General features: G+C 39.4%; 1 protein-coding gene across 3 annotated transcripts; it reads left to right on the forward strand.

Moving 5' to 3' along the window:
• Positions 1–37933: 37933 nt before the first annotated feature.
• On the forward strand, positions 37934–83607 carry LOC140481418 (four and a half LIM domains protein 2). 3 transcript variants are annotated; one of them, XM_072577574.1, is made up of 6 exons: positions 37934–38063; positions 54699–54880; positions 70555–70729; positions 74976–75145; positions 81256–81442; positions 82883–83607. In XM_072577574.1, exons 2-6 carry the CDS (start codon positions 54725–54727, stop codon positions 83032–83034), a joined length of 840 nt encoding a protein of 279 aa, XP_072433675.1. In that variant the 5' UTR covers positions 37934–38063; positions 54699–54724; the 3' UTR covers positions 83035–83607. The 3 variants fall into 3 exon arrangements, with proteins under 3 accessions (XP_072433675.1, XP_072433676.1, XP_072433674.1); XM_072577575.1 differs by lacking the exon at positions 37934–38063 and adding an exon at positions 39496–39554; XM_072577573.1 differs by lacking the exon at positions 37934–38063 and adding an exon at positions 54432–54518.
• Positions 83608–106349: the final 22742 nt, after the last annotated feature.

Below are 106349 nucleotides of genomic sequence, written 5' to 3' on the forward strand. Positions count from 1 at the left end.
TACTTCCCATTTGAAATGCCCAAGCATTAACTCACTTTATATTGTAGCTAGGTTCTCCATTAAAGTTGGAAGGTCTCTGATTGGCCATCCAGCTTTGAGAGCTTTCCCATCACCTCTAATTGAACAGAGAACCTCTCTCCATGTAAATAAGAAAGTGCTCTAATCAATGGCCTAAACATTGGGTGAGCCCTAGTTCTGACCCGGATTGGAATAAAACTGCTCCAAATATTTTTACATGGAATAGGGAGAGAGAGGAGTTGAACACGTGGCTACAGGGATGGTGCCATAGGGAGGATAGCTGGGGCTCTTTCTGAGATATGTTGGAACCTCTACAACAGGATGGTCTTCACCTGAACCAGAGGGGTACCAATATCCTGGGGGTGAAATTTGCAAATGCTCATTGGGTGGGTTTAAACTAATTCAGCAAGGGATGGGAACCTAAATTGTAGTTCAAGTATAGAGGAGGTTGAAATTAGGGAGGTCTGATATAAGGTTTCAGGGTCACAAGAGGGCACCAGCGAGCAAAAAGCTGGCTTGAAGTGTGTCTATTTCAATGCCAGGAGCATCCGGAATAAGGTGGGTGAACTTGCAGCATGGGTCGGTACCTGGGATTTAGATGTTGTGATCATTTCAGAAACATGGGCAGAGCAGGATCAGGAATGGTTGTTGCAAGTTCCGGGGAATTAGATGTTTCAGTAAGAACAGAGAAGATGGTAAAAGAGGTACGGGCGCGGCATTGTTAGTTAAGGACAATATTACGGCTGCAAAAAGGACGTTTGAAAACATGTCAGCTGAGGTAGTATGGGCTGAGATTAGACACAGGAAAGGAATGGTCATCCTGTTGGGAGTTTTCTATAGGCCTCTGAATAGTTCCAGAGATGTAGAGGAAAGGATAGTAAGCTGATTCTTGATAGGAGCGAGCGTGACAGGGTGGTTGTTATTGGGAGAATTCAACTTCCCAAATATTGACTGGGAATACTATAGTACTTAGATGGGTCAGTTTTTGTCCATTGTGTGCAAGAGGGTTTTCTGGCACAGTATGTAGATAAGGGGCAAGGGGCAAGGCCACAATAGATTTGGTACTGGGTAATGAACCCAACTGGGTGTTAGATTTGGAAGTAAGTGTGCACTTTGGTGATAGTGACCACAATTCTGTTATGTTTACTTTAGCAATGGACGGGGACAGGTATACACCAGATGGCAAGAGCAACAGCTATGGGAAAGGCAATTACGATGCGATTAGACAAGATTTAGAATGCATAGGATGGGAAAGGAAAACAGCAGAGAATGGATACAATAGAAATGTGGAGTTTATTCAAGGAACAGCTATCGTGTGTCCTTGATAAGTATATATCTGTCAGACAGGGATGAAGTTGTCGAGCGCAGGAGCCGTGGATTACTAAGGAAGTTGAATCTCTTGTCAAGTGGAAAAGGCGGTTTATGTTAGGATGAGATGTGAAGGCTCAGTTAGGGCGATTGAGAGTTACAAGGTAGCCAGGAAAGACCTAAAGAGAGAGCTATGATGAGCAAGGAGGGGACATAAAAAGTTGTTGATGGATAGGATCAGGGAAAACCCTAAAGCTTTCTATGGATATATAACGAATAAAAGAATGATTTAAGTAAGGTTAAGGCCAATCAAGGACAGTTGTGGGAGGCTGTGGAGTCAGAGGAGATAGGGGAAGTGCTAAATGAATATTTTTCGTCAGTATTCACACTGGTAAAAGACAATATTGTCAAGGAGGATACTGAGAAACAGCCTATTAGACTAGATGGGATTGAGATTCACAAGGAGGAGGTGTTAGCAATTCTGGAAAGTGTGAAAATACATAAATCCCCTGGCCAGATGGAATTTATCCTAGGATTCTCTGGGAAACCAGGGAGGAGATTGCTGAGTCATAATTGTCTACAAGAATAGTAGTAGAAGATTGGAGGATAGCAGATGTTTGCCCCTTGTTCAAAAAGGGGAGTAGAGACAACGCTGGTAATTATACACCAGTGACCCTTAGATCAGATAGCCTACAGTGTGGAAACAGGCCCTTCGGCCCAACAAGTCCACACTGACCCTCTGAAGAGTAACCCACACAGACCCATTTCCCCTCTGACTAACGCACCTAACACTATGGGCAATTTAGCATGGCCAGTTTACCTGACTTGCATATCTTTGGAAGGAAACCGGAACACCCAGAGCAAACCCACGCAGACACAGGGAGAATGTGCAAACTCCACACAGACAGTCGCCCAAGGCTGGAATCAAACCTGGGACCCTGGTGCTGTGAGGCAGCAGTGCTAACCACTGAGCCACCATGCCACCAGTTGTAGGTGAAGTGTTGGAAAAGGTCATAAGAGATAGGATTTATAACCACCTAAAAAGGAATAAGTTGATTAGGGATAGTCAACACAGTTTTGTGAAGGGTAAATTGTGCCTCACAAGCCTTATTGTGTTCTTTGAAAAGGTGACCCATCAGGTGGATGAGGGTAAAGCCATTGATGTGGTGTATATGGATTTCAATAAGGCATTTGATAAGGTTCCCCATGGTAGGCTATTGTACAAAATATGGAGGCATGGGATTGAGGGTGATTTAGCAGTTTGGATCAGAAATTGGCTAGCTGAAAGAAGACAGAGGGTGGTGGATGATGGGAAATGTTTATCCTGGAGTTCAGCTACTAGTGGTGTACCAAAAGGATCTGTTTTCGGGCCACTGCTGTTTGTCATTTTTATAAATGACCTAGATGAGGGCGTGAAAGGATGGGTTAGTAAATTTGCAGATGACACTAAGGTCCGTATAGTTGTGGATAGTGTTGAAGGATGACGTAGGTTACAGAGGGACAGAGATACGCTGCAGAGCTGGGCTGACAGGTGGCAAATGGAGTTTAATGCAGAAAGGTGTGAGGTGATTCCCTTTGAAAGGAGTAACAGAAATGCAGAGTACTGGGTGAGTGGTAACATCCTTGGCAATGTAGATGAGCAGAGAGATCTCGGTGTCCATGTACATAGATCCCTGAAAGTTGCCATTCAGGTTGATAGGGCTGTTAAAAGTGTGTTCACTTTTATCGGTAGAGGAATCAAATTTCAGGGCCAGGAGGTCATGCTGCAGTTGTACAAACTCTGGTGTGACTACACTTGGAGTATTGCGTGCAGTTCTGGTCACTGCATTATGGGAAGGATGTGGAAGCTTTGGAAAGGATTCAGAGGAGATTTACTCAGATGTTGTGTGGTATGGAAGGAGGGTCTTACAAGGAAAGATTGAGAGACTTGAGGCTGTTTTCATTAGAGAGAAGAAGGTTGAGGGGTGACTTAATTGAGACATATAAGATAATCAAAGAGTTAGATCAGGTGGACAGTGAGAGCTGTTTTCCTTGGATGGTGATGGCTAGCACGAGGGGGCATAGCTTCAAATTGTGGAGTGATAGATATAGGACAGATGTCAGCGGTAGTTTCTTTTCTCAGAGAGTTGTAGGGGCATGGAACACACTGCCTGCAACAGTTGTAGACTCGCCAACTTTAGGGGCATTTAAATGGTCATTGGACAGGCATATGAGTGAGAATGGAGTGGTGTAGGTTAAATGGGCTTCAGACTGGTTTCATAGATCGGCGCAACATTGAGGGCTGAAGGGCCTTTACTGCGCTGTAATTTTCTATATTCTATGTCTTCTGAGCAGGAGATTCCAGGGCAGGGACTTCCTATTACAAATGTGTCCAACAGTCCTCAAATCCAGCAGCAAAACTGACTATTGTAGAGACCATTCCTTTATCCACATGGTTATTGTGCCATATTCTGTCATTTAAATGTATAGCAGCGCAGCTATTTTAGTGTGGATTATAGTGCCAATCAATTAAGATGTCAGAGTGCTAGGTGGGTAAGACATCAGCTAAGTAAGGTGCCCAGGTGGGTGGGTGGGTTGGATTCACTGATGTTAGTCTACTGGTGTTGGTAAGGCTGGCAGTGGGGTTGTCAAGTCTGAGTAGCATGTAGAGGTTTCAGTCCATTGGAGAAGGAAGTGTAGGGTCCAGGGGTTGACAGTGTCAGCTCTGGAGTGGACAATGGCAGGCTGATGTTAAGTCCAGAGGCTTGGTTTGGTAAGGTCAGATCAGGAGGCGTTTTGGAATTGGCATGGATGTTTCTGGGCAGCGGATGGTTGTGTTCGGGAAGGGCTGTGGGAGAATAAATTGTAGGGAAAGAGAAGGCTGAAGCCAACTTCATTCTAACACATCAAGGTATTCTTGCTGCTATGCAAATGCTCACTATCGGGACTTGGATTTCTAGGAATGACAGTAATAGAGAACTTTGGTGATGAATGTGCTGGGAACAATATCCATTATTTGCATCCAAGAGGTGGGATGGGACAGCAAAAAATAGCAGACAGATGGAAAATCAAGGTGACGGTCCAAATTTCATTTTCATGTCTATATTTATCCTATCACACTTGTGACAAATAGTGCTGAACAATTCAGGCTTTCATGTTTGTGTTCAATTTTTAATTGTGTATTTTTATGACCTTCACTGAGTTCAAAATATGTTACAAACTTGGATGGTGTAAAGCATTCCTCTGATTAATTATATCAGCCAAATAAACTGCTTGCTTTTCTGAACTGTGAAACAACTTCCAATCTCACATGATAATATCATGTAAATACCCATTTACAATTCTATCAAAAGAATGGACATTAATATCATTCATGTTGAATTACTTCTATCTCCATGAAGATATGGTCAAAAATTTCTGAATTGTGAATCTCATCTTGAACACCAGTTGCCACTCACTAAGACTGTTTTGCAAACAGGCCGGTTCCTCCTTTCCCAGGCCCTCCAGCCACTGGTTACTACTTACATTTAACTGTGTTCGCCATGTGGAATGACAATCTATTGAGTGTTGCTTTCTGTTGGTCAGGCTTTCTTTTCCTTTTCATATCACTATTATTATGCTTGTTAATGGATTTAGCATCACATTTATTTAATTTGATTATTTTAGGGAGGCACTTGTTCTTCATCTCCAGAGTTATGCATTTAAGAACATTCCATTTATCGACTTTGATTAATGTTCCTTGTCCAGCTCTATTTACTTTAAATAGCCTCTCATCTTTTTGAAGTTAACCCCCTTAAAACTAAAAGGCTGGCTTTTTTGTCTTCAATGTAAATGGATTCCAGATTCTTCTTTGGTTACTGTACCACTGCATAGATACTCCAACTCCCTTATTCTGTCGATTATGTGTTCATTTCTGAAGATGAACAATTCCTTCCATTGCTTCTCTTCTGTACATATCATGAACCAATCACATATGGTCATTGTCAGTGTTAGTGCCAAGTCAATTAAATTTACTCAACTTTTAATAGATTGATTGAAAATCTTCCTTCAAAACTAATTTTCCTGTTCTCAGCATCCTTTGTATGTTTGCAGGGAACAAACTATCCACCCCCTTTGATGACCTGGTGTCTGAATCTCACTCAACAATTCCTGTTCAGTCCCTCTTTTCATTTACCTTCCAGTTATCTCCGCTAGGCAGGTGTACGTGGTGTAACCATGCCCTTTATATAAAATCACAGAGTATAAAAATATAGCAGGGCCATTCAATCCTCCTTGGCTGTCTGAAGTCATGGAAAGAAAACGTTGGCAATGTGTAACAGGCAACCAATCCATTACTGCCAGTTTACAACCCAACTGAGAGACTTAAACTTTATCACCATATGCCTTAAAGAAAACACAAAGGATATGTGATGTTTCTGCAACTCATTGGTAGCTCAAACCTGCTTAAGAGTGGCAGCATAAAAAATGTGGAGTGAGTCATCAAGTCTCTCTATGAGCTATGGAACAGGAAGGGTGAAAGATTTATCCTTAGAAAGATATATTCATACATTATTAATATGCATACATATATTAAATCTATAGCCTCTTATTTCTCAGGTAATTATCTCAGATTACTCACAAGTGTATATAAAGACTTAATTCCAAAGGAATTCATGACACAGTATTTATAACACTACCTAAAAGACCAGGTGCAATAAAACACGGACTTTATCAAATGATCAGCCCCATGAGTCAAATTACCAAAATTATTCCTAAAGTCATCATGATGACAGTGCAAAGTAGAATTAGGTCAGAGGTATCACAAGCATCATGAAAGTGTACAAGCATGAAGATGTGACAAATTTCAAAGACTCATTTTAAAATGGTCACAGTGGTTATTAAGATGGCTGGACACATATCATGTGACTTTGGTAATATCAGCTTCAGCCAGACAAGAAACTCAAACAAATATCAAGTTCAATATGGACAATCATAGCCAATTGTGAAATTCACTTCCTCATGGATGGATCATCAACAGAACAGGATGATCACTTATCAGAACAGAACAGGCTGCCTCAATTACTTTTCTGTGGATCATAGAGAAATTGAAATTTCATATCCTTTTCTGAAAACCATTCAAAAGGATAATATCAATTGAATGAACCAAAGGCCATGGCTATCATAAGTGTTCTAAAGTATGAAAAACCACAACATAGAGTGCATGTTGACCCAACACAAACTTTATTTGGAAAAGGACTTCATACTTCATAACACAGGTCTAAAGACATCTAATGCCATCAATACTCCGTTTCAGTATTCACACCAGAGAGAACTCCTTTTTCTAACACCTCTGTAAGGCCTATTTTAATGGTGCTTTCAATTTTCAGTCTTGAAAAACTGATTGCCTCTTTCTTGAGTTTTAATACAACTGTATTCAGATTTTCTCAGCTTCAAGTAAACCCTTCAGGGCTTTAATCAAACAATTCTGTTCAGGAACTTTGAAACTAGATTCCTCACACTGAGGTAATCTATTTCCTAACAAATCTAAATTATCTTGCTTCTTTAAGTGCAATTATTGTACATATCTAGTTTCAGCCAAGACTTCTGTAGAAACCTGAAACCAAAAGGACTTTTCAAGCTATGCATGTTTCCACTCAGCCAAAATAAACATTTCTGGATCTGAAACCTAATGCGTAACTATTTATGGTGTTTGATCATAGAATTCACCCAATGAAAACAAAATTCTCTTACTCTTCAGGATGTCTCTCTCATTGTTTTTCTTTAAAAGAATCATCAGGGCTATAGAAATATCTATAAAGTTCATCATTAAACCCCTTCACAGACCCAAACTAAACTTACATGTTATGAGTTCAAACTCCAAACATCGAAGTAATCAGAATATATATATCCTACATCTAACATCGCACAAGGATGTGCAATTTAAAAACTAATCCCATTCCACTACTCTGAAATTCAGAAGGCCATATTTACAGCATGACTTCCAGATTCAGGCCACTTTTGCATAAGTGGCGAGGCTGCCAGTCTAAATAAAAACTCAGACCATAAACTCTATCTGTGACACATAAAACTAAAGAAGCTTTGAAGAACACAAACACAAAAAAGGAGAGGGTACAGTCGGAAGTTACCGTACTTCTGTTGAATAAAGGGAACTATGGAGCTATGAGGGAGGAGCTGGCCAAAGTTCAATGGTGCAATACCTTAGCAGGGATGACCGTGGAGGAACAATGGTGGATATTTCTGTGTAAAATGCAGAAGTTGCAGGATCAGTTCATTCCTAAAAGGAAGAAAGATCCCAGGAGGAGGCATGGGTGGCCGTGGCTGACGAGGGAAGTTAAGAAACATATAAAGTTAAAAGAGAAAAAGTATAACCTAGCAAAGATAAGTGGGAAAACTGAGGACTGGGAAGCTTTTAAAGAGCAACAGAGGATTACTAAGAAGGAAATACGCAGAGGAAAAATGAGGTACAAAGGTAAACTGGCCAATAATATAAAGGAGGATAGTAAAAGCTTTTTTAGGTATGTGCAAGGCAAAAAAAATGGTTAGGACTAAAATTGGGCCCTTGAAGACAGAAACAGGGGAATATATTACGGGGAACAAAGAAATGGCAGAAGGATTAAATGGGTACTTCAGATTTGTGTTCACTGGGGAAGACACAAGCAATCTCCCTGAGGTAACAGTGGCTGAAGGACCTGAACTTAAGGGAATTTATATTTGCCAGGATTTGGTGTTGGAGAGACTGTTAGGTCTGAAGGTTGATAAGTCTCTGGGGCCTGATGGTCTACATCCCAGGGTACTGAAGAAGGTGGCTCGGGAAATCATGGATGTGTTGGTGATTATTTTCCAGAGTTTGATAGATTCGGGTTCAGTTCCTGAGGATTGGAGGGTGGCTAATGTTCTACCACTTTTTAAGAAAGATGGGAGAGAGAAAGCAGGAAATTATAGACCAGTTAGTCTGACCTCAGTGGTGGGAAAGATGCTGGAGTCTATTATAAAGGATAAAACCATGGCACATCTGAATAGTAGTAACAGGATAGGACAGATTCAGCATGGATTTATGAAGGGGAAATCATGCTTGACTAATCTTCTTGAATTTTTTGAGGATGTAACTATGAAGATGGACGAGGGAGATCCAGTAGATGTAGTGTACCTGGACTTTCAGAAAGCTTTTGATAAAGTCCCACACAGGAGTTTAGTGAGTAAAATTAGGGCACATGGTATTGGGGTCAAAGTACTAGATTGGATTGAAAATTGGTTGGCTGATAGGAAACAAAGGGTAGTGATAAACGGCTCCATTTTGGAATGGCAGGCAGTGACCAGTGGGGTACCGCAGGGATCCGTGCTGGGACCACAGTTTTTTCCAATTTATGTTAATGATATAGAAGATGGTATCAGCAATAACATTAGCAAATTTGCTGATGATACAAAGCTGGATGGGAGGGTGAAATGTGATGAGGATGTTAGGAGATTACAGGGTGACCTGGACAAGTTAGGTGAGTGGGCAGACGCATGGCAGATGCAGTTTAATGTGGATAAATGTATGGTTACCCACTTTGGTGGCAAGAACAGGAAGGCAGATTACTACCTCAATGGAATCAATTTAGGTAAAGGGGCAGTACAGAGAGATCTGGGTGTTCTTGTACACCAGTCAATGAAGGCAAGCATGCAGATATAGCAGGTAGTGAAGAAGGCTAATAGCATGCTGGCCTTCATAACAAGAGGAATTGAGTATAGAAGCAAAGAGGTGCTTCTGCAGCTGTACAGGGCCCTGGTGAGACCACACCTGGAGTACTGTGTGCAGTTCTGGTCTCCAAATTTGAGGAAAGACATTCTGGCCATTGAGGGAGTGCAGCATAGGTTCACAAGGTAAATTCCTGGAATGTCGGGATTACCTTAAACTGAAAGACTGAAGCGACTGGGCTTGTATACCCTTGAGTTTAGAAGACTGAGAGGGGATCTGATTTGAGACATATAAGATTATGAAAGGATTGGACATTCTGGCAGCAGGAAACATGTTTCCGCTGATGGGTGAGTGCCGAACCAGAGGACACAGCTTAAACATACAGGGTAGACCATTTAGGACAGAGATGAGGAGAAACTTCTTCACCCAGAGAGTGGTGGCTGTGTGGAATGCTCTGCCCCAGAGGCCAGTGGAGGCCCAGTCTCTGGATTCATTTAAGAAACAGTTGGATAGAGCTCTCAAAGATAGTGGAATCAAGGGTTATGGAGATAAGGCAGGAAGAGGATACTGATTAGGAATGATCAGCCGTGATCATATTGAATGGCGGTGCAGGCTCGAAGGGCTGACTGGCCTACTCCTGCACCTATTGTCTATTGTCTATAGAATAATGTTTGCAGGCAATCATCAAGTGAGTTCTCCAATCCTATGGATATTTACTTAGGAGAAAGAAAAGTCAGAACAACTTGGTGGTAACTGGAAAATGTGAGGGTAGCAAAGCAAGAGGAAGATTGATGAGAAAATATATAAACAGCTGAAGAATTGGAATGAGTATAAGATTTGAGAATAGCACCAAGGTTTTGGCTGCTATTAGGTACCATGAAAGTTGGACACACATGATCTTTGACATTCTAAAATATGGCAACTGAGAAAGAAGATACTGTTAAATACCCATATGCCTGCTATTTTTAGTGTATGCATGTATATGGATAGTGATTGAGCAGCTTAGGCCTCCACTCTCTGGAATTTAGAAGAAATAATTGAGGTAAATAACATGCTAAAGGAGATTGATAAAGTAAATATAAAAAGGATGTTTTCGTTTTGGTGAAATCTAAAATGAGGAGTCATAGTTTGGGTTAGGGACATTTAAAACTGAGATGAAGAGAAAATACTTCTCTCAAAAGGGTCATAAATCTGAGGAATTCACTACTCCACAGTATGTTGGATGCTGGGACATTGAGTAAATTTGAGGAGGCGATAGACAGATTTTTAATTAGTAATGGTTTGAAGGGTTATGGAAAGTGGGCAGGAAAGTCGAGTTGAGACCAAGATGAGATCAGCTATGATCAAATCATGGAGTAGGCTCAAGGGATGGAATGGACTACTCCTGCTTCTAGTTCTTATGTTGTGTTCTTATGTTCTTATGTTTTCTGTTGGAAATAAATTTTGATTAATGCTTGTCTATTCTTAATCCTAACCCTCTTATTGCTTTTCATTTCCAACCTTACACTTTCATTACAAGGCTTCTGACCTTTCTGGAATTCAGATATCACAATGCTGTTTCCAATATAAACATCATATCCTAAGGATTATATGACAAAAATCAATGTAACCATTTGAAACATCGCACCTCAATTGGAAAGTATTAAACTCAAGGGATTCAGGGATCATTGGTACACTGACTAAACAAATAAATAAGAGGTGAGAAATCTTCCTGATAAACCAAACTAGGTGGTTAGTGTGTAATTTTCTGTGACTGTAAATTGCTCGTTTGTCTTATATGCTGTGCCAATGGTATTATTCAAGTCTTTAGTGATTTCAGAGTATAGTTTTGGAAGCTGACAAACCTATTTTGGTCACAGCTATATTGAATAAATTATTTTAAACTACTGACCAATAGCTCCATAGTTATCCAAGCAATGAAGTCTCCAACTTTACAGTTGTTAGTCTTCAACCAACTCAACTCACTCCATGTTACATCAGGAAACAAATGAAGACACTGAATACTAGAAAGGGCTATGGGCACTGACAACATTCTTGCAAAAGTACTGTGGACTTGTTCTCTAGAATGTGCCATACACCTAGACAAACTATCCCAGTACATTTACAGCACTGGCATCAACCCAACAATTGTCCAGTCTGTCCTGTGAACAAAAGCAAGACAAATCCTGTCTCATGCCGTACATCTCTATGAAAAATTATTATAAATCCGACCTGACCAGTTATCACCATATCAATCTACTCTCACTAATCAACAAAGTGATGGAAGGGTCATCAACAACATTATTCAGCAGCATTTGCAAAGGAATAACCAACACAATTTAGTTTCCAGCAGAGCCACTTGGTAGCTGACCTCACTACTCCAATGCTCAAAAATAGATAATAATGCTTAATTTCTGGAGAAGAAGTGAGAGTGACAGCAGGATGATATTTGACTGAATATAGTGTCCAGGAGCTCGAGCAAAACAGAAGTCAACAGGAATTAAGGGACATCTCACCACAGGTCGCTGTCATAGCACAAACTAAGATGATTGTAGTTGTTGGATATCAATCAACTTGGCCCAAGGGACATCACTGTAAGAGTACCTCAAAATAGTTTCCTAGGTCTTAGCTGCTTTCTTAATAACCTTCCCTCCGTCATATTGTCAGACACGGGGATGTTTTCTGATGATTGCATAATGTTCAGCACCATTTGCAAATCCTCAGTTATTGAAAGAGTCCAGATCCTCAAGTAGCAAGACTAGAGTTGGGCTGATAATAGGGAAGTAAGACTCTTGCCACACAAGTGTCCGGCAATGACTATCTCAAACAAGAGATAATTTAACCATAGCTACTTGATATTTATTTGCATTTGCATTGCTGAATCTCCCACAATCAACCTCCCTGGGGTTACTGTTGATCAGAAACTGAACTAGAGAAACTGTGGCTCCAAGAGCAGTCAGAGGATTGGTATTCTGCAGCAAGTAACTCTCCCCCTGTCCATTCCCAAGTGCCTGTCTACTGTATAAGGCACAAGTCAGAAGTGTGATGGAATACTCTCCAATTGCCTGGATTTCAGAGCCAAAACACTCAAGAAGCTTTATATTATCATGTAAAATGCAGCCTGCTTGGTTGGCTTCTCATCCACCAAATTAAACTGTCACTCCTTTAAATGCTGACCAACAGGGGCAGCAGTGTGCATCATGTATGAGATGCAGTGCAACAATTTATCAAGTCTGCTTTCGTAGCACTTCTATCACCAAGAATCATGAATGGAAGGAGATGCTTGGGAACATCATCACCTGTATTTACTGAGCCACACAGCTTGCATGGAACTACATTTAAATTCATTTTTGTGGATGGTATTAAATCTTAGAAGTCTCTTCCTATCAATACTGACTCCACACCCTAGACTAGAGTAGTTCAAGAATTATCAGCTTCTCACGAACAATTAGGGATTGGAAATAAATGCTGGCTGAGCTAGCACCAATCATATTTCCTTGAACAAACTTAAGTTCAAAATCACATTCCCCTTAGTTCAGATCAGGTATTTCACCACAGACCGCTGATTTAACTTGGAATCTTCCACTTCCCTATAATTCAACTACTTGCTGGATGAACTAACTGAGCCAATTTAAAGCTTGCAAGGAATTTCTAAACTTCATTCCATGTTAAGCATTAAGTATTTTCAAAATTCAAGATGATGTTGGTTGTAATTATAAAGAATATTTTATTGGCACGTTCTATTATTTTTATCAACATTTGCAAAGTTTATGCAACCTCTGAAATTTCATATCTCAGATTAAACTATGTAGTTTCCATTCTGCTACATAATTTATTTTCTTTTGCATTCTTAAAATCATTTTCCTTTCCATCTCATATTTTCATTTGACTTGTACTATTGCCTGATTGCAATGAGATCAAATGTCTTGCTGGCTGATATTTTAATTCTGCACCAACTGCACCAAATGGCACAAGGTGGCTTTGGTCCAATTTTCATTCCTTTAGAAGCTTTCCTGCGATATGCCTGTTGGAGCAGTTGAAGTAAAAGACTCGCCAAGAGTGGAAATCACAGGCCACGTAATTCTGGATCGACTATTGTACTCACTATTGTGAATTCATACTCTGCAGGCTTTAATGTTTTAATCATTGAATATTTGAATTTCATTACATGGCATATCAAAATCCAAATTCATTAACTGCCTGGAACTACCGTATTTATTTTTGTGAATGTTTATCATGTTTGACAAAAATCATTCTGAGGATAAGGTTATCACTGGTAAAGCTGGTATTTCTTGGCCATCCTCAGTTTCCTTGAGAAACTGATGTTGGCCCATATTTGTGAGCTAGTCTAATCCATTTACTGTAGTGGGTGGAAACAATTGAGTGGCTTCCTTGGTGACTTTGGAGTGCTGTTAGCATTTGTACATTAGTGAGGAACTGAAGTTATACAGATCAGTCCAACGTGAAGAAAACAGCTTTCCAATATGAAGCATTTTCAAACTGTAAGAGTGACTTTAAACTAACGAAGGAAAAGCATCTATTAAACTTTTCTAATTTATGCCAAAAATCATAGTAAACCAAATAATCTATTCATAATAAAAACCGAAAGAACTGTGGATGCTGTAAATCAGAAACAAAAACAGAATTTGCTAGAAAAGTTTCGCAGGACTGGCAGGATCTGGATCAAACATAATGTCTCAGGTCACTGACCTCTCCTCAAAGGAACCTGTTCATAATGTTTTGAAAGCTTCAATTATTTACGCAAAAGTTTACACTAAAAAAGAAATGACAGATGAAGGTTTTGAAGTGGGTAGTGTGAGGACGCAGGAAGGAGGATTTGATGCCGTTGCTTGAACATATAAACGTTACTATCAGAGACTTCTAGCCTTGAATATACACAAAACAACAAAGGAAACAAATTTCAGTTTGAAGATCGAGCGTTTCTGTTTCATTAATAAATTGGTTGATTTCAGAACTGTACATGGTTTAGAAGGCATTGATTAAATGCTTTGCAGTGATAGCTTTTGAAAAAATGTTCCAAAGTTTGTGTTCCATGCAGATAATTCCAGATGAAGATCGTAATGCTAAAATTGTTCAAGAATGTCACTGCTGTGAAGATTAAGGCAAACTCACATTCCACTGCAGTCTTGTGAACCTTGTTACTATGGTAACAGCTTGGCTGTTCTGCACTATTATAATCACACTGCATTGCCAATCTCCCCTGGGGGATCACATGCAGCTTTTATCATAGCTAATTAGCACAACACTCAGTTGTGCAAAGGAGATTGCAAGATTTATTTTAACTATATCAATCCACTAGACGTTGTGTAGCGTTTAACTTTCCAATGCTGTTTCTATTCTTAAAATGTGATTTCATAAAAATATAACACTTAAAATATGTATGTGCAATCAACCCTTATTAATTGCCCTGTATCCTGAGACAGTAAACAATAAGCATATGCCCTAAACCGGAATAAAGTTTAGTCCTTGTCAAAGAGTTAATCACATTCCAGAAATGTGGGGGAAAACACAGGGTTTAGTGAGAGGGTGGAACTGAAGGAAATCAGTATTTGGACAACAATAGCATTGGGAAACTTGATGGGATTAAACACTGATAAATCCCCAGGGTTTGATAATCTACATCCCAGAGTATTAAGGAAGTGGCCCTAGAGATAGTGTGTGTACTAGTGGTTATCTTCCAAGATTTTATAGACTCTGGAACAGTTCCTATGGATTGGAAGGTAGTTAATGTGACCACTTTATTTAAAAAGATAGGTAGAGAGAATATTGGAAGTTATAGATCAGTCAGCCTGATGTCAGTATTGTTGAAAATGTTAGCGATGATTATAAAAGATTTAAGAGCAGGGTACTTGGAAATCAAAGCCAGATTGGACAAAGTCAGCATGGATTTACAAAAGGTAAATCATGCTTGACAAATGTACTGGAATTCTTTAAGAATCTAACTGGGGGGAGGGTTACTTTTCGGAGTTGGGCCATACAGTAGGGATTCTATGACTCGAACAGAGTTGATGAGGGGGAGAGCACGGAGTTGATTCATTTGAAATTTTAGAGTGCTTTCGATATGGTCCCACATGGGAAATTAGCATGTAAAATTAAAATGCGTGGGATTGAGGGTAGTGTATTGAGATAGTGAGAACTGAAGATGCTGGAGAGTCAGAGTGGAGCTGGAAAAAGCACAGCAGGTCCAGCAGCTTCAGAGGAGAAGGGAGTCGATGTTTCAGGACTGGGGAGGGGGAAGGGGTTGAGAAGTAGAGGGAGGGGATGGGGAAAAGCTGGGTGGGATGGTGATAGGTGGATGCAGGTAGGGGGTGACCGTGGGAAGGGTGGAGCGGATAGGTGGGAAGTAAGATGGTCAGGTTAAGGAACGGGGTGGAGAGAGAAGGCTGGACCTGTGGAGATTCGAAAGCTGATGAATTCTATGTTAAGGCCATCTGGTTGTAAGCTCCCAAGGTGGAATATGAGGTGTTCTTCCTCCAGTTTGCATGTCGCATTGTGTTGATGGTGGAGGAGGCTGGGGAGAGTAGGACAGAGAGTTGAAATGGCTGGCAAGTGGAAGGTGGGGTTGATTGGAGCCTTCAGACCATAAGGATTCCCTGAACCGGTTCCTGAATTAGCACTTGGTCTCTCCAATGTAGAGGAGACCAAATTGGGAGCAACAAATGGAATAAATCAGCTTAGAGGAAAAGCGCACGATTCTTTGCCAGACATGGAATGATTCTTTGGGGCCTTGACCAGAGATGAGCAGGGAGGTGTGAGGGAAGGTTTTGCGCCTTGTGCAGCTGCAGGGGAAGGATCCAAATGTGGAGGAGGGGTTGGTGGGAGGTGTGGACCAAACAAGGGAGTCGCAGAGGGAACGGTCCCTGTGAAAAGCAGGTAGGGGTGGGGAGGGAAAAATCATTTTGGTGGTGGGGTCAGACGGTAGGTGGCAGAAGTGGCAGAGGATAACATGTCGGACTTGGAGGTTAGTGGTTTGGAATGTGAGGACCGGGGGACTCTATCCTTGATACGGTTGGGGGATGTTTAGTTTAGGGTAGAGCTGAGGAAAATTGAGGAGATGCAGTTAATGGCATTGCTGATCATGGGGGAGGGGAAATTGCGTTTCTTGAAGTAGGAGGACATCTGGTTGGCAGATGGGGAACAAAGAATATACTTAAGTGTACATTTACATAAGAATATGATTTCTAACTCTTTTCAAATAAAGCAAAATAAGAAGGAAGTAACTTTACAGCAAAAGGAACAGATAGATTTTACCAAAGCCATTCTGTAACATCTGCTCTTTATGTAATTCTTCCACTGATTTGTCGTGTCTATGAGAAAGGACCTTCTACCATCAGCTGTGGATAGTATAGCAATTGAAGAGATTAGTGGGATCACATCACCTACCCAGTGAAAGGCTGTTTGCAGTTCTCTAGTATGACTGTCCACCACCAGCCATAAGATTAAATCTAGGTCAACAAAAGGCAAGGCCTAATTTGAAGAGATATATAAAACTAGCCCATGCACCCACTTGAAGAGAAAGCAAGTATTTTGCTGTTTTGTGATCAGATTAATTTAAAAATTACTCCCAAGGGTGGATTTATTTCTTCATGAAATAGTCATTTTAGTAACTTATTCTGTCTGAGAGTTTAGTTACTCATGGTCAAACCAATTATGCAGTCTGATTTAGGATTCACTGCTATTAAGACTGGAAAACTAGTTACAATTGCAGCAATAAGATCTAGGATAATAATATCTGTAATTTAACCTTCAATGTTGTAGTAAATGAAGGTTATGTTCATGCCAATTTAGATTGAATATCAAATGCTCATTTATGTAATGACACTATGAATATTTAATAAAGGGAACAAATAAAGATACATTAAAAAATCAATAGAAATCAAATGTTTACTTTTAATGAAACTACACAATGAAATTGTGGTTGTTTGACAATTAAAGAAGAATCAATGATTTGCAGTGTTGTTTGTTTTTCATTGTTAGTGGGTCTTTAGTTTGCTGTCAAAATCTTTGGAAAACACAAGTTTATTTCTAAAATAAATGCTCACAACAACCCAATGAACATATAATCTGCATAGTTTTGTAAGTTGCTACGTTAGGCTAAGAGTTATATCAGATCATATTTAGACCAAGAGATTTATCCTTTAGAGTTAAATTGCTCCTGTGTTTGATTGTTTTCACAGTATCCATGGTATCCATAGGGAAAGCTTTCTTGTTACTAAGCCTCTCATAATTATTGGCCTCCCACAGTGGGGGAAGGGACGTCCTCATCAAATACCTAAAGGACAAATAGAGAGAGGCCCATGTAAGGTTAAACACTTAAACTGCACTTCAGCAACAAGCCATAAATGTGACAGGTCTAACATTGCAGTCAACGTCTGATTACAGCATTACATCTAAATACAGCAAAGCAACTCCCTCATTAATCTCTTAATTTTTAGATTCATTGTAGGCAGTAATTTGAATAACTGTGATAACATGTAAACTCAAAAATCCTTTATTTCTGTTTAGGTTGAGTTTCAAAATCCAGGTGTGAACTGCTGTGAACTAGATCACTGAGTATGGATAATGAAGAGTTTGAATTAAATAATGTCAATGGTACATCTTCCAAGAAATTCAAGATTTCACAAATATTTATTATCTATGAATTTCATTATATATTATTTCATGATATAAACATATGAATTAGGAACAGGAGTAGGCCAGACAGCCCTCAAGACTTTCTGCAAGATTTGATAAGATTATGGCTGCACTGATTATGAGCTCAACCTTAACTCAATAGCCAATGACTGACTAGTTAGTCAAGATACTCCCACCCTGTGCCTTAAAAGTTATTATATGACCCCACTGTTTTGGGTGAAGAGTTCCACCACAACTTGATATTATAAGAGAAAAATAATTGCCTCCATTTCGAATGTGGGAATCCTTGTTTTTAAACTGTGCATCCATTTCCAGTCTCTCCCACAATTTCAACATCCACCTTGTCAAATTCTATCAGCATGTGATACATTTTAATGGATCAGATCTGTAATGATTAGAATGAGGTTGACCTTGCTGACTACGTGATGGTTGATTGGTGTTGTTAACCTGGGCCAATCAGGAAAGCCTTGATTTTCTGATTGTATATTTGAAACTGTGTACCAATCATATTTAATTTCTGTACACTTATACTAACCTTTTTCTTTCTTCATGTTTCAGGATACACACCTTTCTCCATATCTGACCTTTCCAATCTGTCTTTATTTAAATAACATGCTGCTTTTCTATCCTTACTGCCAAAATGGACAAGGTTCACATTTTCCCACATTATACTCCATCTACCCAATCTTTGCCCATTTGCTTAACCTATCTATATCATCAGAAAAATGTCAATTCATTATCAACCTCCAGACATTTAAAAAACAGTTTTGCATTTGCATATTAACTACCAATGAAGAACAAAGTTATGGCTAGTGCTAAATATTATAGCTATTCCTTTAAAGATGCGAATCATATTCTTACAATACCACTCAGCCTCTCTGGCCAAGAAAGAGAACAGTTGGAATTATTGATTTTCATTACCACAAATAGTAAATTATTCTTGGAATTTTGAAAAATGTAATTATGTTCTCTTTTTACCTTTTGATCTCTTTTCCTTCCCCCCCATCTCTTATCCTAAACTTTCTTTCACTCTTTGTATTTCTCTTTCTGTACATTATTCGACTCAAATGCCCCAATTTCCTTGATCCTCATTTTTTTGTCGTCAATCATTACATCTAATTGTTTAAAGAGACACATCTGAAACTAAAGTTCCAGATGCATTACTGCGAGCTAAAGACATAAACACTGAGGTATCTTACTGCAGCACGATCCAACCTATAATAATTTGTTTCATGCAACAAAGTTCTTTTTCATAAAATAACATCACTACTGCTAGATTCAAGAAAAAAAAACCATACATATTTGCTACGATATTTGATACAAGCTGAACAAGTAAGTGAAAAATCCATGCATCATGATTTACAGTGTTTGTCACGTATCCTATCGGGTGAAACTTAACACCAATTGAAGGATATGCAGTTACATCCAAAGGGAATTGGTGTTTCAATATTTAGCTATTAGACAGTAAACTACCGCAAATTGAGTTACTACTTGTGATAAATAATAGTGGCTATGAAACAAATTGATGCTTATTGGTGGAATACACCTACAAATATCTTATACAATCCTACTGGAATATGTTGTGTGAAAATTAACTCACAGGAATCCCAACTGCATTCCCAGATTTTTGTGGCCAAGAACATTATATGAAAGATGTTGACGCACACAAAGAGTAAATATATTGAGTCAGAACTAAATAATGTGAAGAATAAATGACACCTATTTTAATAGGTGTGACAATGTTTAAATTTGTGACTCATACAACATGTCAATGGGTGCATGGATTAGTGCAGTTATTTAGGTTATGCAGTGTCCTCAATATACATTTCCTTTGTGAATGTCAGAAATAAAATTCAGATTAACACCGTAATAAACAGCAACTCTCTATACAATAACTTCTGACACACTTTGTCACACAGGTTATACAATCTATACTATATAAATGCAAGTGTTTCTTGTTTTTAGTAATCACTAGTTGTTGGCCACTCTCAGACATCTTGCTAGGAAGCACTGTTCAAAGTGTTTAAATCACAAAGGGTATTAGCCTGGAGGTATTATTGTCAATTTTCAACTAAAGGGTTGCTAGGAGCATTACAATTTCTTCAGAAATCCTAGACCAAATAAGAAATAAAATAAACCAAAAGTTAAATTCCTGATCATTATCCAATGACCCATGCTGCAAAGTTTCTGAGGCCATTAACTGAATCCAGGAATGAGGATAATGTCTAATGCTTGTGATGGTTGACTAACCAGCAAATAGATATCTCATTGGCAAGACTCACACTTTGCTATGTACTGTTGTTTTAGTATACATATAAATGACAGCTGAGTCCAGAAATTATCGTGATATTAAAGAGTTTCAGTGAGTCCACATCTGGAGTACTATTTACACTTAGTACACTCTCTGTACTAAAAGAAGAATATATTGTTGATGTTGGAGACTGCATTAACCACTATCCATTCTACTAATGATATACAAATTTGGACAGTAATAAGTCATATCATCTTAGGATCACACAGGGCAAAGGCCTATATCCACAATTCTCCTCAAAACTTCAGTAACAAAATTTATAGAAGAACTTAATTGCTATGTTTGCAATAAGCTGCACCTTGTTAACACTTTCTTGTTAAGATTGACTACTGGTTGCTACGTTACTGTAAAAAGTATATTTATCAATCTGTTCAGCGTTGCTGTCAGACACCTTTGGAGCAGGTGGAACTTGAACCCAAGCCCTCCAGCCGAGGGGTAGATACACTACCTCTGCACACAGGGTTCTTCCACTGCTGTCTACCAAAAACGTCTGCAGAGTCAGTCAAGGAAGGAAAAATGGTGGCATTATCCTGCTACCCATAAGTACTACCTGGTGATCAGCTGTGGGCATCATTACTTAATGCCACCTGTACAATGATGAAAAAAACTCTAGAAGAACAAATTTCCAGATGATCTAGTGAGTTTACAGCTTTAAAGACTTTACATTGTATTTTGCTTCTCCAAATTAGAACATAGAACATTACAACACGATAGAGGCCATTCAGCCCTCGATGTTGCACCATCGTGAGGAACCAATACGAAACCTATCTATCCTACACTACTCCATTTTCATCCATATGTTTATTCAATGACCATTTAAATGCCCTTAAAGACAGTGAGTCTACTACTGTTGCAGGCAGTGCATTCCATACCCCTACTACTCTCTGAGTAAAGAAACCACCTCTGACGTCTGTCCAATAAATATTACCCTTCAATTTAAAGCTATGTCCCCTTGTGCTAGTCATCACCATCTCAGGAAAAAGGCACTCACTGTCCATACTACTTAACCATCTGACTATCTTAAATGTCTTAAATAAGTCACCTCTCAGCCTTCTTCTCTCTAATGAAAACAGCCTCACGTCCCTCTGCCTTTCCTCATAAGACTTTCCCTCCATACCAGGCAACATCCTAGTAAATCTCCTCTACACCCTTTCCAAAGGTTACACATCCTTCCGATAATGTGGTTACCAGAACTGTACACAATACTGAATTTGCGGCCGGTTTTGCACAGCTGCAGCAGGACCTCGTGGCTCCGAAACTCAATCTCTCTGCCAACAAAAGCTAACAAACCGCATGCCTTATTAAAAATTCTATCAACCTGGGTGGCAACTTTCAGGGATCTATGGATATGGACACCAAGATCTCTCTCTTTCTGGATTAGTGGTGCTGGAGGGGCACAGCAGTTCAGGCAGCATCCAAGTAGCTTCGAAATCGACATTTCGGGCAAAAGCCCTTCACCAAGATCTCTCTGTTCATCTGCATTACCAAGAATTTGACCATTAGCCCAGTACTCTTTATTCCTGTTACTCCTTCCAAAGTGATTCACCTTGCACTTTTCCAGATTAAACTCCATTTGCCACCTCTCAACCCAGCTCTGCAGCTTATCTATGTCTTTCTGTAACCTGCAACATTCTTTAGCACTATCCACAACTCCATCAACCATAGTATCATCTGCAAATTTACTAACCCATCCTTCTATGCCCTCATCCAGGTCATTTATAAAAATGACAAACAGCAGTGGCCCCAAAACAGATCGTTGCAGTACACCACTAGTAACTGAACTCCAGGATGAACACTTGCCATTAACCACCACCCTCTGTCTTTTTACAGCTAGCCAATTTCTGATCCAAACTGTTAAATCTTCCTCAATCACTCTGTATTTTGTGCAATACCCTACCATGGGGCACCTTATCAAATGCCTTACTGAAAACCATAAATGCCACAGCAACCGTTTTACCCTCACCGACCTGTTTGGTCTCCTTCTCAAAGAATTCAATAAGGTGTGGGAAACTCGAATTACTTTTCACAAAACCATGTTAACTATCCCTAATCAAATTATTCTCTGCAAGATGATTATATATACATCACTTATAACGTTTTCCAACACTTCACCCACAACCGAAGTAAGGCTCACAGGCCTACAATTACTAGCATTGTCTCTACTTCCCTTCTTGAACAAGGGAAAAAAAATTGCTATCTTCCAGTCTTCTGGCACTATTCCTGTAGTCAATGATGACAATAAGATCAAAGCCAAAGGCTCTGCAATCTCCTCCCTGGCTTCCCAGGGAGTTAATTATTTTCACACTTTCCAGAATTGCTAACACTTCCTCCTTGTGAACCTCAATCATGTCTCGTCTAGTAGCCTTTATCTCAGTATTGTTCTTAACAACATTGTCTTTTCCCAGTGTGTGTACTGATGAAAAATATTTATTTAGCGCTACCCCATCTCCTCTGACTCCACACACAACTTCCCATTATTATCCTTCATTGGCCCTAATCTTTCTCTAGTCATTTTTTATTCCTGATATATCAATAGAAAGCTTTATGGTTTTCTTTGATCCTATCTGCCAATGACTCCTCATGTCCCCTCCTGGTCCTTCTTAGCTCTCTCTTTAGGCCTTTCCTGGCTAACTTGTAAATTTCAAGTGCCCAAATGGAGCCTCCATGACTCACCCTAACATAAGCCTTCTTCTTCCTCTTGACAAGAGATCTTTAGTAAACCATGGCTCCCTTGCTTGACCACTTCCTCCCTGTCTGACAGGTACATACTTATCAAGGACACACAGTAGCTGTTCCTTAAATAAGCTCCACATTTCAATTGTGCCTATCCTATGCTTCCTAGATCTTGCCTAATCCAAAGCCTAACTCTTGCCTTGTGTTCTATGCCTATCCCTTTCCATCGCTAAAGTAAATATGGCCAAATTGTGGTCACTATCACCAAAGTGCTCACCTATCTGTAAATTTAACACCTTGCCTGGTTCATTACCCAGTACCAAATCCAATGTGGCCTCGTCCCTTGTTGGCCTGTCTATATACTGTGTCAGGAAAGCCTCCTGCACACCTTGGACAAAAACTGACCCATCTAAAGTACTCGAACTATAGTATTTCCAGTCAATATTTGGAAAATTAAAGTTCCCTATAACAACTACCATGTTACTCTTGCTCCTATCCAGAATTACCTTTGCTATCCTTTCCTCTGCATCTCTGGAGCTATTCAGAGGCCTATAGAAAACTCCCAAGAGGGTGACCTCTCCTTTCCTTTTTCTAACCTCAGCCCATATTAGCTCAGTAATATTGTCCTTGACGAACAATGTCACACCTCCCCCTCTTTTGTCACCTTCTCTGTTCTTACTGAAACATTTAAATTCTGGAACCTGCAACAACCATTCCTGTCTCTGCTCTACCCATGTCTCCGAAATGGCCACACCATCGAAGTCCCAGGTACCAACCCCTGCTGCAAGTTCACCCATCTTATTCCGAATGCTTCTGGCATTGAAGTAGACACACTTCAAACCACCTTCCTGCTTGCTGGTGAACTCTTGCAACCTTGAAATCTCATTTCTGACTTCACTACCCTCAACCTCCTGGACACTGAAACAACAATTTAGGTTCCCATCCCCATTCTGAAGAGCGTTAGCACATTTCCCCCGCAAGATATTGCTACTCATCTGGTTCAGGTTCAGGTGTAGACTATCCTGTTTGTAGAGGTCCACCTACCCCAGAATGAGCCCAATTATCCACGTATCCGAAACCCTCCCTCCCTCCCTGCATCATCTCTGTAGCCACATGTTCAACTCCTCTCTCTCTCTCTCTATTCTTTGCTTTGCTCACACTTGGCATGGGCAATGAACCAGAGATAACAACTCTGTTAATTCTGCTCCCATTGTCCAGTATCGGCTGAGTTTGCTGGAATGGATTTGAACCCGTGACTATTTAACACAGATATTTTACTAAGCAACCTGTTCAGAGATGTTATCATACATATCTGGAGCAAGTAGGACTTGAACTCAGGCCTCCTGGCTCAGAGTTAGACCACTAGACCTCAGTTTAAGGACTTTACAAACTGGTCACACAAATAGTCAGCAGCTCAAACTGACAAGCAGTTAGTAGGAAACGATTTGTGAAATGATTGTCAAGGTAAAAAATGTCACTCCAGGTTAAAGCATTTATTTCTGACCTGGAAAGGAAGCAGATAAGAAACAACGTGGACTAGAAGCAGCTTCAAGTCTTATCCTACCCAACTGTTACAGATTTTCTCAAGAAGCAAGATCTGCAAGAGGATGAAATGTTTGTTGGACCATTACAAAAGTGAGAAACTACAATCTTCTTCCTGCAGAATATGGGAAACCTTAAATTTTGACCACAAGGATATGCAAAAGCCCAAGTAAGCAGAACAGTTAGACAGCTTTTCTATTTAATAGAAGTAGGTACAAACAATGACTGCAGATACTGGAAACCAGAGTCTAGATTAGAGTGGTGCTGGAAAAGCACAGCAGTTCAGGTAGCATCCGAGGAGCAGTAAAATCAAAGTTTCGGGCAAAAGCCCTTCATCAGGAATACAGGCAGAGAGCCTGAAGGGTGGAGAGATAAGTGAGAGGAGGGAGGGGGTAGGGAGAAAGTAGCATAGAGTACAATAGGTGAGTGGGGGAGGCGATGAAGGTGATAGGTCAGGGAGGACGGTGGATTGGATAGGTGGAAAAGAAGATAGGCAGGTAGGGCAAGTCATGGGGACAGTGCTGAGCTGGAAGTTTGGAACTAGGGTGAGGTGGGGGAAGGGGAAACAAGGCTACTGTTGAAGTCCACATTGATGCCCTGGGGTTGAAGTGTTCCGAGGCAGAAGATGAGGCGTTCTTCCTCCAGGCGTCTGGTGGTGAGGGAGTGGTGGTGAAGGAGGCCCCGGACATCCATGTCCTCGGGAGGGGGTGTTGAAATGTTGTGCCGCAGGGCAGTGTGGTTGATTGGTGCGGGTGTCCCGGAGATGTTCCCTAAAGCGCTCTGCTAGGAGGAGTTCAGTCTCCCCAATGTAGAGGAGACCGCATCGGGAGCAATGGATACAATAAATTATATTGGTGGATGTGCAGGTAAAACTTTGATGGATGTGGAAGGCTCCTTTAGGGCCTTGGATGGAGGTGAGGGAGGAGGTGTGGGCGCAGGTTTTGTAATTCCTGCGGTGGCAGGGGAGGGTGCCAGGATGAGAGGGTGAGTTGTTGGGACATGGACCTGACCAGGTAGTCATGGAAGGCGGAAAGGGGTGGGGAGGGAAATATATCCCTGGTGGTGGAGTCTGTTTGGAGGTGGCGGAAATGTCGTCGGATGATTTGGTTTATGTGAAGGTTGGTAGGGTGGAAGGTGAGCACCGGGGCGTTCTGTCCTTGTTACGGTTGGAGGGGTGGGGTCTGAGGGCGGAGGTGAGGGATGTGGATGAGATGCGTTGGAGGGCATCTTTAACCACGTAGGAAGGGAAATTGCGGTCTCTAAAGAAGGAGGCCATCTGGTGTGTTCTGTGGGGGAACTGGTCCTCCTAGGAGCAGATACGGTGGAGGCGGAGGAATTGGGAATACGGGATGGCGTTTTTGCAGGAGGTAGGGTGGGAAGAGGTGTAATCCAGGTAGCTGTGGGAGTCGGTGGGTTTGTAAAAAATGTCGTATCAAGTCGGTGGTCATTAATAGAGATGGAGAGGTCCAGGAAGGGGAAGGAGATGTCAGAGATGGTCCAGGTAAATTTAAGGACAGGGTGGAATGTGTTGGTGAAGTTGATGAATTGCTCAACCTCCTCGCGGGAGCACGAGGTGGCACTAATGCAGTCATCAATGTAGCGGAGGAAGAGGTGGGGATTGATGCCGATGTAATTACGGAAGATCAACTGCTCTACGTAGCCAACAAAGAAACAGGCATAGCTGGGGCCCATACGTGTGCCCATGGCCACCCCTTTGGTCTGGAGGAAGTGGGAGGATTCGAAGGAGAAATTGTTAAGGGTGGGGACCAGTTTGGCCAAACGAATGAGAGTGTCGGTGGAAGGGTACTGTTGGGGACGTCAGGAGAAGAAGAAATGGAGGTCTTGGATGCCCTGGCCATGGCGGATGGAGGTGTAGAGGGACTGGATATCCATAGTGAAGGTGAGGCGTTGGGGGCCGGGGAATCAAAAGTCTTGAGGAGGTGGAGGGCGTGGGTGGTGTCTCGAACGTATGTGGGGGGTTCCTGGACTAGGGGGTATAGGACAGTGTCAAGGTAAGTAGAAATGAGTTTAGTGGGGCAGGAGCATGCTGAGACAATGTGTCGGCCAGGATGGTCAGGCTGGTGGATCTTGGGAAGGAGGTAGAACCGGGCAGTGTGGGGTTCCCAGACTATGAGGTTGGAAGCTGTGGGTGGGAGATCTCCTGAGGTGATGAGGTTCTGTATGGTCTGGGAGATGATGGTTTGGTGATGGAGGTTGGGGTCATGGTCGAGGGGGCGATAGGAAGAAGTGTCCTTATGTTGGCGCCTGGCTTCAGCAGTGTAGAGGCCAGTGCACCAGACTACCATTGCACCCCCTTTATCTGCTGGCCTAATGGTGAGGTTGGGATTGGAGCAAAGGGATTGGCGGGCTGCGCATTGTGAGGGTGAGAGGTTGGAGTGGGGAAGGGGGGTAGACAGGTTGAAGCGGTTAATGTCCCAGCGGCAGTTGGAAATGAAGAGGTCGAGGGCGGGTAATAGGCCAGCACGGGGTGTTCAGCTGGATGCAGTGTTGGAGGTGGGCGAAGGGGTCCTCAGAAGGTGGGCGGGAGTCCTGATTGTGAAAGTAAGCTCCGAGGCGGAGGCGGCGGAAGAAGTGTTCGACTTCATGGCATGTATTAAATTCATTGATGTGTGGGTGGAGGGGGATGAAGGTGAGTCCTTTGCTGAGGACTGATCGTTCGTCCTCAGTGAGGGGGAGGTCTGGAGGGATGGTGAAAACTCGGCAGGGCTGGGAGGTGGGATCTGGTATGGGTGTGGAGCTGGGAGTGGGGGCAGGGTCGGTAACTGGAGTGGGTGTGATGGTAGGGAGAATGGGGTGGAGTCATGAGCAAGGGTGGTGTTCCCCTCAGGGTTCTGGGGCGCGGGGATAATGACAGTGGGATCTTTGGGGGCATGGCAGCAGAATGCAGGTGAGTGGCGTTGGTGGGGGTTGAAGTGGTGGCAAACACGGCAGTGGGGGGGGGAGCGGAAGTCACTGAGCGTGTGACATCAGTGATGATGTGAGGGGCAAAAGTGATGTCACGCGTGGTGCATGAGGAATTGTGAGGGATGGAAGTGGCTGTGGCAGCAGTCAAGATGGGGGCAGAAGTGACATCATCAATCAGCATGGGGATGGTGGTTGCACGAGCCGCATGGCTATTGGCGTCCGAGCAGTTCCAGAAGCAGGGGGAATCTACTGGAATGTTTGAGGAGTGCTGGTTATGGAGGTGGGTAAATAAAAGTTTGTTGTACTTCCAGTTTTTGATGTTTGAGATGGAATTGAAATACAGTTGTCGAGAGTATGAATTCTCCTGAGGAGATAGTACAGAAGGGGTCCTTTGCAATTCTGAGAGAGTGTGGCCCTCAGCTGAGGCAGGGCTGACTGTAGAGAGGTTCGGTGCCGGCGCATTGCTGCAAGTGTGGAGCAGAGGATCCTGAAGGAGAACCGTTGCTGGTGTTTTTGAATCTGTAGTCTGTACTGTTTGTCCTGTTCGGATCCGAACTCTGCTGGTTTAAAGGTGGTCCGGAGTCAGTGTGGGATGAGTTGGTTACGGAGGCAGGCACTGAGGAAGCAAATGTGGCTGTAGTAGCGAGTTTGTTTCAGGACATGGTTGAAGAGCTTCAGGGCAGAGGAAATGACCTGGGAGTTGCAGTGGGAAAAGGACTCCCTGAGATTCTTGTAGAGAGAGGAGGAAAACTTCTTCAAGGCAGGCAGCCTTGTAAGTGGATTTGCAGTAGGGTTAAAATCAACTAGGTAAAAACAATGACTGCAAATGCTGGAAACCAGAGTCTAGATTAGAGTTGTGCTGGAAAAGCACAGCAGTTCAGGTAACGTCCGAGGAGCAGTAAAATCGACGTTTCGGGCAAAAGCCCTTCATCTTTAAAAAAAGGAGAACACAGTGTTGCTATGATGCTCAGCTTAAAAGCTTTAGAACAAAGAAAATAGAGAGCATTGGTTTTTACAGAAGCAAAAGTCTTCAAGGAAAATAAATTACCAATAGCATTGACAGTTCACATAAACATTAAGTGCATTTAAGTCGTCATTGGACAAACATATAGATGTACATGGAATAGTGTAGGTTAGATGGGCTTCACATTGGTATGACTGGTCGGCGCAACATCGAGGGCCGAAGGGCCTATACTGCGCTGTAATGTTCTCTGTTCTATAAACGTTTAAGTAAACAGAATAAGAATCCTGTTAGGAAGACATGGTAGCAGAAATTATTATATTTGCAAGATTTAATAACTGAGGTAGGCACAATCAATTGCAGGATTGGACAGCTTGGAGAAAACATTTAAGATACAGAATGTTCAATTACAATTTTAACAATTAAATATATTAACCAGGACAAATCAGAGGCAAATCTTGAGAGGAAAATCAGAACGTCATCAGAGAAAAACAACATAATCTATCCAGATTATAAGCATCTAAAGGCACATATAAAAATGCAAAACAATGCACAGGCCAAAGAGCTAGTGCAAAGAGCTTTTATCAACACTAGGGAACAGAAAAACAAAACCATAAATCTAAGCAATGACCAGGTATTACCAAAGAACGCACATCTATAAAATAATAGGTCACTTCCAGAGGAAGTATAAAAGTAGAATGCAGTTTCAAAGCGATAAAATATCAAGAAGCTGCTCATATAAAGAAGTTAATGTGCTAAACTCACCAGCATTAGCAAAGATACCTATTGCTTTCCAAGGAAAAATTGCTGATTCAACTCTGTATTAATGGACATCTCATTATGTTTAAGCTTGATCCAGGTCAAGTGTTGCTCTTATATCAGATAAAATATCATGGCTAAAGAAACCAAAGTTACAGCCTAAATGGCACAACCCTCAAAATAAATTGTATGCTAAAAATAATTCTCCAACACAAAGAATATCCGATAGCACAGAATACATTCATAATTCATAACCAGGAAATCCCACTTTGATAGGAATACATGTTTTCCCCTCATCCTTCTTCAAATGATTGACAAATTTGAATAGTGGAAGAGTATAGATTCCTATGAGAAGGCCTAACTAAACTGTTCATAGGATTAGGGAAAATCAATATCAAATTGTGATAGAAAAATGTCTCTATATAGTCAGCAAGATTCCACATTCCTCAATGAAACAAGTACAGAAGCAATTTGAGGACATGACCAAAATTGGTGTCATCTCCCTGGTGACAAAAGCAGGAAGGGCATGTTTACCTAGACACATTGGGTTCATTAGAATATGTGCTAATCCAAAACAACTCAACAAGGTGATAAGGAGAGAAATTCAGCCTCTGTCTACAATTAATAAGTTTAGCCAAATTGACCAAATGTAGTTTTCTCCAAACTTGATACCCATTGTAGGTTTGGTCAGGTACTAGTAGATGATCGATCAAAACTGCTTATTACCTATATCACTCTATTTGTGAGTGTTTGCGTGAACAGACTACCATCTGAGATTTCCTCAGTCCTAGAGATTGTTCTGACAGAAAATAAAATGAATAATGTCTGATCTTTTGCAAGTTTAGAAGGCATCATATGGTATGCAGATAATCTATTTGTTTAAGGTGAAACATATCCATGCAGTTTAAAACTCTCTACAGGACAAAGAACGCACCCTCAACAATAAGTGTGAATTTTCCAAGAAATCTATTTGTTTGTTGAAACATATTGCCAACTAGGATGAAATAATGCCAGACTCACAGAAAACCAAGTTAGGTAAGACATTTCCCGGACTGAAATTTGACCTGCAAAAATTGAGGTTTCACAAATCAGCTGCTGTAAGTTTTTGCCTCACTCGGGCAATTATGACTGAACCCTTGCAGCACCTCCTCAAGTAAAGAGAAGCTTAGTGCTGGAACCTGCTTTCCAGAACACCAAATGATGTCCATTTTTGTCCTAGCCCACTATACTGCCTTGTTTAGGATTATCGTAGCTAGTGATGCTTCAACTACAGGCTTAGAAGCAGGAGCTTTCAGTAGCTACCTGCTGTGTGTTGGAAACAGATGTATTATGCCTCCAGAGCATTGTCAGACATGGAACACACTTGTTGCAAAAGAGTCTCCCTCAGTCACATGAGGGTAACAGTGATTTTCAAATCATGTCCTTAGCCTGCAATGCTTTTAGAGACAGATGGATCATGAACAATTAGTCTCCCTATTAGATGAGAAAGTGTTGGCAAGGATGCCACCCTGGTTACAAAGATTCTGATTCCATCTGATGACTTACGTCTGCAAGATAAGATAAATACAAATGACAGAGCCTGCATCTTTAGAGTTGACAGTATTATTGCAAATGATTAGGAATTTGTTTCTGAGATTGAATTGCATACTCAATCAAATATGACAACAATCAAAGAAAGACTAAGAGTGTGTTACCATTCATTGGTTCTTGCTAATGTTGATCTTGCTTTGTGCACCTCTGTTGCAGTATAACCTTGTATACCTCGCTCTGTCTGAGCACCCTATGATCTGCCTGTACTGCTTGCAAAACAAAGCTTTGCACTGCTCTTAGGTACATTTGACTCCAAATCAGTTTGGTTAGACTATAGGTCCAGTGAGTTGGTCATGAAGACTTATTTTGATCGTTGACAGCATTTCACAATTACAGATGATGGTATTTGATGAAAGGCTGTTTGTTCCAGCTTCACTGTAGCAAGTACCAGGGTTCAGCCATTAATGAATCAGATGGTTTTTTTTCTGACAATCAGAAATGGTTTCATGGCCATCAGTGACTCTTAATTCCAGATATTTCTTGAATTCACAATCACTATCTGCTGTGGCAGGATTCAAAATCCGGGTCCCCAGAACATTATCTGGGTCTCTGGATTCACAGTCTAGTGATAATATCACTGGACCATTGCCTCCCTTGGGCTAAACCATGGGAATAAGTGGAAAATAGAATTATTTATGTTTGATGGTCACTCTTAGCTTATTGCTGTTGACAATTTATTTCAGTGGATAGAGGTACGGAAGTTAAATACCACCAAAACAGGTGTAGTTGGCAGTGTCCTGCATGAACTATTCATTTACATTGGATCCCTGATGTGGTTATGTCATACAGTGAACTGCAGTTTACTAACAAGTCTTTCAGCCAGTTTTCAGTCAATTCTGATTGTGACCATGTAATAAGCTCACCAAGATACCCAAAATTGTATGAATAAGCCATGCCTGGGGTACAGACAGTTAAATATTTTGTAATTATTCACTCAAGCAATATGGGCTTCACTGGCTGGGCCAGCATTTATTATCCAGCCTACTTGCACTTGAGAAGCTCATGGTGAGCTGTCTTCTTGAACCACTTATTTCAAAGAATGACACTAAATTCTCTCCAGCCTTTTTAAATTACAGGTCCACCCCACTCCAATGTGACTTGCTGAGAGGAGGGAGCCAGAAGGTTCAGTTCCTTATCCCAGAAGAGAGTTGAGTCCATGGGACAATAACAATGTCAATCAGAAGGAACAGTCTTACTGGAGCAGCAGACTACTCACTACAATAGGTGTCACTGTGCCTGATGTGCCGAGGGCAACAGGTAAAGGACCTCAACAGACGTGGCATGGTTATTCCAAATTCAGCAGACCAATATCAATTGTATATTGTTCATACAGCTGAGGCAGCTTGTTGTAAGCCGCAGCCACCTTGTCTCATTGTGGAATAATTGTCCATCGATGGTATATTGGAATGAACCCACCAAGGAGCCTGAGGACCATGCAAGTTCAAAAATAGAATCAGAGTTTACAGTCCTTCAGCCAAAAACCTATCATTCTTCTAAGTGAAAGAAAACATTCTGGAAGAATTGACTACCTATAAAAGTGAACTCAAAGACTTGGAGGGGTAGGGTAGTCAATGTAAGACCATGTATGAATGCATAAATGAGAACTGTAGGAGGTGGTGCTGTATAAAACAAAGGTTTTGAAATGGTTAGTGCTGGAGACTATGCAATGTCTTATTGGCCTGGGCGAGGTTAAGACAGAGCATTTTAGGATTTTATAGACAAAAGACTCACATCAATAAGTTTCCTCAGAGTCAGTAATAATATTTAGCTTACTAATGTAACTTACACCTAATTGCTATCATGCAATAAATGACATCTTATTAAGTTGAGCTCCTTCTCGTTAAGACTCACTCATGGTTGTTCCTCTCCCACTATAAACCAATTAAATCTTTAGACCTATTCAAAGGAACAAGGAGTGATGGGAAGATCTTTCCACCCATAAATATGACATGATATACTTATGTGAAAGGTGGTATAGCAAAGGTCCATTAATATTGGAAATGAGAGGTTTGCCCAAGGAGGAAAAATTGAATAGAATGAGTTGAAATTCTTTGGATTTTAGAAGACCATTTCGTGTTTCTATTAAAATACTGTATATAAAATACTGAGAGGTCTCAAAGAATAGCTTTTGAAACACAATTTCCACTGGTTTGAGAATTGGAGTGCATGACTTAAATATAGGGCGTCATTTCTTTTGTGCCTCATAGATGGTAAACAGTATTTGAGGAGTGGGATCTGTTAGTACTTGGAAGGGAATTCCCAATGTTTGACCTGTTCTTGTAGATACAGCATTAAGTGTTTGTCCAGTTAAGTTTCTGGTCAATGGTAACTCCCAGGACATCAACGGTGAAGGTTATAGCTATGGCATTGCTATTGTACACCAAGGGATGGTGATTAAGTTCTCTTTCATTGGAAGTGGTTATCATCTGGTTTATGTATGATGAGAATGTCACATGGCACTTATTATTGCAAGCCTGAATGCTGGACAGATCTCACTGCATGCAGGCATGGACTGTTCCAATTTTGAGGAGTTGTGTGTTACACTGACTTAAAGATATCTTAAAAATGGAGAAACTCCTATCATGATGCCCTGAGACTGAAATAATTAACCTCCAATAGCCACTATCATCTTAGTTTGTGCTAAGCATGACAACAGCAACTGGAGAAATTTCCTCTTGATTCCTATTGACTTCAATTTTGCTCTTCTTTTAGCCTTGAAATCAAGTCATTGTCATCTCACCTTTTGAGGTGACCAATGGATCAGATGTAAGTTCTGCAGTCCTGCCATATCTAGTTGTGAACAGTGGTGGACAATTAAACAACTCACTGAAGGAGGAGGCTCCACAAATATCCACATCTTCAATGAAGAAAGAGCCCAACGTGTCACAGCAAAAGAAAAGGCTGAAGCATTCATAGCAATCTTCAGCCAGGGGTGTCAAGTGGATGATCAAATATAGCCTCTTGCAGTGATCCCTGGCATTACAGATGCTAGTCTTCACCCAATTTGATTAACTCCACATAATGTCAAGAAACAGTTGGAGGCAACGAATACTGCAAAGGCTAGGTAAAAACAATGACTGCAGATGCTTGAAACCAGATTCTAGATTAGAGTGGTGCTGGAAAAGCACAGCAGTTCAGGCAGCATCCGAGGAGCAGGAAAATCGACGTTTCGGTCAAAAGCCCTTCATCAGGAATAGAGGGCTGATTCCTGATGAAGGGTGTCCGAAATGTCGATTTTCCTGCTCCTTGGATGATGCCTGAACTGCTGTGCTTTTCCAGCACCACTCTAATCTAGAATACTGCAAAGGCTGTGGACCCTGACAACATAAGACAGTGTTACTGGAGACCTGTGCTCTAGAACCTGCCACGATCCTATCAAACTGTTCCAGTACAGTTACAACATTGGCATCTATCAGACAATGTGAAAAATTGCCCAGGTATGTCATGTACACAAAAAGCAAGACAAATCCAACCTGGCCAATTACCACCCCATCAGTTTACTCTCAATAATTAGAAGGGTGATGGAAGGTGTTATAAAAAGCAGATGCTATCAAGCAGCATCTGCTCACCAGTAACTTGCTCAGTGATGCCCAGTCGTTCCACCAGGATCACTCGCTTCCTGACATCATTACAGGCTTAGTTCAAATACAGAGAGAAGAGTTGAATTCCAGAGGCAAAGTGTAAGTGACAGTCCTTGACATCAAGGCTGCTTTCAACCAAGTGTGGCATCAAGGAGCCTTAGTAAAACTGGAATCAATTGATATCGGGGGCAAATTCTCCAGTGGTTGGAGTCATACCTGACACATAGAAAGATGGTTGCAGTTTTTCGAGGTCAGTCATCTCAGTTCCAGGACTTCTCTGCAGGAGTTCCTCAAGATTGTATCCTAGGGCCACACATTTTCAGCTGCTTCATCAATGATCTTCCTTCCATCTTAAGGTCAGTAGTGGAGATATTCATTGAAATATGCAGAATGTTCAGCACCATTCACAACTCCTCAGATACTGAAGCATTCATTCTCAAATGCAATAAGATCTGGTCAATGTCTAGGTTTGGGCTGACAAGTGGCAAGGAATATTTGCACAACACAAATGCCAGGCAGTGACCATCTCCTATAAGACATAATCTATCCATTATTTCCTGATATTCAATGGTGTCACCATCATTGAATCCACTGCTGTCAATATCCTGGAGGTTACCATTGAGCAGAAACTCAGCTGGGCTCAATACATAAACCCAGTGGCTACACGAGTAGGTCAGAGGCTAGGAATACTGTGGTGAGTAACCCACCTCCTGACTGCCCAAAATATGTTCACCGTCTACAAGGCACAACTCAGGAGTGCGATGGAATACTCTTCTCTTGCCTGAATGGGTGCAGTTCCAACAACACTCAAGAAGCTTAACATCATCCAGGACAAAGTAGCCTGCTTGATTGGCATCACATCCACAAGCATCCATTCCCTCCACCACTGATGCTCAGTACCAGTAGTGTGTACCATCTACAAGATGCACTGCAAAAATTCACCAAAGAACCTGGAAAGCACTTTCCAAACCCAAGCCCACTTCCATCTAGAGGGACAGCCAATACATGGGAATACCACCCACACACGTTCCCCTCCAAGCCACTCATCATCCTGACTTGGAAATATATCACTGTTTCTTCACTGTCACTGGGTCAAAATCCTGAAATTCCCTCCCTAAGAGCATTGTTAGCCAAGCAACAGTACATGGATGGCAGCAGTTCAAGAAGGCAGCTCACCACCACCTTCTCAAAGGCAACTAGGGACAAGTAATAAATTAAGACCAGCCTGTGATATGCATGTCCCATGAATGAATGAAAAAGAAAATACTGCCAGGACATTTTTGCTTGTGGGGCAATCCAGAACTGCAGGGTGTGGTTTAAAAATGAGGATTTTCCCAATTCAGGCAGAGATGAGGAATAAGTCCTTCTCTCAGAGGCATATTAACCTTTGGAATTTTTTTTGCAAAAAACAGTTTTTGAATTATGAGGTAAAGCTGGTGTGCAAATAGAAGTTGTTGTGACAAGTAAACTGGTAAGGGTGAGGTCAGAGAGAGTTTATCTTTTTCTTAGTTCTCTCACATCTGCTGCTAGGCCAGTCTGGCAGGCTTAGCCAATAGTGAAGCTACCAAGCCACTCTTAGTCATAGATCTGGGCAATATCCAGGCTTGGGCTGACAAGTGGCAAGTAACATTCATGCCACAGAAATGCTAAGCATTACCTTTCTAATAAGAGACAATTTAGTCACTAACAGCCAGAGTTGAGTTGATGCTGACTGTTCTGTCTGGATTGTCTTTATTGTTGTTAACTCCAGCTTGTCAGCCAATTCTAAAAAAATTGCCTTGTTCACTTTCTTCTGCCCCCAGGAATCTCTTAGTGACTGAAAGAGCATTTACTACAGAAGACACATCCTATTTAAACCAACTGAATGCAACATTTGAAAACAGAACATCAACACTAACTGCCTTTAAGCCCAAAAATCCTGAACCCAACCTGGAATTAGAGATTTTGATCCTGGCAAGACCCTCCAATTTGTTATAAACCAGGCCCAAACCCCTTGAAATATTTCAAGAAAATAGCCTTGACCCTAACTTGTTCTTACTTTAAAGGTAAGTGTAAGGCGTTTTATTCCAGATGCAATTCAATTGGTCAAACTACTCGACTTTAAACAAAACACACTTTATTTTTATACTACAGTTAAAATACAAGCAAAATAAAAACAAAAGAAATGAATTTGCTTAATTGTAACGCTATTGAAACGCTTAACAAAATAATATATATTAACTACTACTAATTGACTGTTCCAAAATAGTCACATGCTGTAAACACACCCTTGGTGAAATCAAATTCAAAAAAATAGATTGTCTCACAATGCAATTCTGGCAGCAGGAAAAGAACCCCAGCTTTTAGTTGTAACAGAGAGGGGAATATGGACTTTCACACCCTGCTTCAAGATTCCAGCAACTACTGAAAGATAAAACTAAAATCCTGGTTCTATGGGAGCTTGAGCCCACCCATTCAGGCTGCTTCTATTGTTGCAACTTTTAAAAAATCCCTCAGGTTTCACAAGCTGATTACTTTATTGCTTTTAGCAGCCCACTTGGTACTTCTGTCTCAGCCTTTCTTCATAATGAAAACCAGGACCAAAATACATCTCTTAAAGCCATAGTATCAACACACGATGATGTAAACATTATCAATTGTCGTAAAATACATTTTGGTTCACTAACATTCTTTAGGGTACAAAATCTGCCATCCTTACCTGGTCTGGTCATATGTGACTAGGAGAAGGTAAGGACTGCAGATGCTGGAGATCAGAGCTGAAAAATGTGTTGCCGGAAAAGTGCAGCAGCTCAGGCAGCATCAAAAGAGCAGGAAAATCGATGTTTTGGGCATAAGCCCTTCTTCAGGAAAGAAGGGCTTATGCCCGAAATGTCGATTCTCCTGCTCCTTGGATGCTGCCTGACCTGCTGGTCATATGTGACTCCAGGCCCACAGCAATGTGGTTGACTGTTAACTGCCTTCTGAAATGGCCCTAACAAGTCAATCAGTTCAAGGCAATGAATGATAGCCCAGCCAGGAATGCCCACATCCCATGAATGAAAAAAAAATCATGATTTAGTACTTAATTTCAACATGGCAATTTATTTTGCAAGGATTTGAAGCAACACTTGTGGAGTATTAGCATGGATATCTTAAATACTAGCTGAAAATGTGTTGCTGGAAAAGCGCAGCAGGTCAGGCAGCATCCAAGGAACAGGAGAATCGACGTTTCGGGCATAAGCCCTGCCCGAAACATCGATTCTCCTGTTCCTTGGATGCTGCCTGACCTGGTGCGCTTTTCCAGCAACACATTTTCAGCTCTGATCTCCAGCATCTGCAGTCCTCACCTTCTCCTCGAATATCTTAAATACTAGTCTAGTATATCACAAACTACATAATAATGAATAGATAATATGCAGCTAGAAATGTTTGGTAAGTTTAGACCTATTAAAATGAATAGCCAAAGTTCCTTCTTTTCTGGTCTCTGTGATGGTTTCTTAATATCGTCTCTGCTGAATCTTAATAATATTTTGTTGCTGTGATCATACTGTCAGACAATTGTTAAACCTGATCATAGTTATGACTGTGCTGCTTTACTGATTAGAGATTAAGACAATCAGCCTGAAGGTCACCTGTAGGGCTTCTTAAGAGCGCTTCACAATCTGGAATCATTTTGTATTTGTGAATCTAAATCTCAGGCATTGGGTTTCTTTTGTAAAATATTCAGTTGCTTATTTAACAATAAAGTTACAGAAATGAGAAAAGTTTTAATCGAGTTTGACCATGATTTGTTCCCATTTTAATTTGTCCTTGATGTGACCGGATAAGTAGTTACATTTTCTACTTGTGCAGATTTTCCATTGCAGGCCACATGTTGTTAAATTTCTGATACCTTAAAAGGTAGGATGTTGTGCATAGCAATGGTAGTTCTTATCTCTACTGGACAGCAGTTGCTTGAAATATACTGTATTTATAGACTGGCAAAAGACTTGCTATCTGTTTAATTGCTGGTGTCATCTAGCAAATACGAAGCTTTGACAGGCAAAAAAAGCAATAGGTCTTTCCATTTGTCTTATTCAACCATTCATTTGCTTGGAAGTGAACATAGCTGCAGTCAACCTTGAGGTAAGGACTGGTGTCTTTCCAATTTTTCTACTTTTCTTTTCTATTATAATTATTTTATCCAGTCATTGCTTTTTCTTCAATCACCCTTTTAAATAGAACAAACCGCTACTTCTGCTCCCTGACGTGATTCAATTAACAAGATAATTAAGCAAAAGCATTAAATACTTACAGGGTAGTTTGAAATTTGGTCATGTAAATAGATCTCTAACTGATTTCTCCTCATAATTAGTCCAACATTGGAGCATTTATGAAATTTAATCCAGAAAAGTTTTCCTATAACTTTTAACCCTGTATAAGACTGTTCATTGTAGCTGAGGTGATGGTCCATAGTAAGTAACAACAAAAGTGTTTTATATATAACACTCAGTTTTCAGTGACTATTGTGCAACATGTTAAGTCTGCATATTTACATCAATTTACTACAAATTAATTTAAAACAACTCATGAAATACTTGCAATGTTTCAATAACTTAATCCCAATTATCATTGATCTTGAAGTTATGGTGGTGCATTCTTATCATTAGATACCTCATCTCTAGTATTTTTGTAATATTTTCTATAACTTAGTTCCCCTTCAGTTTTTTATCCTAAATCTCTGGTGCTGAGATTTGTTTCCATAGCTAAGAGCAGCATTTAGATGACTTGCAAAAGTAACCATTCATAACATGATAGTCTAGACATTGCCAGCAGTGAGCTCAACCATAAGATATCATATCCCAGGTCAATAAGAGCAAGAACATAGACATCTATAACTGCCTTCAGAACTGAAACCAGTTTACTCATCCCAGTCCAATAGCTGAATCTGCATGACCCGTTATCATGATGAATTATATAGTCACATACTGCCTCTTCATGGGAACCATTTTCACTTGATTTGCAAAAGTATGACTGTGACACAATAATCAGATTAATTTATTGTTCATCTCATTGTTGTTTGTTTGATGTTTCTATTAAGACTGTTGACAACATAATAATACAAATGAAAAATGCCTGAAATATTCAGCAAGTCTGGCAGCATCCATGAAGGAAAACTGAGTTACATTTCATTTTCTTTTAAGATATGGAGATGCCGGTGTTAGACGAGGGCGGACAAGGTCAGAAGTCACATGGCATCAGGTTATAGTCCAACGGGTTTATTTGAAATCACAAGCTTTCAGAACGCTGCTCCTTCATCAGGTTGAGTCGCTCTGAAAACTTGTGATTTGAACTAAACCTGTTGGACCATAACTTGGTGTCGAGTGATTCTGACTTTCTTTTAATACAGCACATAACATTTATTCACCATTACAGGTCAGACATACAGTGCTAATTTACATTTCACGTCAAATAATCTCTGGGGCTTTACAAGGTCTCCCGTTCCTTGATGTGCTGTAGCAGGAAGGATTAGACAATGGGCTTTTCCATTGAATCTTTGAGCCAGCTGTCCCAAGCTTGGTTTGTCCATCTGGATATATTCCTGCACCTTAGAATTAGCATGATAAATATATTGGTGTAAGTATATCATATTTTTTAATCAATAGAATAATTAGTGCTATTCCTTTATTATTACTTATTGTTTCCATATCACAATGTATGAATTGAAAGCTTCCCAAATTAATAAGACACATATTTTTCTATAGCTCTAACAATTTAATATTTAATTCAGTTAGTTCTTTCTACAATTTAAAAACACCTCTTAATCTTTAGTTTAAAACCTAGACATCTCTGCTTAGATCCATTCTTTAAAGGTCAAAAATTTTAAATGACAATTTATATTCTTTTCACTTTGTGCTTTTTTTTCCAACTAATTTATTTCTGAATTTATTTGTTGAAGCAGGATGCATTGCTGAAGAGGTATTACTGAAATAACTGACTTAACCTTTAACTGCAAGCAGGTGCTCTTGAATGTCTCCTTGGTCATGTAGGTTTTGTAAATCTCAAGTATCATGATATGAAAGCAAACACTAATAGTACATGTCATACAGTTAATTCAATTTAATTTGAAGAAAATAATGATGAAATTCTTATACTTACCTACATAGAGCCTTACTATGTTGTTCAATTGTCTCAATGCATTTTACATAAATACCTTTCAGTGTTATAAGAGTTGAAAGGAAATAAACAGAACAGGGTATTTTGATTCATCATGTAAATTAAACATCAGTGAAGTACAGTATTAGTGAATTTGCATTTTTGGCGGTGTTGATTGAGGATTGATAGACTTCCTGATCTTCTTTGAACAGTGTTGAAGAATCTTTAACAATCTACCTGAACAAACAGGTGATGATTGAATTAAAACCTCTCCAACACTTCAGGACTCTCCTTCGCACAGCCCTTTTCAATCTATATGCTTTCTTCCTATTGAATGACATAACACACAGACTTTTGACTCCAGATTGCTTTTGGCAAAGAGATAACGTTGAACCTAAAATGCAAAATGGATGACTTAGAATGTAATTAAAAAGGAGATATCAAATTTTGACTTTGTGCCTTTAGTTTATTATTTTCAATTCTTACTTTCTCAAACTATCTGTTCTGTTTTTCCAAATTTCCATTTTGAAGTTAGGGACAAAAAATATTATATTTTGCAAGTCTTAAATAATTTCATGAAGTTTGAGATGACCACAGACATGCAAAAAAATCATACATGCTGACTAGAAGTAATAACATAGCTGGAAAATAAAACTTAAAATTAGAGAAGGACATAAAATAAACAATTATGATAAAAATCTTTTCTGTATTTAAGGCATTCAACCATTATACAAATATGTAGGATTAATTGAGATAAGATCTCCTTGGTTACTTCTATAATAGTATCAATTATCATTTTGTCATGCCATGTATGTTTAGACCACCAGGAGGCAGTGGGCACTCTCAGTACGCAGTATTAGCACCTGTTGTTATTGGCATGCTGTCCTTTTAGTTGTGAAACACAAATCCTTTGGGGATATGGAAAGTTCAAACCAGAATTAGATTGTACCCTGTATTAGTACATAGCAGTACATTTCACAGCATTCATCTCATTGCAAAAAAGCTATTGATATCAGCATGGAATGCTGTAGCTCCCAGGGAATTACCTCATTTCACTAAGGGATGCATGGGGTGCAATTCGCCCTTTTGTTTTAATGAAAGCTTTAATGAAGTCATTATCAAATGACTTTCTGTTTTTCCAGGATATTTTCCTTTGTAACAAAGAGAATTAACTATGAAAAACACTAATTAGATCATGAATTGGAAAGGTGAGAACCTTGGCACAGCTTAAAAACTTCTCTATATTAAATTGTTATTCTCTGATGCCACAATTAATTTGGAACTACAGAGTTCCAGCAACAGACAGCACTTCTAATGCCAACTAGCAACACAAAAAGTAAGAGCAAGGTTGGACCATTCTGCCCCTCAAACCTGCTCAAGCAATAAATAACACAGAACTGTCAGAAACACTAAATCAGTATTTTGCCTCAGTTTTCATGATGGAGGACACTAGTCCATCCCAAGAGTACAGGTAATACAGAGGTCTTAGAATGGGAGAAACTTAAAACAATAATTATCACTGGGAAAAAGGAATTGAGCAAAATATTGGAATTGAAGGCAGGCAAATCTCCACAGCTTGATGGCCTACATCCTAGAGTCTTAAAAGAATGGCAGCAGAGATAGTGGATCCATTGGTTATAAGATTAAAAAATTCCGAGGATGCAGAAAGGCTCCGTCAGATTGGCAGAGTGCTATATATTACCCTTATGTGAAAAGGGAGGGAGGCAGAAATTAGGAGACTATGACCATTATAACATCTGTTGGGAAATCATTGGAATTTACTATCAAAGATGTAATATCAGGATATTTGGAGAGTCAAAACACAATCCATTAGAGTCAGCATGATCTTATGCACAATAAATTATGTTTAATTAATTTACTAGAGTTCTTCAAATGTGTAATAAGCGAAGTGGTTAATCAGGTTCCTGTAGATGTGCTATATCTGGACTTGAAGAAAGCATTTAATAAGGTGGGTACAAAAGGTTAGCAAATAAGATAAGATCACACATATGGCTTAGTTATTTATTAGCTTAGATCAAGGATTGGCCAATCAACAGAAAGCAGAGGTTTGGAATAAATGGGACTTTTTCTGGCTGGCAAATATCGGGTACCACAGGATTGGTCTTTGGGTTCTAACTATTTGCAATCTATATTAGTGGCTCGCAAGCAGGGATAGAAGGGTACTATAGCCAAATGTACAGAAGGTACTATCGCCAAATTACTGCTGGAGGTTGCAGAAATGGCAGATGCTGATGGGTTGATAAATGAAGACCAGGGGCTCCTATTGGTCTTGTGCGAGGGAAGAGAAGGGGTGAGGGCAGAAGCGCAAGAGGTGTGTCACACGTGGCTAAAGACTCGTCAACTATGGTGGTGGAGAATCGTAAATTGTGGAAGAAGGTGGACCGGCTGCCATTGTTAATCCAATTTACCCAGTTTGTATGAAGATTAAAATCACCAATGGTTATTGCTATCTCATTATCACAAACATCCAATATTTCTTGTTGTATACTTCGACCTACATTGTGCATAAAGTTCAACTATGCTGCTATTCTCATTGCTAGAATGCTTTGTCTAATAACTATATTTCTGGTGCTGGATATCAGCTTCGTTTGGAATGCGCAAGGACTACACATACAGTCATTAAGCACAGAGACAACAAACCTTTCCATCCAAGCAGTCCATGCCGACCATGATCCCAAACTAAACTAGTCTCATCGTTCCTGTCAGTATTTTCTCCCATGCCAATTTTTGCTGGAACATTTCTTACACGAGATCTAACAAAATGCCCGATCCACTGAATTAGAGGTTGTTTACATTTAAATAAGGAAATACTTCGATCAATTTTTATTCTTACCTGTTGCATAACTTTGAGTCATAGAGATGTACAGACCATTCGGTCCAACTCGTCCATGCTGGCCAGTTATCCCAACCCAATCTAGTCCCACCTGCCAGCATCCAGCCCATATCCCTCCAAACCCTTCCTATTCATATACCCATCCAGATGCCTTTTAAATGTTACAATTGTACTAGCCTCCAACCACTTCCTCTGTCAGCCCCTTCCATACACATACCACCCTCTATGTGAAAAGGTTGCCCCTTAGGTTTCTTTTATATCTTTCCCCTCTCACCCTAAACCTATGCCCTCTAGTTCTGGACTCCTCCACCTCAGGGAAAAAAAACCTTGTTTATTTACCCTATCCATGCCCCTCATAATTTTATATACTTCTACAAGGTCAACCCTCAGCCTCCGACGGTCCAGGGAAAACAGCCCTAATCTATTCAGTCTCTCCCTATAGCTCAAATCCTCCAATCCTGGCAACATTCTTGAAACTCTTTTCTGAACCCTTTCAAATTTCACAACATCCTTCTGATAGGAAAGAGACCAGAATTACACACAATATTCCAAAAGCGGCCTAACCAAGGTCCTGTACAGCCACAATATGTCAGTTTTGTTTTTACTCTGTTTAAGCCTCATTATTGAGACTGTCAGGTTTGAGAAGTGTGTAAAAGCACAATTCTTATAATAATTGCATCTGACCTACTGTGCTTTTGATAATTTGCTGATACTTCTGGATTTGCAGCTAAGAACCCATGGTTCCGTGATTCTGGTTTTTATAAAGTTAATCATGTCATATCTCAGGATCTCAAAGTTACGTGTTAAAAAGTGAAATCCCATTTATTTTACTGAGTGCTTTAATTCAAAATGATTTTATAATAGCATGAAGTATCAAGAACTGCAATGTATTGGGTGTCAGTGCTTACACTTGCTGATGGAGTTGCCAAGTTTGAGCTGGTTCTCTAGTTCTCCAGAGAGAAACAGGTTGGGCTTGATTACATTAGAATCATTAAATGACAACAGAGCTGTAATTTAAAAGAGACTTAAAAGACATTTTTCCTAACTTGGAGAAGAATTATCGAGTTTCTTTTTCTATTAATCAGCTTGACTCACTTATTAAGTTTTCATGAAATGTAAGTGTCTCTGTCAAGTGCTGTAAAGCTGTCATTTGATCCAGTGGTTATGGAATTGCTTAACATTGTCTATCACATGTTGCTTCTGCTGTTTGGGATGCAATTGGTCCTGTGTCATAACTTTGCAATATTAGCAACTCATTTTTAGGAGTGTCTGGTACTGCTTACAGCATGCTCACCTTCACTCCTCAGTGAATCTGGTTTTTTGACCTAGATAGCTTGTAATGGCAAAGTGAGGCAAGTACTGGGCATGAAGTCACAGTTTGTGGCTGAATTCAATTCTGCTGCTGCTTATCTCATGGATACCCATTTTGACATGCCAGATCTGAGCCAGAGGTGGGGTGACAGCTGGTTGTTAGGTACAGCTGAGTTGGTTATTAGATTGGCAGTAGGCTTAGGGAAGATCGTGCTTTCCGATGGCAAGCAGAACAAACCTGTGTTTAATACATCACCATGTCATGAATACTCATTAAAACTCAACTTCACCAGATTAAACTGTACCTTTTGGAGCATGCAAAAAATGAGAAATTTGTGCTTAAGAATCATAACTGGTTAAAGGTGGCTTGCACCTGGGTCATGGTACAAGTGTCTACAGATATGTTTTCAACAACAACAAGAGTACTCTGGAGTAAACCTTGAGGATTGAGTTGACCATGATTGGGCAGTTGGCAATCAGTGTGTAAAGAATGCAAAGCATAGAGCTCTCCTTTGGTTGAAAGCTCTCAGGTCAGGAGAGAGGGTCTTAAAAATGGTGCTAATGCCTGCCTTTTGTTTGCAGTTAACCCCAAGCAGCCAGGATATCTCAATGCTTTTGTTAGTTTGAGGCAGTTGGAGAAGCACCACAGAGAGTGGTCCAGGCCCAGGAACAACTATGACCAGAACACCAACAAGGAATGCCAGGCAGCAGATGATGCTGACAACCAAGCATCATTGAAACTTTGAGCATTGGTGCATGATAAAATATACTGCAGGCAATATAACTATCTGCATATGTCAGTGAGGCAATGTCAGAGAAAGCTGAAACCTGAAGGATATTCACGTGTATTAGCACCATCACAAATGCATCCTCATGCATTGGGAAGCAAACCAATGGCAGGAACTTTAAGTGTCCAGCGGCATTGATAGAAAGATCCCCTTGACAATCAAGAATTTATCTATCACTGTTTTAAATATATTCAATGACCTGGCCTCCACAACCTTCTGTGACAATGAATTCCACGGATTAACCACTCTCTGGCTAAAGAAGTTTCTCCTTATCTTCATTCTAAAAGGTCTTCACTTTACTCTAAGGCTATGCCCTCATCTCTCCTGCCAATGGAAACTTCTCAATGCCCACTCTATCCAGGCCATTCAGTGCTCTGAAAGTTTCAATTAGATCCCCCCTTATCCTTCTAAACACCATTGAGTATAGTCCCAGAGTTCTCAAATGCTCCTCATATGTTAAGCCTTTCATTCCTGGGATTATTCTTGTGAATATCCTCCAGGGTAAACACATCTTTCTTAAGATATAGGGCCTAAAATTATTCACAATACTCTAAACGTTGCCTGATCAGAGTCTTATAAAGTCTCAGAAGTATATCCCTGCTTATATGCTAGTCATTTCAAAATGAATGACAATGCCTTCCTAACTGTCGACTCAATGTGCAAGTTTACCTTAAGAGAAACCTAGCCTAGGACTCCCAAGTTCCTTTGCACAGATTTCTGAATTTTCTCCCCATTTAGAAAATAGTCCATGCCTCTATTTTTCCCACCAAAAACCTTTCCCACATTGTATTTCACCTGCCACTTCTTTGCCCCTCTCCTAACCTGTATAAATCTTTCTTTAGCCTCCACACTTCTTCAATACTACCTGCCCCTCCACCTATCTTTGTATCTTTTGCAAACTTAGCCAAGAATGCCCTCAGTCACTTCATCCAGATGATGGTCCTTGCTGTCATGTGATTGGTTGGACCATCATTCCTGTATATCTAATTGACTAGCTGCCACATGATTTGTGCATGACCAGTGGTCCGCCTCCAAGTCAAAGTACCATGCAATTTTCATGCCACCATCGCCAATCTCCCAAAAACAGATTACTTCAACCTTTGTCTTCACAAGGTCAAATTACTTTGGTTGATAGTGACATGGGCAGACACATCTACAACACATAAATCAGCGAGGGTGAAATCAAGTAGTTTCTCTCTTTTGTCAGTTGCTTTACCATATACCCCAGAGCACTCTGCAGGCAGGTCTTGGCCTCTCTTGGTGCTGGACATTGATATCTCCAACTCAGAGTACATTCTGTACACATGTCATACTCAGTGCTTCTAAAAATTGCTTTTAATATGGATAAGTACTAACCTATTAACTGAGCAATGCTATAGGTGGTAAGTATCGGGAGCTTTCTTTGTCTATGTTTGACCTGATGTGATTTAATAGGGACCAGAGTCAGTGTTGTAGACTCCCAAGATCACTCTGTTCCAATGGAATATTATTATTCCATTACCTCTGTTAGGTTGTCCTTCTATTAGGATAGGACAGATCCAAAGATGAATATGGTGATCTCTAGGACAGTGGCTGTAAGATATGATTCAGTGGCATGTTGTTTGATTAGTCTGTGTGTGAGCCACAAGCCCTCCTGTTAGTAAAGGAGGATTTTGCATGGTCAAGATATGCCATTGCTGTTTCCAATACCTAGGTCAATGACAGGTAAGTGGTTTTACCTGGCAAAATGTGGCATTATTCTTTTTCAAATTTTCTGAGTGATTTGGTACATATGGGGCTTCAGAGGACAGTTAAGTGCCACTCACATTCCTGTTGTTTTGAAGTCATATGCAGTCTAGACTGGGTAAGGATGGCAGACTTCCTTCTGTAATGGCACCAAATGGATTTTTTTCAAGAACGTAGCTCACCATCATCTTCTCGAGGACAACTAGGAATGGGTAATAACAGCTGGCCCAGCAGCAATGCTTGCATCCCACAAATGAATTTTTAAAAAATGCCACACCTAATGCAATGAGGGAAGAGATGGGGGATATATTAAGTAAGCATTAATTAATTGTCAATTGTTTTATATATATTGGAAGCTAGTATTAGTCAGGGGAATGGGTTTAACTGAAGGTCTCACTAAAAGTGTGAACTTAGACTCTGTTGAAATACAGATTTAACAGTGTTTAACATTCACCTCAGGAATTCTTAGTCTCAGCAGTTTGACAATTTTGCAAATTATTGAAAATAGAAATTTAGCCTTAATTTATGAGTTTATACCTATGTGGCTCTTCACTTAAAGTTCCCATGGTTTATGTAGCTAGACCAGATTTATTGATCAGGAAGTTAGTCAAGGCAGTATATTTTGTCTTATGTGCTTAAAGCATTAATCAATCCCTATAAACTAGATGATGCGTGAGTACCCATGTAATAATTATATAGGATAATCAAACGGAGTCAGCATAAATTTGTGAAAGATACATCATGTCTGACTAATTTAGTTAAATTTTTGGAGGAGGTTACTAAATGGGTTGATTAAGGGTTAAAGCTTTAGCCATGTAATCAATAATAATCAAAGCTAGTACGGAAAAAATTAATGACAAATGAGACATTCTAACTGTCAAAACAAGTATTGCAGAACCTACACGATCAGGTGCTTTGAGTGAAGAACAGAAAATGCCTATGGAAGACTGTGGGAAAACAAAGGTAATTTGAGGTACATATAAACTGAAGTGTAAGCACTGTAATGTGTATGTTGTAATCTGTATAAAGCTTGAAAGTGTTTTGTAATTTAAGAGAATAAGTTTTACATTTAAAGGTTTTCTCTCCATATCTACGTATGAAATAAACAATTACTGTCCTGGTTTCCTGAAGTCCTCTTATCAATTTTTCAAGTCAACCCCAGAATAATCTGGCATAAATGCAGGATTTTATAGAGTCACAGAAGTCTACAGCACAGAGAGAGAGAGAGACCCTTCGGGTCATCAAGTTTGTGCCGGTCAAAAACAACCAGCTAACTATTCTAATCCCATTTCCTAGCACTTGGCCTATAGCCTTGTATGCCTTGGCATCACAAGTATACATCTAAATACAGAACAACCTCGATTATTCAATGAGACGGGCAGGAGTATTTTGTTCGGATAACTGTTTGTTTGGAAAACTGATTTTTCGAATAACGGATAACGTTTTTACGGGACTTTGAGATCTTGTTCAAATAATCCGAAATTCAGATAATTGACATTCAGATAACCAAGGTTGTTTGTACTTCTAAAGTGTTATGAGAATTTATGCCCCTACCAACCTTACAGGCAACGAGTTCTAGATTTCCACCATCTTCTGGGTGAAAAATATTTTATTAACATCCCATCTAAAAGTTCTACACCTTATCTTACACATTTACTCCATGGTCATTGCTGTACCAAGGAGAAAGGTTCCTTCCTATATACACTGTATATGCTCTGCAAAATTTTATACATTTCAATCATGAACCCATCAGTCTCCATTGTTCCAAGAAAAACAATCTCAATCTGTCCAGTCCCTCTTCATGACTAAAACTCTCAAGCCCAGGTAATGTCCTGATAAATTTCCTCTGCACTCTCTCCAGTGCAATCACACCCCTCCTATAATGTGGATTCCAGAACTACACAAAATACTCTAGCTGTGGCCTAGCCAATGTTTTATACAGTTCCAGCATAATCTCTATGCTTCAATTACTAAGGGCATGTAAACCATGTGCCGTCTTAATTACTTTATCCTGCTATTCTAACAGACTGGTGGATGTACTCATCAAGGCCTCTCTGATCCTTGGTACTTCCAAGGGTCCCACTGTTCACTGTCTATTCCCTTGCCTTTTTTGTCCTACCTCACGTTTATTTGGACTGAATTACATTTGCCATCCATCAGTCCATTTGACCAGCCTATCGATATCCTCCTATAATGTAAGACCATCCTCCTCACTATTTACCATCCTACCAATTTTTGTATCATCCATGGAATTACTTACCAACCCTCCTACTTTCACACCTAAATCATTCATATAGGCATAAAAAATAAGGGCTTCCAGTCACAAAATCAGCCCTTGACCATCCTCTGCTACCTGCCACACACCAATTCTGGTTCCGATTTGCCCAATGTCCTTGGATCCCATGAGCTCTTTCCTTTGTTATCAGCCTCTCATGTGGGACCTTATCAAAAGCCTTGCTGACTTCCAAGTAGATTATGCCAAATGCCCTCATCTACACACTTCCTTACGTCTTCAAAAAATTCAGTCAAGTTGGTCAGACATGACCTGCCTTAACAAAACCATACTGTCACTTCTTGATTAATGATTGCCTGTCCAAGTGCAGCTTAATTCTGTCCCTCAGAATTGCTTCCAATAGTTTCTCCACTAGGTTAGACTGACTAGCCTCAGTTTCCTAGTTTATCTCTTCCTCCCTTCTTGAATAACAACACCACATTAGCTGTCCTCTGGTACCGCTTCTGTGGTCAGAGAGGAATTGAAAATTATCACCAGTGCTCTTCTACTTCCTCCCTTGCCTCACTCAATAGCTTAGGATATATTTAATGCAACTATAGAGATTTATCTGCTTTTAAGCCTGCCAAAAGTCAAAACATCCTCTTTGTCCATGCTAATTCCTTTAAGTATATCACAGCCCCTATCCCAATTTCTATATCTAAATCATCCCTCTCAGCAGTGAACACCGAACCAAAGTATTCATTTAGAACCCTACCTGCATCCTGTGGTTCCATGCACAAATTGTCACGCTGGTCTTAATGGGTCCAACTCTTTCCCATTTGAACAATTTAATTAACAATTTATTCATAATACAGTACCTTTAGCAGAGTAAAGTTAAACTACATGGTAATCTGTGATTTAAACTCAATCTTCTTTGATTTTAGCCCCCACTCTCACAAAGACAGACCGACAAACAGACACAGTTAAGGGATAAATCAAAAGAAACCTTCGAGGGGTGTAACTGGCCAGTTCACTTAAGCAGACTTTACGAATCATAATATAAGTGTTTGTATCTTGCTGGTTACTGAAGACATCAGTTTCCAAGTAATTTTGAGCAGGCTGCGAGGAATATTCACTTAGTTCTCATAACTGAGATTCTATTCTCCAAACTTTTGATAAGTTGTTAATGGGAGAATACCCAGAGCAACCAAGCCTATATTCTATAGCTATGACAGCCACAATCTTTCTAACAAAAGCAAACAGCTCAAAACCTGTGAAAACATTGTTTTACCTTTCTTTTTTTCCCAACATTCTCTCGGCATATGCCTTCCTTTGGTACCCTGTTAACATTCAAACAAATGCCATCTGTTAGAGTATGATGCATCTCCATAACTGAAACATCAATCGAATACTTTGAGGGTGTCAATGAAAGTGAGATGGCACTGAAGGATGTTAACTTTCATTCCAGTCGTGGCTGCATAGTGAAGGGTCTTGGCCCATGGCCCATAGTGGAGCATTTAACAAAAAAGGACTGTAAAGTTAGATGCTTTTTTAAAAATGTCTTTATTTTTCTGCCTTTAAGTTCTATGTTTTGGTTTATTTTTCTGTGTCTTAAGATGGTGCAGGAGAATGGCAACACAATACAACACTTTTGACTGTATTTTGTAACAAAATACATGTGACAATAAATTAATCAAATCAACTTCTGCGCCCTGCCTCATAAACAAATATCAATTTGTTTGAAAAAAACACAAGCTGCTGCTTACAATCCAAAGGTCATGTTCACTCTCAGATCACAGTTCACAGTTCTAAGCCAAAAATAATAAAAATAAAAATAAAATAATGGTGGTCCAGCAGTGCCTTTTTGGAATTCTCCTCCTATTCTCCCATCCCATCAGCATTGTTTTAGCATGGTTTTGCCTCCTTACCGAACACTTCCTGCCCTAATTCCTCCTTCATACTATTTTAATTCTGTTCATATCTGTAAGGTACAGCTCTCTGCCATAACTGCAGGCAGTAAATTGAACATCCTCACCTAAATGCAGGATGTGACATGATAGCTTTGGGCGTATTTGAACAATTGAATGCAAGATGGAAGATGGATAGCATGGACAAGAGGGACTGTTTTCCTTGAAGAGGAGAAATCTAACAGGAGGCTTGATAGAGGTTTTCAAAATCATAAGGGCGCTGATTAAAATAGGGAGGGAGAAATTGTTTCAGCATGTAAGAGATTGAGAACTAGAAGGCATAGAGTTAACAAATGTGAAATGAGACAAATCTTTTTCGCGGAGCAAATTATCAGGGTCTGGGATGCATCTGCCGGGAGGCAGATTCAATTGAGGTATTCAAGAGGACATTAAATGGTTGTTTCTGTTTAGATAATGTCTAATATTGCAGGGAAAGGCAGGAAATTGACATTAAGCCAAAATGCTCAGTGAGGTAATGCAGATAAATGGGCTGAATGGTCTACTTCTGTAATGTAATAACTTGGTGATTCTATGGTTTCCTCTTCTCTTTATGGGAGCACTTTATGCAATTCCTAATAGTGTTTCATTTGACTAATGACAACAATGATTTCAGATGTCCCTGCACTGGATAATCAGTGGAAAATTTTCCTGTAGTCTTTACTTCTGCAATGTGCATAATGTCAACTTTACGATTATTAGAAAGTGGAATTTACGGTATCCTTTATCAGTTATGTCATTACATATTTAAATATTCTACCAGAAAGTCAGTTAACTGTCAATGTTTCAAATCTGCAACAGCTCCAATAAACACTTATTTCTCCTTTATTCTTTCACAGGATGTGTATATTAACAAAATTTATTGTTGCTCCCTTAGTGATCTTGAACTGGGTGGCTAAAGGCATGAGTGAACAAGATGGGTTTTATAACACTGAATGGTAGTTCATGGTCACCATTACTGAGGGCTTTCCATCCCTGAGTTATAAATTAAATTTCATCAGCTGCTTTGGTGGATTTGAATCCATGTCTCTGGAATATTCACTAGGTCTCTGGATTACTAGCACTGTGACTTTATAATTTTGCCACTGCTCATTAATTGTCTGGAATGCAGCAGTTGTCATTTTATTAGTTACAATTATTATTCTAAGCTTGGAAAATGCATATAACTGAATTCATCTTAAAGTTTTAAGTGCATAGTCATCATTTGCTGCTCTGATATGAGCGCATTGATGCTATGCAACATTGTTCCTGCTGCTATGAGTATTGACAAAAGACTTATGAAATATTGCAGAATCAACCAGCATCTAATTTTATGATCCTTTGATTGTAAAGATCAGATATTGAAGAAAGTAAGAACTACCTCAGTCGGAATCTAAAAGTATAAAGCCTCAGCAATAAAAGATAAAACAAAGAAAGTAAACTGAAAATGAAATACAAAGTATCATGAAAGCCCAGAACACAAAAATGTAAACAATTTTCAAAATAAGAAACAGACCCGCTCATGACATTCAAACATTTCACAATGTGACGCATGAGTTCTAGACTGATAGTCCAGGAGTTTTGAGTTGCTGGTTTACTTCCTAATGTCATGAAGACACAACAGGTAGTCCTTCCTTTGAAACCCAATGAACTTTTCAGCAGGGAAGAGCTGGGATTTTCTCAGAAGGGGTCAAGGCATAATGTTAGGCCCAACATCAGGGATGTTTGCAGGTTTTAAGGCATCCATGAGTGGATGAAGTGACAGTCTTTTAGGAGAGAGTTGCCATCCATTTAAAATAGTAAGCAGGTTTTCTGTGCTTTTGACCTAATCAGGGGATCACTGAAACAATTGGCGACTGGTAAGGCAGCAAAGCTAACAAGCAGCTGCTTTCATCTTGAGGCATCCTTGGAAGGGAGGAAGACACATCTGTTTTCTGCCAGTGCCAAGTAGGGATGTGGTCCTAGCATTCAGAGGGAGCCCCTTCAGCGAAGGTATCAGGACTGCAATGCAGCATATTATCTCAGACGAGCCCCCCTCCCAGTGAGTGGGAAACTCCCCCTTGTGTATTTGTAGTCTACTAGACTAGAGGAGACTTAATGGTATTAAGTGGGTCTCAACACTGTTATGTAATAAAAATGAATCCATTTTTTATTAGTTCCTGGGCAGCGATGTAACAAACAGGAATGCCTGATCGTGCTGATGCCTGAATGCAGAGATCCTCACAACATAAATTACTATTCTCCGAGGCAAGTTTGATACAGCAGCTGAAGAAACAATAACAGTAATTTTTTTATAGGGTCCTAACATATTAATAATATTATTCTTATTAGCTGGAAGGAGAACCCTAGATTGTCATCCAGAGCCTTACCAGGAACACAACTGTAGCACAAAGACTACTAAAGTTCGGATTATTACATAGAGTACTGAAAATTTAGGAGTTAATGGCTTAGTTCATTTAGCTCACAGTCACGTCTGTCTCCTCCTTTAGTGGTTCTATTTAATGTTATATTGAACTGGACTCAAACCTTTGTGGATTAATAAACAAATATTTACATGGGCACACTAATACAGTGTCAATTTCTGAAAGACACTTAACTTCTTACAGTTTCCATTTTGTGCTAGAACCAAGTCTAAAAGTAGAAATGCAGATTGATTCCAATGTAAAGATCAATCTACTTAGGCAACTGGTTAAGTATCAGGGTATCTCATGTAACATTGAAAATGCTTTAAGTGACTACAATAATTGGACACAAGATTTCATTCTGAAGACATGTAATAATATTCGCTGTTCACATAGATGCATGCTAATCTTGTTTGGCCATTCACACAGAAGTGAAAAAAAAATTGTCACAGAAGTAAAAAAATTCTCGAGTTCTGCAATTTGTAACACCCTTCAATTCACACTATTTTATAACAATGCTCTAGCATTATGAGTTGAATGACTACATTCAGAACAAGGTGGTTTATTTGCACACACTAAATGTGAAGCTAATGTTGGGGTGGCATGATGGATCAGTGGTTGGCACTGTTGTGTCTGGGTTTGATTCGACCCCAGGTGATTACCTATGTGGAGTTTGCACATCCTCCCTTTGTCTGTGAGGGTTTCCTCGCACAGTTCAAAGATGTGTAGGTTGGAGTGGCTTAACCATGGAAAATGTAGGATTACAGGAATTGGGTAGGGGCTGAATGGTCTGCATCCACACTTTAGGGATTCTAAGTTAAATCGTAATAATCTATTGATATCATCATGTACTTTTATGTATGATCTTAGGAAGTGTTTACCAGCCCTTTGTGAAGGTCTGCTGTGTTTCTCTGTTAAAATGAGTCTGGTGATTTACTAATAAAGAAAAATTAAAGAAAGCAATCTGGATAACAGTAAACCTATGAAGAAGGAGGGTCAGCTTTGCCAGCTGTAGTGAAGCTCAGAGAGAGAATGATTTTCTAGCTTTATATCCATATATGGTAAAACGACACAGGATTTTATTAGGCAGCCAGCCACTCAATTGCTTCAACACAACACTCATCAGTTATTAGACGTGCAGCAGTTCAAACTGTATGAATTCTAGGGACTGGTGATCTAACACCTTAGCTTCTGTTTGACTACCGGAACTGTGAGTGACTGACTGACAATTTGTCATAATTTACATTTCTGATTTCACTCTGAGAGCTGTTGATCTGTAAATGTTTTTTTATTGTCTTACCATGGCTGAATTGAGTCAAATGTAGATGTGTTGCAATGCATAGAGATAAACAGGACTGCTTCAATTTCCTGCTCTTGTTTTGCATTCTAGGTGCTTAGAGCTTTCCAAAAAGCACGATGACAGAACGCTTTGACTGTCACTATTGCAAGGAGTCCCTCTTTGGGAAGAAATACATCCTTAGAGAAGAGAATGCTTATTGTGTGAAGTGCTACGAAAGCCTTTATTCTAATACCTGTGAGGAATGCAAGAAACCAATTGCGTGTGACAATAAGGTATATGATCTATCATCTTCATTCACTGAGGTGGAAGTGCCATGCAGTGCAATGTCTGGTGTTTTATCTGTTTCATTTCTGTATTTTGAGTTTGCTTAATGAATAGTATCATACAGAAATGTTGTGTGAGTTAGCTATTTCATTGCAGTTGTGTGCTCAATGGAAGTCCTTTTTAAAAGTAACTAAGAACAACAGGAATTACTGTTCATTTTATGAAAGTCCACTCTGGCAAGAATCAACAAGACATATTACAGGCAAGACTAGTACTTTTTACTTGCAGAAATTAAATACATAACTTGTGAAATTATTGAACATCTTAACTGTTGATTGCTGTTTATCCAAAGTTGTTTAATTCAAGCTATAAAATGACTCATATCCTTTGCATACTAAATTCTTATTTTATTATGTTATTCAAGCTGCTTAATTGAAATTGTTGTACAACTCAGATTTTTATTCTAAAAATCAACTCCAAATTATTACTAACCAACTGATGTAACTTGTTGATTTTGTATTTGCATTTTATTCAAACTTTATTTTGTAACATTATCCTTTCTTTGCAAATTAATTTCTGTCTTCAGACTAATTTTGCTTTTGTGGTGCTGTTGCTATTGGTGCAGATGTATTAGCTGCTGTAAAGAATAACAATAATAGCTTTAGGTTCCAAAGTCCCTTATTACCACAGTTTTGGCTACCAGGATAATTGAAGGCAACCGAAATGGACCGAGATCTTTTTCTCAAAATTGCTGTGTTTCTATTTCATGAGGCTTCATGTCATCCCATCATTCCCAATTTCTCTTCATGCTACAGGAAGCTGCTTTAGTTTCCATTGAGTACCCTTCTAGTTCAGCAGAGCTTCTATTTGGAAAGTTAATTGAATGAGGATTATACAAATAACCAAGTTCATGACATTGTGCATTAGTATTCTAGTGTTCAAAGCTATGGAACCTACCTGTTCATATTTGCAGTGGCTCTGCATGGTTCAGATCACAATTTCAGCTGTATTTAATTTGAGTTCCTGTTGTTGGGTAACAGTTGATTTTCTTATCAAATTTATATGTCAATGTTCTCTCATAGCCCATGAAAATATTGAAAGTATTTGGGTACAACTCCGTGAGAGGCAATTTTGTGGCACAGTTGCCGAGATAGTGAGTCAAAGGTTCTGGGTTCAAGTCCAAGCTGTATCAGAGGTATATTATAACATGTCTGACAAGGTTAATTTAAAGCTGAAAACGTGTTGCTGGAAAAGCGCAGCAGGTCAGGCAGCATCCAAGGAGCAGGAGAATCAACGTTTCGGGCATGAGCCCTTCTTCATATGTGAGTAATAATAATAGGTATGGCAGTCCTTTTTAAACACATCATAACCAAGTTCAACTGAATCACGTTTCAACACTCAAATGTACACATCCAGCAAGACTTGCTAAATGTCAACAAGCAGAAAATGCAATGGCTGAAATTTTCATCATGAACCAGTCAGCATTTGGCCAATTCATTCTTCAGCAAACATTACAGTTGAGATGAAGTAACTCAACACATACTTGTAATGAAACCTGAAATGCTCATATCTGTGTCTTTCAGCTACTCACTTTGCAAAGTCTCTCTTTTCCTGTTCCAAGTACTCTTACATTTTCTCAAATGTGTCTTGTGAAATCATCTATGTTTTTCTAACTTCCTGTTGGATGCTGCACCAATAAAAGTTTGATCGGGCAAGATACTAAATAATCCTAGGGCCTAGTTGTCAAGGGTGTTTGAAAATTCAGCTGGGCTGGGTTTAAGTATGTGTGTGTGTGTGTGTGTGTGTGACAGAAGCTAGCTGATCTTCTTGTTTTAACCAACAAAACAAAGATTGGGCAGGTTCCAAAAATAGCAAACAGCGCGCTCCATCAGGTTACCAAGGTGGCAGAGAAAAATATAGCCACAAAAGTAGTCTGAAATGACTCGTTCACTGACATTCTCTTCCTGTGAACAAACATTAAGTTCACTGATCAACTTCCTATGCAAGTCAGATGAAGCTAACAAATTTAATGTTGCAGATATAAGCTTGCAATTATTATAAATTTATGACTGGCATGGTGACTCGATAACACTTAATGAACCATATGCTAAGTGTCAGATCACCTGATGTTGTTTGCTTTCTTGCACATTTCTCACATTTTATGATTTTTCTGACATGTAGTTCATTTTTTTTTGCAATGGTCTACTGCAAGTCTCACAAACTCTGCCCTACCCAAAACTATGGTCAATAAGAACTTAGGCTCTTGACTCTTGTACTCGAAATACTACCTACTTATTTTCTCTGTGCTGCTAATCGTCAATGGCTGGCCATGTCCTAAATCATTGATTTCAAAATCTTTGTTCTGTTCTGTAAGGATTCTTCATGTGTTCACTCTGCAATCTGATAACTGCTTCTGTTCTTTTAATTCTGGGTGACACATTTAAGTTAAAGCAATCCAGGGGTGCATAGTTTCTTGAAAGCGGAGTTACAGGTAGACAGGGTGATGAAAAAGGCATTTGGTATACTTGCCTTCATTAGTCAGAGCATTGAGTATAGGAGTTGGGATTTCATGTTGCAGTTATACAGGACATTGTTGAGTCCACTTTTAAAATATTGCATACAATTCTGGTCTCCCTCCTATAGGAAGGATGTTGTTAAACTTGACAGGATATAGAAAAGATTTACACGGATGTCGCGAGGACTGGAGGGTTTGAGTTATAGGGAGAAGCTGAGTTATAGGCTGGGGCTTTTTTCCCTGGTGCATTGGAGGCTGAGGGGTGACCTTATAGAGGTTTATAAAATCATCAGGGACATGGATAGGGTGAATAGCTAAGGTGTTTTTCTTAGGGTGAGGAAAATCCAAACCTAGAGGGCATAGGTTTATGGTGAGAGGGGAAAGATTTTAAAAAGACCTGAGGGTTAACTTACACGCTGAGGGTGGTTCTCATACATGGAATGAACTGCCAGAGGAGGTGGTGGAGCCTGGTACAATTTCAACCTTTAAAAGGCACCTGGATGGATATATGAATAGGAAGGGTTGAAAAGGGATATGGGTCAAATGCTGGCAAATGAGACACGGTCAGATTGGGATGTCTGGTCAAGTTAGGCTGAAGGGTCTATTTCCATGCTGTATGACTCTACAACTCTAAAAGATATTTTGGTTCCACACTTGGTGACAAAGATATCAGGAGCATCGATGGAGCTGGATTGGAAAGGGAAGCAGATCTTACTCGGTCCAGTAACATCCCATTAACGGTAATGTGATATTGAGTCTGTTTAAATGCAAGCAAAGGAGAGTTATTCCCATTGTCACCATTGGCTTAGCTGTGATAAATATGGCAAACTCACTCGTAGGTACTATATTGGCTTAGAAACATCTTAGTAAAGTGTAAAATGGTCTTTCTTGAACCAATTTCCACAATCAAGTCCCTGAATTTTCTTGAATTGATAAATAGACATTTTTTTTGTTTCTCTCTTCACAAACCTAGAATTTCCTTGTTCTTGGCTCATGGTGTAGGCTGGTCTGTATATGTACTGTAAAGACCTATCCATGTTTGCAAAGACATGTGCACATTATAAGTTGCATAATAACTTATGTGTGTCACATGATAACGTATACACATTTTGTTTTATTGTTTCTACATTGTACCAATCACTGGCAAGGCAAATATTTGTTGCATCCCTAGCTGCCCTTGACAAACTGGTAACAACCTACTTTCTTTGAACTGCTGCAGTCCTTGGGAAGTAGGTACACACATAGTGGTGTTAGGAAGGGACTTTCAGAATTTTGAAGTAGTGACAGTGAAGGAAAACTAATATATTTCCAAGTCAGGATGGTATGTGGTTTGGAGGGAATCGTGCAGGTAGTTGTGTTCCAAGGTGTCTTCTAGCTTTTTCTCTCTAAGTGGTAGAGGTCATGGATTTGATATGTACCACCAAAGGAGTTCGGATGAATACACAGATGCCACTTTGATTAGTAGTGGAGGGGACACACAATAATGTGATGAATAGGATGAAATCAAACAGGTTGCTTTGGCCTTGACGGTGTCAAGCTTTTTAAATGTTGTTGGAACTGAACTCATTCAGGCAAGTAGAAGTATTCCATCACTCGCCTCTTTCAGGAGTGAGTTACTTAGCTCATGTTTAAAACTCAGATGCTATTATAAAACCAAAATCACTTTCTCTAATTTTTAGCTTCTTTTACTGAAGAGAATCATCTGTTATATACAAAAAGGCATTCCTGATTGATTTGGAGTTCAAATGTGCAGCAAATATTTGAGTCCAAAGCAGTTCATGTTTGCTGCATGCAAAGCAGCTTTCATAGTTTTCATAATATAATCATTTTATTGTGCACCATTTTACTAGTTACTTTGCATGTTGAAATGTAGATCATTTTAATGCATTGTATTAATTATAACCACACTGAAGCAGGTCATTTTTTGTGAGATTAGGTGCAAATCATGGCCTTTACACTCATGATTATTAAATAACAGTCCCTTGCAACATTTGTTGTTAAGATTATTTTGGTATCAGTCCATCAACCATCATAAACCTTTCAGTAAATACAATTCTTTGACATATTGTCATAAACAATCCATCCTGACTGCTGAGGGAAACCACACCAGGCATGTGACACACTTCAGAGAAGCTTCAAAGTTTATCAGAGTAACTGCAGCAAGACTCATTTATCAACAGTTTAGAACATAGAACATAGAACAATACAGCACAGAACAGGCCCTTCGGCCCACGATGTTGTGCCGAACATTTGTCCTAGCTTAAGCACCTATCCATGTACCTATCCAATTGCCGCTTAAAGGTCACCAATGATTCTGACTCTGCCACTCCCACAGGCAGCGCATTCCATGCCCCCACCACTCTCTGGGTAAAGAACCTACCCCTGACATCCCCCCATACCTTCCACCCTTCACCTTAAATTTATGTCCCCTTGTAACACTCTGTTGTACCCGGGAAAAAAGTCTCTGAGTGTCTACTCTATCTATTCCCCTGATCATCTTATAAACCTCTATCAAGTCACCCCTCATCCTTCGCCGTTCCAATGAGAAAAGGCCTAGCACTCTCAACCTATCCTCGTACGACCTATTCTCCATTCCAGGCAACATCCTGGTAAATCTCCTCTGCACCCTCTCCAAAGCTTCCACATCTTTCCTAAAATGAGGTGACCAGAACTGCACACAGTACTTCAAATGTGGCCTTACCAAGGTCCTATACAGCTGCAGCATCACCTCACGACTCTTGAATTCAATCCCTCTGCTAATGAACGCTAATACACCATAGGCCTTCTTACAAGCTCTATCCACCTGAGTTACAACTTTCAAAGATCTATGAACATAGACCCCAAGATCCCTCTGCTCCTCCACCTTACTAAGAACCCTACCGTTAACCCTGTATTCTGCATTCTTATTTGTTCTCCCAAAATGGACAACCTCACACTTGACAGGGTTGAACTCCATCTGCCATTCCTCAGCCCAGCTCTGCATCATATCTAAGTCCCTTTGCAGCTGACAACAGCCCTCCTCACTATCCACAACTCCACCAATCTTTGTATCATCTGCAAATTTACTGACCCATCCTTCGACTCCCTCTTCCAAGTCATTAATAAAAATTACAAACAGCAGAGGACCCAGAACTGATCCCTGCGGAACTCCACTTGTAACTGGGCTCCAGGCTGAATATTTACCATCTACCACCACTCTCTGACTTCAATCGGTTAGCCAGTTCTCTATCCAACTGACCAAACTTCCCACTATCCCATGCCTCCTTACTTTCCGCATAAGCCTACCATGAGGAACCTTATCAAATGCCTTACTAAAATCCATGTACACTACATCCACTGCTCTACCCTCATCCACATGCTTGGTCACCTCCTCAAAGAATTCAATAAGACTTGTAAGGCAAGACCTACCCCTCATAAATCCGTGCTGGCTGTCCCTAATCAAGCAGTGTCTTTCCAGATACTCATAAATCCCATCCTTCAGTACCCTTTCCATTACTCTGCCTACCACCGAAGTAAGACTAACTGGCCTGTAATTCCCGGGGTTATCCCTATTCCCTTTTTTGAACAGGGGCACAACATTCGCCACTCTCCAGTCCCCTGGCACCACCCCCATTGACAGTGAAGACGAAAAGATCATTGCCAACGGTTCTGCAATTTCCTCTCTTGCTTCCCACATAATCCTAGGATATATCCCGTCAGGCCCGGGGGATTTGTCTATCCTCAAGTTTTTCAAAATGCCCAACACATCTTCCTTCCTAACAAGTATCTCCTCTAGCTTATCAGTCCATTTCATACTCTCCTCTTCAACAATACAGTCACTCTCATTTGTAAATACTGAAGAAAAGTACTCATTCAAGACCTCTCCTATCTCTTCCGACTCAATACACAGTCTCCCACTACTGTCCTTGATCGGACCTACTCTCGTTCTCGTCATTCTCATGTTTCTCACATACGCATAAAAGGCCTTGGTGTTATCCTTGATCCTACCCGCTAAAGGTTTTTCATGCCCTCTCTTAGCTCTCCTAATCCCTTTCTTCAGCTCCCTCCCGGCTATCCTATATCCCTCCAATGCCCTGTGTGAACCTTGTTTCCTCAACCTTATGCAAGCCTCCTTCTTCCTCCTTACAAGACAGTCAACCTCCCTCGTCAACCAAGGTTCCCTCACACGACCATCTCTTTCCTGCCTGACACGTCGTATCTGTTCCTTGAAAAAATTCCACATTTCAACGACATCCTTCCCTGACAGCCTATGCTCCCAATTTATGCTCCTCAGATCCTGTCTTGCAGCATCGTATTTACCCTTCCCCTAATTGTAAAACCTGCCCTGTTGCACGCACCTATCTCTCTCCATCTCTCCATAACCAAGATGAAAGTCACAGAATTGTGGTCACCATCACCAAAATGCTCACCCACTAACAAGCCCATAACTTGTCCTGGTTCGTTACCAAATACCAAATCCAATATGGCCTCCCCTCTGGTCAGACAATCTACATACTGAATTAGAAAAGCTTCCTGGACACACTGCGCAAACACCGCCCCGTCCAATCTACTTGATCTAAAGAGCTTCTAATCAATATTTGGGAAGTTGAAATCGCCCATGACTACTACCCTGTGGCTTCTGCACCTTTCCAAAACCTGTTTCCCTGTGGCTTCTGCACCTTTCCAAAATCTGTTTCCCAATCTGTTTCTCCACATCTCTGCTGCTATTGGGGGGCCTATAGTAAACACCCAACAAGGTGACTGCTCCTTTCCTATTTCTGACTTCAGCCCATACTACCTCCAAAGGCTGATCCCCCTCGAACTGCCTTTCTGCAGCTGTTATACCATTTCTAATTAGCAACGCCAGCCCCCCTCCTTTTTTACCACCCTCCTTAATCTTACTGAAACATCTTTCTACCAGGAACCTCCAACAACCATTCCTGTCTCTCTTCTGTCCACATTTCCGTGATGGCCACAACATTGTAGTCCCAAGTACCGATCCACGCCTTAAGTTCACCCACCTTATTTCTGATACTCCTTGCGTTGAAGTATACACACTTGAGCCCATCTCTGTCTGTAAGTATTCCCTGTCCGTGCTTCCTCTCCACAGCCTCCCTACATTCTTGGACATCCTGACACACAGCTAACCTACTTGCTGGACTACAAGTCTGGATCCCATCCCCCTGCCAAATTAGTTTAAACCCCCCCCCGAAGAGTGCTAGCAAACCTACCTCCCAGGATATTGGTGCCCTCTGGTTCAGGTGCAACCTGTCCTGCTTGTACAGGTCCCCCTTCCCCAGAATGCAGTCCAATTGTCCAAATATCTGAAGCCCTCCCTCCTACACCATCCTTGTAGCCAAGTGTTCAACTGCACTCTCTCCCTATTCCTTGCCTCACTGTCACCTGGCACCGGCAACAACCCAGAGATGACGACTCTGTCCGTCCTAGCTTTTAGCTTCCAGCCTAACTCCCTGAGCTCCTGAATGACCTCCCCACCCCTCTTCCTACCTATGTCGTTGGTGCCAAAGTGCACCACGACTTCTGGCTGCACACTCTCCCCCTTAAGGATTCTGAAGACACAGTCCGAGACGTCTCTATTGAGTATGTTTCCATGAATGCAAACCAATTGGCTCCTTAAAAATTCAGAAAGATGTGATGTTGAACAGCACCATCTACTTCGAATTAAAACTGCAATGAGAAAACATGGAGTGTGTAGCATGACCAAATCTTGACGATGTCTGCCCAAGTAAGGTTGAGTGGAGATATGGAGATATTTCTTGTATCATGGCAATATATACAAAAACATATCAAAACTGATGAAGAATCAGTCGATTCGAAACGTTAGCTCTGTTTATTTTTCTCCACAGTTGCTGCCAGATATGTTGAATTTCTCCAACACTTACTATTTTTGTGTTAGAAGAATTTCTGAAAGGTTTTATTCCCACATTTCATTCTTCTGAAAGTGCTTTCTAGTTGAATGTAATTCTGTACCACATCACAACTCTCCAGTGTCTTGCCTCAGCACATATTCTTTCTATCTAATCTTGGAAAGCCAATGTCACCAAGCCTGATAATGGCCATAATACATGCACAGACACAACTTTCAACTCATGCTTCCTAAATAACGATGACAAGCAGAAATATCCTGCTTCCTTCCCTTTAACTATTTAAGGACATTTCCAGTCCTTTGTTGTGTCAACTGAGTGCTAGACGATAATGGTTAAGTTCTGTTATGCTGGAGGATAGCATAAATCACTAATGATGGTTGCTAAAATCGAAACAGATGGAGACTAGACCAGAGCAGCAGGGTCCTCAGAAAGGTCTTACTTACATTCCTAATAAATATTGAATATAGATTAATGAAGACTCTTTGTGGCAAAGATCCATTCTACAGCCAGCTCTAAACATGGTAGTAGCAGGTAGCACTGATTCCTTGGTTGACCTCATTGGTGTTGTTAACATTCAAAGTAGCAAAGCAGGAAACCTTGGGCAAGGCCTGAAACAAAAGTGGTAAGATATTCTCAGAGTTCATCAATGCCATGACCAGAGACAAAGCTCCAAGACTGATCAGCAAGACTGTTTGTGGGAGGCACTGGAAGACTGGCTGGAATGCTCGTTGGATGCTGCCTGAACTGCTGTGCTCTTCCAGCACCACTAATCCAGTATTTGGTTTTCAGCATCTGCAGTTATTGTTTTTACCTAGAAGCTCTCAGCCCAGGCTACAAAAAGTCACCTGGAAAGCTACCACTTGACAAAAAATCCACAAGCACATCAAAGCATCATTTACCTAACTGTTGTGACTGCTACCATTGTGACCAGACTCTAGTTGTGATTCCCCAATTTATTACTGTTAGAAGCAGAATACTCCCACTGCCACACCCTGGCTGAGAAGGGTTATACTGAGTCCAGTTCTTAACTCACCCTCCCCCCTTAGTTGCCTAATTTATAAAGGATTTGTTTATCCCACATCCAATGAACGTATGTTTTAAATGGAGCCAATTTAACTAGGTTTTTTTGAGTAAACAAAAGCCTGAGTTTATCAGTTACTAAACATGAGAGGAAATAATTATGCAATATACCATACCCGCAGCAGATTAGCAATGAGAAGTGATGAGTTAAAAAATTAGTTGAAAGATATACAGAGCTGGTACACATGGGTACTTCAGCTTATTAGCATAAAATAGCACAAACACAACAGGGTTGAAATGGCTTTAACCCCTGTTCTTGTGCAGTCTGGGAAGGGAAGGCATGTTTCTCACTGAGATTGTTGCCTTTTCTCCTATCATGTTCATAGTTTGAAATAACTTCCTAGAGATTACGGTTCAGTTTGTAATGGATTTCTCATCTTATAAGTCCATTGCTTTGAAGCTTCCTGGATCGTCCTCAGCTGTGGCCTTTCTCTCCAGATTGACACTGAATTTACAATCATTTGTCTGGCTATAGCAGTCCTCTTTTAACAAGCATACTGGATTTAAAAATTTGATGTGTTCGTGATTTGTGATGATGAAGCTACTCCAAGGTTGTGACCAGTGACACGCAATTTCCTAGGTGGACAATTATAGTTATTAGCAAGTGAATGCTGATAATGGTGACCCAAAGGTGGTAATGGAGATGAGGACAAAAGCACACACTGAAAGTCCACTAATAAAGCATGGAAAGAATGAGCATGCTATTGCTGCCATTGCTTCAGCTCCACATGCCAATGACCAGAAAGAACCCCATCAGCAGGAGGTTTGTCCAGCCATTAATACAGAGATATTTCAGCAACGCAAGACAGCTCATTTCACAACACCAGCTCACCATTGCAACGCTCAACTGAACAGTGCGACTTGTTCGCTGAGCAAGGACTAATGCGTGGTGAGGACCAAAAATGTATCCTTCCATGGGGAGGTTGGAGAGTTGCAAGGTGACCTCTACAACTTAGAATTCATCTGGTATGTCTGTGAAATCTACTTCATTAACATCACAGCTAATGGAGAGGTCATTGATTTTATTTGGAACTCACAACTGCAGTATCTAATTTTAGTTTCTTCATCATGCTTCAGACTTGAGCTCCTTCAACTGCATAACAATTAGTTTCAAGGTCTTGGATCTGTTCCAAATCATGTGCTAGGGCAGATGACTGGGATAGAAATCACCAACACTTTGTAAGTCACTCATCACTTTTCGTTATTAAGTGAAGGAGATTATCTGGCTCTGAAACACCCGTGATCAGAAGTAGCAGTTCCTTCACTATGTTGTGAGCCAGTTTTTTTTTGATGATATTCCATTCCTTTGACCACAAATGCTTACTCTTTTCATTCACTCATTCACTCTTCAGGAGACATTACAGGCACGATAGTGGCCAATGCAAGACAATTTCTTAGACATACATTTGTGGGGAAAGGGCAAATGGGAATGAATGCAGTCCAGTGTCATGAAAGCAGAGTTCTCTTATCTTCCTATTGCCCTTGAGGACAGTGTAAATGCAGAGGTGTATTTCTCATTGCAGTTCCACTGAAGCTACCATTCCCATTTATTTATCAAAGCAGTACTACAACTGGATGTACTTTCTATCACCAGGAAGGCGTTTTTGGAAAGTATGATTTCACAACCAAGGCATGAGGAGCTCCTATTGGAAAATTCAATATTTTTGGCTTCAGCTAGGATTTTGAGGAGATACAGTAGAATATGATCTGCAAAAGGAATCCTAAGGAATTGAAAAGGAATGCTTTTGAGGGAAGTCACGTATTTTCACCAGCTATTTGATAAGTCAATGAAAGAAAACAAAGACCTTCAAGTCCCATGCTGCAGTAAAAGTGAGCTACTGATGAAATTTCAGTTGCACAATGAGGTAACAGAAAGCAACTAAAGACAACTGCTTCAAGAACAGGAAGAAGCAAGGCTGTGATTAGTAAAAAAAAACAGGAACTCACTGCTGAAAAGGAAAATATTACAGAAAGATTCTGCATGCCATATCCAGGGATAGCCAATGCTCTGGAGAAATTGACAGAAGCCAGTGTTGCTGTAAACATAGAAAATGACTCTTTTTAACTGAAATATTGAAATCTCAAAGTTCAATGTGAATCATTAGCAGCGGACAATGTTCTGTGTCAAACAGCAACTGATGAACTTAAATCTACAAAGGCAATGTTTGAGAAAGGGAAGGGAGATAACAAAAGGAACAGGAGTTGGCCATTCAGCCCCTTGTATCTGCTATGTTCTACAATCAGTACACAGCTGATCTGACATTTCTCATGTCCACTTTCCTGGCCTTTCCACATAACCCCTGATTCTCCCTCTGATCAAAAATTTTCCTATCTCAGTCTTAAATATACACAAAGACTCTGCCCCTACAATGCGCACAAAGATTCACAACAATCTGTGAGAAGAAATTCCTCCTCATCTCAGATCAAAATTTGGCACCCTTTAATTCTGAGACTCTGCCCTCTGGTCTTTGACTCTCCCGTGAACCCAGTTTAAACTTGCAGAAGGCTCTCCTGGAAAAGCAAGCTTTCAATAATAAAAGAGAATGATAATAATCAAGCCAGTTCCAATTCTCTGATGAAGTTAAGATTAACAGGGATGTGACCAACATTAAATCCTCTGTTATTATCCAATCTCCATGCAAGTCAACAAATCAGTCTGTAACAGCATCTCCATGTGCTGAGTAGATGTCCCATTGCCCCAATAAATTGATCAAGTTCTTTGAATAACCTACTAAAACCCTTTAGTCCAATTGTACTGGAGTTCTTTGTTTTCAAACTAGCCTGCACTGGAGATGCCACAGATGTGCTACACACCGATGTCCTCTGTTCTCACTGCTTCTGCTTCAATCTGCAATCAGGGTATTGCAAATGTCTTGTTTAGTGTTTTCTCCCTTCTTTAGATCTTGTTGATAGCTCCAGATGAACCACATTATTGTAATGATTCACATAATGATCATGGTGATTTTGTATCCTGGCATTCAGGCGCTATATGGTCCTTTAAGTTCAGCTCAGGTTAAAGTGTGCGTGGAATCATCCCCACACCACCTACCAACTGACTGATCATTCCTAAGGCTCCAGTATTGTCTGTGTCTCTTCCAGTTGATCAAGACTAATGGCGTTGCCATTGCCTTGGCAAGGAGAAATGCCTATTTTGGTTCCACAGTGAACATCCTCGAGAGCAGTCTCAAGCTCCTGGAGATAAAAAAAACTCCATTATGTACAGTAACTGATGTGTCCATACCCTCCCCAGAATTATAGGCTGGGTCACCAACAGGTCTTTCCCTCTCTGGCTATCCTTCTTCTTTATCCCTCGAGGTGATGTTCAGTTATTTCTTCATGATTATTCCTATGGAGGAGAGTGTAGGAGCTGGAGGTGCTCCTTTTCACAAAGGCAGGGCTGAAGTTTTGCTTCCAGAGAGAGGAAAAGAAGTAGGTTTGATCTAAAGCCATCTCCCCTCCCCATTTCCTGTCTTTGATTCTTCCAGTTGCTGGTGGTTTGTCTCCTGAGTCCAGCCTTCATTGACTTCTCTTCACTGCTGATTTACGTAGTTGTGACTGACACAGCCCAGATATCAGTTGTTGTGTCAGATTACATTCTCAAGATAATTCCAAGGATGTGCAGAAATTCAATTACCAAAATCCTATCCTCCTCAAGGCGGACTGAGACAGAAACCTTGAAGGTGGAAGGTGGAAAGATTGCATTGTTAATGGTTAAATATTAAGAGAAATGCTAACAGATAATTGATAATGATTCAAATGGATTGAACAAAAGACTTTGGGGGAAATGTATGTTAATGTTTATCTTCTATTATTCTAATGGATAGCATATGTCATCGATAATGCCTGCTGAGGTGAGAGCAGATGGAGCTAGGTCCTGAGCAGCAGAGTTGTCAGAATGTTGTCTCCTACTTACCTTTATAAATATTGTATAAAGTTCAATAAAAGTTCTTGATTACAACGATCCACTGCAGAATCATCTTTGAACACTCTTACAAGTGCAATTAACTCAGTTCATATCAAATATTGATCCTAAGCTTCCTTGCTTTGTAGGCCTCAGTATAGGGTATGTAATGTACTAAGTTATTAATATAGCTTTATGAATATTTTTGTCCTGAGATGTTGACTTAGGTACTTTGCTTTGGTACATTATATTGTCAGAATATGGTTGTTTTATATATTTTCAATTGTTAAACAAGTCTACACAATAAAGCAAATATTGATCTGATAGTTTAAATATTCTTTGCATTTTATCAAAATGCAGAGAGTTATGCAACATTTTTAGTTCATTCACCATTTCCTCTAATAAAGTAAGTTACTAAATAACAAAGAAAGATACACAAGGAGGTTTTGGTCAAAATTTATGCAGTAGCCAATTTCTTCTGTACAACTTTTATTTCTTTTCCTATTTTCACCTCAAATTATATTTCTCTTACTTCATTTTTAAGATCACAACTCATTTTTCATCATATAACATTTGCCCTCTCTTTGTCAGCCAAGTAGTTATCCATCTTATTTGAAGTTGAACACCGAGTCAGGGAAAGTTATATTACCAGAGACTATGTCACAGTGAAAGTCAGCTCGGTACTCAATTGATGATCACTCATTCTCATGGTTAGCAGGTAGATGATTCGACAGTGAACAAAATTTTATCAACACTGGTCTAGGAAGGTAATTGTACCACTCACACTGCCATTCAGGTAAAGATCAATTAAATAACAAGAAATTAGACAGAATTCAGTACCACAACTTTTGATCGTGCTCAGACACTAGGGCTATTTCTTCTTATTACACCTTTTCATCTGCTGAGTCTTCACAAAACAACGTCATACCATTTTCAAAATATGAGCTATTTCTGAAGTAGTTCCTGAAGAATTTTGCTAGCATATTAACTTGAATATCATAAACTGCCACTGAATTTTCAATTCGAGGGAAATAGTGTACTATAGCTTTGAACTGACTATAAAACCTGTGGGAAAGCCAAAAAACCTACATTTTAAAGATTGATTTATATATTTCCAGAAAACACACCAAAATATGAGCTACTTCTGAAGTATTTCCTGAATAATTTTGCATAAGAGAAAATCATATTTCACAATAGAGATATGATGCCATTGTTAATTTCCATTGACTAACTCTGAGTTTTATCATTTGTCTTTAAGCCATCACAATAACAATTCAAGTCTTCCTTTTTATGCCAAAATGTTTGACACAAAAAAGTCATATTTGGCTCTGTTTGTGCAATATAGTCATTAATGATAGAGCTAGTTTCAATGCCAGCAGGTTCTATTCACACTGAGTCATCAATTTCTGGATTAAGTTACCAAGGCATGATGTGAGTGTGATTTCCAGCAAGAATTCAAAATGGAACTGGACAGGTTCCTATACGTGGAGACTTAATTATAAAAATAGGTGAAATAAGAGCGCTTACTCACTAGTGATTGCTTTTGGGGTTCAGAGAATAATATCACCTCGATTTTGTGTGGATGTTTTATTTATTTGCTTTTCTGCTTCTTCTGGATGGCTATGGAGGGGAGAGGTGATGTGTGGGGTGAAATAGGGATAATGGTGTGTATAGGCTGGACCATGGAGGACAGGAGAGGTTTGTTCGATCAGTTGTCTTTTTTCATATGCCCACACACTTATTGCCAGACAGTATCCACTCAATGAGGTGGCAGCAAATAAATTCACAAAAAAAAACTCTTGAGGGCCATCTATAAACCATTTTCTAATACTCACTATCCATCATTCCATCTCTATAATATGTAAACTGAACCACATGTAGTACGTAATGCACATATGACTTTATGCTATAAGTGTAAAAGGTTTCAATGTAAGGGACTAGTTTGAAAGAAAATAAAACTTGCCAATTTCACTTTTCATTATAGTAAAGCATGCTTTCTAAAATAATTTGCTAGCTTCTGCTGACATTTTCCATAAAGATAAATCTCCATGGGAGTTACTGTACTTCTACATTTTTAAGTTATTAGTGCAGCCACTTCCTGTGCATATGTGCAAGATCATTTTTGTACAGCTCATGCTTTTAATTGTCAAAGAAAAATGTAAACCAAAAACATCTGTGTTATCTACAGGACACATCAAGACATCTCCCTACCCTCACAGAGGCAAAGAACATTAACTCTAATGTAAACTGTGTGACATTTAATCTACAATTTGAGATGCTGCAGCTTTGCATTTTTATTTTATAATTTGATTCCAACAGGACTTGTCCTATAAGGATCGCCACTGGCATGAAGCCTGCTTTCATTGCTTTCAGTGCAAACGGTCACTGGCAGATAAACCTTTCGCTGCCAAGGATGACCAATTGCTCTGTACAGACTGTTACTCAAATGAGTATTCCTCCAAGTGTCAGAGCTGCAAGAAGACAATCATTCCAGGTCAGAGCAAAGTTTATCTATTTCAACTCAATGTCTATCTGAATTGATGTAAATTTATTTTCTATTTGTAGATTGATTCCTCAATCAATACCATCGGGATGGTCAAAATGTTCTTTCATTTTCTTTTGTCGTTAATGCATTGAAGAACCCCAATCTTGAGTTGAGAGGTTTGGGCTATAGATTAATACTTAGGTCACCATCAGTGTTGCTTCCATTTTCTGCATGCAGAAGAAAACAGATCCAAATAGTTTTTTTCACTCCTCTCCTTCTGACAGACTCTCTTGCTGCAGGGTTCACACCCAGTGGGTAAGGGTAAAATCTGAAAACAATCTTCTGTTGGAGCAAGGCTGCAGTTTGCTGAAGTTCCAATATTAACTTGCAGTTATAATGGAAAACAGGCAATAGGAGATGGAGAGCAACAGTAGGTAGGTTATTGAAAAAACAGCCAGCACAATACCACAAGTGTTACATTATTGTCAAAAATGGAAATCAGCCTTTGGAAGTTTGAAACACTTCCAATATTTAGATAATCAATCAGAATCTGTTGACAGAGTGGATCAGTTTTCACAAAGGATCCATAATTGAAATGCTAATTGATTTGTTCTCTCCAGGAATGTTTTACGTATTGCTGGGTGTTTGCAATTATTTTTTGTTTTTGTCTATGTTTGACAGCTGATCGTTTTGGAGTCTAGCATTATAATCCACATTTACCAGTATAATTCCCATTCTGGGCTAATGACGGCAACCACAAAATATGCCAACTGATAGTACTTGTTGAAAATGATGAATATAATAACTGCTTTCAAGAGAGCTGAAATAGTCTTAGATTTTGAGATGTCCCTCACATTTAGAGCCACATCCCAAGTTCCATTCCAACTTATTTAAAACTCATTCGCAGGATGAGGGTGACGCTGAATAGGCAGCGTTTATTGTCCATCCCAAACAGTAGTTAAGAGTCAACCACATTGTTGTGGATCTGGAGTCCAGACCAGGTAAGGATGGTAGTTTCCTTCACTAAAGGACATTAATGAAACAGATGAGCTTTTCCAACAATGGTTTTCATGGTCATCATCAGACTCTTAATTCCAGATTTTGACTGAATTCAAATTCCACCATGGCAGGATTTGAACTTGGGTTCCCAAAGCATTATCTGGGTCTTTGGATTAACGGTACAGTGACAACACTGGTAGGCCATCACCTACCCTTATTATTACCACAATAAGGTATTCTTCTATGACTAATACAACATGCCAGAATATGGGGAAATGATAGTGTAGTGGCAATCTAGAGACCCAAACTAATGTCCTGGGGAGCATGGTTTCAAGTCTCCACGCAACAGCAGGTGAATTTAAATTCAATTAAAGAAGAACTTTTTAAAATTTTGCAATTAAAAGCACAGTAATGATGACCAAGAAAGCATCATCAATTATTATAAAATCCCATTTTTTAGTGAAGCAACTTTGCTTCCCTTACCTATTCTGGCTAATAAGTGACTGCAGATCCAAAGCAATGTATTTTACTCTTAACCACTCTTCTGAAATGACCACTCATTACTAAAGGCAATTACTAACGTCCATTTCCCATAAAATTATTATTTCTTTTAAATATAACCTTTTATTGTACCTAAAAAGATTTAAATCAAACTCACAAACCAGAAAAATGGATACCCTTAGTTTGAAGACAATGGAGCTGAAAGTAAAATATTCAAATCCCCATAATTATCTTTTTTTTTAAACTGAAGCACTGAGTAAATCAAACTTTTAAAAAAATCTGTAGATTGTTTTATATATATATATAAAATGGCCCCAAATACCTGCAAAGCTTCTTAATATGGCTTTTCACACCCATTAGAGAGCTTTACTTAGAAATACTTAGAATCTCTAGAGTGTGGAAACAAGTTCACATTGACCGTCCAAAGAGTAACCCAGATCCATTCCCGATGACTCAACTTTTACCTCTAACTAATGCACCTAACCTACACCTCCCTGAACACTATAGCAATTTAGCATGGCCAACTCACCTAACCTGCACATCTTTGGACTGTGGGAGGAAACCGGAACACCCAGAGGTTGTCCTGAGATTTTATGATCACTAGCATTTTCTGGCTCCTTCATGCTGGAGACTGGCATGCTGAGTGAGATAAAGTGAAGATTGGTGTGAGCCATTTTGATAGCAATGCATTTTTCAGCCACACAGAGCAGATGGCTACTGATGGTATTTCCATAATGGCACTTGCACCAACATGCATTACTTAATTTAGGTGGCCACACACTGATCTCAAATTCTCTGGTAAGGTTAGATGCCAGCAAACAGTTTGAGCTCAATTTATGAGGTCTATGAATTTAAGAATTGGAAACAATGTTGCTAAATGAAATGATCTGTGTCAGAATTAAACTGACAGGTCTGCATCCAGTGGCAGTTTTGTCACAAAATAGACCTCAAAGCTTCCAATATTAAAGAGTGGCAACTGAAATCAACTAAGTTTTTTCTTCTCTGTGAATGGTTGAATTAAATATTTGGTTGAAGAACTTTCATGAGAAAATAGTCTTTAACTTTATTGGCACTGTTGCCAGCAGGATAGCAGGAGTAACAAAAAATGCCTGCAGCAATACTGTAAGAATTCAATTATTAATAAGCTGTATATTATGCTTTCATAGGGACTACATGGCTTATTGGTTTACTGCTGTAGTCACAAATTGCAGTCAATATTTGTGTACCATCAAGACAATTCTGTTTACAGTACCCCCTTCACTCAGTGCCAGTATCTGTTGTCTCTGAATCAGAAGATTACAGGTTCAAGAGCCCCCATTTCAGAGACCAAAACATAATTTAAGATTTGCACTGTCAATAGTACTACCACATATAGATGCTAAATTTATAACCTCTCTCCTGAATGTAAAAAAAAATTCAAAGTGAAGGAGGACTGTTTTCCTTTTGTCCTGATCGATGTTTAACTTTGAACTATGATGAGAAATACATCATCACATTGGTGTCTGTGAGACACGTACACAAAATGACTGCTCATTCTCACACATTACAATATTGCCTACATGTCAAAAAAGTCATCTCTGGATTATGATTTCAGGAAAGCTCCATGTAAATATAAATTATTTATTTCTTCAAGAAAATATTTTCATTTATTCTCCAGCTTATCAGTATTTATGATTATCTGACATCAATTACTCGATAGTGTTGATTAATTCGGCCATTGTTATGATGAGTACATGGCAATTTTGTTCTGTTACTGCTAAACCAAATATTGCTAAGTTGAATCACAGAACTATCATCAAATCCAAAATTTGGCGATCTTCCTTAAATTGGCATTAACTGGGCTGCTACAGCAAAGTGTCATTTACATAACAGATCTTAATTAAACTATTCATTTGATATGACTGTTATATGCAACTGCAACCGCTCCAATAGATGATGACCAGATGGTGCATCCACTACATCCTGCAAATTATATCCAATTAGCATACAAAGTTGATGATTATTCTGCCTGGCTCTAACTGTCAAAAATGAATGTTATGCTGTGATGAATTATCATAGAAAGGATTGCAGTCATATGAAACTTTAGACCTATTGCTGAAATGAAATTTTCATGGGACTGAGGTTTCTCTTTTAAAAAAGAACAGTTCTGTGTTTAAGAGGAATTATTAATGCCATAAACATAGAGATGTTATTTCTTAAATAACTAAAGAACCAACCACTACATCTCTCACAAACATACACATACAACGCTCATACAGACACAATCAAGAAAAGCTGTGCTCCAAATTTCATACTTTCAGAAGAAGTTGCCTACTCAGAGAGTAATTTCAGAAATACATTGATGGACAGTGTTTTGCTTCAGTGTTCTTTCTTTGTGATTGTCAGTAAAGTAGCAATAATAAGCTGAGGTGGTAGAATAACTTCATTAAATTTGTACCAATAGAGTCAATCTTTGTGAAGTAAACTTTGCTAACTTCTAAACAGATGGGAGGAGGAAAATTATTTTCATGGCTTAGCGTCTTTAGCTGACACTTTAATTCTGAGAAAATGTAATTTAGTAAACATTTAATGTTATTGTCTTACAGGTCATTAGCTCATTTCAGCTTCAGCTGACAAGATCTAATAATAATACCTTGTACAGCACGCTCCACAGGCTGTTACAGGAAAACTATTGCATATTCTTTACTTTCTGAAGGGAGTAGAAGAAGTCGCATCTGGATTTTAACTGTTCTTTGCATCTCTTGCTAAAATACAGGCACTCGCAAGATGGAGTACAAGGGTAACAGCTGGCATGAGACTTGTTTCATTTGTCATCGCTGCCAACAACCAATAGGCACAAAAAGTTTCATCCCAAAGGACAATGAGAACTACTGTGTGCCTTGTTATGAAAAGCAGTTTGCCATGCATTGTGTGCAGTGCAAGAAGGTGAGACACTTACTACAAGGTCAGTGGGCGGTAACACTTTCAATGAATATAAGCCAATTGTATGGTATGGCATTAGGCCAGTCAAATCAAGAAAGTTCAGGTTTCCTCCTGCTAAGCTAATTAAATCCAGTGGAAAGCACTACGGAGACCAGAACTAACATCAGTAACACTGAACCAGTGGCAAAGAAAAAAAATCTTCTGCAAGTTCCATTCCTAACTGTTGGTTATAGCAATTCCTACTTGAAACTTGTATGTAAACAATGAGAAAGTAAATTGAGTGTAGAGTTCATTAAACAGATTATGAAGGATCCTGGGCAGCATGGTGGCACAGTGGTTAGCACTGCTACCTCACAGCGCCAGAGACCCGGGTTCAATTCCCGCCTCAGGCGACTCTCTGTGTGGAGTTTGCGTAGGTTTCCTCCGGGTGCTCCGGTTTCCTTCCATGGTCCAAAAAATGTACAGGTTAGGTGAATTGGCCATGCTAAATTACCCGTAGTGTTAGGTGTAGGGGAATGGGTCTAGGTGGATGCGCTTCGGTGGGTTGGTGTGGACTTGTTGGGCCGAAGAGCCTGTTTCCACACTGTAAATAATCTAAATGCATTCAATATTTGATTTCACTAGTGAATAATTGTTCCTTAGATAAGATAGCAGATGCTTGTTCGCATGCAACGTTAGGAGATTAAAACAAATTTTTGGAAATTAAAACAAAAGCAATGCAATAGATACCAAACATGTATTTATACTACTTACTTGTGTCTTTCTGGTTCTCACCTCCAAAAAGTTTGAGAAGCCCATGCACCTCCCTGTCACCAAACCTGGGATCATATCTATTGAGTTACCTTGAACATTTGTTTCCTCTCTCTTTGCCAAGGACTAATATTCCCCTAAGGTTCCCTCCTAATCAGACATGAACTACATTTTTCTTTGTTTAGTTCTTGTCTTCACCCTACTGGCTCTAAGGGTTCACATTTTCTATAGATGAGCTGATGGGTGATGATGACCCAGTGGCATTAACACTACCACATTAATGCAGACACCCTGATAATGTTGCAGGAATCCAAGTTCAAATCCTGCCATGACAGATTGTAATATTTCAATTCAAAACATATCTGGACTTAGGAGTAATTGCTGACCATGAAACCATTGCTGTTGGCCAGAAAAACCCATCTGGTTCATTAATGTCCTTTAGGGAAGGAAATTGCCGTCCTTACCTGGTCTGGCCTACATGTGACTTCAGATCTACAGCAATGTGGTTCACATTTAACTAATCTCTGGACAATTAGGGAAGGGTTAAAATGCTGGTTTGGCTGGTGACACCTACATCTATGAATGGAAAAATGGAAATATACCCCACTTTGTGTTTCCTTGACCCTATTGCCACTAAACTGTTGGCTACTCCTTAGCTTCTTGGTCACTATGATAGCTATAAATTAAGCATGGTTTCTCCTTCTCCATAGGATCTCCCTCCTTCAAAACCTTTGTCACATTTTTTTCTCTGATCTCTCTTTGCTAAGCAAATTGTTATCTTCCAAAGTGCCCTTCTCTCTATTAGAAATTCTTCCATCAAATTTCCATTCCTGTCACAGCAGCTTGACCAGATTTGGTCACAAATATATAATCTTTCTTGCTCTTAAACATTACCCCTTCTTGTCCTCCTTGACTTCTTTGCAGCCTTTTGTATAATCAGCCTCACTTCTCCAATGCCCCTCCTCCATTGTCAAGCTCAGTAGGATTGTCCTTGCCTTATTCTGACCATAGAAAGATGAATTACAAAGCTAACTTCTCTTTCCATTCCTGCACTATTACCTCTGGAATCTAACTTCCACCCCAACTCCCCATACCTTACTGATTTACATGTTATATTTTTGTTACATCATCTGCATTTAAGACGTTGATACCCAACTTTACTGTCTCCATCACTTTTCTTGTGTAGTTATGGCTGAATGATAGAATGAGCAAATGATCACAGCTAAAAGGAGGCAATTTAGCCCATCATGTTCTGCATTGGTTCTACAAAGAAGCAGTTCACTAATTCCACTCCTATGTCTTCTCCTATAGTATTGTGTAGTGTTCCTTTTCTGGTTAAATCCAAGTCCCTCATTGATTGAAGTTCCACTGTATTATCAAGGAATACATTCCAGATCCCAGTCATTTGCTGTGTGAAGATGCTTTTCTTCAGTGGCCATTGCTTCTTTTGTTAATTTTCTTAAAATATATGCCAGTCCTCCACCCACCCAGATTTTCAATTTTTGACCACTATCCAGAGCCATCATGAGTTTGCTTACATCGGTCAAGTTCCCTCTCCACCTTCTCTTCATCAAGGAAAATAGGTTCAAATTATATAGTTAACTGGAGTTCCTTATCCCATTCTCGTAAATCATTTTTACATCATCTATAATGCTGTCCTAAATGTGATGCCCAGAGCAATACATAATACTAATGTGTTTTATTTAAGTTTAACTTTTGTAATCAATGCCCTTATTAATACAGTCCAATTTGGCATATGCTTTACTAAACATATTTCTAACCAGTTCTGTCACCTTCAGTGGTCTATTCACATATAAAACTCTGCTCCTGCAACCCCTCTAGAATTGTATTATTTATTTTACCTTTTCTTTGTGTTCTTTCTACCAAAATGAATTAATCCACTTACATGGTTAAATTCCATTTGCCACTTGAGCACGCAAAGCCATTCATGGAGAGGAGATATATTGTGGCAAATCACACTGCGTATTATCCCTCCCCCAATGGCTATAAATAGATGAAGTTCCTTTGTATTACAGATAAATGTGAGGTGCTGCATTTTGGGAAAGCAAATCTTAGCAGGACTTATACACTCAATGGTAAGATCCTAGGGAGTGTTGCTGAACAAAGAGACCTTGGACTGCAGGTTCATAGTTCCTTGAAAGTGGAGTCACAGATAGATAGGATAGTGAAGAAGGCGTTTGGTATGCTTTCCTTCATTAGTCAGAGTATTGAGTACAGGAGTTGGGAGGTCATGTTGTGGTTGTACAGGACATTGGTTAGGCCACTTTTGGAATATTGTGTGCAATTCTGGTCTTCTTCCTTTCGGAAAGATGTTGTGAAACTTGAAAGGGTTCAGAAACGACTTACAAAGATGTTGCCAGGGTTGGAGGATTTGAGCTATAGGGAGAGGCTGAACAGGCTGGGGCTGTTTTCCCTGGAGTGTTGGAGGCTGAGGGGTGACCTTCTAGAGGTTTACAAAATTATGAGGGGCATGGATAGGGGTCGGGGAGTCCAGAACTAGAGGGCATAGGTTTAGGGTGAGAGGGGAAAGATATAAAAGAGACCTATGGGGCAACTTTTCACACAGTGGGTGGTATGTGTATGGAATGAGCTGCCAGAGGAAGTGGTGGAGGCTGGTACAATTGCAACATTTATGAGGCATTTGGATGGGTTTATGAATAGGAGGGGTTTGAAGGGATATGGACCGGGTGCTGGCAGGTGAGACTAGATTGGGTTGGAATATCTGGTCGGCATGGACAGGTCGGACCGAAGGGTCTGTTTCCATGCTGTACATATTTATGACTCTATAACTCTATGACACCTTGTCGCATTCAAATGAAATTGGAAGTGTCACTCTCACCCATTCAAGGGTAACCCCAATCCTGGCTTCCGGTTCCCTGAAGTGCCCGTGGTCTCAGCACAAGCCCACAATATGCAAAGCTTGATAACATTATGCACAGGATATGCAGCCTAAATTTGAGGTAACCTTATGCTATAGCTGTCAAGTTTTAGCTGGGAAGTAGCTTCATGAATTAAGGAGAACGTTTAATCTGATTGGTGGTCCAAAAATGCTCAGTTGCAGAGGAAGCAGAAAATTGTAATCATGGATTAGATGAATGAGTGAAAAAGTGATCAATTTAATACAATGCAGGAATGCATTGATAAAAATAGGTGAAATAAAAAGACTTAAAGGGGAAGTTGAGGGTTATATTTCTTCTGGGGTATCAGATATACTGGTAAACAAATCATTTAAAGTCAACACATTGGTGTAAAATCAATTAAGAGAAAGTGAGGTCTGCAGATGCTGGAGATCAGAGTTGAGAATGTGTTGCTGGAAAAGCACAGCAGGTCAGGCAGCATCCGAGGAGCAGGAGAATCAACGTTTTTCTAGCAACACGCTCTTGACATTGGTGTAAACTTCTATTGTTTTATCACCCAATATGTGAGAGTCCATCAAAGGAAGTGCTAAGAAACTTATATTCAGGTATGAGTATTGTCCACTTTTAAAAAGGAATTTTTTTTGTTAAAGATTTACAGAATATAAATTATAAGATGAAGCCATAACAATAACAATATGGGCGGCACGGTGGCATATGGGTGGCACAGTGGCACAGTGGTTAGCACTGCTACTTCACAGCATCAGAGACCTGGGTTCAATTCCCGCCTCAGGCGACTCTCTGTGTGGAGTTTGCACATTCTCCCTGTGTCTGTGTGGGTTTCCACCGCGTGCTCCGGTTTCCTCCCACAATCCAAAAAAAAATGTTCAGGTTAGGTGAATTGGCCATGCTAAATTGCCCGTAGTGTAAGGTGAAGGAGTAAATGTAGGGGAATGGGTCTGGGTGGGTTGTGCTTCTGCGGGTTGGTGTGGACTTGTTGGGCTGAAGGGCCTGTTTCTATACTGTAAGTAAGTAATCTAATCAATGACAAGCTGTGGGTTATATTCTGAAATGATCAGTAGATTTAAGGAATAGATTTAAATGTTTACTGGAGCTGATTTGTTTTTTGTTTACTCTTGGTGGGGTGAAGAATTTGTTGATTCAGTCTGATTACCAGTTACAAACTCAGCCTGGATTTTCTTTCCACAGACAATCTATAGATGGGTGGCCTGCATCAAAGTTGAAACATAAAAATGGAAAAAAACTGACAATTAGCCTCACTATCTCAGTGCCACTAAACCTACATTCACTTGTCTTTATATGTGTTGAGATTCACACAGTTCCACAAATTATAAAGTTGGTCTATTGGCAACTTTCTAAATAAGGCCTGAGTCACTTGTTTACTGTCCCAGCTAATGCTGTAATAGGGTGCATTAAATCCATACTGTTGGATAATGGCTACTGAGATCAGGTTAGTTCTTGTCACATATTGTGTAAACTCACAAAAGGTCCTAAAGGCGTTCACTCCTGGTCCCGAAAAGTACTCATTCCATCTCAGATTTACCCTGGAATGTACCTCAAATGCTTGAGCAACAGATGAAGCTAACTGTTTCATGCTGTTTTTGTGTAGTAGCAAGGCAAGTGGTGTTTGCCACTAACAGGTGCTGTCGTCAAGTTAATAAGTAATGTAGTATATGAATTTCAGTACTAGTTTGATACCAGATTTGTATACTGTGCAACCCAAAGACTGGTGGATCTTATCAAACAGCATATTCTTTTAGCTGTTCCCAACAAGCAGTTACTGACCAGACCAAACCCATATATACTTACTCAACTCATAACATAGTGTTGAACTTTAGACATAAATCTACAACTGGACAACAGTTGCTGGACAATCCTGAATGTGAAGAATTACACTAACAGCCAATTTGGGATTGTTAGTCAGGGTCACAAGTGTAGCACTTGTGGGTGTACTGAAACCTACAAACATTAATGCATTGAGCCCTGTTCTTTCCAGATAGAATGAAAGTAAGACCATAAGCCATTCAGCCCATCAAGTCTGCTGTGCTGTTCAGTATGTACATGCACTGCCCTTGTTTCAACTTCCATTCCTTGGTTCACTTTTCAGGGCTATGCCCTGATGAATGAAAATCAACCTGCCTTGTTTAAAATTTAAACAAAGCCTGGCAGATAAATATCAATTGGCATTAGTGGATGAATTCTCCATGGCAATGCCTCTACCAATCAGAGTCCACTTGGCATCTGTGCGGTATAAATGTTGATTTTCCATTGAATTTGTGTTCTTAAATTGTCCCCATAAGTGCAAGATGATAAATCTTGACAAAATATGTTTTTATCAGCAAAACAAATATCTTCTCTCCATTGTGCGCTCAATATTTTCACTAAAGGTGTGCTATAGTGTTATGAATCAATACCTGGTAAAGTTGAAGTAACTTATACTTGCCTATAATTCACCTTGCAAACCAGGCCATTACAACTGGAGGCGTCACTTACCATGATCAACCCTGGCACAAAGAATGCTTTCTCTGCACAGGATGCAAGATTCCATTGACTGGTCAACGTTTCACCTCACGAGATGAATTTGCCTACTGCCTGGATTGTTTCAGTAATCTCTATGCCAAAAAATGTGCTGCTTGTGCCAATCCAATAACTGGTAAGTTCTTCATTGTGATGTGATTGTGGAAGGAGGAAATTATCAACAACTCTTCAAATGAATCTTTGTACTGCTTATCCACTGAGATATGTTAACTTGACATCTGGTACAGAAAAATGTTTAGATTTAATCTGATTCTTCTACTATCTGGGGAGTAATTTTCACCTTCACTACCGAGAGAGAAATTCAGTGGAATTGAGTGGCTACCTAATTTTAGAAACTGGCAAATTTCTGTTCAATTAAAGGCAATAACAACAATGTATATTTAAAGTGACTTTTAACATAACAAATTATCCCAAGGAGCAGTTTAGTGAAAAAAAATCACGAACATTGAGCTGCATGAAGTAATTTTAGCTCAGATTATGAAATGGTGACGAGCAAGTAAATTTTCAGGAGACCTTTAAAGGAGGAAAGTTATGTCGAGACCTGAAGAGTGATAAATGTCAGGTTGGCTCAACAGTGCATTGACACATTTACCACCAAGTCATGCAGAGGAGAGGGAAGTGTAAATTAATCTAATTGTTTAGCCAGAAGCTGCATTTTCCCTTATTTGTGTTTAATGTCCTTTTTTTAAAGTTGTTTCATTTCTTGTCAGGGATATAAAGGCTTTTTCCATTCCCCCATTGCTCATATCACCTCCATCAAAATCAGATATGGACAGGTTTTAAACAAAAACAGAAATTGCAGGAGAAACTCAGAAGGACTGGCAGCATGTGTGAAAAAATGAGTTCATGTTTTGACACTGGAGTCCCCTTCTTCAGAACACTGTTTCATTCTCTTTCCACAGATGCTTTCACATTTGCTGCGTTTCTGTAGCAATCTCAGTTTTAGTTTCAGATCCTAAGCAATTACAGTTCTTCATTTTGTTTTTTTTTGTGGGGAGATTTGAGGTATTCAGGTTTGCTTTTGAGATTTGGCTCAGAGCGCATGAAAAATATTGAGCCTGGAGATGACAAAGATACAGATGGGAGTTTAAGTGATAATTGGGGTGAGGAAAATTGTCTGGCATAGTTGGAAATAGATAGTCTTGACAATAGATTGGATTCAGATTGAAATTAAGTTCAGATTTGAGCAGTATATGGAGGCTGTGCATTGCTTTGTTAAGTTTGAATAAGTCATGAAACATGGGGCTAAATTTATGAAAGCAAAGCGAACCACTCTAAAGTATATTTTTGTTAAATATCAATGCAGTTTCAAATTACTGTATCTCCAATGCTTTCTTCGTGATCTGTTCTACACCACTCCAACACAGAAAAAGCTGGACAAACTCAACAGTTCTGGCAGCATTGTGGAAAGAGTAACAGAGTTAATGGTTTGACTCTGATATGACTCTTCTTCAGCATCCACCGTATTTTGTCTTTGTTCCACATAATATATCTGCATATTATAGTTTTAACCTGATCACTCTATTTACCTTCATTTGGATTAATTTATTTCCAGGTCTTGGGGGAACCAAGTACATCTCCTTTGAGGAGCGCCAATGGCATAATGATTGCTTCAACTGCAAAAAATGCTCCATCTCACTTGTGGGGCGTGGTTTCCTCACAGAACGAGATGACATCCTTTGCCCTGAGTGTGGCAAGAATCTGTGAGAACAAATCAATCAACAGAAGATTTTATAATAACTCTGACAGCAGCTGTATTAAAACAACCCACCTGGCTAGCACCTACTGTTGTATGAATAATCCACGATTGTATGTTCAGTTATTTTGCTTGACAATTTCAAAAAAAAAGTTTACAAAATGTTAATTAATTTCAAAGGTAGTTTAATGAATGTTTTAGGATGTCTTCAAATTAAAATTTAGTGTTTTAATCTAGTACATGTGTACCACAAATAAACAAACAAATTTATATATCCCTGTAATATGATAACAGTAACTGTCCAAAAAGAGTGTTTACATCAGTAAAGAATTATCTGTTGATGGAAAACTTTTGAGTTTTTGTATAGCTATAGAAGTAATGTGGTACAAATGTATAAGTGACTTTGTCAGTTAAGTTGCCTGCATTGCATCTGAGTTAAAAGTAACAAAGATCCATGTGCACACTTTATTATTAAGCTAACTTTAGACTGCTTTATGCATTCATATCTAGGAAAAACAGTTTTCCAAATAATGTTTTGTTATATTGCATGAATAAATATATGAAGTGAATATTGTTTGAAGGCATCACCATGAGTCTCAAATATTTTTCTCAACCATTAAGTATTTCAAAACAGTATGTGTGTAAAGAAGAAATATACTTTGTAGTTCTGTGCTAATTACCCACTACATTTTTGAAGGAAATATTAATGACTGCAGTATCTGAACTCAGATTCTTGACTGGAGGTTCTTCTTCCCATCTGATCCAATTGTACAAAATTTTAAAATATAACCAACACTTAGCCTGTGGCAAAGACATAGTTGCCACAGGTGTACCCTCTCATTAGAGAGAGACGATTGGTAATGATTTAACCTTAGGGTCACTATGCTTCAGGCAAGGAGAAAGATTGAGAGGAGAATCCTTTACAGTAACCTCAGCCAGTGCAAGAATTCTACCCACATTGTTGGCATTACTCTATATCACAAACTAGCAGGCCAGCCAACTGAGCTAACTGACTCCATACAGATTAACAGACACTGGATGGAAAATGATTCTTTTGTAAAAGGTTATTATTGACTTTCCCTCTAATAAATGCCCCAAATTTCTTTTGAAATGGCTTTAAAATTATCTTTTGTGCAATGGATTGCTTAATTTAGTTCTTTGTAGTAGTTATCTACTATAGTTGATTTTCAGCTCCACTAAAACTAGTTTTAGAAAAATAAAGTTCCAACCAATTGCTTTAGTACAGCAACAACTTTAGGAAATTATTACCTTTATCCGAATTCATCTTTCATTCATAGCTCCAAGCAGATTCCATGAGACTTTCCTCCATTTGATTACATCATCTTGAAAAAAATGTCCTTTGAAGCTTAAGGATTGATGCCTCGGGCAAAGGGAGATTTATTTTTGCAATGTAATTGAACATGTGGAATATCCAACAGGACATACACGCATGCCATAAGAGGAATTTCACAGTTTGAAGACTATGGACATAATTTATATGCAGAGACTGATACAAGTAGAACTAACTCTAGTTCATATACTGGTCTGTGTATTTTAATTTTCAATGTATATTTAGTAACTTTCATAAATTGTCACAACATATGTGCATGAAATTTTTTCTGTGGTAAGAGATATGGTTGATCCGTTCAATTCTACCATTAATGTGCCGACTGGCTTGCAATAAGCATGTGATCCCTACATCAGCTATAAACGCCTTTGTGTGCAGTATGTGAAAGATGTTATAGACATGCCTCTCACAGTGAGGATTCAAGAGAAAGAAATGTGAGTTGAAAAGTTGGGGAGTGAGAGCTCAGCGAAACAGAAGATCAGGGAAAAGGATGAGTTGTGAGGGGAAGGTTTGGCAAAAGAGATCAATGGGGACCAGGAGGTTCAGGGATGGGAGATGAGGCAAGAGGGAGAGTCAGGAGCAGGTGAGAGAATGAGTGATTAGGAAGAGTCTTTTATCTTTTATACTTCTGAAGTTATTTTAAATGTCATTCAACTGACCGTTTAAATAAAACTTAAGTTATCTCAAGAATATGGCTTAAAAATAGTCCTGGGATTTACATATTAATGAATCGAAATCGGCAACCCATTCTAAAAGCTTGAGCATTGAGCTATCATTTCAGCTGTGTGACACTGTAATCTTTTGCTATAAATTCTGTGTCTTATGATCCTGCTCCACAGCTACCTGATGAGGGAGCAGCGCTATGAAAGCTGGTGCTTCCAAATAAACCTGTTGGCCTATAACCTGGTCTTGTGCGATTTTAAACCTTGTATAAGGGAAAACAGAAGCTAAATCCTTGATAGTCAAGAGGTGAAGTCCCATGTGAGAGAGACAGTTTACATTTTATTTGCTATTGGTGATCACTGACAGGTGCATTGAGCAAAAACATTTTGACCTCCACTGAACTGATGCTTTTCCTTGGCTGCACTGAGCTATCAATGCCCAGGGATTCCCTGAGCCACAGCTCCTCAGTGACATAGAGCCAACTCTTTTCCTCGTCTCTTACTGACTTGTTGCATGGCACAGTTTCTAGATCACATTGTTGTTATAACGCATTTATATAATTTCATGTGATATTCCACTTTAAAGATACCCACCTCACCTTCAGTCACATCTGTCTCAACAAGACTCTTTGTGATATATGTTACAGACACTGACATACAGAAAACCACAAAGTGTCTCATGCTAGCATCAAGTGAGTACTGAAAGCTAGTGATGACTAGCAGGGAAACCAAAAAGGAAACTTGTTTTTTTCTGTGCAATGTACAAACCCAGTTTCATTTTCTGTCAGTCACATACATGATAAGCATTTTAAGTACATTCCATACATCAGTATTTTTAAACCACTGTAAGAAGTCAGTGTAATCGCAAAAGAAGGTTTAGAGATATAGAAGTCCACTTTTTGCACTTGGAAAATGTGCAGGAATGTACATGGGAATGGTTATGTTTGGAGGCAACAAGCACAAGAACAATTTTTAATGTGACGAATGGTAATTCACTCTCCCTCAACAACCTCCTTGGCTCTTCTGCTTCTTTTGAAACTGTGAATCACTTCAATCCCCGTGAATTTATTTACAGTACATCTTCAGAGCACTGTTTTCTGGCTCTGTCCTTATGTACACAGTACATTGTCTCAAAATACATATGCCCCAACTTCTGTCACTTTCCAAAGTATTGCAGCATTCTATCTTTGATCCTCTCCTGTTCATCGAAAAATGACCCATTTTGCATTCTTCAGAAAAATGAGGCCAGTTTTTCACTGCAAGTCCACACCAGGCAGATAGAAATTAAATCGTTTTGAGTTGAAAATTGAATAAATGTCCACAAAAGCCAATCTGACTTTTGCGTGCAATTTACATGACATCTAGTGGTATAATCTGTGCATTACAGCAGGCTTTTTGATCAATTATAAGCCCGACATTTCGGTTACATTTTAATTCTATAATATCATCACAGTCAAATTTTCTTTTTGACAAACAAGACCTGGTATTTTAGGTTGGTAGCATAATGACCAGCAGTCATTGTTTTTACCTCTGTTTACATGCAATGTACAAACCCAATTTCATTTTCTGTAAGTCACATACGTGATAAGCATTTTGAGTACACTCCATACATCATATTTTTAAACCACTTACTGTAAGAAGTCAGTGTAATCGCAAAAGAAGGTTTAGAAATATAGAAGCCATTTGTTCCTTCAAGTTTAATTTTCCATTAAAAAACTGTTACAGTATTCTAATGGCCTCTTGAATCAATTGTATGTACATAGCAAAGTAGTTTAATGAAGATTCTGCAGCTTATCTGGACAATTCTAGAAACGAATGCCTTTTGATCATTACCCCCTCAAATACCTGTTCAATACCCTTATATCTATTTCCACTGATCCACATGTTCATCACCCTCTGTATAAAAGGAAATACATTTTACATTTTACACAGCTAAACTTGAGGCTGTATGTCATAGTTGTACCATTTATGGCAATCTAAAATATCCCATCAGGATTCAGTTTGCCTATCCTTTAAGAATCTTGATTACTGAAATAATGTCACTTTTATCAGCTAACCCCCTTGACTATACATACCAACATCTAAGTATTCTTCCTTATTGTGCCCAGAAATGTGTTATTAACATTAGTAACATACAACTAACTCTTGAATACCTTTTCCTGTGCCGTATTCTACAATTTTGAACAATTTCACTTCTCTACATTTGTTCTCATTGAAAAGTTTTTTTCTCCCTTCACTTACTAAACAATCTTCCCAATCTATTCTGCTTGGTTTACCTATTGCTTAAATTCCTCATTTGTTTTTTCCACATTCAGCTTAGTTTCTTTATTCAATTCAAATCATTTAAATACACTGAAATCAGCAATCATCTTGTACTGATTTCTGATGTATCCTAAATTTGAGTTTTTATCTTAAGGTCTGCACTCAAAAGATCATTTTGGGCTTACTCACTTTATATCAATTAAGCGTTGCTTGGCATAAGTTCTGAATTTGTTGCATATTAATAGCTATCCTACGGTTGTGGTTTGTCCATAAACAATGCTGCAGATTTTCCTCCATTATTCTCCAACTTATTTTATGTAGCTTGATCAGGTCTTCCCTCATTCACCTTACAAGCTCAAAACACTAATAGAAATTACAGCATTCAACCAACCGTTTCTAAGCAAATGTTAGGTCTTCAACTGAATCTATCTATTCATAACTTCATCCCCATTTCATTATTCATGTCCTTCATTTCTAAATATTTCATACAATTCCTGTTTGTGGCAAAGTTCATGCCTCAATAGCCATTTGTTAGGTCATGCCTAAATGTATTTCATTCCAGTGAAATAAACCCATTTATCTGTATTGCCTTTCACAAAAAAAACCCTTCACTAAATCCATTTAATTGTTGTATTATGATTTCTACATGCAAAGAACTACATGCAGTATGACAAGGAATAACAGTAGGCCACTTGGCCTTTTGGGTCTGCTCCACCATTCAATAAGATTATGGCTGATCTGATTTTAACCTTAACTCTACATGCCTGCATAACCTTGATAATCGTGCATTCCATTGGTAATCAAGAATCTATTTATGTCTGCCTTAGAAATATAATTAAAGATACTGCATCTACTGCTTTTTAAGGCAGGGAATTCCAGAGACTCTTAACCCTCAGAGAAAATGTTTCTTCATCACTGTTTTAAATGGCACCTCCCTTATTTTCAAAACGTGACCCCTAGTTCTAGATTCTCTCACAAGAGGAAATCCTTTGAACATCCACATGGTCAAGTCTCCTCAAGATCTTATGTTTTCAACTAAGTCACCTCTGACTCTTTTAAACTCCAAAGGATAAAGGCCTAGCCTTTCCTTTTAAGGTGATCAATTCATTCCAAGTGTTAGTCTAGCAAACTTTCTCTGAACTGCTTCCAACACATTAACATTCTTTTGCAATTACAGTGACCAGTACTTTTCATAGCCCCCCCACCCCCAGATGCAGTCTTATCAATGCCCAGTATAACTGAAGCATAATCTCCCTACCCTTCAGAATAAACCATAACATTCCATTAGCTTCCCTGATTACTTGCAATACCTGCATACTAAAATTCAGAGGATCATGCACAAGGATAGCCACATCTATCAGCATCGCTGAGTTCTGCAACCTTTCACAACTTAGATGGCATGTTTTTATCCTTTCTGCTAAAATGGACATTTTCACATTTACCAAATGTTTGCCAACACACTTAATCCATTCATACCCTCTTTTTGGGTTCCTTATGTCCTCTTCAAAACTCACTTTCCTACTGTTAGAATCCTACTTTTTAAAATAAAAATCAATTTTGAGCTGGAAATGACTGCTGGACTTTTGGACAGTTTGTGATAAAATGAAAAGAAGACCTGCTTATGATGCCAGGCCTGGCGGCAAATTGCAGGCTGATTCTTGTTTAACAGGATTCCAACAGGTACAGTGATCCTAGGAAGTGCATTGTGCTTAAACAGATAGCAGAAGTTGACGATTAACAAGTTCAGCACTTGGGAATTGGTTCCAGCAAATCTGGAAGAGACCCTATGGTCAAGCAGGTGGCAGATGTTGAATGGTAATTGAGGCCTTGGGAAAAGTTGATCAGACTATCAGGTCGGAACCAGAATTAAAGTTGATTTTTTTGAACTATGATTTCTGAGAGAAAATTCTGGGCTACTGCTGATATAGCATAGAGATTTGAAAGTCCCCTGCCTAATCTGCTACACCAGCTTCTGGAAGCCCAAAGAGTAGTAAGCTGAGTTGGAAGTATTGCTGATTTTGCCTGGGTGAACTGAGGTGACCCTGATCAATAATTCAGAAAAAGCAACCAAGGAGTCGACATTTTTGCCTGTAAAATAATGCATCATGAAAGTCATTTAAATAAGTCTGGTCAGTTTCGCTATTTTTTCTATTCATCCCTTAACCGTGTTTATATGCATGTCTGCCTTTTTGTGTGAATGTGGAGTAAAATCAGATGTTTTGTGTTTAAACCACAGACATTAATCAGCTTACCATATTTTTTTTTCTATTTTTTTTCTCTGCTAACCGTATTCGTTATTTAATAAATAATTAAGTCTTTAGATTAATTGCAAGATTGATGTCTGGTAATTAATTATTTGCAAATAATTTATTTGGGCTTGGTTATTCAAAAGCCTGGTCAATAACTTACTGGAGTGACTGTTTGGGGGTGTTTGAGTATTTAAATTTAATATGTTTTGAATACAGAGGTAGAAAGGCTGATAGGGTTGAGCTGTCTGGCTCTATGTCATAACACTATCTAAGCTAATACTTACATTTTACTTATAGTACAAGGGAATAGCTAAAATGGCACATACTGTACAGGGCCTTTTGCTTCACTCAATATGCACCTTTTTCAGTTGAAAATTAAACAGCCACACACAGACACCATAAAAAGGCCCCAAAAGGATTTCTAAAATCAACGGTTGAAATAATTTGCTAAACTAGTCTGCTAATAATATGCTCTAGACCTGTCATGTATATGCACTGAGCTCAAAATCAACTAAGTATGAATATATGTGATGCCATTTGTACTTAGCAATTTATCTGTACAAATGTACAAATTACCTGAATTAAACATCATTTTCCTTTAATATTCAATACTTCAATTATTCTAGCTTATCCTTAAAGTACATTTTTTTGACAGCAGGAACCAGAACCCCACATGGTTTGGATGTTTCCCTTGTGTTTGGTGACCAAAATTAAATGCCGTATCTAAGGTTTGGCCTAGCTACTAACATAACAAAGAACAAAGAAAGTTTACAGCCTAGGAACAGGCCCTTTGGAACTCCAAGCCTGTGCTGATCCAAATCCACTGTCTAAACCTATCGCCCAATTGCTAAGGAACTGTATCCCTCTGCTCCCCACTTACTCATGCATCTGTCCAGAGGCACCTTAAATGAATCTATCGTGCCTGCCTCTACTACCTCTGCTAGCAATGCGTTCTAGGCACTTACCACCCACTGTGGAAAGTACTTACCGCGTGTTTCCCCCTTAAACTTTTCTCCTCTCACCTTGAACGTGTGACCTCTTGTTTAAATAGTGTTATGACATAGAGCCAGACAGCTCAACCCTATCAGCCTTTCTACCTCTGTATTCAAAACATATTAAATTTAAATACTCAAAGACCCTCAAACAGTCACTCCAGTTAGTTATTGACCAGATGTTTGAATAACCAAGCCCAAATAAACTATTTGCAAATAATTAATTACCAGACATCAATCTTGTAATTAATCTAAAGACTCAACCTGGGAAAAACCTTATCTTCATCCACCCTGTCTATATCCTTCATTTTGTAGACCTCAATCAAGTTCCCCTTCATCCTCTTGTTTTCTAATGAAAACAATCCTAACCCACTCAACCTCTCTTCATAGTTAGCACCTTCCATACCAGGCAACATCCTTGTAAACCTTCTCTGCACCTTCTCTAAAGCATCCACATCCTTTTGGTAATATGGTGACCAGAACCGTACACAGTATTCTAAATGCGGCCGAACCAAAGTCTTGTACAATTTTAACATAACCTGCCAACTCTTTTACTCAATACCCTGTCTGAGGAAGGCATGCATACCATATGCCTTTTTGACCACTCTATCCACCTGTGCAGCCACCTTCACAGTACAATAGATCTTAACTCCCAGATCTCTCTGCTCCTCAACTTTTCCCAAGGCTCTTCCATTTACAGTATAATTTGCTCTAGAATAAGACCTTCCAAAATGCATCACCTCAAATTTGCCCAGATTGAACTCCATCTGCCACTTCTCCACCCAACTCTCCAGTCAATCTACGTTCTCCTGTATTCTTTGACAGTCCCCTATACTTTCTGCCACTCCACCAATCTTTATGTCATCTGCAAACTTACTGATCGAAGACTGGAGGTTGGCAAACATGGTGTCCTGTTTAAGAAGGGCGGTAAGGACAAGCCAGGGAACTATAGAACAGTGAGCCTGACATTGGTAGTGGGCAAGTTGTTGGAGGGAATCCTGAGGGACAGGATGTACGTGTATTTGGAAAGGCAAGGACTCATTAAGGATAGTCAACATGGCTTTGTGCATGGGAAATCATGTCTCACAAACTTGATTGAGTTTTTCGAAGAAGTAACAAAGAGGATTGATGAGGGCGGAACAGTAGATGTGATCTATATGAACTTCAGTAAGGCGTTCGACAAGGTTCCCCATGGGAGACTGATTAGCAAGGTTAGATCTCATGGAATACAGGGAGAACTAGCCATTTGGATACAGAACTGGCTCAAAGGTAGAAGACAGAGGGTTGTTTTTCAGACTGTGACCAGTGGAGTGCCACAAGGACTGGTGCTGGGTCCTCTACTTTTGTCATTTACATAAATGATTTGGATGAGAGCATAAGAGGTACAGTTAGTAAGTTTGCAGATGATACCAAAATTGGAGGTGTAGTGAACAGCGAAGAGGGTTACCTCAGATTACAACAGGATCTTGATTAGATGGGCCATTGGGCTGAGAAGTGGCAGATGGAATTTAATTCAGATAAATGCGAGGTGCTGCATTTTGGGAAAGCAAATCTTAGCAGGACTTATACACTTAATGGTAAGGTCCTAGGGAGTGTTGCTGAACAAAGAGTCCTTGGAGTGTGGGTTCATAGTTCTTTGAAAGTGGAGTCGCAGGTAGATAGGATAGTGAAAAACTCGGTAAAAGCCTGAAACGTCGATTTCGAAGCTACTTGGATGCTGCCTGAACTGCTGTGCTCTTCCAGCACCACTAATCCAGGATAGTGAAAAAGGCATTTGGTATGCTTTCCTTCATTGGTCAGAGTATTGAGTACAGGAGTCGGGAGATCATGTTGTGGCTGTACATTGGTTAGGCCACTGTTGGAATATTGCATGCAATTCTGGTCTCCTTCCTATTGGAAAGATGTTGTGAAACTTGAAAGGGTTTAAAAACTATTTACAAGGATGTTGCCAGGGTTGGAGGATTTGAGCTATAGGGAGAGGCTGAACAGGCTGGGGCTGCTTTCCCTGGAGCATCAGAGGCTGAGGGGTGACCTTCTAGAGGTTTACAAAATTATGAGGGGCATGAATAAGGTAAATAGACAAAGTCTTTTCCATGGGGTCAGGGAGTCCAGAACTAGAGGGCATAGGTTTAGGATGAGAGTGGAAAGATATAAAAAGACCTAAGGGGCAACTTTTTCACACAGAGGGAGGTACGTGTATGGAATGAGCTGCCAGAGGAAGTGGTGGTGGCTGGTACAATTGCAACATTTAAAAGGTATTTGGATGGGTATATGAATAGGAAGGGTTTGGAGAGATATGGGCCGGGTGCTGGCAGGTGGGACTAGATTGTGTTGGGATATCTGGTCAGCATGGATGGGTTGGACCGAAGGGTCTGTTTCCATGCTGTACATCTCTAAGACTCTATGATCAGACCATCAATGCCCTCTTCCAGATCACTTATGTATATCACAAACAACAATAAACCCAGCACTCATCCCTGTGGACCACCACTGATCACCTTTCTCTATTTTGAGAAACTCCCTTCAATAACTACTGTCTGCTTCCTGTTGCTCAACCAGTTCTTTATCCACCTAGCTAGAATACCCTGCACATCATGCAACTTCATGGCAGCCTCTGATTGTAGTTGACAAATTTGGTAACATACCTTTGCATTTTGTTAAGCTGAAAATTGAGAGTTTTGAGTCTCAAAATTCTCACAGCAATCAACATTTATCAAAGAACAACTGACGCTGGAAATCTGAAACAAAAATAGAAATTGCTCGATAAACTCAGCTGGTCTGGCAGTGTCTGTGGAGAGAAAACAGAATTAATGTTTTGAGTCCAGTGGGCCTTCTTCAGAACACTAAGAGTAGGAGTGGACTATCTAGCCACAAGCCTGAACCACAATTTAATAAAATGATGGTCAATCTGATTACAACCTTAAATCCACATTTGCCCCAAAAGTTTCAAAGACTCTCCTCTTTCTGTCTTTTCAAAAATAGATGGAAAAACTCTTGATCCTCAGATCTGTTTCAAATGGGTGATCCTCTACTTTTAGATTCTCCCACAAAAGGAAACATCATCGCTATATTCAACCTGTCAAGACCCATCAGCATCTTACATGTTTCAAACAACATGTCTTTAACTTATTAAACTCCAGCAGATAAACCCCTCGTAAGATACCCCACATATTCTAGGTATTAGCCGAGAAAACCTACTCTGAACTGCCTCTAATACATTTGCATCCTTTCCAAAACAAGGTAATCAAGATTGTATGCAGCGCTCCAGATGCAGTTTCATCAGTTCTCTGTATACATGATGCATTACCTCCCTGCAATAAATAACAGTCCACTGTTATACTTCCGATACCTGCATACCAAGGTTTTGTGATTCATACATTTTAGATCCCTCTGCACCTCAGAACTCTACAGTCTCACTACATTTAGTTAATATGCTTCTTTTTCATTCCTGCCAAAATAGACAACTTCTGTTTTCTCCTTTTATACTCCATTTGCCAGATCTTTGTTCACTCATTTAACTTATTTATACGTTAATTTTGCATTATCAGCAAAATTGGCAAGTCTACCTGTCACACCTTCACTTAAGTCATTTATATAAATTGCAAATAGTTGAAACCCAGGCACTGAGCCCTGTGACATATAACACTTGGTACATTAATAAAATGCAAATAACTATTACCTATTAAGTCAGTTGAATGAGCAGTTGACTAAGTTTATCAATTAAAACATTAGCATTTTAATTTGTACATTATTTAACTTGAAAAGTTTGAATTAAACTCCTGATTTACCCTTGGTTTTTACTGAATCCATGCAGCAATTAGCAGCATTAAGATGTGCAAATCCTTAAAGTAATTTCCTCGCTCTGAAAATTCACAGCCCCTTAAAAGTAGTGCTGACAGGATGCGCACGAGGTGTAAATCTACTGTTCCAGTTTTTCAAAGCATGATGTCTTTGTACATCACAACAGAGTCCAACACATAGTATTGCTTTAAATTTCATATTTTAGTGGCAAATATGGTAGATTTTGTTCTCCTGTCTTGTAAGAACATTTTGAAAATGATAATGGACTCTTTATACATAAAATCTTGGTTGTAGTGCAAGACATAGCCAAAATGGCACATATCCCATTGGTTCTTTTGCTTGACTTAACATACCCTTTTATTCAGTTGAGGCAACTATAAAAAACAGCCACACAGAGTTCATAACAATGTCCCAAAAGGATTCATGAGAGAGAAATTATAGAAATAATGTTAAACGTTTTTGCTAACAATGTGTTCTGGACCTACCAAGTATATGATCTGAGTTCTAAATCAACCAAGTATGAATGTTCACATGGTGCCAATTGTATTTACCCACCTGAGCGTGTTAGTGGTATGGCAGGGTAGGTGGTGTTGAAGAGAGATGGGGTATCAGAAGGAAGATTAAAGACTCAAGAACATTTATTTTAAAAAGTCATGACTATTTTTACCACTCATACAAAAATTACACATATTAAAACAATGTCGTGTAAACTTCTGCTATATCCTATTGAATTTACAGTTGCAGTAGCAGTCAAGAAGAGTTCAAAGATAAATGCATTATAGTTTAGTAACCCTGGGGTTATTTTGACAGGCATTTTAATTTAATATCAATGTTAACAACAGTTCTGTGTACACAATGATAGCATTATAATTAATTCAGAAAGGAGAGCATAAGATAGCTATGGATTTATTGAGATGAAAATTAATAATACGTACAGCAATTTGCACCTCCTTAAAACAGAGATGCAGAATTTAATGACAAGGTAATTGAAAAAGAGACAGGCACAGTCATAACAATGACAAAAACCAGTATATTACTACAAAATTAAGTTAAAACTGTCCCCCAGGTCTTTTGCCACAATACACTCCCTCTAACATTAAGAATCAGCCTTTGTAGAGTCCAGAGACAGTATGCTCCTGTTACGTTCGAAAGGCAAGGCTAGTAGATGTGGGGAATGCTGGGTGATGAGAGAAATTGAGGATTTGGTCAAGAAAAAGGAAAAAGGCAGAGATCGAGTGAATCCTTAGGAGCGTATAAAGGCAGTAGGAGTGTACTTAAGAGGGAAATCAGGCAGGCAAAAAGGGGCAATGAGATAGCTTTGCTAAATAGAGTTGAGCAGAATCCAAAGGGACTTTATAAATACATTAAGAACAAAAAGGTAACTGGGGAGAGAACAGGGCTCCTCAAAAATCAGCAAGGCAGCTTATGTGTGGAACTGCAGGAGAGATACGAAACAAGTATTTTGCATCAGTGTTTATTGTGGAGAAAAATATGTAAGATACAGAATGTGGCAGGATAGTGACATCTTGTAAAATGTCCATGTTAGAAAGGAGATGGTGCTGGATGTCTTAAAACACAAAGATGGACGAATCCACTAGGACCTGATCAGGTATACTCTAGAACTCTGTGGGAAGCTATGGAAATGATTTTTGGGCCCCTTGCTGAAATATTTATACCATCAATAATCACAGGTGAGGTGCTGGCAGACTGGAGGTTGGCTAATGTGGTGCTATTATTTAAGAAAGGTACTAAGGAAAAACTAGGGAACTATAGACCAATAAGTCTGACATCAATGGTGGGCTAGTTTTAGGAGAGAATCCTGAGGGACAGGATTTACATGTATTTGGAAAGGCAAGGACTGATTAAGAATAGTCAACATGGCTTTTGTGTGCGAAATCATGTCTCACTAACTTGATTCAAGTTTTTTTTTAAATTAAAGAGGATTGATGAGAGCAGAGTAGTGGACGTGATTTACATGGACTTCAGTAAAGCGTTTGACAAGGTTCCTCATGGTAGGCTGATTAACAAGGTTAGATCTCATGGAATATGGGGAGCACTGGCCATTTGGATACAGAACTGACATGAAGGTGGAAGTCAGAGGGTGGTAGTGGAAGATTGCTTTTCAGACTGGAGGCCTGCGACCAGTCGTGTACCACAACGATCAGTGCTGGGGCCACTGCTTTTTTTGTCATTTATATAAACGATTTGGACGTGAACATAGGAGGTATAGTCATTAAGTTGGCAGATGGCACCAAAACTGGAGGTGTAGTGGACAACGAATGTCACCCAGAGTGCAATGGGATCTTGATCAGATGGGCCAATGGGCTGAGAAGTGGCAGATGGAGTTTTATTTAGATAAATGTTAGGAGCTGCATTTTGGAAAAGCAAATCAAGGCAGAACTTAATGGTAAGATCCTGGGAGTGTTGCTGAACAAAGAGACCTTGGAGTGCAGGTTCATAGTTCTTTGAAAATGGAGTTGCAGGTAAACAGGAAAGTGAAGAAAGTGTTTAGTATGCTTTCCTTTATTGGTCAGAGTATTGAGTATAGGCGTTGGGAGGTCATGTTGCAGCTGTACAGAACCTTGGTTAGGCCATTTTTGGAATATTGTGTGCAATCCTGGCTTCCTTCCTATCGGGAGGATAGTGTGTAACTTGAAAGGGTTCAGAAAAGATTTACAATGGTCAACCCATCATGCCAGGGTTGGAGGGTTTGAGATACAGGGAGAAGCTGAATAAGCTGGGGCTGTTTTCCCTCCAGCGTCAGAAGCTGAGCGCTTCTAGAGGTTTATAAAATTATGAGGGACTTGGATAGCATAAGTGGACAAGGTATTTTCCCTGGGTGGGAGAGTCCAGAATCAGAGGGCATAGGTTTAAGGTGAGAGGGGTAAGATTTTAAAGGGACCTCAGCGGCAATGTTTTCATACAGAGAGTGGTGCATATATGGAATAAACTGCCAGAGGAAATGGTGGAGTCTGGTACAATTATAACATTTAAAAGGCATCTGGATGGGTATATGAATAGAAAGGGTTTAGAGGGATGTGAGTCAAGCGCTGACAAATGAGACTAGATTAATTTAGGATAGGTGCTCAATGTGAACAAGTTGGACTGAAGTGTCTGTTCCATGTCATACATATCATCTTCCTGTACGTCCAATATTTGGTAATCTCCCTTAAGAATTGCGTACCTGCTACCTGGCTTCTATTTCCAAGGAGTCTGTTTCATTTGTTTAGTTTCATGGAGCCAACAGACAAAAGGAACACCTATAGTTCAAAACAGCCTCAGTGCTTTAGTCTCAGAGGCACTAATTGCCATAAGGCTCCTTTCTGGGCTATCATTCAAGGTGTCCACGTCTGGTGTCTGTTGTAGTTCAACAGAAGCATACATGCCTCTCAATCAGAAGACTATGGGTCCAAGCTCCTTCCTAAAAACAAGCACAAACTATACTGAAACTTCAATGCAATGAGGAAATGCTGCACCACCTTTTTAAAGGTAATAAACCTAGATCCCATTTGCCTACTCAGGAGGATGTAGAAGATCAAATATCAGTCCTTGAAGAACAAAGAGAATCCTCAAACAACAATTTCCATGATATTAGTGCTTGCGAGACCAGGCTGAGCCCAAATTGGCTGCTGTTTCCCACCAGTGCATCCACTTCATAAAGTACTTCATTGCTTGTAAAATTCTTTTACAATATTCTGAGGTCAAGAAAGGCACTACATGAGTTTGTTTTGTAAAATCAAAACTTATCGGGCAACTTTTGGATCTTTTTAAAAAATCCCTTTTTAGATATGAGTGTTGACTGCTGAATTAATGAAACTGCCAATTAGTTGAAACTGCTGTGCAAAATATTATTTAAGGGAGATGCTACAAACCTGGTCTCTTATATATATATAAAATATATATAAAATAAAATCACAACTCTTCTCATATCATTGTATTGGAATGCGTAGCAATTGCATCAGTTTTAATTATTTTGCCCAGAATAATCTAAATTCAGTTAGGTAGAATTTATACAGACATCTGTTTGCAACCATGTTAGGAATGTGGGACTTAACGTAAGACTTTCCAGCTGTGGCAGCTGGATTAGAATCCATCCCTCTTTTCTATGTGTGAACTTGATAAAATCAAATCTTTGACTGTCTCAATTTAATGGGTCATCTGCTAAACTGCACATATTGTGGCACTAATGACCAATCTGAGGGCACAGGCTTGGTTCTTCAGGGAAATGTAAGCATCACATTGATGCAGTGGATTTGTGTTGCTGAAAGTTAAGGCACATTATTGAGAGAGCACAATTGTTGAGGGAAAGTGAAGACACGGCCACTAGCTATGAAATACCTGACCTTGGCCAGTTAGATGCCAATAATAGATCCCTATCACAGGTTACTGTTTCATATACTGACACTGCACATTACCTTGATGGGCACGAAACAAAAAAAATCAAAAACAATAAAATTTAAAACTTTATGCTGTTTACCTGAATGGTATCCTTGTCGTAATATATTCAAGTTAGGTTTTTACACTTAAGCAATAAACTTTATGTGTGAACATTATAACAATGAGAGTAGAACGTAACAACATTTGTGAATTTAATTGAGGCATTCCTAAGAAATGATCATGCATTATAATAAATTAAACTTTTTTTGCATATGGAACCTCTAATTGACTTCATTAGTAAACATTGTATAAGAAAAATGAAGAAAACATTTGCACTGAATTCTGATTTTGCATTGTTAGTTTATAGGTTTGGATGTGAATCCAGAAGCTCAGCCACACACTGAACAACCGAAGACCTTTCAAGTTACTGAGGCCAATATTCCTACATTCATACAGGTGAACACAGCATAATCATGGCTGACATAGAAATTTAAAATTTTGGACAACATTTTAATGCTCACTATCGAAATAATCAATTGTACCAAATTTGCATTTTATAGCAGAACCAATGAACATCATAAAGATCATCCACACTGGATTTATTAAAGAGGCATAAGTTTCCATTAGTACATAATACCTGTAGTTGATTTCTATTGTTTTTATTTGCCAAGACTTTTGTTGCCAACACTAAAGTGCCATATTTTCTCATGACTTAAGATTGGAAAATGACAATATCTGGGAAACTACAGTGTATTGTTAACAGAATCAGATGTGACTTTTTTTAAGCTTAAAAAGGTATTTAAAAGTGTCAAATTTATCCCAAACATATAGATTGTTAAATGCAGACTTGTGTAAATTGTGCATAAAGAGATGCATTATACCTGATTCGTGACTGACAGAATATTCCTATTTCTATTCAAAAGTGAATTTGTTCCTTTCATAAACAGAAAGCAACGATATCCAAAACTGTTTTGAAGTATATAATTTGTATCATAGTATAAAATTGTTCAGTGAAAGATATTACTTCACTGGCTGGTCTATTTTACAGAACCAAAATGGATCATGGACATCGATTAACTGCTTAATGGATGCCTTATTCCCAGTTGGTTTTCCAGTCTGCCATTTCCAACAGGCTAGTTGGCATGACATCAAAATGTAAATGTAACACCTTCTCTGTAAAAACAGGACTGTCAGACCTTACGGCCAGGTAATATGTTGAATCTTTTTCTTTGGCTCTGTAGATCTTAACTCCACCTGCAGGCAAAAACAAAGTATTATTTGCAATACTAAATAACATGCAATTGTTCTGTGCACATCGAGTCTACATCAGCAATAACGTACTGACTAAATTGCCAAGATGTACAAAATGTATTTAGAACGTAAAAGTTTCAGGATTTTTTCGTGTTTCATCAGCACTAGATATGAGCAAATGCAACTTTACTGTGCAATGTAATATCTATAAACTTTAAGCAAACATATTTTCTGGCTATTTTGTTTATTAGAGCATGTAAGTGTTATGCAAGGATATGCCATACATCCAGGGCTCAACTGCATGACATGCACCAGCTGGGTTACCCGGTAAACACTAAACTTAAATTAGATTAGCCAAAGCAAATGTGTGCCAATATACAGTTCTGATATACACTCCCTATCATTTCAGATCAACCGTCGTCTCAGCTTCACAAAAGCAAAATACTGTGGACGCTGGAAATCTGAATCAAAAATAAAAAGTGATAAATATATTCAGTGGATGAAATAGATCACCTTTTCCTCCTGGAGTTTCCTAGTAATTGCTTTGTCTGGCAGTTGGCTCCTTGGATACACCAATTGAACTGAAACCAATTCTAATCAACATCAGTACTAAAATATAGGGCATAATTTGATGCGGAGCTTGGACAGTAGAATCTGCACCAACATCTTCATAGTCATACAGTCATAGAGATGTACAGCATGGAAACAGACCCTTCGGACCAACCCGTCCATGCCGACCAGATATCCCAACCCAATCTAGTCCCAACTGCCAGCACCCAGCCCATATCCCTCCAAACCCTTCCTATTCATAAACCCATCCAAATGCCTCTTAAATGTTGCAATTGTACCAGCCTCCACCACTTCCTCTGGCAGCTCATCTGTGACTATTGATGATACAAATATCTCAGCAAGAGGCCCAACAATCACTTCTCTAGCTTCTCACAGAGTTCTAGGGTACAGCTGATCTATTTGCCAAAGCTGTCTCGTGTCCCCTTTTTGGCCTCCTGATTTCCCTCTAAAGTATACTCCTACTTCTTTTATACTCTAAGGATTCACTTGATCTATCCTGTCTATACCTTACATATGCTTCCCTTTTCTTCTTTACTAAACCTTCAATTTCTTTAGTCATGCAGCATTCCCTATATCTACCAGCCTTTCCTTTCACCCTGACAGGAATATACTCTCATTTCTGAAGGCTTCCCATTTTCCAGCCATCCCTTTACCTGCAAACATCTGCCCCCAATCAGCTTTTGAACGTTCTTGTCTAATACCGTCAAAATTAGCCATTCTCCAATTTGGAACTTCCAACTTTTAGATCTGGTCTATCCTTTTCCAACATTATTTAAAATCTAATAGAATTATGGTCGCTGGCCCTGAAGTGCTCCCTCACTGACACCTCAGTCACCTGCCCTGCCTTATTTCCCAAGAGTAAGTCAAGTTTTGCACCTTCTCTGGTAGGTACATCCACATACTCTATCAGAAAATGGTCTTGTACACACTTAACAAATTTCTCTCCATCAAAGAAAGATATCCCAGACTGCCTGAGGATAAATCATTGACTCAGTCAGAGGTCTATAGCATGAAAATAGGTCCTTTGACCCAACTTGCCCATGCCAGCCAGTTTTCACAATTTAAACTAGTCCCATTTGCCTTCACTTGATCCATATCCCTCCAAACCTGTCCGATGCATGTTCCTGTCTAAATGTTTCTTATATGATAAAATGGTACTTGCTTCTTCCACCACCACATCTGGCAGCCTGTTCCAGGTACTCACCACCCTCTGAAAAAAAATTGCCCCTCTGGACCCTTCTGCATCTCTCCCCCAAATCTATGCCCTCTGGTTTTAGACTTCCCTACTATGAGGAAAAGCTGTCTTCTATCCACCTTATCTATGTCTCTCATGATTTGATATATCTCCAAGGCTACCCCTCAATCTCTTATGCTCTAGGGAAAGTGTCCTAGATATCCAACCTCTCCTTTTAACTTGAACCTTCCAGTCCAAGTAGCATCCCGGTAAATCTTTCTGTACTCCTAGTTTAATAACAGCCTATGCATGCTGTACTCCAAATGTGGCCTCACAAACGTCTTGTATAGCTGCAACAACACATCCCATCTCCTATACTCAATGCTCTGCCTGATGAGAGCTAGCATGCTGAAAGCTGCTTTCACCACCCTGTGACTCAAACTTCTAGGAACTATGAACCTGCACTCCTCAATCTCTTTGGTCTAAAACACTGCCCAGGGCCTTAACCATTGACTCTGTAAACCCTGCCCTGGTTTGATTGACCAAAATACAAAACCTTGCATTTAACAAAATTAAACTAAATCTGCCACTCCTCAGACCACTGGTCTAGTTCATCAAGATCTTGCTGCATTCCCAGATAATCTTCTTCACTATCCACTATATCAACAATCTTGGTGTCATCTGCAAACTTACTAACCATCTCTCCTAAATTCTCATTCAAATCATTTATGTAAATGACGAACAACAGTGAACCTAGCACAGATTCCTTGTGGCACTTTGCCGGTCACAGGTTTCCAGTCTAAGAAATAACTCTCTACCACTGGGTCTTCCATCTTCAAGCTAATTTTGTATTCAATTGGCTAGATCTCCCTTGATCCAGTGAGACTTAACCTTACTCAATACTTAAAACAGAAACTGGTGAGGTGGTGGGGGTTAACTCAACTATGAAAGTTAAAAAATAATGTCTTCATTTGCTATTAGTACTTTTGCCACAGAACTGCTGAAAAACAGGAATTATGTTGCAGTTCAGGCACCTTCATCAAGTCCTTGTAGCCCAGTCAGGAATAGTATTCCTTAAATTTCTCCCACTAATATAGCAAACATATTCCAATCTGGACTCATGAAAGATTGCTCAGAAACACAATTCCCTTTGTAAAGCTAGGAAACCCAGTTTCTCAGACATACTGCACAAAGCACAAAAGATGGATCAGTAATCACATGGACCCTGATGTGAAAGCTTGTATAACAATTCCTGCATTCCAAAAAGCTTACTGCTTTCTATCACTATGAATACAGAATTACTTTACCTGAAAATATGAAGGTGGTTAATTGATTAGGAGAGAGATGAGTTTGAGCAAAGTACTTCTTACAGATACAGTAATAGATTTAAAATATTTTTTTCATTCTAGTCAAATCCTTCAAAAGGTAATAACTAATTTCCATCTAATGCCCAAGAGTGTCCGTTAAAGGCCACAGATACCAATTAAGTCTGAGCAAAATATCTGGAATTAGATTACACTAAGTTCCTCTGTACGTTTACAGATAATTTCAGGAAGGTATTGAAGGAAACAAACAAAAAGGTTACATAAATGCAAAAAATGGAAGTGCTCCAAAAAAAATGGATAGGGAGAAAGTGCAAGAGGTGCAAATGTAAGTTTTAAAAATGATAATACTCAAAATAACACTTCTAAAATGGACAAAATTTTAGAATCTTACAATTTAGAATCATAGAATCCTTGCAGGGTAGATAGAAGCCATTCTGTCATTGAGTCTGCACCAAAGAGCATCCTACCCAGACTCAACTCTCACCCTATCCCTGTAACACCACATTTACCATTGCTAATCTGCCTAGCCTACACATCCCTAGACACTACGGGGCAATTTAGCATGGCCAAGCCATTTAACTTGCAAATCTTTGGGCTGTGGAATGAAACTGGAGTATCCAACAGACACAGGGAAAACATGCAAACACACACAGTTGCCCAAGGTTGGAATCGAACTCGGCTCCTTGGCACTGTGAGGCAGCAGTGCTAACCAGTCGGCCACCTCATAATTTGTTAAGTTTTTGGGATTCAAACCCACACATCAGAAGACTGGACCCTTAATCCAACACCTCGACTGCTTGACCACATAACTGGGTGACACGACAAATTCCATGCTGGGGTTATCAAAAGAAACAGGCAAGTATTTTGTAGATGCATTAGCCATAATTTTCCAAAGCTTGTGAGATTTGGAAATCATGGAAGAAAAAATGTTTATGTAGCACCATTACACAATGTAGACTCCAAGGGCAAAAAGGTGCTGCTAGCTGTTCCCCAATGACATTAATGTTGAACACCATGCAAGCTATACAGGCAACAAAATCAAATAAATTCTACGCCATAAAATACAAAACCAAGTTATACTAAACATTTGAAAGTTACTGATTGGACCTTAATTTCAATATTGAGTCCAATTCTGAACAAAATATTGGATACAATAAAGGTTATGGGCCCTGACCCATCCAGGCTGTAGTGCTGAAGAGTGACTCCACTGCAGGCTGCAGCTGTTCAAGAAGGTGGCTCACCACCACATCTCAATTAGGGACAAACATTAAAAACTGATTCACATCCCATGAATAAATTTTAAAAAAACTTTTGCAATGAACTATGAATATTTGGGATGCACTACCCGATTCAAGATAAAATAAAAGCAGGCCCAGTCAGCAATGCCCGCATCCCATGAGTTATTAAAAAAAAAGACCCTTCAATTTTGAGCAATAACTTTCCCAATTAATCCATCTACTTTTAAAACCTATGTCTTCTTTGCTTAAAAGGCTATTTTCAAGTTGATCCTTGATATTAAAAATTTGTAACATTTTATCTGTTCTCCTGAATATCCAGTAGAAGTGGCAAAAATCATCCTGAAACTTAATATTTATTTCCTTTGACATGTTTTGTCTTCAAAAGCTGTCTAGCAGGATGAATTACTTTAGTCTTGATGTCTGACTGCAAGTCACAAGCAGACATTAAAAAGAATCTCAATCAGACCCTTAAGTTGCATAGTAAAATACATCACTCATGAAATTTTTACTCCCCACATCAGTAGTCCTTAATTTTCTAATCAAACATGCATTGCGAAGTCTGCTTCTCATATCTACTGACTCTGGATGTATGTTGTCTCATTCACAGTTTCATTTGTTACTTTGATTTTTAGGTGCTTTGTTCAGAATAGTTCTTTCATTAATCATTTTTCTGGTGATTTTTCCTCAGCAGTTGACCGACTGGAAGTCCTAAAGGACTTCATACGAAGGGAAGCTGTACATTAGCATTTTTCCTACAACAGTTGTAAGGCTTGCCTCTCTCATACAGGACTACCCTTCTGGAAGGGAATTGACCATATCTAAGGACAGTTACTAAACAGTGCATAATAGGAGGATTTGTGAAGAGAGATGCTTATGTGCTCAAGAAATGAAAAAGCGAACCATACTTTTACATGGAAAATTGATCTACCCACAATAGAAATCAAGTGCAATTCCATATTGGTGCTTATGTCCTACAAAAGCCGCTGTCCTAATAATATGTGCCTATGGTTTCCATGTATAACCCTCACTCCTATAACCACAGATGTGACTCATTCTTAAAAAGTTCACATAGCCTATGCTTCAATAAGTTGCATTGGTAGCACATTTACTTCACAGTTCTGTATAAAATGAACTGGTTCCAAATCACTTGGTTTATTTTATTCCTATGTTACCTTATACTGTCAGCAGTACACAAACATAAGTAAGAGCTAACAGGGAGGGTATAATGCTGTTACCAAAAGGCTTTCCAATATGGTTTAGCTCACAGATGATCGATCACTTGGTTGAGGTCAATTATAAAACAGCATTAAATCTTTCAATCTTCATGAGCCACATGAACACACAATTGTGACAGGTCTGGAATGCAGCTAGGAAAATATTCGAACAAAACTGAACAAACAAGTAAACTAAATTGAATGGATGATTGAGAAAGAGCAGGGTGTTGGGATAATTGGAAAGATTTATCATCTACAAAGCAAAAGTAAGATGGGTCAAATGGCCTCCTTGCATTCTAAATCATTCCATGATTCTGAATAGGTGACACATGTTTCTCCCCTGGAAAAGTCCATTCTCTAAACACAAAACAACAGTCAGGAAAATTGAATTAACAGATATAAGCTATATAAGGTCTTAAACTGCATCAGAATTTCCAGAGCTTTCCCAGATATTTGAGCAGGCCGACAGAAGGCCCTGTTAAATCATAAGCAAAGTAATGGAAAGCAGCACTGCCCTCTTTACTGCTTAATTATCTTTTTCAGCAGCTGTGGTGTGTGGGAATTTCATGGACCACAGTTCAGGACCTGCTAGAGAGCTTGTTAAGCAGAAAAGCTCTTCACATCCATAAGACATTAACTGAAAAATTCAAGTAGGTTAAGAAATTCACATTCTAGCACATTTTAAGCTCAAATAATACCACCTGCAATTCAAAAAGACGCTACTTTTAACAGTTCACAGCAACAAATGTGGAATATGTAAAATAGCCCATGTTTTATAATTAAAAATATATTGCATTACTTAGGTAAACTCTTTAAATTCTGGCTCATCTTTTCCTTTAAAAAAATAGATAGCAAGTAGAGGC

This window comes from Chiloscyllium punctatum, chromosome 9 (genome assembly GCF_047496795.1).
Source record: "Chiloscyllium punctatum isolate Juve2018m chromosome 9, sChiPun1.3, whole genome shotgun sequence".
NCBI lineage: Eukaryota > Metazoa > Chordata > Chondrichthyes > Orectolobiformes > Hemiscylliidae > Chiloscyllium > Chiloscyllium punctatum.

Excerpts from the sequence above, each read along its gene's own strand:
- LOC140481418 (XM_072577574.1), top strand. The coding sequence starts at position 54,725 with ATGACAGAACGCTTTGACTGTCACTATTGCAAGGAGTCCCTCTTTGGG. Across the intron at positions 54,881-70,554 it reads CAATTGCGTGTGACAATAAG|GACTTGTCCTATAAGGATCG; the intron begins GTATATGATCTA and ends TGATTCCAACAG. Across the intron at positions 75,146-81,255 it reads ATTGTGTGCAGTGCAAGAAG|GCCATTACAACTGGAGGCGT; the intron begins GTGAGACACTTA and ends CTTGCAAACCAG.